Genomic DNA, 124,568 nt, shown 5'->3' with positions numbered 1-124,568 from the left:
TGATTAAATGCATTGCAGTAGTGTACCTATAATTTTAGAAAAGCATAGATGACTGCACTATTTCTAAAGCTGAAAAAATCTATTATTTCATTGTAAGAAATAATTAATAAGACCATGTGAACATGAGAAGATAATTTTGAAAGACTTCCGAGTTCTGATCAATTATGATTTCAGAAGGCTAATGATGCAGCATGTCTTCCACCGTTTGACAAAGAGGTCATATCTTGGGGATGCAGAAAGAGCACACCCTGAAATAGCCAACATGTTGATTTGTTTTCCTTAACAATACTTATTAGCTACAGAGGAAAACTTCAAATTGGAGGAACAAAGAGCAGAGCATTCATTGGTGGGTAGTGATGGGGGGGGGAGAGAGGGGGGGGTTGGGGGGAGAGAGAGAGAGGGAGGGGAGAGAGAGAGGGAGGGAGGGGGAGAGAGAAAGAGAGAGAGGGGAGAGAGAGAGGGAGGGAAGGAGAGAGAGAGAGAGAGAGAGGGAGGGAGGGGGAGAGAGAAAGAGAGAAGGGGGAAGAGAGAGGGAGGGAGAGAGGGGAAAAAGAAGGAAGGAAGGAAGGAAGGAAGGAAGGAAGGAAGGAAGGAAGGAAGGAAGGAAGGAAGGAAGGAAGGAAGGAAGGAAGGAAGGAAGGAAGGAAGGAAGGAAGGAAGGAAGGAAGGAAGGAAGGAAGGAAGGAAGGAAGGAAGGAAGGAAGGAAGGAAGGAAGGAAGGAAGGAAGGAAGGAAGGAAGGAAGGAAGGAAGGAAGGAAGGAAGGAAGGAAGGAAGGAAGGAAGGAAAAGCATCAAGAAAACATTAAAAAACAACAAAAGGAAATTCAGATGTGGACAAAAACAGCAATTTTATTATTATATTAAATGTAGTATATATTTTAAAACAAACAATATAAAAACAGTTTCACACACAATCCTCTTCAGTTCTTTGCATATTGAAATGTTCATGATTGGTTATATTTAATTTTATAATAAAAATTTTAAAGAGTCTTTTCAAAGTTGATGCAATTCAGTGAATTTTAGGAGTTGGAAGAGACATTGGCGATCATTTAGGCTGAATTACCACCCAGTTCTGAAATAGAGCTTCAGCTAGCTTTTGAAGAGTCTCTCTAATATCTAACTTCTTTGGATGGGAAAGATTCTCCTTCATGCCCAACCATTTTATTATTGGATGGCTCCAATTTTCAGAAATGTTTTTCCTCATGCTAGATCAAACTGCCTCCTTTTAACTCCTTTATGTTCCACAAGTTCACAATCCTCAAATGAGGCAACAGAATCAAATTTTGGCTCTATAACCCCAACATTACAAACCTTGACAAAGGGCAAATCCATCCTTTCAACTGATAGACCATTGCCTCATCCATCAGCCAGCACCATCCTGTCTTATGTGCCCTGAATTTCACTTAAATATTCTGAAAAGATCTCACTAATTTTTGGAGAATTCCCATGCTTCCTCTCTCAACCCCTCACTTCTTGTTATTAATTAGTGTTCCCTTAAGGAACTGAAAGGGACTTGCCTAAAAATTTTCAATATAAATGGTATCTTTTGCCACTCAAACCAGACATACAATATTACTGAGTTGTAGCTGCATATAACTATCATATATTTCTTAGGGATAGGATTAAAGCTGGAAGAGACCTTTAAAACCAGATAGTCCAACCCCTTCAGGAAACTGAAGCTCAGAAAGTGACTTGGCCAAGGTCATATAGTGACAGATGGGATTTGAATCCAGATCATTTGAGTACAAATCTAATACAATATCTACTGTCATACATCTCTTCTGCAACTTAGTAAAGTGTTTCATATCCAGTGTAACCAAACTCTATCTAGTTACTTAGTCCTAAATAATTGTCTCTTGTTGCTTATTATACAAACTAGTATATGACCTTCATGGGTTAAAAAATAATAATAAAACCAGTTTTTAAGCTCTGTCCCCTCCAAAAAGTAACAAGTCTTGTCCCACATTTTAAAAAATTACTAGTGGACATAAACAAAACATTTAAAACCATTATTCCTTATGAAGGCCACTTTAAGTCCTTGAGAATAGTTTCACAATTGCACATTAACTTAAATTTTAGACAAAGTAGAGCATCAAAGGTGATATCTGAGGTTATTTACAAGAGATCTTAACTATGGAAAGCTGAGAATGGATGTGCACTCTGGGACTATTTGTATTATTGTAAATTATGTCATCTTTTATTCTACAAGCAGTGGTGTTCTGGAGCCTGTTTCTATAGAGCTGGTTATTAAATTTTCATTGAGTGCATTCACACCACAGAAAACTAGCAAATGCTACACACCTGGGCTTGATTTGTTGTCTTCTTGTTTGCTTAGGCTTTAAAAAGTGATGGAGAAGATGTTAATAATGCAGATTAAACTTAAGTGTGCGGTGCTTTTCTCTGTAGACAGCTGATTATAAAACATGTCTATAAGTTATCGTTCTTTAAAAAATCCTTATCTTCTTAGAATCAATATTAAATATTGATTCCAAGGCAGAAGAAAGATATGGGTTAGGCCGACTGTGGCTAAATCACTTGCCTCTGGGCAAACAGCTAGGAAGTGTCAAATTTGAACCCAGGACCTCCCATCTCTAGGCCTGGCTTTTTGTTCATGGAGTTGCCTAGCTCTGTCCCTACAAGTTTCTTTAAAAATGAGATGTTGGGGGCAGGTGGGTAGCTCAGTGGATTGAGAGCCAGGCCTAGAGATGGGAGGTCCTAGGTTCAAATCTGGCCTCAGACATTTCCCAGCTGTGTGGCCCTGGGCAAGTCACTTGACCCTCATTGTCTAGCCCTTACCACTCTTCTGCCTTGGAGCCAATACACATTATTGGTAAGACAGGAGGAAGGGTTTAAAAAAAAAAGATTTATTTGATTCTGTTTGCTCTTGATGCTTAATAAACTGCACATTAGTTAGTGGCCCCAATAGATTTTGCCAAGCACCCTAAAAACATCAATAGTGCTTATATATGTCATAAGTAGTTTATTCACAAATATTTCTATTTTTCTAGCTATTTCTAGGTAACACTTTATCAGTTCCCCTCAAATAGCAAACTCCATAGCCACCTTCGAAATTCTGGTGTGGGCATTGGTGGCTAGCTCCTATCAGCACCTCCGTGCTCCTCTGAATCTGGAATCCGATTCAGCAAGGATTTATCCAGCTTGCTGATGTGACAGGCACTGCGGATACAGGAACGGAAAGTGGCCCCCGCATCCTCAGAGCTTACATTCCTCTGGAAAGAAGGGACCGGCATCATTTGAGAACCCTATTTCAGGTGTATTCACCATTGGCATTTATTTCCTGGCGGACGATGAACTAGTCAACGTGAGTTCTTCAAGAGGAGCAAATTCTGATTTCCTTGATCTCATTCAAGGTTCTTGATTATTTCTTATATGATCCTTCCAGGCTTGAGTGGCAGCATTTAATTTCAAAAACCTAGAAAGGTTTTTATTTATATTTTTGGACTAGACCTGTGACCTCACTAGTGTTTCAAATTCCAGGCAAGGAAACTCTTGTCGAAGAAAATGAACTCTTCTCTGCAACTTAGATGGACAAGCTCTTACTTTTAAAAGATCAGTGGAATTTTTCGGAGAATTTTTTTGAAGTCGTAAGAAAACGTAAGAGGTCACCGAGTCAAATGGCATCCCTTTATAGAGGAGGAAATTGACAGAGAAGTGACTTGCCCAAGGCCACATAGTCAACGGCTCACGGACAAGGCTGGTCCAGATGATAGGGTTTCTTATAGTCATTTCCCACATGTTGGATGAGCTTCCTTGGTCTCCCTAGATGTTCTCAACAGTGTTCTCCACATGAGGAGTGGCAAGTACACTTTGCACTTTTTTTTAAAATATAAAGATGGGTAACATGTATTATCTGTGTCAATTCTTTCCAGTTGATTTCAGAATGATCATTATAGCTCTGGTTGTACAGTTCTAAGTGCCCTGTGAAATTAGAGGAATACACAAAGCCTGGCTATTTGACGTGGCAGACTGGGGAAGAGAATCTCCCACCTGCTCCCTACTCTAGAGATGGCAAGAAGACTAAGGAAGCAGTACCGATGAAGCTCTGGTGTGCTCCACTGATCCATCACTCTTTAATTCTGAAGGTATTTAGACAGATCCAATGTCAAGTCACACATCTTATGGTTTAAATTTCTGAACTGAACTGTCAAGTGCTTTGTTTATGACAAAATAGAAAATGTGATGGTTTATTTTTCACTTGAATCCTTAATAGAGCATTCTAGTACCAGCTTCACTAATTTTTTTATTATACATGAAAGTAATTACCCTCTCATTTTTCTTGCATCTTTTTTAAAAAAGCTTTGCATTTTCTATGTCAGACTCAAATTAGAACTTAATTTTGGCCCTCCTGACTGAAAAAACAACGACTCTCATGCTTGAAATGAGAAGCTGTAAAATGAGTTAACAGAGAGGGTATCCCTAGCAGAAACAGCAAAGTGGCTCTGTGGATGAATTTAGGCCTGGAGACAGGAGATCCTGGGTTCAAATCTGCTCACTGGTACTTCTTAGCCATGGAAGATCCTGAGACAGTCACTTAATCCCAATGGCCCAGGCTTTACCACTCTTACTGAGATGAAAGGCAAAGGTTAAAAAAAAAAAAGCGCCCCCTGGTTCTGCGCCTACCACCCGTGTCGATTTCTGCAAGTCATTTCCACCCTGGCACCTCAGTGTCCTCATCTGTAAAATGAAAGTTGGACCAGATGATCTCCAAGCTGCCTTCCAACTCTTAGGTCCTAGGATACTCCACACCAGACCAGTATAAACTTGACATTTTAATTTTGTGGATAAATGCATTTCCTGACAGTTCAAAGAGATCTCAATTCTCTGATACATCTGCACCATGCTATAACCAACAGCTGAATGAGGATGAACATTTGCCCAGTTCCCAGTTGTTATCTGTCCTCTGAAAACTGCCTCTGCACCAGAAGGAGTAAACTAGTCACAGGGTGGCTTCTCATTCTGGAGGGAAAAGAGCCTTAATCATGTAGCAACTGAAGTTCCCATCTATCTAGAGCCACGTGGACGGCCGTCGGCCGTCTTCCTGACTCGTTTATCCCGCCTGCTGCAGCCTGCACACAGCGGCAAGCTGACCAAGTTCCCTCCTTCTGCCCCTTCAGCGGCTCCCAGGATAAGCCCAAACCTTCGCCCTGGCGATGGAACGCCCCAAGAAGCCGGCTTCCTTCAGAGCTGGCCGTGGGCGCCGCTCGTGTACAAGGATTACCCCACAGGCACGCGCTCTGTAGCGACTGATCGGCGCCCATGACTTTGGCCTCCAATGCCTCACCAAGCCTTCTGAAACAACCCAAACTATTTAAACGTGGTCACGTGCAATAACGATTTTTTCACACTAACACGCTAGGTAAACACTTTACAAACAACGCCGGGGGCTACTGCTGAATACGCTTTCACCGTCCTTTGTGCTAAAGTGGATCCAAAACGCCTTAAGAGGGTTCAATGGAGGGGGTAGCCTGGTGGCTCAGTGTGCAGTCAGGTCCAGGAGGGAGGACCCGAGTGCAAATTTGAATTGAGACACTTCCTAGCTGTGACCACGCTGAGCCACCTAACGGACCAGCTAGCCCATACCGTGAATGAGATCGAAGGGCCTGAACTTTGAGCTGCAGAGATCCTTACAGAAGTCATCAAGTCCTCATTTTACACATGAGCAAAGTGAGGAAGGAGGTTCCAAGAAGCACAAGAAAGCAAAGTGGGGTTTTGAACCCAGATTACATTAGTCCTGCCATGAGCTTAAGCACGCTCCATTCCACATAACAGTTTACCTCTCTCTTGTACATAAGGTGTTGAGTTTTAGTCCAAGTTTACTACATTAAGGAAAGGGGGTAGAAAGGAGTTAAAAAAAACCTTACCTTCCGACTTGGAGTCAATACTGTGTATTGGCTCCAAGGCAGAAGAGGGGTAAGGGCTAGGCAATGGGGGTCAAGTGACTTGCCCAGGGTCACCCAGCTGGGAAGTGTCTGAGGCCAGATTTGAACCCAGGACCTCCCGTGTCTAGGCCTGGCTCTCTATCCACTGAGCCACCCAGCTGCCCCCTGGGAGGAGTTTCTTTTAAAAGATTTTCTCAGAGGTATTAGGAAAGCAGAGTCCTGAAGAATCACTGGAGGGTACTTAATAATTCTATGTATTTCAAGATTTACAATAACCTTTTCTCACATCCCTGTGAGACAGGTTGTGCAAACATTATCCCCATTTTATGAAAACAAAAGTTGAGGTTTCAGGACTCCCCTAAGTAGTATCAGTCAGAATCTGAACTTGGGTCTCTTTCCTCCCATCTCTGCACAACATCCCACCCCACTACTTAGGTCACTTAATAAATCTAAAGGCTTGTTCCTTTTTAAAGGTTACAGACAATAAATACGTCAGAGTGCCGGGAACAAGTATGTGCAAACCAATGTCAGCCTCTGGTGTGCATAGTTTTAAAGTTAGCATGATCCTTACATTAGGCATGAGGGAGTAAAAAGGTAACATTTCTGAAGATAGTGTCTTATAACTATAAATGTGTACTAAGGATTCCAGGGTATGTATTTACCTGATTTTATATCCCAGTACAGAGGGAACAGTTGGGCTGGTTTTTTGGCAATGTGAAATGACTTACATTTTTCTTCCAAAAGAAACAATTCACAAGTATTTGGAGCCACAGAAGAGTTGTCTTCACCCTGAAAACACTTGAGGATGTGTAAGATGGGGGGTTTGGGGGGGAATGAGTGAAGGGAGAAGAGAAATTTTACACACATGTAATATACGTATGTGTGATATATATGGTTTTATGTTTAAGCAGCTCCTCTGATAAGAACTTTAATCTGGATTAGAATAATATCAACCTGAAAATTCAGTGGAAACATCTGACCCCTACAATGTGCCTTTGCAGCTGATCTCCATCTTATGAGCAGAGATCTTGCAAGTAAAGGAGATTATGTTTAAAAATAAATCCGTTTCATACTTTGGCCTTCCCTATTGGTGCAACCAGAGCTATTTTCAGTTTCAGACTCACTAGATTATGACTAAGTCGTTTACATAACGTCTGCGAGGACCCCTATCTGGCAAAGCTTTGATTACAGATAATTCAGCCCTCCAAGGTCTCACTGACAGATCACTCTTCATTGAACACATTCAATAGAATAGTTACATAATGACTAGTAGAATCCACATAAAATATATTCATAAAATTTAACTGTTTTTAATCACCTTCTGCTCTATCAAGAGCTGAGTAGGTAATTTGCTTCTGTGTTTTACAAACAAGGTATCATTGACATTACAATCACCTTAAATAATTTTAGCAGCTGGTCTTTATCCAACACTTTGAAACCTATGCAGGAGTCAATCGTTAGTCATGTAAGTTAGAACTCCGTTTTCCTCTCCCTGTCGGATTAAGGGATCCCAACCTATAACAATAAAAATATCAAATAAAATCCCAAAATTTAAAAAGAATAAAACCAAAAGAATAAAAATCATTTATTGAGCTTGATTTGCTCCTTCCTACTAAGAATTCTGAAGTTGGGCTTATACTTGTAGTCATCCACTTAACCCTTTATGTACCAGGTACATTAAAAAAAGAACAGATACATGCATGCACACAAGTACTAAAAATTAGAACCACAAATATATTTTAAAGTTTACTTTAAAAGATTAAAATATCTCCTGAATTTTTCAACATGTCAAGGAAATGATATCACATTGGTTTATTTTGTGTGGTTGGTTATATTTTATTTTCCAAGTAATACTGATTAAAAATATTTACACTCCTACTTTTAAATCCACAGTTTAGCACTCATATATATGGCTTTAAAAGATTTAGCACAAGATCTTTACATTAAGGATGAGGGGGGGAAGGTTCCATTTCAAAACCAAAGCCTGATATATTATATACATATTTTCTCTGTACTTGCTTTTAAATACATTAATTTTAAATGATGCTTTTCTTTAATCTTTTTTCCATCTGGTGGTAAAATACTAGTGCAACTTTTTATCCAAATAAAATTTACCACAGATGCTGCCAAATCTCCCAATTGTAAATGGCCCTTTTAAAAACTGCCACAGTATGAAATCAACCTTAAAATGAAAAAGAATTGGTAGCTGACAATTATAAGCAAAAATATAAAGCACTATAGCATTATCTACACTGCTCTTTACCACACAAACCTTTAAAGAGCTAGAGAAGCTTTGTAGAAGTTTAGTCAGTTTTGAAAAAGGCACATGGGTGTGGGTTTTTTAAATTATTTTTTTTTTGCATTTTGAAACTTGACACCATTTCTCTGTCCCTGCCGCAGAGCTGGCCTCTGAACACTGGGTGGAAAAAGAAAGCCAAAAGCTAAAATTTACTGCCCAGTGACAAATGTGTTTTTGTTCATGCAGACCTGTTTTCTATATGTTCTAACATGCATTAGACTGCATGAACACGTATATGTATTTTAATGATTTCACATGTGATTTTATAATATGCAAAATGTTTCAGGAAGGGCATTGACCTGGGGAAGAAGAAACTTTATCACAATGAAAGTAGCTACATTCACACCAAATAGTATAATAAAGTTGCAATCCAGTTAAGATTCCACTAATCAACTTTTCAAAACTACACATTTCTGGGAAATTTCTCTCTTCTGTGGCAAAAGTGAAAAAATGAAAATGAAAAAAAATCAGATCTGGATAATATGAGCGGTTCAGCAGTATAGGAAATATTCTAGCTTTGGTCCACCTGTTTTCCTAAGGATAGTCACACTGCCCTTAGTTAAAAAAAAAAAAAACCCCAAAATGTAAATTAAAAAATTTTTTTTCATTTGGTATTTCATCCTAAAACTGGCACAGCTGTTCTGTCCTAGGTTTGTGTTTTTAAAGTCTGTCCATCTACCATGGGTTCAGTCTTTAAATCTTCACCTTGCCCGTGATCTTCCTTACTGGCCTCAGCAGCATCTGCTTGGGTCTGTTTACTCTCTTCTAATTCTCCCTGGTCCATGATTTCAGGGTCCCCTTGCTCTAGGTCGGCATCTTCTAGAAGATCATCCTGTGCTTCCATTTGCATTTGATTTACACGTTCAACATGCAGTTCCTCCACATGTACTTCGGTCCCTTCTTCCGTATGAATTCGACCCACTTCTAAATAGCTAACTTGGACCTGTTCTGGTAGCTCCTCCACCTGTGTGCCTTGCACCTGATTGTCCTCCAACAGATCTGCATGGACCTGTTCCACAGTTACTTGGGCTGAATCCACTTGGACCTGAAGCAGTGGCAACACATGCACCTTCCCCACTTGTTCTATAATAGTCATTGATGTCACAGGTTCAGTTTCCACCGTCTCTACAGAAAGGAGCTCTTCTGTCACTATTCGTTCTGAAATGTTGTGTATTTCCTTGAGATGCCTCCTCAGCTCATTTCCTTGCATAAACCACAAGTCACATAAGGTACAATGGTTAGGTTTATCTCCTGTGTGTATTACCAAGTGATCTTTGAACTGGTCCCAGCTGTTAAATACACTGTTACAGACCTGAAATGATGAAGCACAGGACAAACTTTCAAACTGATATGCATTACATTTAGAAGAATAATCCTCAAAACAAATTCTGGTAAGTTAGGACTATGATGAATTGTTAATGCATTAAATAAAATTTTTCTTTCCTGTATTTGGAGACATTTTCCATATGTGCACAAAACATTTTTTTTAACCCTTACCTTCCACCTTAGAATTAATATTGTGTATTATTTCCAAGTCAGAAGAGTAGTAAAGGCTAAGCAATGGTGGTTAAGAGACCTGTCCAGAGTCACACAGCTAGAGAGTACCTAAGGCCAAATTTGAACCCAGGACTTCCCATCTCTAGGCCTGGCTCTCAATCTACTGAGCCACCCAGTTGCCCCCAAACCATCTTTTAAAAAAAATTTAGAAACTACTTCCCCAATTTCTAACATATAAACTGAATTGAGAAAGGGAGATTTTCTCTTTCATAGGACAAATTTCTGAGTTTATTTTTGATAAAAGATAAATAATTTTACTATTTAATTTCAAAATACGGCAGCAAAAAATATCTTGACTCATCATTTCTAAAGTTAAAATAGGAAGTTTATACAATTGGAAATTTAATTTAGGAAAATAAAATACCATTCATTCTAAGGAAACTAGAAGTAAAGAGAATTTTTTGAGTCTATTTCTTGAATCAATAAACAATCATGTTATCAGTCTGCTAATAGTGTAAAAGCATAATTACTCTAACCTGTTCTCCATCTTGAAGGTCACAAATACTGCATAAGACACAAACTCCTTGGCTTGAGCCTTCAAGATTCTTGATTAGGATGTCAAGCTACCTTTCCAGATTCATCCACATATAATAGCCTTAAGCTCCAAACAGGACTACTTGTTTCTCAAACATACCTACCTTTCCTTTACTGTATGGGCTCATATCTCTTCCTCCATGAAGTAATTCCTGATAACAGGAATTCATGTTTTCTCCAAATTTGCTCATATATATATATATTTTTTAATTAATTTATTTCTGTTTTTCTATATATTTCTATGCCAAGCTCATTAAAAGTTGAACATTTAAAGCAACAAAGGTGTCGGGGTGTTAATGGACAGGGCACTCACAATCATAAATTGACTACATGAAGAAAATCTGCTTGCCAAAAATTAAACCAATACAATTCTGAAAAGACCTAAATAGTCCAACAACTCTTTAACTGCTTCATATGAAATAAAGAATCTATATGTTCAGGGGCTAAAAAATACTGAGATCTTTTTAGAGATGAGAAGCATTTTCAAGTCAACATAGTGATCATTCTTGTTGATTTGTGTAAGAGAAAATGGTTTTCTAAATTAAATTTAAAATTAATGTAGAACTAGTTACAAAGTTTTAAGTTACTGAAAGTCTTTAATTTCCAAATAAAAATCAAAGGAGACTATATTTACAGTGCTTGGCTTAAAATTCCAATATTTATAATCAGCTCCTTCCTTTCCCTTCCTGAATAATAATAATAGTAATTATTATTATATTTTAAAACCCTTACTTTCTGTCTTAGAATCAATAGTATGTACTGGTTCTAAGGCAGAAGAATGGGACGGGCTAGGTATTGTAGGTTAAATGACTCGCCCAGGGTCACACATCTAAGAAATGTCTGAAACCAGATTTGAACCCAGGACCTGCTTTCTCTGGGCCTGACTTTCAATCTACTGACGACCAACTGTCCCTCCCATACTGAATTTTTTAAAGTAATACAAGATGTCGATTCTTAGTTTGTTTTGGTGACAAGAAATGAAGTTTTGCTTTTAACCCAATCCCTCTGTATTTTGTGTTTGTATACTTGTTCCAGAATAACTTCTGAAATCTGTTTCATTGTTGAAAGAGATCAAGGCACACCTTAAGATGAAATAAAACAAGAGCTAATTTACAATTCTTAAAATGTCCATGTCTTCTGTAACAACTATCTTTGGCAAAACAGTTTTCAATAATAGTTGGTAGAGGGGCAGTTAGGTGGTTCAGTGGATTGAGAACCAGGCTTAGAGACAGGGGGTCCTGGGTTCAAATCTGTCCTCAGACACTTCCTAGCTGTGTGATCCTGGGGAAGTCATTTAACCCCAATTACCTGACTTCTGCCAATCTTGTACCTTAGAATCAATACTTTACATTGATTCTAAGATAGAAGGTAAGAATTATAAAAATACTAATAGCTGAACACAGTTCAGAGAACCATTAATATGGTCAATAAGAGATGCCAATCAAGATGTTCTAATTATAGCTCTTGTAAATTTTAAAAATTAATATTAAATACTCCAAGTATTATATTTAATAATATTTAACTTGAAACAAAGGGTAAGTAAAAGGATAGAGAAACCAAGAAAGCTCACCAACTTTCCTCAAGGAAAAGAGAGGAGGAGTTACAGCAAATTTAAATACAAAGATAGAGGATGCAACTCAGTGGAGAGAGGAGAGGAATTCTGGGAAATACTGAAGGACTTCTGAGGCATGAAGTCCAAGGGTTCAAAATTCCACTTATACACTTTTCTAACAATTTGCTCTTTATTCTTAGCTATGCTATTTCCCATTTGCAGTTTTGTTCTTTCACTTCAAATGTAGAGATTCAATCAAGAGATCTACTACAATATTATACATATTTACACCTATTTGTATATTCAGTGACTCTACAATCTTCTAAAGCAAAGAACAGAAAGTAACAGTGACACATCTCCCTAAGACAACAAGATTAAGTCCCACAGAATACTTGGGACAAATGTAGTTTGTAACCATTATAAAGGAATATCCTAGCTATCACAGGGCTGATGAAATGACCCAGGTAAACATGATGAAGTTAGTTGACTTATCCATAAAAAGTACCATTTCAGCAGCTGTTAGTACTTGGAATTACAGAGCTTTTGTAATGGCTTTAGAAATTTAGGGAATAAAGATCTTTGCATCCTGGGGTTGCCACCATGAGACAAAAGAATGGTCTATCTTCTTATCGATTTCCAAACCTACAACTTTAATTTAAAATTTCTCCTTGAGTTCTGACATCCTTGGAGTTAATTAAGAGTGGGGAGTGGGTAGGTCTACACTTTCAAATATTGACCACTATGTAAGGAAATGGGGCAGGTAACACAGCAAACTCTACATACCTGACATTCATAAAGCTTCTTTCGTCCTTTTTTAGCCCCCACACCAGATTGGCATGCAGTCAGATGACATTTGAGTGTACTATTCCTAGCAAAACGTTCATGGCAATTTGGACATTCAAAAGGCTTTTCACCTATTAAAAGACAGAGAAACAAATGTGTAAATTAAAGGAGACAGAAATAACAAAATCACTTCATTTTGGTCTTCTTTATAACTGGATTTTGAAAATGCACTGTAGTTTGGGGACAGGAGATATTTAGTGCCCATGGATAAGAAGTTCTGACAGAATCTGAAAGAGGGAAAAAATAGTATTTGTCAGGACATGAAGTTTTTAAGAGTATCATTACAAAGATATCATTGATGAAATATATTAAATAATTTGGACCCAGATTCATTTAATGATCCAATTTTTTTCTTAAGTTAAAAATACCAACTAAATAAGCTCTATGTCTGTAATTCTTTGGGAGGTGGACACAGGGAGGGGGGAGGATTACATGTATCACTAGTGTGTAACTTCTATCAGGAGGTAGCTTAATCCTGAAATCAGAGAATCACAGAATTTTAGAGCAAGAATTGATCCGAAATCAAGACCAAAGTCTTCACATTACAGATTAAGTTATGGTTCAATTAACATGATGCCTTTTTTAAAAACTTTCTTTTATTATGTTTTCAATCACATGTAGAAACAATTCTTGACAATTATTTTACATTTTGTGATTTGGTGTCTCTGGCACCAGGACCCCCCCCCCCCATAAATGGTCTGTTTAACTATTATTTAAAGAAAGGACTGGCAGGGAAGGAGACCCACATAACATATATACATACCCACCCACATAGACTATTCATGTGGAAAAGGAATTAAACTTATTTTGCTTCCTTCCTGAGGAAAAAACTAGGAGAGGCAGATTCCAATTCAATATAAGGCGAAGATTTCTAACTAGATATGCAAAGAGAATAGGTTTAGAAATCAGTGAGTACATTCACTAGTGGTCTACAAAGGGAGCATTGGTTGACCATTTCTTAGGGTTGCTGTAGAAGGGATTATTTTTTAAAATCTATTTAAAATATTTTTCCATGTTTCCATGATTCATGATTTTTCTCTCCCCTCCTCCTGGAGCTGACAAGCAATTCCACTGGGTTATACGTGTATCATTGTTCAAAACTTATTTCCATATTATTAATATTTTGAAATAGTGATATTTTAATGCCAAAACCCCAATCATATCCCTATCAAACCACGTGATCAATCATGTTTTCTTTCTGCATTTCTGCTCCCACATTTCTTTCTCTGGATGTGGATAGTGTTCTTTCTCAAATTCCTTGGGATTGTCCTGGACCATTGCATTGCTGCTAGTAGAAAAGTCTATTACATTTGATCGTACCACAGTGTATCTATCAGTCTCTATGAACAATGTTCTCCTGGTTCTGCCCTTTTTACTCTGCATCAATTCCAGGTCTTTCCAGTTTATATGGAATTCCTACAGTTCATTATTCCTTTGAGCACAATAGTATTCCATCACCAACAGATACCACAATTTGTTCAGCCATTCTCCAATAGAGCCCCCCCCCCCATTTTCCAATTTTTTGCCACCACAAATAGCGTGGCTACAAATATTTTTGTACAAGTCTTTGGGGTACAAACCCAGCAGTGATATGGCTGGGTCAAAGGGCAGGCATTCTTTTAAAGCCCTTTTCACATAGTTCCAAATTATTGTAGAAAGGATTCTTGTGGGACAGCTGAGTGGTTCAGTGGAGTGAGAACCAGGTCTAGAGATGGGAGATCCTGGGTTCAAATTTGGCCTCAGATACTTCCTAGTTATATGACTCTGGGCAAGTCACTTAACCTCATTTACCTAGCTCTTGCCTATCTGTCTTAAGAGCTGTTACTAAGACAGGAGGTAAGGATTTTATTTAAAAAAATTTTAAGACTTTGAAACACTTTCTAGACTAGTTCAAGTTCAAATCTCCATAGGAAGGAATAGCTAAATAGGTTCAGTGGATAAAAAGCCAGGCCTGGAGACTGTAGGTTCAGACGCTTCCTAGCTGTGTGACCCTGGGTAAAGCACTTAACTCCAACTGATTAGCCCATGCCTCTCTTCTGCCTTGAAATTGATACTTGGTATCAATATATCAAAATAAGGTCTTTAAAAAAACTTCTACAGTCAAAGTAGCCAAAGACTGGCCTATCCAACTGAGATCCCACTGGCCCAGATGAGCAATAGTACAATCCTTCCATCATGGATATCCTGTTCCAGTTAACTTTGTGAGGGGACTGTATTGAAAAGAGCTTAGGAAGGTCCTGCAGTTCCAGGGTTGAGTTGCTCAGGCCACCTCTATTCCCTACACGTGCCCTGGTACTAGTCTTCCTTGTAGGTAGCCCGTATATTTCTAGGACAGTACTCCCAGGTTTAGGGGGAAATGCTTTCTGCTTGCTGAATAACTGTCACCACTGAGAAATATGTATGTATGACTTAAAAATGGACTAACACTTTTATGACATCCTATATATTATTCATGAAGATCTATATTTCAGAGTGAAGAGAAGTCTCAGGGGTTTGCCACTAACTAGAAACAACCAAACAAACTTTAGTATATGAAATGAATTATTATACTGAAAACTGAACAATATGAAGGGATTAAGAGAAATCTGGGCAAGGCTTTTATGAACAGAATAAAATGAGCAGAAACAAGAAAACAATTTATATTTAAGGATCGTAACAACACAAAAGGAAGCAACTTTTTTAACAGACTTCACAACTAGGGGCAGCTAGATGACTCAGTGGATGAAGAGCCAGTCCTAGAGATGAGAGGTCCTGGGTTCAAATTTAGCCTCAAACACTCCCTAGCTGTGTGACCCTGGTCAAGTCACTTAATTGCCATTGCCCAGCCCTTACAGTTCTTCTGCCTTGAAATTGATATTGGAAAGAAGGAAGGCTTCAGATCTCTGACCAAACCAGCAACTAATCATGACTTCAGAAGATGATATTGAAGAATGACTCCTATCTCTTGGAAGAGAGAGGTGATGAATTTGAGGTGCAGAATGCTATATATTTTTTCAGTCACAGACAATATGCTGATTTGTTTTACTTGACAGTGCTATCTATTATAAAGAGGCTGGGTCTTCAGTTAGTAGACAAGAGATACCACAAAAGAAAAAAAGAATCAACCAATACTTTAAAATATGCAGAAAACAAAAAATGAGAAGGGGACATAATCAGGAAATGCTATTGTTATATTATCAAATTTAATATGCACTTTTAAGGTCATTTAAATTTTCTTTTAAATGAGTAGCTTTATTGCTAAATTATACCTTACTGCTTAAATAAAGTCATTTAGATTAACAGAAAAAAACTGAACAAAAACTGATATTCATCTAGCACTTGAAGGTTTATAAAGAGCTTTACATACATGACCCAAGCCTTATAACAACTCTGTAAAAATATACTACTGATATTATTATTCTCATTTTATATAGAGATTAAGAGCCTTATCCATTTTAAGTACTAGAAGCAAGATTCAAACCTGGGTTTTGACTCCAACTCTTTCCATGGTACCACACTATCACTAAATGATTCTCCATTATTCATAAACCATTAGACTCAGGTAAACAGCCAAACATAAGACAATCTGTTCACCCAATAAATTACTGGAATTAAAAAACTAAAACATTGTATTTGGGAAGGAATGCAATTATTTAGTTACAAGCAATGATACCCTATAGAAACAAGCATGCACATTTCTAGTTTTTTCTCACCTACACATTTATGCCCAGTTATATGGCCATCTTACATTTGTAAGACAGTTTTATATTTCATAAAACACTTTCACACCTATGATTTCAAATGGGATCACACAGGCAAAATACCATATAAATGTGAGCTATGATTATTGTACTTGATTCTCAACATCATATGAAAGGAGGTAGGGCAGGGATTGTCCACATTTTGTAAATGAAGAAATGGAAGAAGAGAGAAGTATATCCAAGATCCTTTTAGAAAAGTGAAACTTGAAACCAGAGCCGTCTGACTCTAAAGCCAATGCTCTTCCCAGCATTTTAAGCTACCTCTTGCATTGTGCTAAGTCCAAATCAGAGCAGGAAATCTCAGCCTGGATTGCAAAAACTACAATAGTTCTGTTGTTACTGATTTCATCTTAAACTGTAAAAACAATTATTCAAGTTTTGACTGTTTAAAAATAACTATATTACTATACTTTCTTTAAATTTATTAGAAAACAAGAAACCACCCCAACTAATAAAGCTTTAGTATTTCCAATGTTTTGATATTTTACTTTATTTTCATTTTAATACTCGTTCTGCAATAACTGTAATGTATTAAAGTAAAATATTTTCTTCTAAAAAATTTCCTCTATCTTATTGAATTGAATGTTAGTTCACTTTTCACTTGAACAACCTGAATAAGAAGTACATAAAGTGACTTTCAAGGACTAGGCAGATGACATAGGATTGAATTGATCTTAGTTAAGTCCTCAAAATTCCTCTGTTGATCCTACCTTGAGTCACCCTGTCAGCTGTTGATTTCTCACTAAATTACTTATGGTGAAATCTAGAAGAGCATACCAGTGTTTATTTTAAAATAATGTGTAGCACTCTACAAACCAATAAAATACAGCATGCCCTGAAGGATACATAAATATGACAGTGTGAATGGAACAAGCCTTTGTCTGAGGCAGGGTTAAGTTCCACTGGCTAGCCAATTACAAACTAAACCAGTTCCCTACATTTCCTGAATAGACTTTGTTATGATCCAATATTGTGAATAATTATGCCAAGTTCTGTTTGTTCTTATATAAGAAAGATATTATCGTATTGTTACCATGGCCTACCTTTCTGACCACATGAAATCACATATGAATTAAATATCCATTTACCAGGGCTTTCAGTTTCACATGGATTCTAAAACCTAATTGGAATTAGAATTCTGAATTTTCTTTATTTTAAAATGAAGAAGAAAAATAACATGTCAGTCATCGTTAATTATACTTTCTATTGCAATTGCTGCTTCAGACAATTTACAAATGCTATTTGGATTTGCAGGAGCTAAAAAATGAAGAGGCAGTTGAAAGTTCTGTTGTAAAATCAAACATCTCTGTGAAGTTCAGCATAAAACTTTTAAAATTGTGCTAAGGCACTTTTCTGCTCCTCCTCTTGAATTTCTTCATCCTTTCTTAGCCTCCAAGAAATTGTTCAACTCCTAGTGTTGCAATAGCTGCTTCTTAGTCACCTTGGATGGATGACACTGAGGATTCTATCCTGCTCTCTTGTTCCCTCTTCCTTTCTTCCCCCTTCCTTCTTCTCTCTTATCACTGGCCATCCAACTGGTTCAACTGTCCTCTGTACACAGGTGAATTCTAAAGCTATATATGTAGCCGACTTTCTCACCAGAACCCCAGTCTCACATTATCAAATTTTTGCTAGACATCTCATAAACATCTTGTAGGCACTTTGAACAATGCCCAAAATAGAACAAAATATCCCTTCCACACTTAAACCTGCACCTACCACTAAGAAACTTACACTTTAAATCAGTTTACTCACTATTACACATATATGACCTTAAAGGTCATCCTAGACATCTTCTCCATTCTAAATCCAATCAGTTCTCAAGTATTGGCTCTACCACTCCATGATATATCTTTTCTCTACTCATGACCACTGCCCTAATTCTGATCCTCATCACTTCCTCTATTTGAATTACTGTACAGTTTCCTAATTGGTTTCCCTAGCTTCAGTCTCTTCTCTCTCTAATCCATCCTCCATGGTAAAATAATAATCCTGAAGTACAGGTCTGATGGTGTCACTCCTTCAATGTTTCCCTAATACCTCTGACATTAAAAGCCTTCCATAAACTTGCTCCTCAATATAGTTCAGGCTTTGACATTAATCATGGTTATACATTCAATATTCCAGTCAAAATCCTATAAATTGTGAACCCCAAATTTAGTGAACCATCTCTTAACCTCCATGTATTCACACAGATTAGCTTCCTCTGAATGTACCCATTCCATCTTTATTTCTTAAAATCTTTCTTTTCTTTTTCAGGTTTGGCTCAAGTGCCCTGAAATCTTCCCTTACTTCTCGTTTTAACCACCCTCTCTCCTAATTTACTTTGTATTACACTATTTGTACAAAGACTATATTCCTCTAGTAGAGTGTAAGCTCTTTGAAGGAAGTGACTCACTTGTTTACTTTATATGCTCTGTACCTTGCATGTAGTAGCTGGTTAATAAATATATTTGAACTCAATAAGAAATTCTTACAGTGCTCATATGAGCTAAGCAAACAGGACTCTGCTAAGAATATCTGCAAAAAAAAAGAATATCTGCAGCTGGTACATAAATTTTACAGAAGAAAAAGTAGAAAAATTCTACAAAGATCTTAAACTCATATCTGCAAAATCAGAACAGGAAAAGATGACAAAACCTACATTTGGAATGCATAATTCAAAATCAAGGAAATGAAGAGGTCAAAGGCAAGGAGACCAAGCTGAATATTCACATCTGTTCATCACATATTCTTCAAGAAAAGTTGTATATATGTCGACAGTAAAAGCAAACAAATATTTCAAGATTTTAGCCCTCTTAATAAATGCAGTGATCAGCTGTGTCTTTGTGGATTTGAGGGCTATGAAGAATATGTGCTGCCTCTAGTCAAAATGGTGACGAGCTATAAGATGTGGAAGGAAGGAAATGTGTTCTCTGTCAGGCATAGCAAATTTGTTTAGCTTTTACTGTATTCATCTCTGTCATTAAAAAAAAAGGGGGGGGGGCTTTTAAGGGAGAGGATGAAAAGGGAGCGAAACATAAAAATGTAGGCAAAAATTCGAGGAAAATGAGTTTTATGATGCATACTAGATCTACAATGCCCTCCATAAGATTATCATTTAACACATAGGAAACAATTCATTATAGATGTAGCAGTCATTTAATTTTATTTTCATTTAAAAGCATTTTTCTAAGAAGAGATCCACACATTTTCACCAAACTGCCAAAAGGGTCTACAATACAAAAAAACTAAAACCCCTGAGGTAAATGAAGACTACTGGCCACATAATTGTTTCATAAAACAGTGAAAAGCAGATGAGGGGGAAAAAAGTCTACAGAGAGCTTGGTATGAGATTCAAATTATCTCAAGAATACACATAGTAGAAAGGGACCAGCTAGGTGGCTCAGTGGATAGAGCCACACCTAGAGTTGGGAGAACCTGGTTCAAATCTGGCCTTAGACACTTTCCAGCTGTGTGAGCTTGGGCAAGTCACTTAACCTCAGCTGCCTAGTTCTTACCAATACTTACTCTGAATTATAAGATGGAAAGGCTAGGGGTTTAATATGGAAAAAAAAATACTACTACATGTAGATTAAAATAGGAGAATTAGAACGGAATGGATTATTTACAATGACTTGCTGTCATCCACACAGGTAGTGAAACTAGTACTTTAGACTAATTCCTCAGTATCAGAGGTGTTATGAAAGGAAACAGCAATGCCATTTAAAGAAGTTGGGAAGAACACCTGGAACTAGCCAAACACACACGGAAGCAATTCATGCTGGAGGCAACACAATATTAAAGGTACTCAAGAGTTGATTTTCTAGATCTCAATGGAAAAAAATTTTTTTAAGTACAGAAAAGGTCAAAGACTGCAATTATCCCCCAACAGGGCAACCAAGAACCCAGCAGCTCGTACAACTCATTCTCAGTTCTATAATATTTTTATAATAATAGTCCATGTATGGATCTAAGGCATCCCTGAAAAAAACCAAAAACCGGAGGAGATACAAACTTTCACAAATAATTCATTACAAAAAATCTCAGAAGTGCAGACTACAAAAGTCCACTTTGTCTTTTTTCTTATTGACTTAAAAAAAAATTATGCAACAAGACAAATTTAGCCTGAAAGGTTCTACCTTTGTACCCCTCATATCCAATCACTAGTTGAGTCCTATTGATTCTATCTAAACATCACTTCTATCCTATCCCCTTTCTTTCCAACCACATGGCCTAGACCCTGTTTCAAGATTTCATTATCTCTCACCTACATACACTAGTATTATGGTCTTTTAATTGATCTCCTTCTCCAATTTATCCTTCCCATAAGTATAAAAATAATCTTCCTAAGGGATGGGTTTGACACATCCTGATTCAAAAACTTTCGATGGTAGCCTATTGACTCTAAGGTAAATTACCAACTTGTACTAGCATTTAAATCTCTGGAGTCTGGCTCCTAGCTACCTTTTTCTAGGTACATTTCATATTATTCCCTTTCCCACATTCTAAATTCTAGTCAAATTGACATCTATTTCCTGAACTTAGTATTCAATCTCCCACCTTTGTACAAGTTATCTCCCCATGCCTGGGATGCACATGCCCATTTCTCCCTTTCAGAATTTTTATCTTCCTTCAAGACTCAACTCAGGTAGTATCTTTTTTGTAATCTTCTCTTATCTTTCCAGTTAAGTGTTTTCTCCTTCCTCAAATTACATTGGGCTTATTACTCTGTATATATCTTGTCATCTGCCAAGCAGAACAAAAGAACCATGAAGTAAGAGACTGCTTTGTTTTTGTTTTTATATCCCCAGCACCTAAGGTATATGAATATGTGTATTATATTTATATCCCCAGAACCTAATATATATGTAAACAGGCATACACCATAAATATATAGATCATTCTCTTCAAAATGTGATCTACTAAATCAGAAATTCATCATCATGCTTATTCTTAACATGTAACAGGTGGTATATGCAAACATTATCTATCATCCTGTTTTACACGCATAGACTCTAAAGACCATAGAGAAAAAATGATGTTCATATTTCTATAAAACCAAGGCAACAGGAGCTAAAACTGGAATCCTATTCCCCAAATATCCTGATTCTTATGCCTTTTCTCACCATTAGAAAAAAAAAAGAGACCAGTAGGAAAAAATGTTCCTTATTTGGAAAGGGCAGATTCTTTCCTTATTGGGGAAATAGCTTATTATATATATATTTTTAATAGATGCTACTAAAATTTTTTTCTCTTAAGTCTTCTGAATTCATTATAAGCAAACTATCTGAGCTGGAAGGGACCTGAAAAGCCATTTAATCAAAGCAGTACTCAAAACAGGAATCCCCTCTACAATATAACCAAAATGTGGATGTCCAGTCTTTGGTTTAAAACCTCCAGTGAGGAGGAATGCATTCCACTTCATTCCAGCAATCACAAGGACTGATACCCACAACTTCTTTGAATACATTTAAAATGCTACAAATTTTACAAACCATCAATTTACATTACTTGTTATATGGATTCACTCAAATGAATTGTGACTTTTTTGCCTTCTCCCTCAGATAGGTCCTATATTAATGACTAAGGGATATATATACTTGCTGGGGGTTTCTGGGGATGTCTGACCTTAGGAACCATTCAATTTTTATATATAATCAACTTCAAATCATTTGTTCTTTAATACTTACTGGCATAGTTTTTTCCCACCACCCAATCTTTAGTTCAGGTCTGGAAGTTGATGTATATTTGTAATGCTAGAAGATGTGAACAACTGAAAGCAAATAGGGAAATCAAGAAAGGCAAGAAAATATAGGACAGAGAAAGAAGGATGAGAAACCGCAAAGGTAAATTATTAACTTGCTCCCTCATCTTATGTATGCTCTTTGGATATGAGTACCCAAATATTATTTGTTTCTTTAATATATTGTCGTCTACACCAAGGAAATTATACCTAGTTTAAAAAAAATTTTCTGCTGACACAATAGCCGTTATGAAATACAGATACAATACAAATTTTTTTCTTTAGTTTTCTTCTCTAAATTAGTGGGAGGAATAAAGATAATTGATGGTAAAGAAAAAATGTGACATTTTGCTACAATCTAGAAATCCAAAGGGAAAAAAATATGGTACATGGATACACATATACATACATAAATACACACACATATATTAAAATTCTTTAGACTTAAGTTTTTATGGTCCTTTATCACTCAGAGTTTCTAGTTTGCTAAGAATTACTTGCATAAATTTATTTTGACACTTTTGTTACAATCCACTATTTTTCAGTGTTGGTGACAGATGGATAACTAAAACCCACAAAAAAAAATCAAAATCTATTATACTTTATATACCTCCCTAATGGTAGATTTTAAAAATCAGAGTTTCTAAGAAACTCAAACTGGTTTGAGTTTAATTTCTTTTATTTCTTTATTCTGCCATCTTCTGGTGAAACAGTAAAATAATCAAAAAGATATTTAGGGCAAAGGAGCACTGGATCTGAATAATTCATAACTGAATGATTAACCCAGATTTGAATTACTCTTTACTTAAGTAAGAAAGTAAAGATTTGAAAATTTCATTTTGCCCCCTGGCAGTTTGAAACCATCTTTAAAACAGCTCTATTCTCTCAGGGCTTTCCATAAAAATGGCATAGTAATTCTAAAACTATGCCATCTAACTCTAACACAAAAGGGAAAGGGGAAATATTCTGCTGAATTCCTTAATATAATGTGGGAATACAGGAAGGCTCTATGACTTCAGAGATTTTAAAGAACTAATGATATGGGAATTTCCTAGACCCTGTTGGGTTAAGTGATCTGCCCAGGAACATTAAGTTCCAGGAGGCAAGATTTAAATCCAAGTTTTCTGGACTCCTACATTAGCGATCTATCCATGCTACTTCTAACCAATATATAAAAACTCACATTAAAAAAATAAAATAAAATAATAATAAAATAAAAAAAACAACTCACATTTACATAGTATTTAAAATTTGAAAAATAAGAGTAAACACTTGGGATATGGATTCCTTAACTGTTTCCAAAAAGTCTTCAAAGTTTCCAAAAAATTTTACAAAAAATATGAAATTACAAACAATAGAAACTAATGAAAAGTACAGTCATTTCTGCTATAATGTTTGTTTCAAGAACATATTCTAATGAGATTGATAATTAAGAGAACATTTTGAGCATAAATTGAAATTTGACTTTGCACATGCCCAATTTCTTTCACAAGAGTGAAGAAAACTGTACCACCTCACAAAAATGCACAATCTGAAACCTTCCAATGCCCATTTCTACAAGTAAATTTCAGGTCCTCATCAAGGTAGAATGCCATATTTATTGTCTATCTTCTGGTGACTCAGTAGGAGCCAAGAACTCTTTACTCCTACTCCCCACTTCCACCATGTTCTCCAACCAGGACCCTGGTTCAGAGCTGTGGCCTGCCCAACTTTGCACAAGACTTTGCTGACCCAAACTGAGGAGTGCAGGCCCAAGGCCACATACAGCTCAATATTGTAGATGCTACTATTTTATTAAGGTGTTTATGTGTTTCTTAACCATTTAAGATATATAACGGTGCTAACATTTTATGAGATTGCTTTTATTTTTCTGTGTATTAGATGAAATTTTTGAGTACTATGTACCAACCTCTTTCCCCCTATCAACCCTGTGGTTTTTATTGTGCAATTTTGCATAGTGCAATTTTTTTGGATATGTATTATATCTAGGTATAGCAGAACTGACTGCACATGCCAAACACTTGGTGGGAAGAAAAGATGATGCTAGAACCACCTACTTACCTTTAACTTCTTAACTTGTCAGAATAGAAAAAGAGCCCTATCCCTTTACTAAAACTTAAGTACAATTTTTACTAATTTAATAAAGTTGAGTTTGCTTCATATAAAAGGCTGGCCTATGAATATATTGACTTTATAGATTGTTAATAGGTATCATTACTTTAAAAGAGCTAATCCCTTGGGGTAGGGGGCTATATAAAGGTACAAGTAGAGAAAAATACAATTAAAAGCCTTCCAGGCTTCATAGAGTAAGTCTAATTTAACTAGCTCTACAGGGTGACCAGGAAAATCTCAACAATACCAGGCCAATGAGCAGTTTCAAGAGAGCATTATCACTGGTGCCATCTTCAAATGGATGAAAGGTAGAAAGATATTTGAATAATCTTTGGAGGTAGTCTAACCTTTCCAAGGACATTTTATTCTAAACTGCCCATCTATTAATAGACAAAGGCGTATTTCCTATTTTTTTCAGTCACACTAGGTCAAAATACCCAGATTACTATTTCTACTGAGACAAAGGAGGGAATTATTTCAATATAATCTGAGAACTTCCCAAAATACATACCAGATGTTAACAGATGGTTGGAGTAGACATTATAGAAAACATGCAAGGGAATGGCTAAAATTCATTGCAATTAGGATTTCTAAAGCACTCTGAATAAGCCATTAGATATAAAATTTATAATTAACTTAGCAAGTTGATAATGACTCTGATTTCCACAAACCTCCATGTATTTATCAAGCAATTTTCTGAGAATAGCTTGGAAGTTAACATATAAAAAATCTTTGCAATACTAAGGGGAGTGGAAAGTAGAAAATGTTTTTGTTTTTTTTTTTAAACAGTATAAATACTAGTCCCATCCTCTTTTGAAAGAGCAACCATTTGGCCCAAAGGTATGTCTGGAGGAAAAAAAGTCTGTTATATAAAACTATAGACAAGGAGGACAAAAAAAAGAAAAAAAGAAAAATTACCTGTATGTTTGCGAAGGTGCTCTTTAAAATGCCCAAAGTGGTCAAACTGTTTGTCACAGTACTGGCATACGTGAATTTTTTTCCCCGGACGTTGTTTCTTGCTGGCTCCACCTTCCTCAAGGTGGTAACAGGTGAGGTGCTGTTTCCATGCGCTTTCCCGAAGATACCTTTTATTGCATATGTCACACTTGAAACTCTCAGTGGAGTGTGATTTCATGTGTTCCTTAAAATGGTAAAACAATTTAAATGAACGGTTACATTTTTCACAATGGAACAAGTTGTTCACATGTGACAGCTGAAGTTCCACAATTTCAATACCTTCTACCTGTTTGCTTGTGGGATCAGATGCACAGCCATCTTCTTCTTGAATCTGCCCTTTTCTATCACCCTGACGATACTTGCTGGTAATATCAGCCAACAAAGCCAAAGCAGAATCATCAGAGGAACCAGTGCTCTGTATGTATTTTATAGACTGTTCTGCAGAAGCTACTTCTTCTAGCGTTTCTAGGCCATCTTCTACTTCAATTGTCCCTTCAGTAATCTCCACCTCAATTTCCACAGGCTCTGACTCTGCAGAGGGTAACGATTCAGTGATAACATTGGAAGTTTCAGCAATCTTCCTCTTTTTTGCTTCATTTTTTCCTGCAGTTGTATTTTCCTCTAGTGGTGAGGAATTTTCTTTGTTCCTAAGATGCATGAACAATGACAGTGTATGTATCGTTAATATATGACAACCTTTGCCTCTTGCAAAATAAATACCATGAGCCTTCCTATAGGGAATATACTGGAAAAAGCAATGATGTAATAATACTCAGCAGTACAAAAAGATCACAAACTTTTTGATTTTTACAGTCATTACACTACTCTACACCAAGAAAGCACAGTTGTATGTTATGACCAATTGTGAATAGTGTTTATAAAGGTATCCTGACCCAAAGTTCTATACTATAATAATATACACCATATAATATATATAGCGGCAGATGGTGGTACAGTGGTTAGAGTGCCAGGTCTGTAGTCAAGGATACCCAAATTGCAATTAGGCCTCAGCACTTATTAGCTGTGCGACCCTGGGGTAGGTAACTTAACTGCTATTGCATCCATTTGTTCAACTGTAAAAAGGGACATAATAGCACATCCTTACAGGGTTGCTGTAAGGATCAAAAGATATTTACAAAAAGCATAGCACATTATGTGACACATCATAGATACTATATAAATGTCTATCTCCTTTCCTACAATGTACGGGCTGAAAATCTACGCAATAAAGAGTTTCCTGTTTCACTTTAATGTCTCCTGCCAAAGCATGGAGAAGAATTCTAGAACTTTCATCTAAAACTGAAACTAAAAAACATTCATATTGGATATTACTGGCAGAAATATATCTTTATGCCATCTAATGCTTAAATTATTCAAATCACCTATTAGGATGGCCTCAGATTCTTTAGCCAATAGCACAATTTTCACATCCTCTTCAAAGACACACTAGGAATGTCAGCAATAATAGCTAAATATTAATACCTAAAAAAATTGTATCCAAGGAACTGAAAGATAATAGATTCTGTTTGCTATACCAAAGGTGAATATAAACCCATTACTGTAAAAAACTCAAAAAGTATGACAAGTACTATTATCTTCATACATGAAAGATGACTTAATTTTCACAATTGGTCACTTTACTCCTTTGGGTCTAAATCTTATCATCGATAAAATACGAGTGTTGGATTAGATAACTTTGTCTAAAGTAACTTCCTTTTTAATAGCTGATGAATCTATAGGAGCATACACTACCTTTAACCAAGTAAATTGTTCCACTAAAAGACTATAACCTGACATACTAGAAACAAAAAAGAACATAATAGTCATTTAACATACTACAAAAAGAATGTGCTTCATACTACTTTTTATTTATATAGCTATCTTTGTCAACTTGTTCCATCAAAGTAATACTCTAAGAAGGTGTAACTTTTTACAATGTGGATATATCATAGGCTTTTAACTGATGGCACTATGACAGTAGTGAAGTAATTTTGGAAATGAAAAGGGTCTAAAATATCTTTGAAGATACATGTCAGTTTAAATTAAAATTGTCTTATGAAAGCCCAATATTTACATTAAAATGTGCTAAAACTAGCAAAAGTACTATCTACTGAGGACAAAAATAAGTTAAATCCTTGGGAATATCTGAGATTAGTTTCCTGAAGAGCATCAAAGTTGCACAAATAAACAAAAAAAAGATGTCATACACCCTGCAAATACAACAGCTACAATATTCAAATCAAGCTGCAATCACTGTCAAAATTAACAGGTTCTATTAATAATAAATCTCCATGTGGTAAGTATAAGGGATTCAAGAGCTAAGATGATGAGAAAACCTAGGTTCAACTCTCAATCTGCTATTTATTACCTATGTGACCTTTTCCCCCCAGACACTACACTTTTGGAAATAAGACTATCTTACCATGAAGTATACTTCTAAATGAAAATGTCTATTTGATAACATCTTAACATGTAACCCTTGGGATAATACCCAATTATTATTGAGTTAAAATCAGCTGATTTTAAAAAGAACTGAAGGGATATCACCAAACTGATTATTGCATTGTGCTCCACTTGGTACTACATCTGAAAGTCAGAAAAGGATGACTCAGTGGAAGGACAGCCAGATCCAGAAACAGGAGGTCCTGGGTTGAAATCTTGTTTCAAATACTTCCCAGCTGTGGGACCTGGGGGGCAAGTCATTTAACCTCCATTACCTAGCCCTTATCACTTTCACCTACCTTGGAACCAATACACAATATTGATTCTAAGAATGAAGGTAAGCGTTTAAAAAAAATAAAGAAAAAGTCAAAGAAGATTCCAACAAGTACTTGTAAGTAGTAAACTGCAGGCTAAGATGCCTGCCTATATTGGAAACCGGCTGTCCAACTTTTCCATCATTACTCCAAAAAATGCTGAAATTCACAGCAAATCAAATAATGATCAAAAAATACAATCAATAGAACAGCTGGGTAGCTCAGTTGATTGAGAGCCAGGTCTAGAGACAAGAAGTCCAGGGTTCAAAATCCGGCCTCAGATACTTCCTAGTTGTATGACCTTGGCCAAGTCACTTTACTTCCATAGCCTAGCCCTTACCATTCTTCTGCCTTGGAACCAATACACAGTATTGATTCCAAGATAAAAGATAAAAGTTTTAAAAAATACAATTAAGAACTTTATATATAGAAAATGACATCTTCCATGCTACAACTTTGATCAAAGCAGTGACCAACCATGTGTCCAGAAAGCATAGGAAGTATGCTGTCCACACCCTCATGGAGATGTAATACATACAAGGTAGAGAAGAAGACATTTTTGGACATGGCCACTTTGTGGATTCATTTTGCTTAACTGTATTTATATGTGACAATGAACTGTGTTCCTCTTTCTTTTAATTAACTGAAGGAAAAGGGGCGAGAGTGCCAATAGTGATGTCAAGAAAAATTAAGAGAGACCAGGTTTAAATGCAAGAAAGAATATAGAAGGAATAACAAACAAGTAGGACAGATTTTTAAGGTTATGTGTTGAATTAGATACTTTTTTTTAAAAAAGCAAGGTAGGGGGGCAGCTGGGTAGCTCAGTGGATTGAGAGCCAGGCCTAGAGACGGGAGATCCTAGGTTCAAATCTGGCCTTCCCAGCTCTGTGACCCTAGGCAAGTCCTTGACCCCCATTGCCTAGCCTTTACCACTCTTCTGCCTTGGAGCCAATACACAGTATTGACTCCAAGATGGAAGGTAAGGAAGGGCTTAAAAAAAAAAAAAGCAAGGTAGGATAAGAAGTGAAGTGGATGAATAGGAAAAAAAAAAATCTTTGTAATGAATTTCTATAAGATGATATCCAAAATGTATAAATGATTTAAAAACATGTGCTATTCTCTAATGCATAAGTAGCCAAAGGATATCAACAAACAGGTCTCAAAAAAGAAAAATTGCCAACAATTAAAAACTATTAAAATTATTCTAAACTGCTGAGATACAAAAAAAATTAAAATCCTAAGGCTTCCCTTATATACTGTAAATCTGCAATGGGGAGGTAGGAATAGTCAGTAGGATATTGTGGGAGGGTAGATACATCAGCTTATGTACTATTACTGGAACTGTAAATCAAAATCACTCGGGAAAGCAATCTGCAGGCATACAAATTAAAGTAACCAAAATGTCCATATTCTTTGATCCAGAGATTCCACTACCAGACTTATGCACCAAGGAGGCCTGTGAAATATTTCTATCGGTATTTTTTGTGATAGCAAAGAACTGGAAACAAAGTAGATGCCTTCAACTGGGGAAATGGCTAAATAAATTGTGACACATTAACATAATAGAGTATTTCTTTGCTATAAGAAACAACAAATATGATGATGACAGAGAAGCAGAGAAAGATTTATATGAACTGATATAAGCAGAATCAAGAAAACTATATAATGACTAAAACAATGTATACAGAAACACAAAATAAATGTGAATGTGCAAATTTGCACACAAATGTGCAATTTACAAAATTACAAAGAACAAGTATAACCTGTGGCTTAAAAGAACTACATCCCACCCCACCTTTGAAAAAAGTTTCAGATTTTTTTGATGTACTAATCAATTTTGTTAGGGGAAGGGGGTGGTGGTGGTCTCTTTTTCTTTAAAAATATTTGTTATGGGGGCGGGGGGAGGAAAAGAAAATGATCTTTGTTTCCAGTGAATAATGTATGAAAACAACCAAATAAAATAATGTTTTAAAAATTAAAAAAAAAATTTGTTATAGGAGGCAGCTGGGTACCTCAGTGTATTAAGAGCCAGTTCTAGAAACAGGAGGTTTTTGCCTAGCCCTTAGTACTCTTCTGCCTTGGAGCCAATACATAATATTGATTCTAAGATGGAAGGTAAGGGTATATCTATATCTATATCGATAGATAGATCGATAGATAGATAGAATATAGGAAAGTTCTCTGAGGGAAAGGTATACAGGGGAAAATATTGGCAAAATCAATAAAAAGATTTTTTCAAAAGTAACGGTATGGGGACCATGAGGTGGACACTTCATAGCTGTATGACCCTGGGCAAGTCACTTAGCCTAACCCTTACTGCTCTTCTGCCTTGGAATCAATGCTTAGTATTAATTCCAAGAGACAGAATATAAGAGTTAAAAAAAAAGTAATGGCATGATTAAAAAAAAAACCTCAAATAATGGTATGAAATGGATATTTAATTACATAATTCTTTTGCCATGTTTTGCCAGGTGTGTGGAAATGCTTTTTGAGGGGTACACTCAGAATTTGTAAAATTCTAAATTACTAACAATAATCAAATTGTACCTGGGCATTTAGTGCGTATGCTCCAAAAAGATAAGTTAATATTTTATTTAACTGCTATATTATTTGAGATTGATTTTATAATCTTTCTTCTGATGAGCCCTGAAAGAACTTATCATTTATAGCAGAGGTATAAACAAACTTGCAGCCTTGACCAGTCCCAATAGGATTAAAATGTAACTGGGAAATGTGTAACAAAATAAATAAAAATATAACACAATAAAGATAATGCTAATTTGTAGGATCTAGTTCTATTTGAGTTTGACACCACTGATTTAATGTTCTTCTAAAGGGGCTTGGCAATATATCTTTCCTTTCATACTCTGCTTTCAGCTCCCCTACATTGATTGCACTAATACATATATATTCTCCTTTCTCAGCCCATGTCCCAAAACTATCTCAAGCAAATATCCCCAAAGGTCACCTCTAATGCCATCCCAAATATTAGCAAAAAGTATTGGGGGGGGGGGGGGAGCAGCTGGGTAGCTCAGTGGATTGAGAGCCAGGCCTCTGGGGGAGAGGGGAGGTCCTAGGTTCAAATCTGGCCTCAGACACTTCCCAGCTCTATGACCCTGGGCACGTCATTTCACCACCATTGCCTAGCCCTTACCGATCTTCTATCTTGGAGACAATACATAGTACTGACTCCAAGACGGAAGGTATGGGTTTAAAAAAAAAATATTTGGGGCAAATTTCCACTTAATTTCTTGACAAGTAAGGGATCTTAGAGACAATAATTGCCTTCTAGGTTTTACTACTAAACTAATAATGCTATGTTTTACATATCTTTTTATTTAACTATAGCATATAAATGTTTCAGAGAGGATGCCCCAAACACAATTTCATGGATAGCTGAAAGTGTTACTATTTTTGAGCTCTGGGTTTAAGTTCTCAAATTTTGCTTTTTTTTTTTTTGCCTATTTAGAAACAAACACACTACTGAAAATTAGAGCAAACAATTTCCCCTAAATCCTAGAAGAGACTTAACATTCTTGAACATTAACACACACATAATGAAACTTTTAAATGGGGACTACAGTTTATAGTTAGCCCAAAAGATCCATGAAGAGCAGAAAGATTCCAGTCAGTCTTTCTAAAGGATTTCATAAAAACACGTAAGATACAACTCAACTCATCCTCCTGACATAACTTTAGGCAGGAACCAAAAATTGGAAGAGAGTGGATAATGAGTGGCATGGTGGAAAATATTAAATTTGGAGCCAAGGGATCTATATTAAAATTCTGGCTCTGACATGCTACCTGGGTACGGGTGAACAAATCACATCTTCTATATGGGTCTTAGTTCCTACATCTGTAGAATAAGGGAGATGAATAAAGCCTCTTCCAGTTCGAGAATATATAATTCCAGTTGCCTAAACACAAAAGTATGATGCAAATCCAATATTTTTTCATGTAAAAGTTTTTCTTTATAGAATAAAACATACCATGTTTGAATATTTAATGCTGCACATTTAAAATATCACTTAATATAGTAATGTACCTTGCTATAGAAATATATTACCTAACTTCGAGTGCTTTGATGGCTTCCAACATCTGAAGAAATTCTGCTGCTTTCCATACATCATTTGCTTCTTCTTCACCTTGTATCATTAGTTTTGCTGTGTATGTGAACTCAATCAAATGACGAAAAGCCATGTTGCTTACACCTGCAAGGAAACTTGAATTAACAAGTGCTTTATGTCTTAGAAACTGTCAGTTAGCAAAAAAGACTTGGTGCTAGAAACTAATAATTTATTACCTTTAATTATGACTTCTGAAGATGCTTTCAAAGGATCACAATGCCAAACGTGCTTTTTAAAGAAGTTTCATAAAAATTACCTAACTCTCCTAACTGAAGGGCAGATAGCTCATAATCAAAACCTAACAGATGAAAAATCATATATCAATGACATTCATAGCATATAGAAGCTGAACTAGATGACCTCAAGTTCCTTTCAACTCTTCAAATTCTTATTCTAATTTTATGTTCCAATTTACGCCATAAAAGCCTTTTTCTTTACCAATATATCACAACCATTTGTTTTATGTGTAAATGTACTTTACATGTAGAGTACTAAATACTCTAGAAGACACACATCAAAAAGGATGGTTGATAAAGAATGGCTGGGGAAAGGGGTAGCAAGGTGGCTCAGTGGATTGAGAACTAGGCCCAGAGATGGGAGGTCCTGGTTCAAATCTGGCCTCAGAAACTTCCTAGCTGTGTGATCCTAGGCAAGTCATTTAACCCTCATTACTTCACCCTTACTGCTCTTTGGCCTTTGAACCAACACTCAGTATTGATTCTAAGATGGAAGGTAATGTTAAAAACAAATGGTTGTGGAAGAAACAGTTAAACTTTTCAGGTTAACAGCAGAATTTCAACTTAAAGACTGGCCTAGAATGGATTGAACATTCTTTGCAAGTCAATGTACCTGAGATGCAAATTACAAAAGAAATTTCGTGGTATCTTAACTCTTTTTATATCCTTGGATATGGTCTCTGAGGAAAACCCTCATAGGAGCCACTGACTAAATCCAGTTAAAGCAATGTTTTGAGGCCATCAAAAAATTTCTGGGATTCTCAAAAAAAAAAAAAAAACACCTGGGACTTTCTATTATTTAATTATTTAATTTTTATGATGTAAGAAAATGCATGTTAGCAAAAATCTACTATGAATTCAGTAATGCTTTGAATTTGTATTTTATCACAATGGTAGTTAAGACAATTAAGTTAGCAATGCTTATTATGTATGAGACATTTTGTTCAGTTTACAGAAAACATTATACCAAATAATGCTGCATATTTTGTTAAGAGCTAAATGAAAACAGTAACATTTGGTGTGCACAAGAATTTGAAGACCTTTGCAATAATTTTTCTATTCCACTCCCTCTCCTTCCCTCCCACCTATCCCCTGGCCCAGGGTCTAAAGCCACAAATTAGCAACTATTGAATTAATGGGCTAACAATTGCATAAACACTATTAAAACCTACAGGATGAGTAAATTGCAGGCAACTTGGTTATTCAGAAATGGATTACCAAAAGACCTAGTCTGAACTTCTTTCTTATTCTTGCCTTTTGGTTGTTTTACTGCTAATGAGCAGACACTGAGCTGGAAGGACAACTGTATTTTGCTACTATTTAGCCACATTGGTGAAAGGCTCTGCTGTGAAATGTAACAAAATGACTTCTCTCCCTGTAAACTAATAGGAAACCCCCCTCACCCTCACCCCCACCCCCGAGCAAGAGAAATATTTTAAAAAGTGGGCTATATGCCAACAGCCAAAGTTTAATTTCAAATGAGTGTTACCCTACTTGGGTGGTTTTAATATTTAGTGCAACATCAACCCAAATGTTAGAGTCAACCGCAAAGGAAAACCAGTAGATTATACTGTGAAGTGTGACGTTTGCTTCTTGGTCATTGAGTTAAAACACTAATATAGTAATTTAACTAGGAATGGCATGTGAGCTTCCAAATTCTATAATTCAGTCTAGTGTTTGGAAAGAAAGCACACGAATTTCTAAGGGAAACTCCTGGAAGAAGAGAAAAGAGTCAGAGAGAAGTATTTTTATATAATTATCTATTAAAGAGAATTCCCAGACTCATCTGCTAGAGGATATGTAATCCTTCTTAGGGTTAATATGCTCAAATGTGTGCTCCTTGAGACTAGAAACCAAGATAGTAATTATTTCCACTGGAGGCCAGAGGCCAGAATTAGAAACAACTAGTTAGGTAGAATGCAGGGTATATATGCTGACTTGAGGGATTCCCAGCATAGTAATTCCACAAATACAATATAAGGCAAGCTATTAAATTGTGTGGAGAGCATTGTGTTTATCTGGAGAAGAGTCAACATTTAAATAAGTTATGTTCACTTACCTTACGAAGGTTATTGTCAGTTGGAGGATAAGCCACCAAGACAAGGTGTCAAAAATAGTAGAATAGTCATGACCTTAAGATGAGAGTAGACCATCCAAACTAAAAAAGACTATTTCTCCATGGACCATACTAATGGTGATGATAGCTAATATTTAGATTACTAAGTGTCTAGCACTGTGCTAAGCACTTTATAATTATTTTCTCATTTTATCCTCACAACAATCCTGGGAGGTAGGTGCTATTATCATCATTTTACAGTTAAGAAAACTAAGGCAAACAGAAGCTAAGTGACTTGCCCAAGATCATACACTTGTGTCTGAGGTTGGAATTTGAATTCAGGTCTTCCTGATTCTGGGCCAGGCACTCTATCCACTGAGTCATCTAACTGCCCCACAAACACAGTATAGTCTGAGACTAGTGTGAAGATTAAATTAGCTCTCCTCTGCCCATTTTTAGATTTAATCATCAGAAGTTATACACCCCACTTACAATTGGGTAGGGGAGGTCTGTGACCCATGTGTGCGATAGTGGGTGATGAATCTGAATTGACTGACTGCCCCCTGGGCAGTCCTAAGCAAAGCTTTAGCTGTAATTGGTATGTGTAAGGGGAGATAAGTCACAGGAAGTGACAAAAAGGAATGATCTTTAAAAATGCCAAGAACTTCCTGAGAGGGGCTATCTTTGGTCTTTCATCTTCAAGTTAACTTTGGAGGAGCTCTGACAGGATCTTGGACTGCTTCTACTTTCCTTAAATTACATGTGGGGTTAGAGAAAAAAAAAGATGACTCCTTTCCTGGATTTTCTGAAGGGACTAGTCTCAGAAGAGATCTACCCTCTTGAGAGAGGCTCCTTGTATCCCCAAGACCTCAGCTCAAGGCTGAGACTCTCTCTGGCTAAGGACTATTAGCCCTGCCTTGGTTGAGCCCAGGGCTGGAGCAAAATACTTAGTGTGTAGGCTAGATAATTTGGACCCTATTCTCTCTGATTTTCTTACTTTCACTCTTTCTATATTTTTATAAATAGTTAAAATAAATCTCTTTGGAATTAAATTCCTGGTGACCCTATTCTTAAATAATCCAGTTCATCCTTTTATAAAAACCCCTAACATGTCTACCCCTTACACTAGCCCTTGAAAAAAAGGATAATGGCCCAAAAGGTTAGGAATGGAAAAGGAATGAAACAAATAACAATACATTATATTTGTTTTAAATCTAGGACAATCAGATAACATTTCTGACTAATACATACCATAAGAGTTCCTCAAACTACAGTCCAAATAATTTACACACTTGAAGACTATGTATTCTACTATACTTAATCCATAGTGATTCTCTTTTGAAAGATAATGCAAAGTTTCCATGGGTATCAAAATGCGTAAATGATTTAAATATAAAGAGTGAAATCATAAATAAATTAGGTGAACATAGATTAGTATACCTGTCAGATCTGTGGAAAAGGAAGAAATTTTAAGACCAAGCAAGAGATACAGAACATTGCAAAATGTAAAATGACTGATTATATCAAATTTAAAAAGTTTTGTACAAATAAAACCAATACAACCAAAATTAGAAGGAAAGTAACAAACTGGGAAAACATTTTTATAACAAAACTCTAAGATTTAATTTTCCAAACATATAAGGAACTAAATCAAATTTAATCAAGCCATTCCTCAATTGACAAATGGTCAAAGGACATGAATAGGCAGTTTTCACATGATGAAATAAAAACTATCAATAAGCACATGAAAAAGTATTCAAAACCCCTCCTGATTAGAGAAATGCAAATCAAAACAACTCTGAAATACCACCTCACACCTCGCAGATTGACCAATATGACAGCAAAGGAAAATGATAAATGCTGGAGGGGATGTGGCAAAATTGGGATAGTAATACACTGTTGGTGGAGTTGTGAATTGATCCAACCATTCTAGAGGGCAATTTGGAACTATGTGCAAAGGGCTTTAAATGAATACCTGCCCTGTGACCCAGCCATACCACTGCTGACTTTGTACCCCAAAAGATAAAAAGAAAAAAAACTGTACAAAAATATTCATAGCCATGCTCTTTGTGGTGGCAAAAAATTGGAAAATGAGGGGGTGTCCATTGATTGGAGAATGGCTGAAAAAATTGTGGTATCTATTGGTGATGGAATATTATTGTGCTGAGGAATAAAGAAATGGAAGAATTCCATATGAACTGGAAAGATCTCCAGGAATTGATGCAGAGTGAAAGGAACAGAACCAGGAGAACATTGTACAGAGAGACTGATACATTATAGCACAATAGAATGTAATAGACTTTTCTACCAACAGCAATGCAATGACCCAGGACAATCCAGAGGAACTTGTGAGAAAGAATGCTATCCACATCCAGAGAAAGAACTGTGGGAACAGAAATGCATTAAAAAAATATATGCTCAATCACGTAGTGCAATAGGGATGTGATTAGGGTTTTGATGTTGAAGGATCGCTTTAGTGCAAATTCAAATAACATAGGAGGGAGATTATAAATCATGTGACCATGGAAAATATTCTAAATAAAAATTAAATTTAAAAAGTCCCCATGGGTGGAAACTAACCATAGAAGCAGTAGTAGCAATCGAGCTGGAAGAATCTTCTGTTTGAATGCTGCTCTGAGGCACCAGAAACTGGTAATGAAGCTCTGTGCAATTCAGCTATGTGTTTTTCTTAGTCTTATTATTATAGATAGGCAAGAGTATCTAAAATATATTATACTATATTAGCTGACAGTGCAGTCACCAAAGTAAATTCCAGTGCATAATGCAGGAGCTGACTACTAACTTTTTTTGGCAACAGATGAATTTTGAGTTAGTCAACCTAAATTTGAATCCCAGCTCTGTGACTTTGAGGACAGATAGGGGATGCAGTAGATAGAATACCAGGGCCTGAAGTCAGAAAGAGTTGAATTCAAATTCAACCTCAAACATTTCCTACTTGTGTGACCCTGGGCAAATCACTTAACCCCTATTTGCCTTAGTTCTTCATCTATGAAATGTGAACACATTGGAAAAGAATATGGAAAACCATTTTCAGTATCTTTGCCAAGAAAACTCCATGGATGCAGGCCATAGAATTGTGTAAATTGGACACGACTGACCAATAAGTATGACCTTAGGCAGATCATTTAACCTCACTAGGCCTATATTTCATCATCTTTAAGATGACAGGTTTGGATTAAATGACCATGAAGGTCTTGGCACAAAATTCTAAAAAACAACCCAAAACTAGGCAACCAGGCATGGTAGTGTAGCATGCCTCTAATCCCAACTACCGAGGAAGCTTTGAGGTTGGTAGATCACTGAGGACAAGTATTTATTCTAAGCTGCAAATGGCTAAGCTGATTGGGTATCTGGAACCAATATAGTGAGCCTCCAGGAATGAGGTTAGAGCAGGGAGGGGAAACAGTTTGTCCAAATTGAAGTGAACTAGCCCAGTTTGGAAAGGGAACAAGTCAAAGCTCTATGTCCATCAGTGGTGGGAATGGGCCACTGAGTGAATACTACCCTTTCTAACCTGAGATAGGGAGTCAGTCTCAAAAATAACAAAAATAAACTGAGAAAACTCCAACATAATAAAGAGAGCAGCAGTTAAAGTATACAGAGTACCTGACACTTTTGAATCCTGGTCTCACTCCTCCATCATTTTTACCAAAGTCAGAGCTGCCTAGCTTTTGCTGGTAGATTAGTTCACCTACTCAGTTCACCATAAAAAATTGACAAACTATAAGATTATACTATCCTTTTAGTTCATGTGAACATCTGCAATAGTCTTTTAGGCTATACTAATTTCCTCCACTGCAAACTCCTTGAGACCATGAAGGTTGTAAGGTTGTTTCAAAGTGTGGACTTGTAAACCCTATAAGGTCCCTGAAACACTCTCAGGATGTCTCCAAGGGCAAAATTATTTTCCCAATAAGAAATTATTTATATATTTATATAACTGACCAAAACAAAGCTTTCTATAGTCCTTAGTAACTTCTAAGAGTATATAGAGGTAGGGGGAGAGATGGGTGGCTCAATGGAATGAGAGCCAAGCCTAGAGACAGTAGTTCCTGGGTTTAGATCTGTCCTCAAAAACTTTCTAGCTGTATGACCCTGGGCAAATCACTTAACTCCCATTGGCTAGCCTTTATGGCTCTTCTACCTTGGAACCAATCCATAGTATTGCTTCTAAAAGGGAAAGGAAGGGTTAAAAAAATAAGTATACAGGGGTCCTGAGACCAGTTTTTGAGAACTGCTAATCTAGACTAATGTGAAATTCATACTTATCTAATCATGGACATTTAATCTTTAACCTTTCTTTCCCTTTGTCTCCAAAACTTGGGACTGAGTTAATATTTCCTAGATAATCCACTCTTATAGACAGAAAAACATTGAGAATAAAAGAAAATTCCAAATCAAAATAGCTAACCACCTGTTTTCAGTCTGAAGTATGGTTGAACATAACTTTAACACTTCCCCAAAGCCATTTTCTTATTTCTCAAATTCTGTGCATTTTACACTGTTGTCTAGCCTCTCCTCTTAGATAACTCAATTCTCCCTTGATTTTTGTCTACCTGCTACCTGGTTTGACCACTCCTCAGTTTCCTTTTCCAGACCATTCCACCACTTAATTTTATGGATATGCCCCAAAGCTCTGGTCTAGACTCATCCTTATGATCTCTCGATCTCAACTCCCGTGGGTTAGATTATCTTCTCTATAAAGAAAACTCAAAAATATTGAGCATAGAACTCTTAACATGCCAATCTTTCATCATTGATTACTTTTTGGACAATTCAAAATGGATGTCTCCTAGGATCATTATGTTCAAAATCAAACTTATTTCCCCTCCCAAACCCAATCTTCTTCAGAACAATCTTATTTCTGTTGAGAATCACTTTCAATTCCTCACTCTTCCTCATCCCACATATATATTAAGCTAGTCTTGCTGGTTCTCTCTGCATCTCTTGCATCTCTCCCCTTCTCTCCACTCTTATGGCCACCAGTCTAGTTCACTTTCTCATCATTCTTATCTGAATTATCCCAATAGCCCTTTAAGTGGTCTCCCCACTTCAAATCTTTTCCTTCTACAGTCCACACTTTATAAAACTGCCAAAATGATTTCCTTAAAGCATTCCTGAAAATGTCACTTTCTGTTCATTAAACTCTATTAGCTCCCCATGTCTCTAGGATTAAACACAAACTACTCTGTTTGGAGTATAAGGCTTTTCAAAACCTGCCTCCAACCTACCTTTCCAGGTTATTATATATTACTCTCCTTCACAGTCCAAAGTGGTCTTGCTATTCTTGACATGCAACAGTTCATCTCCTGTTTTTCTGCACTCCCTCCTTGGCCCTAGGGCTCTTAGAACTGCTATTTCATTCCACACTGAGCTCAGGTGCCAGTTCCCATATAAGACCATTATTGATCTCCCTTAAATTATCTTCTATTAACTTTGTAAATATTTGTGATATATATACACTTACACGTATGTGTGCATATATGTATGTCATCTTCTCCGATAGAATCTTAGCTTTCTGGGGATAGTGGCTGTTAACTTTTTTGTCTTTGTATCCTCAACATCAAGCACAATTTACAGTATACAGTAAGTGCTTGTTAACTGATAGATGCAGAAGCAAAGATACACAGATAGAGCTATTTTTCTTTCAAGTCAGAACTTGGATGCTTGTCTGGTCTCCATCACACTTTCTTGTAGCCAACTCCTTTTCCTAGGCCTAACACATGGCTAGTCTTATAAATAGTCCTATAGTAGACTCCCAAGCAGCATTAGGATTATGCATATTTTCTCTGAAGCGTTCATTCCTATCTTTGCTAGTAAAAAGGCAAGTTACTCAATGCCAGGGGCAATGACCAGTAGCATTACCACAATTGTGAGAAGGAAATAATTCCCTCCAATGGTTGTGGAGGAACTTTTCATTTCATAATACATTTCATATTGATGATTAGTAAATGCTGCAGTTGACTAATATTTTTATACAAATTTTCAATCACACCACCACAAAAAGATGTTGATTTAGTTTCAACCAAGGTTAGAACACAATCTAACACTTATTATTGTTCCTTAAGTATCTATTTATAAACAATGCAACAGTTTCTACTCACTGACCACTTTTACCAAACACTATGAAAGTAAAACTACTCTCATAAAACTACTAGGGTTTAAAAAAAGTTTGCAATCTCATCAACACTTTATAGTGCATTTATTGTAAATACTGAACTGAAAACAAGAATTTACCTTCTATTTCCACCAAAGGTTCCTGAGTAAAGTCTTGAAAGAATTTGTAGAAGAACTGACTGCAAGCAGCCAAAACAGCTTTGTGGGCTTTAAAATGGTGACCTAAAAATGATAAAAAACATATAATACAATCTAGATTGAAAAATAATTCTATGAAATAAAAAGATCCTTTAATTTGTTATCTTGGAATTTAAGTCAGGTCACTATCCTTTTTACCTAGCAAACAATTGCAGCTGAAATGGATTTATAAAGGTCATTTTCTCTGAGCTACAAAGCTGTTGATCATTTAAATGAAACCACCTCTGAAAGGAAGCCTGACAGCTGTTTAGCTGCTTCCAAATTCCTGATTAAGCAGCAAAGTTGAAACTATTAATGAGAATGAAAAGCTCAACCTTAAAAGTTTAGTTTCATTTTGTGAGAGAGGTGGGAGAATAAGCTTTGGAAAGAAGTATTATTTGGCTAGGTGATGTTATACCTTTGCACCAAGAAGCATCCACACTTCTTGGGAACTCACACTTAAGATTTTGGCAGCCAGGATGTTTTGACAAAGAATGGTCCCTCCAAATATAAAAGCAATCAAGTTTCATTTGCCATAAGGAGTCTACTTTTAAAATCTGTTTACTTTTCCCTCATACACAGAATGCACAAGCTGGCTCTAAGTTTTCCAAGTTTCCTTTTATTCAATGGACCTAAAAGGGAATAATGTATGCCCAGTAGGACCTCAGTGAGGAGAATTTGAATGCTGTCTAAAAAATTTCTCCCCCCACTTTTTTGGGGGTAGGGGGAGATCATTAAACAAGATGTAATACCATTTCCCAAGAAGGACTGAAGAGATTCCTTCAGGTGTTGCTTCTCTTAGAGCAGCTTAAAAACTAAGGTACCCTCCCCCCAAAAAAGAATTTGGGCAATCAGTCAATCTTTTAAATTTTAGCTTTCCTACATTCAAATGCTCCCTTTGACAAACCTTCCCAGGGGAGAGCAGAAAGTAAAACGTTACTTAGAAAATTGTAACAAGAGAACAGTTTACAGCATCAGGCTGTCTGACACAGCAAGTGACCTAGAGGTCCAATTCACACCAATTAAAGTTTTGTGGAAGGTTTTTTTGCCCGGGGGGTGAGGGGTGGGGAAGGGAAGTACTAGAAAGGAAGAGAGGAAAAGGAAAGGTAATTTCAAAGGAGGTAATTTTTCTTGGGGAGTGGATAGTAACAGATATTAAGGAAAAGACTGCCCAAAAGTCTGCACGCAGCAGCCAGTACTTACCATCTACTATCAGAGTGATGTCGGTAAACTGGTCCTGCTCCCGCTGCTCATTCAATCGGTCCAGAATCATTTTATGATGTTCAGGAAACTCTTGAATGCATTCCATCGTTTCCTCAGCCTCCATGGCCAGGCGAGATGCTCTGCAAGACAGGGGCAAGAGAACCTTCACACACACACACACCACCCCCCACCACCACCAAGGCAGCCCCGCACCCGTAGACCCCGACCCCCACCCCCAGCACGGAAATCACCCACGGGGCGGGAAGGCGCAGCTGCGGGGAAAGCAGGGCGGGGGGCGGCGGGCCCGGGGCTCCCCTGGGCCGGGGAGGAAGAGCAGCAGGAGCTCGGGGGTCCCCGCTCAGAACTCCCAGCCTGACCTAATTGGAGCCCTCCTGGGCGGGCGGGCGGCGGGGCGGCCAGGGACCCGGAGGCTCGTGGGTCCCCCACAGAGCAATTCCGGGACGGCAGCGGAGGGCCCCGGGCGAGCCGCTAACGGCCCGCCAAGACCTATCCGCTAGGCCCCGGGGCTCCCGTCGCGCCCGCCGGGGACCCGGTCCGGCCCGCGGCCCACAACGACTCCTGGGTCTCCTCCCCCTCCTCCCCCGCCCCGACCGGGCCGGCGCTTACACAGGGAAGGAGGAGCGGGCTGGGCCTGAACGTCACTTACGTCAACGTGCCTACGTCGGCACGTCGGACGGCGACGTCCTCGGAATGGTGGCTGGGACAGGCGGTGAGGAGACGGGGTGGGGGTGGGGGAGTGATATAGGCCACGCCCCCTCTTCTGCCTCCCGGAAGGAGCTGGCGCCGGCCCCTAGGCCCGGACCCGGAAGGAGAGAGGGGTGGGGAGGGACGCCCTCTGGGATGCCTACCCGGGGCGGGGCGGGGCTCGGGTCCCACGTGCTTAGTGCTGGGCTCCTTTGGAGGCTGGCGTAAATCCGTCCCCGGAGCTGTGGTCCCCTAAGAGAACCAAGCGTACGGGGGCGTCCTTCCTGGATCTCCTAGTACCCCCAACTTCAAAGGACATGTGGAAGCCATGGACGGTCTAGCCGAAGTTGCAGCGCGCCCCGCGTCCACTCACCCAGCGCCCTTGTAAGCTGCAGCCCCTCAGGAGTCCGCCACCCCAGACACTAATACTTCCCCCGCCCAAGCCGAAACCTCCCGGGTTGCTCCCCAAGACCTCAAGAGCTTCTCTTACCTTCCCCCTCCCAAAACGTACCTTCCTCCCCCATCCTTCCCAAGACTGACTTAACTCCCTCTCATTCCCAAGACTATCTCGGTCCCCTCCCCAGACTTACCTCTCTCTTCTTTCCTCTCCCCCTAAACTAACTTACCTTTCTTCTCCTAGGACTTAACCCCACTCCTTTCTTTCTCAACAGCCCCCAGTACTTTCACCCGCACCTAAGACTTGGGCTTGTGCCCTCTTCTCCCGCCGCTAGCCGCACTTGTTCTCCCACTTATCCAGTGACACGCATGTGTCCAACTCACCCACACCCACGAGTTGCAGAAGCCCGGAACTAGCACCACTCACTGATAGTGGCAAAGAGGGCGAGCACGTTCCTGCCACCTGGGGCTCTCTTTGCGTAGGCTTCTTGCTTCTACTGGGTCCCTTTCCCCAACCTGGACTGATGCATCCACCTAATCCATTTAAGGAACCTGTCCCAAGCCTCCCTTGAGATCACAGTAATAGAGAGCAAACACGCCCGATTCATCCATTCATTCTTTACAGTTCAACAAATGATTGCTGAGTATTTTCTTAGTGCCTGAACACAGGAAAAGAATAGGCCTTTACCCTCAAGGAGGTAACCCCTAGTTAGAAGAAACTAGAAGAATCCTGCAATTACCAGGCAAAATGGTAAGTGACCTAGAAGTGAAAAGCACAAGTAGGATTTTCTCCCCCATTCTCACTCCCCACCTGAGAACTCACTGGGGCACCTTTTCATATCTCTTTTTAACTTTCAAACACATCAAAACCTCCTAAAAATGGCGAAATGTGCCATTTCTAAGCATCTTTCCCAAAACCTAGTGCAATGCCCAGGTTGTGGTATTTAATGTTCATTTAATTTAAAAGTTCTGTAGTAGTATATGAGGGTCTCTTGATTGCAAAGAAAATTTTAACACACCAAAAAAGATAAGTAAATTAGTGCTTGGAGACTGCATGTTTATGAGTCAGGTTCTGTCTTCTTTTTAGGCATAATAGAAAAGCAGCATATAAATTTTTAAAATTTAAAATAAAACTCCTATCCCATAGGATATGTGCCTCCTTATCAACTGGTCTTTTCCACCTCTAATACTCGGCAAATTCTGGGCTCCAATTTTCCTTTATTCTTGTGATTTAGAATCACTTGTCTGCTAAGGTGAAAATTCTTTCCCCCTTCTATATTTCTCTGTACTTTCAGCACTGAGCTACCTATTTCTCCAGGGTTCCTATTATGTTCTGCCCTCTCATTCCACTGCACTGGCTGGAATTCTTGCTTCCCATTTATCCTAGTTGTTGTCTTTACTCTGAACTCTACTAAAAAACTGTTTCTTGCTTAGAAGACACACACTGCACCCCTAGTTAATCTGTCATTTACTGGGTGGTCTTTTATGCCCTTAGGAAGCACAGGGCCAGTAGGAGAAATAGCAATACTTATCATTCCTCATTCTCACTTCCAGTGTCTCTTTGCCCCCATCATTCAACATCTCCCTTTGAGATTGACACCAACCATCTTTATCACCTGATCCAAATCCTTGTTATAATTATCTGCCAACCTCTGGATTTATGTGCTCTCCCTTTTTAGAGTAGTTCTGCATCTGAAAGCTCCTGCTGGTCTTCTCCATCCAACATCTTTCCTCCTACTTGTAGACATCCACATGTATGCTGATGTTCTTTTGAACACCTTGCCTTCCAATTTATCAACTTCTTAAACTTAAATGTTTTTCCATCCCACTGACACGGCCATACTCCTTGACTTGATTATATCACCCATAATTGTCCCATCTTCACAATCCAGAACTCTGAAATCTCCACTCCTGGAACACAACCTATCATTCAATCTCTTCTGCCTCGTAAACTATTTCTTTATCTTTACTATGTCCTTCAGCCACATACCCCCTCCTATGTGCACAACCTCCACTTTACTTAAGTCTCCTCTTCTTTAGGGCTTCTTTTTTTCCTTTTCATAGGCTTGACCAGTTCAGCCTTGTGCTTGAATCCTTGTTTTAACAAGTCTTACCTTACTAAACTTCAATCTTAGATTACCCACACTAGTCCCCTACTCAGTAATCTCAAGTAGCTCTCTGTTAACCTTCATGGGATAAAATCCCATATTTGACTTTTTAAGGGCCTTTACAACCTGACCCTTTCCTATCTTTTCACTTTACTCCCCTCCACATGTTTTACAATCCAATAGCACTGGGCCTCCTTGTTTTCTGAATGAGACATCCATCTCTACACCAAATCTCACTGATTTTCCTTCATATCTGAAAATATTTTCCCTCCTCACCAGTCTTCACTGGCTTTCTTCATGACTTGGCTCAGCCTGGAGCCATGGTTCAAGCCTGTAATTCTTGCTTCTGGAGGATGTTGAGCAATTTATTTGAGTTTCAGAGTTCTGAGCTTCAAGTAGGGCTAAAGCTGATCAAGTTTAACACCAATGTAGTGGGGGTCACCAGGCTACCTAAGGAGAGGAGAACTGGCCCAGTTTAGAAATGGAATATGTTAAAGCTTCCCCAGAGATCAGCTTTGGGATTGGCCATTAGGCTGGGTGAAAAAAATAGGTCATATTCCACCTTTTCAAGAGGCATTTCTTGATCTTCCTTCCCTTCTCCCCTACTCCCATTCCCAGTACCTTCTCTGAGATTCCCTCCCTTTTATCCTGGATAAACTGGGTGCCTTGAGGCTTATGTAATTTTGTGGATGAGAGATGGGAAAAGCCTGCAGCAGTTCTCATCTCCCTCGAAGAGTAATTCCCTAATACTGTTAGGACTTTGTCTTTGCATTTCTTTCCTTACCTAGCACTTAGCATAATGCCAGTAAATGCTTGTTTATTGACTGACCCACCTCCATTCTTACTGAGGAGCTACTGAACAGTAATGAAGAAAGTCATGCAGCTGAGCTGATTGGGTTTACTACAAATTTGTGTTATCTAACTTCAAGTGGACACATCAGTTCTTTTCTTCTCTCTGTGTCACATTTACGGTGATTTCAAATATCTCCTCAGACCTACCTGCTATACCTACTTCCCCATCCCCCTACCCTTCGCAAAGAAACTCATTTCCTACTTTGCAGGGAAAATAGAAGCCATTCATTATATGTCCTTTTCTCTTCCATTCCATACTCTTAAACCCTTTGTTATTCCCCCCTCCCCCCTTGTCTCCTCTTTTGCTCCAGTCTCCGATGAATTGATCAACCTTCTTTCTGAAGTCAGTCCCTCCACTCTGGTCATTGGTCTTATTCCATCCAGTCCTCTCCAGGAGACACCTCTTCATTCATTCCTTCTCTTTCCCTTATTTTCAATCTGTTCTTATCTGTTGGCTCCTTCACTCACCCTCTACAAACATGCTTACTTCTCTTAAAAAATCTTAAGTTGACTGCCATTCCACTAAATTTTATCTTTCCTCCCTTTTCAAGCTAAAAACTCTAAGAAGCCTTTCTATATTGCTTGCCTTCTTTCCTTCACTTCTAAGTCTCTTACAATCTGAGTTCTTTCTCTTTTTTTCCAGTTACGTATGGAAATAATTTTTTACAATTATTTTCTGACATTTTGCAATTCAGATTCTCCCTCCTCCCTGAGGCAGTAAATAGTCTATTACAGGTCCGTATTCTTCATGCTTTGACAGAAGACAGGTATCACACACACACACACAAAATTCATGAAGGAAATAAAGGATGGAATGCTTTAATCTGCAATCAGATGAATCTTACTTCTTTCTTATCCTACTTGACTGAAACTACTTTGAATTTGCAAATGTCAACTACTGAAAGTTGGTGAACCTATTTTTCTGACTTCTCATCTTTCTTGATTTCTCTGCAGCTTTTTTGTCAACCATTTTCCTCCTGGACACTCCTTACTTGACTTGTGACTATGTTTTCCTCCTACATGTCTGATGGATCTTTGCCTCCTTTCTTAAATGTTCCTCCTGCCTTTTAAATGTGTGTATCCTTCAGACCTCTGCCTAGGGCTCTCTGCTTTTTCTTCACTCCCTCTCTTGTGATCTCATCAGTTTCCATGGGTTCAGTCAACACCTCAGTTGCAGATGCTTCAAAATTTGTACATCTTACTTTAAAGTCTCCAAATTTCAATCTCATAGAATCATAGATTTAGATAAGAACCTTAGAAACCACTGTTTCTAACCTCATTTTACAGAGGAGTGAACCAAGTAAGGTAGGGCAGGTAGGGTGGTGCAGTGGATAGGGTGCTGGTCCTGGAGTGGGAAGAGCCTGAGTTCAAATAGCCTGAGATATTAGCTGTATGACCCTGGGCAAGTCACTTAACCCTATTTGCCTCAGTTTCCTTATCTGTAAAATGAGCTAGAGAAGGACATGGCAAACTGCTCTAGTATATACCAAGAAAATCCCCAAAAGGGGTCATGAAGAGTTGGTTATTACTAAAAAATGACTAAACAATAAGAACTAGTAGGTCAGAGGGTTAAAGTGACTTGCCCAGAGACACACAGACTAAGAAGCAGAGCTGAGATTCAAACCCAGATCCTTTGATTCCAAATCTTGAGTTCTTTCCATTTTACCTTGTGCCTCCCTAAAATTGCCAACCATCTATTGACTATCTATTTGGGATAGAGGTCCCAAAGGTACCTTAAACTCAAAATGTCCCAAATAGTATTAGTTATATTCTTTCCAAAACCCATTCTTCTTCTAATCTTTCCTCTGGTTCCACCATTCTTTCAATTATTCCATTTTTGCAACCTCGATATCATCCTTAACCTTTTTTTCCCCCCCTCTAATGCCTATAGCAAACCAAGTTCCAGGTCTTGCTGTTCTTACCTCTAGAAAATAGTCCTCTCTCCACTCATAGCCCCCAGCTTAATTAGTTCAGGTTCTTGTTTTATCTCACCTGGATTATGCCAAACTTTCTAATTGGTTTCCTTGCTTCCAGGCCATCCCCTCTTCAATCCATTCTTGACACAGCTACCAATTGATTTTTTTTTTTTTATGACTGATTCTCCCTATCTTGCTCAGGCTGGAATTGCAGCAGCTACTCAAAGATCTGACCCCAGTGCCAATTGGTACAAGTTTTAGCTTGCCCATATTTCTGATCTAGGATGGTTTGCCTCTCCTTAGGTAGCTAATTAATACTGGACTTAGTATTAAGACACCCAAATTGGCTTTAGTCCTAGTGCATCTTAGAAATGCCCCCAAACTCAATCCATTATTTCCCTTAATAGCAGGAATTGTAGGCATATGTACCTCTGTGCCCTACCCAAATGATATTCTTAAAATAGAAATCTGACCATCCATTTACCTTATCCCTCACTACTCTAAAATCTTCATTGGCTCCTTGTTGCCCCTAGGATAAAATCCAAAATCTTTAACTAGGCATTTAAAGGCCTCTACAAACCAACTCTCATCTGCCATCCTGGATGTATTTCACATTACTCACTTTCACATGCTTTGTTCTAGTCAGCCTTGCTCATTAGCTTTTCTTTAAACAAAGCATTTTGTCTCCCACCCCATTACCTTTCTGCAAGTAGTCCCTATTGCCCCTATACCTGGACTGTACTTCCTTATCCCCACTACTGAGAATCCCTAGCTATCTTCAAAACAGTTCAGATACCATCCAAAGGCCCCTTACCCCAGTTATTAGCACTCTTCCTTTTGAAATTACTTTGTATTATTTTGTATCTATTCATTTACTTATACAATCTTCTAGTTGTTGGAATAGTTAGAGCATTGGGCCTGGAGGTAGAAAGATCTAAATTCAGATATGACTTCAAGCTTATTAGTTTGTGACCCTGAGTAAGTCATTTAACCCTCTTTAACCTCACTTTCCTCATCTGTAAAATGAACTAGAAAAGGAAATAGCAAACCACTCCAGTATCTTAAGAAAACTCCAAATGGATCATGAAGAGTTGGAAATGACTAAAATGACTGAACAAAGGCATTAGCTCCAATTTACATATGGGAGAACTAAGATTTTAAAAGTCTTAAAAGTAGTCCTTTTAGAGCTAGGCCAGTACCTCTTCCATTACACCATCACCAGTATGTGATCCTCTGGATGTCCTAACTAATGTTGTTTGCTAGAATAGCCTCTAATCAGCATAAACTTTTATAAAGTGTTATATGAATATGGAAAGAATTTTGGATATAGAGTCAGAAGACCATGGCTTGAATTGCAACTCTGCCAGTGGATGACTTAATTTCTCTGGACCTTAGTTCTTCATCTGTCTAATTTAGGGGTTAGATTAGATGTTCTCCAAGATTCCTTTCAATACTGTTATATTTTGATAATCCCAATGCTGCTCATGGAGTTGAGGAATCCTGATAAATCAACAAATGAGTACAGTAGTAAGAGTAAGAGGAGATACAGTGGGGAGATGAGCTATAGGAGTTGTATGCAACGTCAAGAGACAGGCCAAGATCAAACTCCTTTGGAAGTCCTTTATAAGTGTGATCTTTTGAACAGTGAATGCCCTCATGACCTTATCCTGTTTATCAAAAGAGCCTGATGGCAGATGTGGCTGGTAGCCTCAAGCCCCTCCTCACTACTCCTGTCTGTCCACCATCCAAAGTGATTAATTTTCCTAAAGTGTAGGTTCCACTCCCTTACTCAGAAAACACCATTGGCTCCCTATCTCATTTAATATGAAATATAAAATATTCTGTTTGGCATTGAAAACTCTATATAACCTGGCCCCTTCTACTCTGTCTCTATTTACACCAGACTTCTCCCCAGTGACACCATGTCTCTTGGATATTCCATGAGCAAGACCCTCTATCTCTTAGCTCTGGGCTTTTTTGGACCGTCTTCCATTCATGTAATACTCTTCTATCTCAGCTCTACCTCCTGATTTCCCTGGCTTCCTTTAAGTTCCAACTGAAATCCCATCTTTTACAATCTCAACTTTTCCAAGCCCTTTTAATTCTAGTTCCTTTCCTCAATTAATTTTTTATTTTATCTTGCATATATCTTCCTTTATATATTTACATATTTATTTATTTATTAAGTGCCACTTATTTCCATCTTTATGAAAAATTTATTAAAAATATAGAATGGGATGAGGAAGCACAAGCAATGACAAGTTAATTCATAAACGAAGTAAATGAGAATTAAGTCATTCACCAAAGGTTGTTGCATTGAACTATAGAATTAGAACAGGTTTTGTCCAATGCAGGGGTTAACTTTTTTTTCTGTCATGGACACCTCTGATAGTTCGGTGAAACCTATGGATCTCGTCTTAGAATAATGTTTTAAGTTCATAAAATGCATTAATTCACAAAGGAAACCAATTACACTGAAATTTTATTAAAAAAACAACAACCTCAAGTTAATTCCTAGAATGGCACAATTATTTGGTGAATATAGGTGATATTATATAGCCACAAATCAAAGAAACAAAAATCTCCAGAAATCAACAATAAAGGTAATTCAAAGGACTATGAAGAGATGTGAATGGGTATAATAGGTTGCACCATAATACTAATTTGCATGGAAGGTATTGTGCAAAATATATTCCTTCGGAAAATGAATGAGCAGAAAAGGAATCAGGCTAGTCATCTAGGCTGATCAGAGACAGATAACCCAAATGTTGCACTAGTACCCTTAGAATATCTGAAAATATCTTTAGATAGTTCTCCTATTGAGGACTTGAGGGAAGAGAACAAAAACCTGCATAGAATGAGACCACATGGAGAGGTGATCTGCATAATTGGAATAGCTCATAGATGAAATCATGAAATGTATGGATTTTTTTAAAACCTGGAAAATTAATGTTGGGAAGAAAGGCTTTCAAGAATCAATGTAAAGTGAAGTGAGCAGAACATCTTACATAGTAACAGCAATATTATATGATGAACATTTATGAATGACTTGACTATTCATAGCAACACAAATCCAAGACAATACTCAGGGATTCATGATGGAAAAACACTCTTCACCTCCAGAGAAAGAACTGATGGGAGTCAATGCAGGCTGAGACATGCTATATTTCACTTTATTTCTTGACTTTTCTTTTGTTCAAGTTCTCTTTCACAAAATGATTAATATGGAAAGATACATTTATTATTATTATTTTTATTATTTATTATACATTTATTTTTATTTATATATATGTTTATTATACATATTTATTTATTATACATTATTATTAACTATTACACATGTAAAATTTATATCAGATTGCAAACTCAGGAAGTGGGGAGATAGAAGGAGGCTGAGAATTTAGCTCAAGTTTTTGAAAAAAGGTTTACAATTGTTTTTTCATGGAATTTAGGGAAGAGTCAATGTAATGTCACTTTTCTATGAAAGAATATGTGCTTGCCTTTACAACTTTTCTGTCCTGGAACTGATATTTAGTGTCAATTCTGAGATTGAAAATAAGAGTGTAAAAAAGAAAGAAAAAAGAAGGCTAAGCTATGTCATCCAGCACCAATATAACTTAAATCTAAAAATGTTAAAAATTGTTTCTACGTTGAATTGAATTGAAAAAATGTAATTGGAAAAAAAAAGTGTTTTTTTTAAAGGATATATCACCAAATGCTAGGCAGCGTGAGCCCCACAAAGACATAGTCATATACAGAGGAGAATTCTTTGGGGAAATAAGTTCAATAAACACTTGTTAAACCTTGTGTCAAGTGCTGGAGGGAGGTACTATATAAATGGTTTTCTTCCCAAACCCCCAACTTTCAGAGCCCATTTTTAAGCCTTGTTCACAAGTGGCTCACTGAAGTTTCACCCAATCAGAAATTGGGAACTTTTAAAGTCAGTTTGGGTCTAGATAGTATCTCACTAAAAGAAATACTAATGAACATAAACAAAACATTTAATTGGAACACATGAAAACAGCAGACTTCAGTACTTACTCCTCAAATGATCATCTTTTCCACTTTCTTCGTTTTTGGCACAGTCTAGTAAAGAAGTTTCTTCCCTCCAACTTTCCAATTGAAAACCCCTTAAAACAAGGCGAAGTCTGCATTTGCAGTTTATCCCCTATATGGAGTGTGGCCAAATACCTCTTGAGTTGGTATTTTTAAAAAATTTAATAAATCATTTCTGTTGTGGGAATCATCAAGGTGTACCCCTTGGGTTTGGGAAGGATACCTTTTGCAAGCATTCACAACTGAAAACCACACTTAAAGATCAAGAGAGAGATTTGGCAAGACTAAATTCTTTGCCAGCAAGACAGCATAAGCAGAACAACCTGGAGGTTGCTCCCCCAATGCCTCCATTCTGGAATTTTTATATTCTTCCATCTCAATTCAATGGGGCAATCAAAGGAAACTAATCTCCAAGGTCAGATGTTTTAGGTTGAATCACTAGGGCCTAAGAGATCAGAGGAATTTCCCCAATAATGGTTTGCCCGAGTTTCTGGGGATACAGTGCCCATGCCAATTTATATAATATTTTAATATTTTCAAAGCATCTTATCTATATATTAATCTCATTTGATCTTCATGTGACAACCCTTGAAGATAGGTATTGTTATTCCTATTTATAGATGAGGAAATTGAGGCTGACAGACATTAGGTGACTTGCCCAAGGTTCCACAATTAGGAAATGTCTGAGGGCAGATTTAAACTTGGTCTTACTATTTTCAGGTCTAGTACTTCACTGTGCTACCTTGCTGCCTCTAATTGGAGAAACAATTTAAATCCAAGTTTTCTTGGCCTTATTTTCTTTATCATTAAAATGAGAAGGTTGGACTTAGTGACTTATGAGACCCCTCTAGTTTTCAATATGATCTCTTATGATTTGTTTCTACCAATTGCTTATAATATACAGTTATTATTGTGCTCCGAAATGTATTCCTTATATTTTGACTCTTAGTTCCATGATTCAGGATGTAAAAACTCTTCCACTACAAGTGGTTTCCACCACTTCTTCCTTCCTATGTCTCTTTGCTATGATAATATCCCTTGTCCAACCACACTTTCACAAGAATCAGAAATCTTGTTCTTTCTGCTATCAAGCCCAATCCTTGGGAACTAGAGCCTCATAGGAAATGTAATTCCTAATTGTACAGGTTATTGTATTATGTTGGCCTTCTAAGCTCTGCCCTACACAACTTTCTTTTATTGTGCTATTTTACCAAGGTTAGACTTTTGATAAGTATTATAGTAGTACTTAAAATGGTAATTGGGTACAACACTAAGCTCCCTAGGGATTTATGTTTGTGAAATCTGCCTCTTTTTTCTTATAAACTGTAATATTTATTGGGAAAGGGAATGGGATTGGGAAAAAGGGAGATAAAAGGAGGTTTGTATGGGTATGGAGTAGTTGAGGGGAGAGAGGGTATATTGCTCAGTGAGGCAAGGGAGGGAGATGCCCCCTGCTGAGAGGAAACAGCAGGGGTCCAATAAGGACAGTTTGCCTTTGAATGACTGAGACTGAAGTTCAGCTCCCTCAGTGACCAGAAAAGATAGTCCACTTACCTGACTGCGAATTCAAATAATATAAAGTTTAATAATCCAGTTAGAATTGGAGTTTTTCCTTAGCTTCAGAGTATAGGGCCAGGCCCTAGAGGCTGGCGGAGAGTTTGTCCCACTCCTGTCTACTCTCATTCTAATTCAGAATCTCAGCAGTACACAGAAAGCAAACAAGAACAATTCTAACCTTCAGAAGCCTGTGTCTTTGGGCTGAACCAAGAAGAGCATGCCACTCCAGACTGGGCTGAACAAGCTCCTCTCCCCTCCAATACCCGGAAGCAAGTCCCCCACCTCCAGAAAGGAAGCACTAGTCTCCAGACCCAACTGCCCCTCCCGGCAGGAAGGAAGTACTAGTCACAAGACCCAACTGCCACTCCCAGTTGGGCCCTTCCCCCACAAACTGTCGGTCTTGTTTCCTTTCCACAATCATCCCCTTTTTTGTTGTGACCTTCCCAAGGTCACATATTTATATTATAGTTACCAATTTACTAAATCTACTCTAAGGAAATCTTAGCAGGAAAATTTGGGTAAGGGTAGTTTTGGGGTTTTACAATAAATTCAGTACAATACATGTTGAACAAAACTATTACAAGAAATTTGAGTCTTAGTGCTAATACTACTTACTCTACATTAACTAAAATGAATACCTTATTTACAGAAATTATTTAAATATAATACAACAATATACATTGTTCCACATCATAATGTCAGTCAACTAGAAATATCTATTGATCTTTCTATTTGCCTAAGACCTTATGGAACTAACTATATACATATTTACATTTTGCATAAATACAATTTCAGACACTTGTTTATATAAACAAGGTTTCTCAATGTGTCAGTTTGTGATTTTGTGTTTTGTGTCTAATAGTGTTGTGTTGAATTAATACTTATCAAGTTTCTTCAGATTTCCACTTCTCATGTTGACTGATGTATCTCTTCTTTCTTCCATGTTATGTAGTGATGCATGCTATTTCCCTAATATGTGAAATTAGTTTTGTTTTATTATTTCAACACACTCAGTCTTACCTATAAATCTCATTTTTGATCTATCCTCTTCTTATATAAACACATTTACAAAGTTCAAAGTCTTAGCTGTCCATTTCAGCTTTTTCTTTCATTTCTTGTCTCTAGCATCTTTTCTTGATGCTTTTCCTCTGGGCTGGTTTAAAATCTTTTCCTCTGGGATGCTTTTCCTCTGGGTTGATTTTCCTCTGGGATGCTTTTCCTCTGGGCTGGAAAGTTGTCTTGAACATTATGTGTCACTATTATTTCTTTGTGTTGTACATTTTATGTTAAATTAGTTTTTGTTTCCATTTCTCAGCCCTATCTGTTGTCTAATTATCTTTGATGTCTATTACAGTGGTGTTGAACTTTTTCTGGTTTCACGTGGGAACAGTGAAACCATGAGTCTTTCCCTGCAACTTTTATAGCTGTTGGGGTATGTTACAAGGGAATCACTTTAAAAGACTGATATATATTAATTTAAGGTCGCCAAGGAATCAGCTATGTAATTCCTAAATGAAAAACTCAAGTCAGTCGTCAGCCTTTTTTGGAGTTTAATTACAATAGGAGTAAGAAAGGAATTAGAGATAGAGAGAGAGAAAAAGGGAGAGAAGGGAATAGGGCTTAAATACCCCTTCTGTTTAGGCTGGGCCAAAAGGCCCAAGCCCTTAGATAGCTGGGGCAAAGAAAAGAGATCAGTCCCTATTACTCACGTGTCCAAAATGGAGAAACAGTCTCAGAGGCCCCCACCTTCAGCTTCCTTCAGAGCAAGCCTTCTCAGAGCCCAGGAACCACACCAACCAAAACCTCAACAACCTCCTCGTCTTCTGACCCTCCTATCCTTAAGCAAACCATCCAAGTTCCTCCCCTCAGTTCGCCCATCTACCAATCACTGTCCATCAATTTCCCTGTGCCAATGGAGGCTCTAGCTTAACCCAGGACCGCCCAGAGGTTTCTGGCTTTTGCACATGTCTGTTGAAGGTCATATTTTCAAATGATTAAATCTTTGAACTAGGCTGCAGCCCTTACTCAATCCTGTTAGGACTGAATAGGATGGAGATTTATTCCAAGTATCTCCATTGTATCAATTCTAAAATCAATCATGATTCAAAGAAATTCCTGTTCTATGCTTAAGCATAGGTCAAAGTCCTTTCCATTGTTCAGCAAAAGCTTTCTGTCCTAAAGTAATCTGAAGAAGGGAAGAGAAGGAACCTCCCATGCCAATGGGGTTCCCATTCCAATAGACTATCAGTAAGAAATTTTCCAAGTATGAAATATCCCAATGGTGAAATTTCCAACATTTATAAGTCTAAGGAATTTAAGGTTTACAGGTAGTAAGCAATACTTCATGTGGTCCAGTCCATTTTATGTCTGTAGCCAATTTTCTATTGAAATTTTTTAAGTATACTATGTCTCCTGGTTTGATGTTGTGCAAATTGTAATCCAGGGGTACTATTTGTTGTATCAAGCCCATTTCGTGCAGTTCTGCTATTCTTGTCTGTAAAGCTTGTATATATTTTGTTAATTGACAGTCTAGTTTGTGAGAAGTTCTACATCAGAGAAAGGAAGATGTGATAGGAGCATTACATTGTTTTCTTCTTCCTTTTGTTTTGGATCAGGTATATGATTTTCTTGTACTGCAAATTTAGTGTCTCTATCCACTTTATCCACTTCCACATACTTTTCACAAAGTTCTTCGTAATTCTTGACTCCCAATGCTGCCAGCATTTCTTCTATTGTGATTGTGTAGTTTATTTCCTTAACTAACTCTTCTGACTGGATCGTTTGTTCTTGATTTGAGTTGTTAATGAAATTATCTGTCTCCTCTTGTAAAGCTTTGTAATTTTGATCGTAGGTTTGATATATTCATAAGGTTCTTGGTCTTCTTCATTTTCTGAATCAAACATTATTGAATATAGTGATTCTGTGTGATTCGTGTCTTGCATTGACTCTTGCTTGGTGATTTCTATATTCCCCAAGTCTTTTGCAAGCTCTTTAACTTGTTCGTAATTTGTGATTTGGCTGTCTTCGGGAGATGCTTTTAAAACAGATTTAGTTGCTCCCGTATCAATTAGAGCTGGGTAGATCTCATTACCCACTTTTATCATGACCCTTGGTTCTGTGTTCTCATTTTGTTGGCACATTTGGACCATAGGTGCCTCTATTTCTATTTTGTTCAAATCCCAGTTTAGTTCTTCTGCTACAGACTTTTCTTGTTGCTCTGAACATTCATTTTGCAATCCATCATCAGTTTGCAAGGGATTTGCATTATCATGGAGACTTAAGGATGGCATGACAATGTTTGTGTTTGCTTTTTCTTGTGCAGTTACCATTGGTTGGAATTCTTCTGCATAAGTATTTAAAGTTGACTTTTCTATTATATCATTGGTATTTTCTTTTGTAATATCATCCCTGCTTTTCATGCCATTGTCTCCAGGAGGTCTGCTAATTTGAATGTTTCCTGTTATTGCATTGTCCTCCCCATTGGACCCTTCTATTGTTTGCTCATATGCTTCAATAAATTCATTTACAGTTTGTGTATTACAGACTGTTGCCACTTTTGTTCCTTCTACTTTCTTTGTAGATTGTTCCACTGTTCCAAAGATTTTCTCTTTAATCTCTGTTACATCATTATCTAATTGGATTTCTTCTTCTATCTTTTCTTTAGTTTTATTTTGTGCTTTTGGCACCCCACATTCTATCAGCATGAATTCTCCTTCCTTTTCATTTTTCCTTTTTCCTTTCCCATTTTTCCCTTTTGATGTTACCCCATGTACCTGGCTTCATAACTGACTTTGTTTTGCAGCACCTGAGACTACTTGTGAATAACGTGGTTTGGCTCCTTGTTGGATGTACCTCTCCATGGTTTCTAAATTTGGTGCTTGCAATGAATTCTTGCAATTACAATCACAACATTTTGCATTTGTTTGTGTATTATTGCTGCTATACTTTACATTGTTTTTCCAAAACCTCTGTTTGTTATTAGGTTGGAATAATTGTGCCTTTAAATAACAGTCTCGAACCATGTGACCCATTTTCCCACAGAGGAAACATCTGGGTAAATTTCTCCTTTGATTGCTTTGTATGTAATTTCTTGTGGGTTTGTATGATTGCAGAGTGGCTAGATTTTTTATTTCTTCAATTTCTTTATATTAACTTGAGCTATTTGCCTCTTTGAGCTTGGCTTTAAGGTCTTTTATTATTTCATCCTTTTCCTCTAGCATTTCTTTATGACCTGAAAATATGTAAGTTGCCATTTTTCTTAAATCTTCCAGACTTAGTGTTTCCCAATCTGGGCACTGAAGTTTAAAATATGATCTAATAGGTGTGTTACTGCCTTTCACAAATTGTCTCCTTATGTGTTGGAGATTTTGTTCAGTTAAATTTTCAAATCCAAGCACATCCTCTGCTACTTCAATCACTCTATTGAGGAACTTTGATGGATGTTCCCCACTTTCCTGCCTCAATCTCTCAAATTTTCCCCAAGTATCTGGTCTTTTTGAAAAACTTTTCATTGCTTCTAATAAATCTTCTCTGGCCTTTCTTAGGTAACGTAGATTTTCATTATTAGATAACTCTAAGTTTGTTCCTTCCTCTGGCCATGATGTTAAATTTGGATTTTTTCTTGTTTCATCAATGAATTGTCATTTTTCCCTTTTTGAAAATAATTCTGAGAGAAGAATTTCAGTGTCTTGGAAATCTGGATCATAAAGCCTAATTGCTCTTTTAAATTCTTTTAAACATCTCATTGGTTCTGAAAACCAGGAAGGCATCCGTCTTTTCAGACTTTCAAGGTCAGCTGTTGTAAATGGTTTATGTGTTTTAATATGAATTATGCCGCTATCTGGTTGTAGGCTTGTTTGATCTTTTAGTGGCAATATTGGTATTCCCCCTTCAGCCCCATCTGTATTTTTTTGCTGAACTACATTGTTATTTTTAGGTATGTCTTGTTGTGTGTTAATAGCTTTGCCACATTGTATCTCTTCACTCAGTTGCTTCATCATTTCCTTTAGTTGCATCATCTCCTCTTTTATGGCTAAAATCGTCACAGCCATTTCATTATCTTTTGCTTTCTTCCCAAAAATTAGATGCACACCTATTTTTAGGGTATAGTATAATTTGGTTAAGAAGAATAATGCTCCGGCATATGTGGGAATGAATGAAATCAAGTGATACATACTTATATTCAGTCATTGCAAAGTTTCATAGATGCTAAGCAGAAAATAAATATAATCGGGAATCATGACAAATAATAAGTCAAAAAACATATAAAAGAAATATGCAATCCAGGCTAGATTACCCATGGCAAGTAATAGTTTTTTTGCCGTCTTGTATCTTGAAAAGCTTTTTGCAACAGAAAAAATGTTTTTTAAGTCTGGCCCTTTAAGAGTCCCCTCCTCCCTTCAGGAGGAGTGGTTTCTTTTGGGCGTGGTATCACTAGGCAGATTAGTTGCACTCAGCACTACTCTCAAAATGGTTACTTTTCACAGTCACACAGGCTTTTGAAATGTATGCAGGCCCAACTTCTCAAATTCTTGACAAAATAGGTTGGAAAACCTAGCAGGCTCTGCCAAAAACTGCAATATTTATTTGGGAAAGGAAATAGGAAGATTGGAAAATGGGGATAAATGGGAGGTCTGTAGCAGGGGTATGGAGTAGTTGAGGGGAGAGAGGGTATATTGCTCAGTGAGGCAAGGGAGGGAGATGCCCCCTATTGAGAGGAAACAGCAGGGGTCCAATAAGGACAGTTTGCCTTTGAATGACTGAGACTGAAGTTCAGCTCCCTCAGTGACCAGAAAAGATAGTCCACTTACCTGACTGCGAATTCAAATAATATAAAGTTTAATAATCCAGTTAGAATTGGAGTTTTTCCTTAGCTTCAGAGTATAGGGCCAGGCCCTAGAGGCTGGCGGAGAGTTTGTCCCACTCCTGTCTACTCTCGTTGTTCTAATTCAGAATCTTAGCAGTACACAGAAAGCAAACAAGAACAATTCTAACCTTCAGAAGCCTGTGTCTTTGGGCTGAACCAAGAAGAGCATGCCACTCCAGACTGGGCTGAACAAGCTCCTCTCCCCTCCAATACCCGGAAGCAAGTCCCCCACCTCCAGAAAGGAAGCACTAGTCTCCAGACCCAACTGCCCCTCCCGGCAGGAAGGAAGTGCTAGTCACAAGACCCAACTGCCACTCCCAGTTGGGCCCTTCCCCCACAAACTGTCAGTCTTGTTTCCTTTCCACAAAGCTAGTCTGATTCTGTCACAACCCTGGGTTTTTGTTTCAGTTTGGGGAGATTTGAGACCATTTGGGAATATATCTAAACCAGAAAATGGTAAAGAGGAGGGGTCTGAAATCACGGGACCTGGATTTGAATACTGGCTCTGCTATAGCTATAGGTTTGACCTTTGACAAGTCATTTTTAATTTCTTTGCCTCAGTTTCCTTATCTCTAAAATTAGAAGACTAGATAATTTCTGAGATTCTTTCCTTCTCCAAATCAATGATTTACTATGCCCTTAAAATATTTGATATTAATTGCATGACCTGAAGTAAGACTTTCAGGTCATCTTCAATTTCCCCTTAATAGAATCATATATTCATAAATAACTAAGACAGAACAAGATTCTTCTCTGAAATTTGGGGTTTAAGGAAGAAAAAACCTTTATAAAACTACCTGTTCCTCACATTAAAATTATGATCCTCCTTTTGATTTCCTCAAGTCATACTCAAAATATATGGGAGAGCTTTCCTTTATTGAAATTTCCCCCCCAGTCCTCCCAAACCATCCCAGGGTAATCTACTATAATAAGCTAATAATTCAACATGAGCTAGTTCCCAAATTTTAAAAATTATTTCTCTTTTATTCTGAACTTGAACACCCAAAAGGCATTTCCATAAACATAGAATAACACAAGATGATTTTTTTATTAAGTGAATCTCCATTTCATACTGCTTGTCTTATTTTAAAAGCATAAAACTCTATGTATTACATTCAAAACTGTTCTGCTTATTTATGCTTCCTTCTGTTCTCTTAAGTTATCCAAAAGTAAGAAATATCTTAAATTATGAAGTGCTTTTAAGCAGAGGCTAAATCGTTTTAGGTTTTCACTACATTCTTCAGCCATCTAATACTTTTTTTTTTCTATATCCAGTAAAATTTGTATGCCCCTAGGAAGTAACCTCTCAGACCTTGTTTTGAACTTAAAATTTTGCAAGTAGGTATCTCAATATATATTTTACCATAAGACCTCTTAGAAGATATATTTTGAACATATTCTGGTTATATCCAAACAAAGATTGTACGTGAGACTGGCACTGGGCCAGATGCTAGAGATACAAAGATAAAAACAAAGCAGCTCCTATGAGGGGACAGCTAGGTGGCTCAGTGGATCAAGAGCCAGGCCTAGAGACAGGAGGCCTGGCACTCAATCTACTGAGCATTTACTACTTTGCCTGAGATCCAACAAATAGCATTGATTCTAAGACAGAAGGAAAGAGTCTGAAAAAAACCCAACTCGTAAATTAAGTAGTCTAAGTCTTTTTATCCTCATTTTACACATGAGGGAATAGAGACTCCAAAACAAATTACTTCCTTTAGCATTATGTACATCATCAGAGCAGAGACAGTCAGTCCATTTAGGAGGCATTTATTGACCCCTTACTATGTACCAGGTACTGAGTGCTAAGACTAGGGAATCAAAGAAAGAAAAAAGACCTTTCTGTTCTTAAGAAACTCTTAAGTCTAATGACTCTGGGCAAACAGAATTTATATAGGATAAATTCAACAGAGGAAGGGCACTAGATTTAAGGGTAATTAGAAATAGCTTTCTGTAGAAAGTGGAATTTTTACTGGGACTTGTAGGAAGTCAGGGAAGCCTGCAGATGGAAATAAGGAGGGAGAGTATCCCAGTCATGGAAAACAGACAATAAAAATGCCCATTCTGAAGATGGAGTGTTTCATTCAAGTAATAGCAAAGAAGCCAGTGTTACTGAATCAAAGAGTAGATGGGAGGGGCTGAAAATCCTGCAGGAAACTGGAGGAATTTGGATATCCTAAAGGAGCCCAAAGAACATATCCTACAGATATAAGACTACTCATCTATAGAAAAAGTTACACTATCATCAAAAGAAAAGCAGTTGAAGCATTCCTAAAATAAACTCCCATATGGGATCTAGATATTTGACTTGCAATCACTCCCAAAATATAGAATCACAAGAAAAGTAAATAAGTACATTTATTTTTTAAAATGCTAAGTAATAAAGTGAATTGTCTCATTTATAGGCTATTTTTAAAAAATTTAATTTGGAAATAAAAGATCAAAGGAGGCTTACCTAAGGACAAAAAGGACCTAACTAAAGGGTAAAGGTTGAACCAAAGGGTAGAGGTAATTTAAAGAATCGGGAGAAGAGGAGGAAAGGCTGTATCAATACAACATGAACCAAATCATGTGTCCCCCATGAGTAAATCAGTGATTCTGGTGGAAGATATGACACCAAGGGGAGCTACACAGATGGAGAGAGAAGGTAAAAGATGGGGATCTGCAGATAGATAGAGATATACCAAATCTGTAGGCAAACAGTGAAAGCATTTTTTTAGTTTCTTGAGAGAGTAAGGACTATGGGAGAATAAGATCAAAACAATGGAAGGGGGGATAGAAAGGAGGGAATAGAAGGATCTCATTCCAGAAGAGACCTAGGGAAAGGTACCAACCACTAAAGAACTTTCCTAGGAGGTAGGTGGTGCCTCCTTTTATGAGAAACTATGCCCTTATAAATGCCCAGGTTTCACCTGGAAGAATTTCCACATGAAGAGACCACTTTCTCTGAGAAAAAGATTGCAGCTCCCAGCACTGAATCCCACTCAGGAGAGCAGATATATGAATCACCAAGGATGGCCAGCACCTAGGGTGATAAAGGGAACTTAGAGCTATGGCTAGGATAACTTATCTTTATTTTTTTATTGTTGAAAATTTTATTTAGTCAATTTATTCCTAAATATTCCTTGTTACAAGAATCATATTCTTTCCCTCCCTCACCCCTTCCCATAGCCAAAGCACAATTCCACTGGGTTTTACATGTGTCCTTGATCAGAACCTATTTCCATGTTGTTGATAGGATAAATTATCTTTAGGAGTAAAGAGTAATTATAATAATAGCAGGAGGTAGGACCAAACTTCATCACTCAGGGTGCAAAATCACTTCTCCACCAACCTGTTTCCATTTAACAGTGCTTAATTCATGAATTTTTATGTTTAAAAATGAGACACACCAGACATAGGCTCCTTCGTCATGTTTCATTAGGATGGGTACCCAAAGATTTTTATTTTTAAGGTGAAACTTTATTGAATTGAGTAATCATAAGCCCCTTATTATTAACCAAACTAGAGAAACTTTAACTTAATTTTAATGATCAGTTAAACTCTATTTAAAACATACAAATGTCAAAAAATGAGAAAATTTCAAAAAAAAATTTGAGACATTGAAGTATCCAGGACACATGTAGCACACCCTGCATACAGAGCTCTGAGAGAATCAGTGACAACAAATGTGGATATATTGAAAGGCAAAATCAAATTGCCTCAACATTTGCTGAGGTTCTTTTCTTAAAAGTAACACTATTAACACTATCATAGCATTTTTGATTGACTAAAGGAATTTGATTGCCTTCTTTGTTTCAGATCCTTAAGAATATATTCCATCTTTTTATTTAATTGATTAATTTAGAATATTTTCCCATGGTTACAAGTTTCATGTTTTTTTCCTTCCTCTTCCCCAACCCCCTCCCCTTCCGTAGCCGATGCATGTGTCATTGATCAAGACCTATTTCCATATTATTAATATTTGCATTAAGGTGATCGCTTAGAATCTATTCCATCTTAGTTTTATCAAGCTGTAAGTTCAAGAGCCTTTTTCAAAATGAACACAAATACAAAACAAGCCAAGAGGTATAGTGGCATTGCAGTGTCTCAACAATTTTTATACATTGAGTAAGAAGTGGATTTTGGCAGCTACTAACAGTAATATGGTTGAAGAACTTAAGTCCATAACAGCTGGTGAGTAATGTCTCATTCTCTAGGACAGGAAGATGATGAAACCTTAATCTTAAATTTGATTGATTTGGGTTAGTTCATTATCTATGTAACCCTAGCTCCCACTCAAGCAGGTTGGAAGAGGAACATCACTGCCTGTATGCTATGTTTGGAGGGCAACTTAACTCTTCATTGGTGGAAAGAACATTAAGATGACACTATATACCTGTGTGAGAGGAGGACATGGTATCAGACCTTAAGAAAGAAATATACGTAATGTCCCAAAAGACTCCTCAGGAGAGAAATATGGAGAAGGACTATGGAAGTTTCTGAAAATGTCCTTGATTTCCAGCTTGCCTCCCTATGGACTTGAGAGAAAGAAAACTTCCTTTGGTGAGATCTCTCACTTTCTTTAAGTTCCATCTAAGATCTTTTCTCACTCCCAGCTAAAGAACTTGTTCACTCTTGTATTTTTTCTTACATGTTCTGATCTGTAAAACAATAATTTTTCTTGTATAATGAACTCTTTATTCATCATTCATGATGGTCTTTTGCTGGGGGCTGTCAAGCTACGATGTCTTGATACAGTCACACATAGAGGCCAAGAGGTCACAAAGTGGCTCCTTGGCAGGATGGAGACACCCACTCATTATCCTCTCCCCCTCTGTGTGACTTCTTGCACCAACATCCCTTATTATTAAAAATTCCATGATTATTGTTCTCTCCCCAGCTTCAGGAAAAATAATATAAGAGCAAAATACTTGCACGTTATTCCCCCATAATACCACCAAAAGATCGTACTCACAAAACCAAACCCAAAAAGACTATCATGGGTTAACTTCTGCTTATGCATATAACTTAACAAGGCTGTGCTCAGAAACTCTCCACTCCCATGCACAGAACAAATTCTCCTAAGCCAATACATCAAACATTCTAGGGAGAGGCTTTTACACCATGCTTTACTACACCATGCCTCAGTGACTTGATTTACCAACTGAAATCCATCTTGGGGAATCTCCATGAAACTCTGAAAAAATGATTAGTTTAATATTAAAACCAAGTTGTGTTTCTATTACCCCTTTGATCCCTCAACTTGGCTGCAGTGTTTGTTGATTGTCTCTAGAACTTCTGATTGATTATATTATAAGTAACAAATGATTTTCTTTGATTGTCCACAAGCTCAAGCACCTCACAGGTTAATGAGAAAACTAACCTCTAGTTATTCCATCTGTGATGAAATCGTTTATCTTTTGCAAAAGTTTTGTGTATCCTGTTAGAAACAATAGTAACAATATAAGTTTATAGAATGATCACAGAATGTTAATCAAGAGATTTGTTAAAAGTTAATGTATCACTTTTCCAATAATCTGCATCTGAAAACGTATGTTGAATATGTATTCAGTGGGGTATAAAAATAAAAGTTAGTCCTGGACCTGGTGGAAGCAGTTCCATGCAATGCTTGGCCCCAGGCCAAGAAACATAGCTGTCTTCCATCCATCATTTACCCCTTTGTCATCACACCTGGCTGGGAACCCGGAAGCCGTGAGCAAGACTGACTCTGAACTCCCAGCAGTCTTTTGTGGAACTAATATTTGGAAGTTAAGTTGGCAAGTATAAGCTTGGGACTACCCCTATCCCTTAAGAACAATGAAAGAAGTATCTTTGCTTCTAAATCTATTGTACTTCTATATAAGAGATATTTGAGAGTGGAAGAGCAAATACAATTCTAGCGTAAAATACTTCTTGCATATCAGTAAGGGAAGGAACAGGTGCCCAGTTACTATTCCTTTGCTCATTTTAATGTGAAAAATCACAGTCCACCTTGAGAGGTACATCAAATTCCAGAGATCTATCCATGTCATATGTGAGCCTGTCTATATATTTAAACAACTAATGTAAATATGTATCTTATTTGAACATCCATATCCTACAACTGACTAAATATAAAGATAATGCATTTTTATCTTCTTATATGTAACTAATTATCAATAATGGCCCAAATTTAGTATTTATGTTCTATTTGAAAAGTTTTTATTCTGAATGAATCAATCATAGGGGAAAAGGGGAGAAACACTTATTAAGCACTTAAAACATGTTAAGGGTCAAAGGGTTAATGTTTCTGTATTGGGGTCAATATACAATATGCCCAATTGAATTGTGACTGATCAGAACAATATGAGCTGCCACAAGTCAGGCACATATAGCCCATATGAACATTTAGAATGGAAGGGTCTTTAAATCTATACATCACAAGGTTTTTTGTTTGTTTTTGGAGCTGCTACAATTCTGCTTTGCTCATAAAACAAAAAACCTTTTGATGCAGGTATGCCATTCAGGGTAGTCCTGTGCCAGTCAGTCTTTCCCATGTCTCATAATCAATGAAATGTTCTTTAAAGAAACTTTGAGAGTATCCTTGTATTGCTTCTTCTGGTCTCTATTTGAATGTTTGCCTTGTGTAACTTCATTACCAATAATATAAAGAATTACTCCAAATCATCAATAATAAGAGAAATGCAAATCAAAGTAACTGTTGAGGTTTCACCTCACATTTAGCAGATTGGTAAAGATGACAGAATTTGTTAATAGTGTTGGATGGGTTGCAGAAACATAGGCATGCTAATGCATTATGTGATCTCGAAATCGCTTTTAAAAGACTGATATATATTAATTTAAGGTCGTCAAGGATTTTACTTATGAAAATCCTAAATGAAACACTCAAGTCAGAATGGAGTTTTATGGTAGTTTAATCACAATGGGAGTAATAAAGAAGGAGAGGGAGAGAAAGAAAGAAGGGGACAAGGAAAGAGGTTAACTCAACCTTCTGGCAGAGCCAGAAGGCCAAGGTAGAGAAGGGAATCAGTCCTTCACTCACGTGACTGATCTGAAGGAAAGCTACCTGTATGCCTCCTCCCTGCTCGAGCTCCTAGAACGAACTGGCACCTAGCCCTGTCCACAGGAAGTGAGCGAACTCCAGAGGCTGTTCTCTGCCTCACTGTGCCTCACATGTGCCAATGGTGGCTCAAGCTTGGCTTAGGACAGCCCAGGTGGGCAGTTAGTTATTTCTGATTTGTCCTTCACTAGCACATGTCCGTATAGTGTGGGTGTGCACAATTTTGGATGCTAGACCAAGCAAGATGGAGAAAATATAAAAATCACAATCCCCTGATGATGATTGCAGGACTAGTCTCCCCAATTGATCACTAAACATAAGCGTCCTGAACCCCAAAAATTTCTAACTGCAGATGTATACAAAATTTTACCCTCTAAGAGGAAAACTATAATAGTTGTAGATAAAGGGAAATAGAGGAGAGAGACAGCGATTTTGCTTGGTGCATTGACAAAAGCCAATTAGGGGGAAGTCCCCTTTGGCATAAGAGTGTACATTCAAGGAGGCCAGCTGGGTGGCTCAGTGGATTGAGAGCCAGGCCTAGAGATGGGAGATCCTAGGTTCAAATCTGGCCTCAGACACTTCCTAGCTGTGTGACCCTGGGCAAGTCACTTGACCCCCATTGCCTAGCCCTTACCACTCTTCTGCCTTGGAGCCAATACACAGTATTGACTCCAAGACAGAAGGTGAGGGTTTAAAAAAAAAAAGTGTATATTCAAAATAAATGTTCAATCAACCGCACCCCAAAGTTCATTCTGGATTTTCCTATAGTGTAAGGGTTTAGGTATCTTTCTGGGGGTGTGTGTTAATTCAAAAGAAAGACAAAAACAAAAATGAAAACAAAAGAAAAAAACAAAAGAAAAAGGGAAAAAATTAAGGGAAAAATGTTAAACCCTTTACATATATATGTACACACACACATATATATATATATACATATATATATATTTTAAAGAAGAATTCAAAATCAGTATCAGAATATCAAAATCTATGTATAAGAAATTTTGAGAAAGCAAGAATAAATTTATCACAGGCCCCTGTATTAGGGTCCGTTTAAGTTATTTCTAATCCCACAAGTCTGTAGGACAGAATGCAGTAATTTTCACTTACCCATTTGCAGCCAAGGCTACAGGAAGTTGCCATATTATAGGAGAGAAAAAAAGACCAGATTTGATTTTAATAGGGAAGTGTCATTCCCTGGTCTGATTTTACCTTCGTTCTCAGAGATAAAGGGAGCCAGGATGATAGCCAACCTTTGGTACTTCTCTGTAAGTATTTTCATGAAGAGTGTGGATACAAGAAAGGCCTACGTCTTAACGTATGTCAAGCATCTAAGAGAATCTAATTTTTAACTGCCACAGTTTGGCGTGACCACTTCTGGAAAAGTGAAAACGTGAAAAAAATGAAAATTTCTGGAAAACAAAATACCCTCAATCTTCTGATCTACTGTAATTAAGTTCAGCCTTTAATAGCTAGTGCCTAGTTTGTTTTTTAAGCCATGTTTCTCCAAGATGTTTTTTTAGAAAACCATCTTGATCAGCTCTGGCCTGTAGCCATCTGCTTTGGACTTTCTTGAGCCTTTCCCACCGGCCTGGCTCAGCTCCTGTTTCCAGCGTCCAGACCTGTTTGACCCAGATCTCGCTCACCTGGTGACCCACTCACCCGCCCCAGAAAACTCTAGCCTCGGAGCAGACCACTTCTGTGCCCCAGCAATCTGCCAGCCCCGGCCCACCCGCCTGCTGCCTGCAATTCCGACCCAGATGAATCACTTGGCCCAGCAATTCTGACTCATTGCCCCAGACCCAGGACTCATTTCTATCAGCTGGTAAAAAACGGAGGTAATTTTCCCTTAGGCTACGATTAGCCTCCACATGGACTGGGGGCAGGGGATCATAGGAGGGGAGAAAGGAAAGGAAAGAAGGAAGAGACTTTTCCAAACAGGAACTTGCAAGCATGGGGTATTTAAAAGGATATCTTTTGACTGTTCTGGTAATTTCATTTATTTCACCTGAGTGCCAGGGGGGGAAAATTCAGCTCCCAGCAACTCTTTAGCAAAATTTGGGGAGGGAGCTGGGTGTCTCAATGAATTGAGAGCCAGGCCTAGAGACGAGAGGACCTCAGTTGAAATCTGGCCTCAGATACTTCCCAGCTGTGTGGCCCTGGATGGATCCCTAAAACCCTATTGCCTAGTCCATACTAATCTGCCTTCTGACAATAGGCATCTAAATGGATAAAACCCAAGGAACTTTAACGAGACTGGAGGTTATATTTTTAAGGCATTTCAGACTCCAATGTTTTATTAAAAAAAAATCTCTGTATTCTATTGTATTCTACTGATTGTTTTGTTTAAGATTTAACTTTGTGATTTTAAGTTCATATATTACTGCATTCAATACTATTTTGTTACACTGAATCATTTTAATGTACTGTTTTAACTACTGTTATATTCTGTTGCTTTTCCCCTATAACAATACTGAACAAACATTAAGCCCATATAAAAACAGCTTTTCTATTTTTGACTTTGTAAATTGTCACATAGAGGATAGATGGAATCCATTAGAAAAAATTGCTATAACAACCTTTGGAAAATTTAATGAGCTAAATATCTCATATTGATTTTAAGGGTTCTTTAGACATGATTTTTAGAATTTTTCTTAACAATCTCTGCTCATTTTTGCCTGCCCCTACCATGAGGTAAGGCCCATTTTAATAGCTGAAGTAAAATACATTTTAACCCCCAACTCCTGCATTATAAAAATGTGAATGGAAGTTGGACAGTTAATCCCAGGGCATGTACCCCTAGAAGCCTCCCAAAAGAAAAAAAAAAGGGAGCATCTCTCATTTATACTCTTCAGCTCATTTTACTTCCACCAGAATGATATCTAGATTTCTTGATGATGTTCTAAACCCCAAAATGCGTTTTACTTTGTTTAAAATATATTCACCAAGATTGAAAGATTTGCTACATTTGTAAAAAATTGTGAAAAATATCCATCAGTTCATAGGCTTTTAAAAGTGCCATGCAGCAACTTATGTAAAAAATGTAAAAATGGAGATTTGAACCCCAAACTTCAATCCCCAGAAGTCCTTGCTCTAGTTCCCAGGATGCCCTCTAATCTCACTGAAATCCTCACCTGGGCGAGATCAAATTTGCTATTTAACTGGCTGTAAAAGCCTACTGAGCTCTCTTCCTACTTCTGCTTCCAAGCAGACACATCTCTCATGATGTAAATGAAATTGAATGGGCCTTTCGGCCCTCCTAGGCATGTGTTTTTTTACTTGTATTTTCTTAAATTCTTAATCTTTAATAAACCTCATAAAAATATAATACTTATAGCAGAGAAACTAATTTTAACTACTACAATTATTTTGAACTGACCCAGCCATTCTGAAAAGCAATTTGGAATTATGTTGTTGTTTATTTTATTTTATTTTATTTTTGGTTACAATAATCACTTTATTTCCCTCCTCCCCCCCTTCCCACAACCGACACGCAATTTCATTGGGTATCACTTGTGTCCTTGATCAGAACCTATTTCCATGTTGTTGTTTGCTCTAGGATGTTCATTTAGAGTCTTGTAAAAAATAGACTCGAATACAGGACTACAATCCCCATGAGCCTTTGCTCCACTTCCCCAGAATGCCTTGTAATCTCACCTGGGCCGAGATCGAGAACATATTTAAGCAAAGGCTTTTGAAGGGCTCGGGCCCTTTTGGACTTCCGTTTTTGGAGCAGAGGCGTCTCTTCCATGATGTGAGGTTATTTTGTCTAGGCCTCTGGCCTAGGCACATGTTTCTTACTTGTATATTCTTAATCTTTAACCTTCAATAAACCTCTAAAAAATATATATTCCTTGCAGGGAGAAACTAATTTCTACCTGCCTCAGTCTCCCCATCTCCCCTAAATTTTAATCTTTACAGTTTTTTATGTTTTTATGATCCTTTTGGGGAAAAATTAATTTTTCCACAAATGATCACACGGGGGGATGTAAAAAATAGACTCGAATACAGGACTACAATCCCCATGAGCCTTTGCTCCACTTCCCCAGAATGCCTTGTAATCTCACCTGGGCCGAGATCGAGAACATATTTAAGCAAAGGCTTTTGAAGGGCTCGGGCCCTTTTGGACTTCCGTTTTTGGAGCAGAGGCATCTCTTCCATGATGTGAGGTTATTTTGTCTAGGCCTCTGGCCTAGGCACATGTTTCTTACTTGTATATTCTTAATCTTTAACCTTCAATAAACCTCTAAAAAATATATATTCCTTGCAGGGAGAAACTAATTTCTACCTGCCTCAGTCTCCCCATCTCCCCTAAATTTTAATCTTTACAGTCTACATCCCCAACCATATCCCCACGGCCCATGTAATCAAGCAGTTGTTTTCTTCTGTGTTTTTCCTCCCACAGTGTTTCCTTTGAATGTGAATAGTGATTTTTCTTGTAGATTCTCCAAGTTGTTCAGGATCACTGCACTGCCACTAATAGAGAAGTCCATTATATTCGATTGTACCATAGTATATTAGTCTCTGTGTACAATGTTCTCCTGGTTCTGCTCCTCTCATTCTGCATCACTTCCTGGAGGTTGTTCCAATTCCCATGGAATTCCTCCACTTTATTATTCCTTTGAGCACAATAGTATTCCATCACCAACATATACCACAATTTGTTGAGCCGTTCCCCAATTGAAGGGCATCCCCTCATTTTCTAATTTTTTTTGCCACCACAAAGCGCAGCTATGATTATTTTTGTACATGTCTTTATACTTATTATCTCTTTGGGGTACAAACCCAGCAGTGCTATGGCTGGATCAAAGGGTAGGCAGTCTTTTAGCGCCCTTTGGGCATAGTTCCAAATTGCCCTCCAGAATGGTTGGATCAATTCACAACTCCACCAGCAATGCATTAATGTCCCAACTTTGCCACATCCCCTCCAGCAGAATTATGGGGTTTTTTTAAGTGAATAAAATGTTCATTTCCTTTGACCCAGAGATTCCAGATATCCCAAGGAGGTCATTAACAAAAAGAAAAGCTCCATATACACCAAAATGTTTACAGCAACACCTTTTTGGGGATAGCAAAGAATTTCAAATAAAGTAGATAACCACCAACTGGGAATGGTTAAATAAGTTGGAGTGTTTCATTTATGAAAAATTTCTGAAGACTGATCCAAATTGTAATTGTTAAGAGAAAGGAAAATCAAGATAACTCAGACATTTCAACTCATATCCAGCAAATTGGCGAAGATAACAAGAAGAAAAATATTCAGTCAATGTTGGAGGGCCTATAAAAGACCAGGAACCAATACTAATTAACATACTGTGAATTGATCCAACCATTCTGAAAAGTAATTTGGAATCATGCAAAACATAAAAGTTAATAGATATACTTCTTTTTTAAATTTTTATTTAATTAATGAATTTAGAATATTTTTCCATTTTTCCATCATTCATGTTTTTTACCTCCACTCCTCCCACCCCCTTCCATAGCCAATGAGTAATTCCACTGGATTTTACATGTATCATTGATCAAGACCTTTTTCTGTATTATTAATATTTGCAAGAGTGATCATTTAGATCCTCAATCATATCCCCATCAAACCATATGATCAAGCAGTTGTTTTTCTTCTGTGTTTCTATTCTCACAATTCTTTCTCTGGATGTGGGTAGTGTTCTTTCTCCTAAGTCCCTCAGAATTATCCTGGGTCATTGCATTACTGCTAGTAGAGAAGTGTATTATTGTTCTATTGTGCCACAGTGTATCAGTCTCTGTGTACAATGTTCTCCTGGTTCTGCTCCTTTCATTCTGTATGAGTTCCTAGAGGTTGTTCCAGTTCCCATGGAATTCCTCCAGTTCATTATTCCTTTGAGCACAATAGTATTCCATCACCAACATATACCACAGTTTGTTCAGCCATTCCCCAATTGAAGGGCATCCCCTCATTTTCCAATTTTTGGCCACCACAAAGAGTGTGGCTATAAATATTTTTGTACAGGTCTTTATCCTTTTCTTTAGGGTACAAATCCAGCAGTGCTATGGCTGGATCAAAGGGCAGGCAGTCTTTTAGTGCCCTTTGGGCATAATACCAAATTGCCTTCCAGAATGTTTGGATCAATTCACAATTCTACCAGCTATGCATTAGTGTCCCAATTTTGCCACATCCCCTCCAACATTCATTACTTTCCTTTGCCCTCATATTAGCCAACCTGCTAGATGTGAGGTAGTACCTCAGAGTTGTTTTGATTTGTATTTCCTCTAATTATGGGAGATTTAGAGCACTTTTTCATGTGCTTATTGATAGTTTTTATTTCATTATGTGAAAACTGCTTATTCATGTCCCTTGCCCATTTATCAATTGGGGAATGGCTTGATTTTTTTATACAATTGATTTAGTTCCTTATAAATTTGAGAGTAAATATACTTCTGAACAGAAAGTCCATATCCTCACCCCAGTGATCCCACTTCTAGTCTTAAATTCTTACCGGAACAAGAACAGTGGGAAAGAAAGTTCACCATGCACCAGATTATTAAATATAGCATTTTTTGGTAGGGGAAAAAACTGGAAATAAAAAAGGTACCTATCAGTTGGGGAATGGCTAATCAAATGTATTGCATGATTGTAATGGACTATTACTGCATCATATTGTAAAAGTTAAAATTAATCATCAATAATAAAAATATTATCTTTTAAGAGATTTATTAAATGATCTTTAGAAGTAAAAGAATAAAAAGGTAAAATAAAAAAACACGTGCCCATGGCTAATCAATCTATTCAAAATCCCCACGCTTACCACCATCATGCTTGTGACAGGAAATAAAGACCAAAAGAGACCAAGGTCCAGAACTCCCACTGTCTAATATCCTCTGTCTATAGGAAACACATACCAACAGGAAGTCAGTGGGCTCCTGGGAAATGTAGTTTTTAGGGTAAAAGATTTCTAATTATACAATATGATATGGTAAATATAAACAGTTTGATCCCTAGGGAGGCTTAGAAAGACAAAGATTATAAGAAATGAAATATGTATTTTTTAATCCTTACCTTCTGCCTTAGAATCAATACTGTATATTGGTTCCAAGGCAGAAGAGTGTGGTAAGGGCCAGGCAATGGGGTTAAGTGACTTGCCCAGGGTCACACATCTAGGAAGTATCTGAGGCCAGATTTGAACCCAAGACCCCCCATCTCTAGGCCTGGCTTTCAATCCACTGAGCTACCCAGGTGCTCCCATAACAAATGAAATATATACTAACAATAACATTTAATAGCAATGGAAAATAGGCAGCTGTGATGTCTAAGCCACTCAGTGAATAGAAGCTTAGGAATACTGGTATGAACTAATATACAGTGAAGTAAGTAGAAGCTGGAAAGCAGTATACACTATAATTAACAACAATATGAATAGAAGGAACAAAAACAATGAAAAAGAACCTGAATACTATATATTTAATATGATTACTATTGTTCAAATGTAGTATAGAGAAAGTGGTTTGAGAAAGCATTCATTCCCCAGGAGATGGTCTTTTGCCATAGTTCAACTTCTAGCTGAGGGGTCAGAGTTGTGGGAGAGAGTTGCGGATTCATTTTATCACTTACAGTGGCAGAAAGAGAATATATATGCCAGGATTCTATTAGGTCAAGGCTTCTTAATCTGGAATCTGTGAACTTGCTTATTAAGAAATATTTTGATAATTTTATTTAAAGTATAGTTTTCTTTATATATATATGTATGTATGTATGTATTTGTGTTGTTCATTCTTTGTTTCAAAGAGGACCAATGACATCATTCTGTAATGTCTTGTCTTGAGGGTGAATTGGATTTAAGTGTGTCAGTGTTGCACAAAGCTGCCACCTTCACTCTTCTCTGACAGTCATTGAAATCAGTGGTAGGACAAAAATCAGAATGAGTAGCAACAGTCCAGGATGCAGTCAATGGCCTAGGCTTCTTCAATGGCTAACCAAGCTCTAAGCACTCCATAGCATCTGCTTCCCCAGCCTTTATGGCCCTTGGAACAAATTGTTCTCATCTGTCCCTTCTGCCAGGGAAAGATTTTATATGCTTGGGGTAGACACCCTCCCCCAGTAACTCACCAATGACTGTGAAGTCTTTTGGTAACCCTCAGCCTGGTTAAGCCTTTCTGCCCAGATAATTTTACTGAAGTGTGGCTAATGAGCATTCTTGGAGCCACAAGTGAGAGTTGGGTAAAAGATAGACACCAGAAGTGTATTCTCACATCAGAGGTGCTAGTCTGCCTTGCCGGCCCCAAATACCCTCAAGTGTATTATTTGTTGCACACATATAATGCATAATAACCTAGCTTATTTAGTGCAGAGATGGGAGATAGTAGGTGTAGAATATTGCATTTAAGATCATTGATCTTAAAAGGACTTCAGAGGCCCTTTAGCCCAACTACCTAATTTTATATTAGAGAAACCTAAAAGTCAAGAAGTTTAAATGACTTGACTGAGATCATCTAAGAAGTAAACATCAGAAGCAACATTTAAACCCAAGCCTTCTGACTCTAGGGCCAGTGATTTTTTCATTATGCTACTCTTCATGGGGCAGCTAGGTGGCTCAGGAAGGCTCATCTTCTTGATTTCAAATCTAACTTCAGAGCCTAGCAGTGTGACCCTGGGCAAGTCACTTAACCCCGTTAGCCTCAGTTTCCTTATCAGTAAATGAACTGGAGAAGAAACTTACAAACTACTCCAGTATCTTTGCCAAGAAGTCCCAAAATAGGATCACAAAAAGTTGGACATGACTAAATAACAATAGCTCTTCATGTAATGGCCAAAACGATTGATATATCTAGTTGCTAAACTATTTTTAAAAATCCTGCTTAGAACTTTGCTATAATAGATGACTAGGCATAAAGGAAATATATATGCACACACACATACATATTCAGATATTAATATGATGTAAAAACCAGGAGGAATGCATAAAAATGAGATTTTTTAAAAATCAAGACAATATTTGTTTAGTATTCTGAGGCATCTCACTTGATGATTTTTCAAAGATCAATGACAGTGGCTCACCAATCACAATGCCCTTTTTTTTCCCATTGCTATTAAATGTGGGTTATCAGCATGTCATGTTTTATTTTTTATAATCCCAGTCAGTCTAAGCCTCCCTAGAGAGCAAATATATAGGCATTCACTGGCTAGACCCAATTTAATCTTATAAAAACTTTTTACTTCTTCACCAGCAGAAATAAAAATATCCTGATGTCCAGTGACCCGTTCTGCTGTTTGAACTCAACATCCTTATACTTACATTGCCCTCTAGTGTCCCAAATGCCAACTAACAATATTTACCAACTTAGTTGTATTTATCATAGGATTTAATTGTATTATATGTAGGCCATAGACCCTGAGCCTCTTCATTTCACCTACTCCACTCTATATAAAATCAGAGATTTAGAACTGGAAGGAACCTGAGAGACCAAATAGTTCATTTCCCTCATTTTACAAGTGAGGAAATCTGAGTCTCTGGAAAGTTAAATAACTTACCTAAGGTCACAGATAGATGGGATTTATCCCCAGGTGCTCAGACTTCAAAGCTGGTATTCATTGCACTGTACTCAAAATCATCATTCCACATTTTTATCCTTATTTTCCTATTCTTCAAGCTACTGAGGAAGAGGTCATTTGTTCCTAGTTCTTTCTCCTTGCCAAAACTAGCTTTCCCCTTCATAATCTGGCTGTTATCTATTTCTTTCCACTTTACAACTTTTCATGCTCTCAGGTCCGCTAAACTGTCTTCTGTTCATAACATTAAAAATCTATCCAATCCTCTGAGGTATCACCTCACACCTAGCAGATTGGCTAACATGACAGCTATGGAAAGTAATGAATGCTGGAGGGGATGCGGCAAAGTTGGGACATTAATTCATTGCTGGTGGAGTTGTGAACTGATCCAACCATTCTGGAGGGCAATTTGGAACTATGTCCAAAGGGCGATAAAAGACTGTCTGCTCTTTGATCCAGCCATAGCACTGCTGGGCTTGTACCCCAAAGAGATAATGGACAAAAAGACTTGTACAAGAATATTCATAGCTGCACTCTTCGTGGTGGCCAAAAATTGGAAAATGAGGGGATGCCCTTCAATTGGGGAATGGCTGAACAAATTGTGGTATATGTTGGTGATGGAATACTATTGTGCTAAAAGGAATAATAAAGTGGAGAAGTTCCATGGAGACTGGAACAACCTCCAGGAAGTGATGCAGAGCGAAAGGAGCAGAACCAGGAAAACATTATACACAGAAACTGATACATTGTGGTACAATCGAACATAATGGACTTCTCCATTAGTGTCAATGCAATTTCCCTGAACAATCTGCAGGGATCTAAAAAAAAAATACTACCCACAAGCAGAGGATAAACTGTGGGAGTAAAAACACCGCTGAAAAGCAACTGCTTGACTACAGGGTTGGAGGAGATAAGACTGAGGAGAGACTCTAAATGAACACTATAATGCAAATTCCAACAACAGAGAAATGGGTTCGAGTCAAGAACACATGTGATAACCAGTGGAATCATGCGTCAGCTATGAGAGTGGGAAAGGTGGGGGGGGGGGAAGGGGAGGGAAGGAAAAGAAAACGATCTTTGTCTCCAGTGAATAATGTATGAAAACGACCAAATAAAATAATGTTTAAAAAAAAATCTATCCAATCCTCTGAGGTATCACCTCACACCTAGCAGATTGGCTAACATGACAGCAATGGAAAGTAATGAATGCTGGAGGGGATGTGGCAAAGTGGGGACATTAATTCATTGTTGGTGGAGTTGTGAATTGATCCAGCCATTCTGGAGGGCAATTTGGAACTATGCACAAAGGATGATAAAAGTCTGTCTGCTCTTTGATCCAGCCATAGCACTGCTGGGTTTGTACCCCAAAGAGATAAGGAAAAAGACTTGTACAAGAATATTCATAGCTGCACTCTTTGTGGTGGCCAAAAATTGGAAAATGAGGGGATGCCCTTCAATTGGGGAATGGCTGAACAAATTGTGGTATATGTTGGTGATGGAATACTATTGTGCTCAAAGGAATAATAAAGTGGAGGAATTCCATGGAGACTGGAACAACCTCCAGGAAGTGATGCAGAGCGAAAGGAGCAGAACCAGGAAAACATTATACACAGAGACTGATACACTGTGGTACAATCGAATGTAATGGACTTCTCCATTAGTGGCGGTGTAATGTCCCTGAACAATCTGCAGGGATTTAGGAGAAAAAACACTATCCACAAGCAGAGGACAAACTGTGGAAGTAAAAACACCAAGGAAAAGCAACTGCTTGACTACAGGGGTTGTGGGGATATGACTGAGGAGAGACTAAATGAACACTGGTGCAAATACCAACAACATGGAAATGGGTTCGAATCAAGAAAACTTGTGATACCCAGTGGAATTGTGCGTCGTCTATGAGATAGGTGTGGGTTTGGGGGGGTGAGAAAATTATCCTTGTCTCCAATGAATAATGCTCGGAAATGATCAAATAAAATACTGTTTAAAAAAATCTATCCAATCTGGAATAAAACAATTGAAGCAGAGCTCAGGGCCAATAACTATTTATTAAAGGAACTTGGCCCTCTTCAACAAATAAGATCCCATTATTCAGTGCCATACCCATTGAACTACCAAAAAACTTTTTTACTGAATTAGAAAAAACCATAACAAAGTTCATCTGGAAGAATAAAAGATCAAGGATATCCAGGTAAATTATGAAAAAAAGTGTGAAGGAAGGAGGACTTGCAGTCCCAGATCTCAAACTATACTATAAAGCAGTGGTCATCAAAACAATATGCTACTGGCTAAGAGACAGAAAGGAGGATGAGTGGAATAGACTTGGGGTAAGTGACCTTACTAAGACAGTCTATGTGATAAGCCCAAAGTTCCCAGTTTTGGGGACCAAAATCCACTATTTGATAAAAACTGCTGGGAAAATTGGAAGATAGTGTGGAAGAGATTAGGTTTGGATCAACACCTCACACCCTACACCAAGATAAACTCAGAATGGGTGAATGACCTGAATATAAAGAAGGAAACTATAAGCAAATTAGGTGAACACAGAATAGTATATATGCCAGATCTTTGGGAAAGGAAACCAAGCAAGAGTTAGAAAAAAATCACAAAATGTAAAGTCAATAATTTTGATTACAAAAAATTAAAAAGGTTTTGTGCAACCAATGCAACCAAATCAGAAGGGTAGCAACCAATTGGGAAACAATCTTCATTACAAAAGCCTCTGACAAAGATCTAATTACTCAAATTTTTAAAGAGCTAAACCAATTGTACAAAAAATCAAGCCATTCCCCAATTGATAAATGGGCAAGGGACATGAATAGGCAGTTTTCAGCCAAAGAAATCAAAACTATCAATAAGTACATGAAAAAGTGTTCTAAATCTCTTATAATCAGAGAGATGCAAATCAAAACAACTCTGAGGTATCACCTCACACCCAGCAGTTTAGCTAACATGACAGCAAAGGAAAGTAATGAATGCTGGAGGGAATGCGGCAAAGTAGGGACACTAAATCACTGCTGGTGGGGTTGTGAACTGATCCAACCATTCTGGAGGGCAATTTGGAACTATGCCCAAAGGGCGACAAAAAAATGTCTGCCCTTTGATCCAGCCATAGCACTGCTGGGTGTGTACCCCAAAGAGATAATAAGGAAAAAGACGTGTACAAGAATATTCATAGCTGTGCTCTTTGTGGTAGCAAATAAATTGGAAAATGAGGGGATGCCCTTCAATTGGGGAATGGCTGAACAAATTGTGGTCTATGTTGGTGATGGAATACTATTGTGCTCAAAGGAATAATGATCTGGAGGAATTCCATGGAGACTGGAACAACCTCCAGGAAGTGATGCAGAGTGAAAAGAGTAGAACCAGAACAACATTATACACAGAGATGGATACACTGTGGTACAATTGTATAGCAACCCCCACGGAGTCCTATATTATTTATCTGCGGGTGATAACCTGAGATGGAGAAGGGAGACTAAGGAAATGAGTGAATAATAAAGACTCAAAGACAGTGAGTTATAACACATAGGGAGTAATGGGAATTTCGAGGAAATATGAGGAATAAGAGAATAGGTGGGGAGTACCAACTCCTTAATACTTCCTATAGACAAAGGAGTCTGATCATTATTAGGAAGTATGGGGGCGACAGTGTCTGGAGGAAAGCAGGAAAAGATAGGACAGAGAACTCTGAAGATCCAGAGAAGTAAAAAAAGAGAGAAGTTTCACTCTTGATCCCCAGTATTTATTGGAGGTTTTAGGAATGTGGATTGGGAGGAATACAACGAATAGGTAACATGACATAGGTTTTAACATTAGTTGAATTGACAATGACAAGATCAAAGAGGTGGAGATCAATCCAACACGCACTTTGTAAATGAATGTAGTCCTAGCCAAGGCTGCCTGGCCACCAAGGCCCAGCCCATGAATTTGCCTGTCCTATGCTAGTCCTTTGGACTGTCCCTTTCCATACAATGAACCTTAAGAGGTCTGACCATGTGTTTGGTAAATGCATATACAGGATGCAATATCAATACATCAATCATACTTTCCAGATGCTGACATGCCTGATATACTACATACAATTGAATGTAATGGACTTCTCCATTAGTGGCAATGCAGTGATCCTGAACAACATGGAGAAATCTACAAGAAAAAACACTATCCACATTCAGAGGAAAAACTGTGGGAGTAAAAACACAGAAGAAAAACAACTGCTTGATTACATGGGTCGAGGGGACATGGCTGGGGAGATAGACTCTAAATGAACATCCTAATGCAAACACCAATAACATGGAAATAGGTTTTGATCAAGGACACAAGTAATACTCAATGAAATTGCATGTTGGCTGTGTGAAGGGTGGGGTGAGGGGAGGGAGGGAAATAATATAATTCTTGTAACCAAGGAATAATGTTCTAAGTTGACTAAATAAATTAACAAGAAAAATAAAACCAAAAAACACAAATAGGATCCCAGACCTTCCTCACAATCTGAGATCTCTCCATACTCCAGAGTACAATCTTCATAACTCTCAAGTCCCAAGGGGTCTAGATGGTTCACCACAGAACATATTTTCTCATTAGTGGTCACTGACCCACTCTCCTGGCTTGTGATGTGGCCTTATATCTGACATAAGAAAAAATCCCTTTAACCTAATACAAATGTAGTATAGATCAATATCCTATATGACTGAACTTGATTTAGCACATATGCATATGGATATATTGAACAATCACATGTAATCACACAAAACTGACTAATATTGATTGGAAATAAACTAAGGATAAATCATAAACTATGACTAGATCATAGGTCAATAAATGATCATATGCTCCTCTTCGGAGATATCATACCTCCTTGTCTCCAAGTCTCTAATAGCACAGGCTATTTTCTTTGCCAAGAATGCACTCCTCCTCTACCTTTCAGAATCTCTGCCCTCCTTCAAAGATCAACTTAACTTCCTTGTGACTGAAGTAGCCAAAGCAGCAGGATGTCTATCACCACTACCTCTCCTCAAATCCTGATTAAGACCATTTCATACATTCTGGTCAACACCCCCCATACCTCTTTCATAGAGCAAGGATGATTTCAGGGGACTCCAGAATATAGAATTTGGCTGGGGCTACAACAGCCAGCCAGCACTGTGACTATTCTGGTGTGCAAAAATCTCTGCAGTAGAGTTGAGGAACAGAGAAAGGAAATCAGGCAGGAAAGTCTGAAATTACCAAAGATCTCAGGAAGAGGAAAACTCAAAGATCTTGAACATAAGCAAGTAAATCAACAAGGAAAACATTGAAAAGGGAATGAAATATGGTCTGAGTTTAGGCATCTATGAATACTGCATAACAAAAGAAAATGATCCAACACTTGGGGAGGCAGAGGACCAACCCTGTGGAATTCAAGGAGAACTTAAAACTACAATGAGAGGTTGAAAAGAGAAATGAGAATCCGAAGAGCAGAATTTATTTTTATGGCCTACACAACAAAATGATTTGACAATAGATAAAAACTGGATTCAGTGATAGTGAGTTTCACCAAAGGGGAAAAAAAGACCAGTTGATTAGAAATGCAAATAGAAATGAAGTACAATATAGGAAGGGGAAAATCAAAAAGACCATCAAAGAAAATATGCTTATTATCCAAGTAAAACATTTGGAACTCAAAGATGTAGAGACAATCTAAAGATCACAGGCCTCCTGGAAGAATACAACAAATCAAAAAAGCTGGAACATGATTATTTAAGTAATAATAAAAGCTGCCCAGGATTCCTGAACACTGAAAACAAAATACCAATAGAAAATATTTATGAATAACCTCTAGGGGAAGAAAAACCCAAGGCTACAAACTCCCAGATACAGTAAATTTAATAACTTGATTCATAAACAAGTTCCACAAATGATCAAGAGGAAGACCTTCAAATGACAAAGAAGAGGAAATTTGAATAACACAAAACTGTTCAGCATCCACCAGAAAAGAAAGGAGGAAATGAAATAATGTGTTCTGAAGAGCAGTGGAGCTCAAAATGAAACCCAGTTTGCCATACATTTTTTTAAGAAAGATGAATGTTCAAAAATAAGTAGGTATTTAAAACATGGGGGGGTGGGGGGGCAGGGAATGAGAACTAGAAGACATTATTTGCTTTTCCAACATTCCCAAGCAACAGAAATGCAGGAAGATCAATAAGAGATTTCTTTCTGAATATCAATGTTTTAAACATTACAACAATATTACAAAATGGGAAACCTCATGGAGGAGGGAAGGGAGCAGGGGCATACAGAAGTGTGCATGATGTGTCTGAGACAAATAGCAATTAGGGGAAGGTGATGCCTATGGAAGAGAGTACAGGGGAGTGGTTGGGAGGAAAAGAATTGAAAAGGGGTAAAAATTGAGTCCTTGCTGTTGTGGTAGGAGAGGATTCAATTGATGAATGTTCCTATCCGTAAAAAGATATTTGTGAAGGAAAGTGGAGACCTGGTACTGAGTGTAGTTTGGGGGATTAGGTGCTTGGCACATGGAGGGAAAGTAACCAGGAGGAGGGTATGAATAAGATTCTATCACTTGTAGGAATTGTTTTGTTCTGGGAGTGAGGCACAATAGAAAAAGGAAATCTATAGGTCTAGCTCTACAAGAATGGAATTGAGTGAATATGAATCCTGTAACCATGGGAAAAATATTCTTAATTAATTAAAATTTTTTTAAAAGAATGGAATTGAGGGGGGGCAGCTGGGTAACTCAGTGGATTGAGAACCAGGCCTAGAGACGGGAGGTCCTAGGTTCAAATCTGGCCTCAGCCATTTCCTAGCTGTGTGACCCTGGGCAAGTCACTTGACCCCCATTGCCTAGCCCTTACCACTCTTCTGCCTTGGAGCCAATACACAGTATTGACTCCAAGACAGAAGGTAAGGGTTTAAAAAAAAAAAGAATGGAATTGAGGAGATGGGGAAAAATGTTACTGTGCATCAAGTGAATCCAAAAAAGCAAGAGCTACAACCATACTATCTGGCAAATCAAAAACAAACATTCAAAAAGTTAAAAAAAAAAACATAAACAAGGAAAATACATTATGCTGAAAGGAACCATAAACAACTGATTAATATCAATAATAAACTTATATACTCCAAACTGTTTTAGCATCCGAATTCATAAAGTAAACTTTAACCTAGCTACAAAAAGACATAGTAATACAATAATAGCAAGAGACTTCAATATCTCTCTCAAAAAAGAAAATATGAAAGTGAACAAATTTCTGGAGAACCTAGAGCTAAAAAGACATAGTGTTCCCCAAATGGGACTGCAAAAGAATATAGATATTTTTCAGCACCACATGGAACTTTTACAAAAATTGACCATGTATCAGGGCATAGGTATTACAAACAAATGTAAAAAAGACAGAAATATTAAATGCTTTATAGAATATAACATAATAAAAATAGTGATTGGTTCAGGAAACACAAACAAAGGACAAAAAGAATCAAATGGAGACTCAAAAATGATAATGAATGGGTCAAAGAACAAATCTAAGAAACAGTATTTATGTGAAAGAAACTGATAATGATGAAACAAAATACCAAAATTTCTGAGATGCAATTAAAGTAATTTTCTGAGGAAAAGCTTGTTTCTACAAATATACATTAAGACAAAAAGTAACAATGAACAGAATGTGCATTTGTTTAAAACTAGAAAGTCAACAAATAATTAGGTGCTTGAATGAGTAAATCCAAAACAGGCACTAAAGAGGAGTTATTAAAAATTGAAGAAGGAATAGATAAATTGGAAACAAAAAGGCCATAAAATTATTAATAAAATATTTTTTGAAAAGACTAATAGATTTGATATACCTTTAGCTAATCTGAATAAAAAGAGGGTAGAAAGTCAAACAAAATAGAAAATGAGCAAGGTGAAATCACAATAAAAGCAAAAGAAATAAAAATAATAATCAATATATGCAGTTATATGCTAGCAAAACCAAGAAGACAAAAAGAAATAGAGAAATGCTTTAAAAATATAAAATACTAAAAATCGAGAGACCAGATAAAAATCTTAGTCTAATCTCAGAAAAGGAAATAGATTTAGCTGAAAAGAAGCTACCAAAGGGGAGGGGGGGGGAACTCTTGGTCCTGATGGATTCACAGAAATATTTTTATCAAACTTAAAAAAAAAGTTAGTGCCTATATTTTACATTTTTTTTATTTGGGAAAGAAAATATCCTACTAGAACCCCTTCATGAGATAAATGTAGTCCTAATACTAAACCAGGGAATAGCAAAATGTAGAAGAAAAATTATAGGTCAATATCATTAATGAATACTGACTCAAGAAATTTAAACATCCTGATAGGCTGAAATGATTTATCTAAGACCAAGTGGAATTTATAACTGGGATGCAAGGATAATTCAACATTAGAAAAACAATAAACAATCATTAAAAACCAAAACATTGAAAACTACATGATTATCCCAATAGACATAGAAAAAGCCTTTGACAAAGTACAACACTCTTTTATGCTAAAAACCTCAAAGCATACTCCTAGAGGAACCTTTTTTTAATATCATAAAAAACATATACATAAAATAAAAAACAAGGATCAGATACAACAAGGATATGCTAAAGGTTTTCTGGTAAATGTGGAGCAAATTAAGATGCCCATTCTCCTATTATTTGGTGTAGTTCTGGAAATGCTAGCAACAGCAATGACGAGAAATTAAAAGAATAAAGAAAGGAAATAAAACTATATTTTTTTTTTCCTGGTAATATGATAATATGCTTGGAAATCTTAAGAGTGTCAGAAAAAATACTAATTGAGATAATAGTTTCAGTAAAGGTGCAAACTACGAAATAAAATAACAAAATACAAAAAAATAAACCCTCAAAAATCAACTTCATTTCTCCACAATAACAAAAGCCAAAGAGCAATAATAGGAAAACCTCATTTCAAATAACTACAAAATGCTTAAAACATTTGAGGATCAACCTACCAAAGATCAAAAAAACTTGTTATAGATTTATTTACAGAGTCCCTCTTAAGGAAAAAAATAACAATTTAAATAAAAGGAATATTCAGTGCTCCTGGCTAGATTGTGACATTATAATAAAAATGCCAATACTACCAAAGTTAGTTTACACTTTTAATTCCATGCCATCAAATTACCATGGGGATACTTTATAGAATTTGATAAAAATAATACAAAATGAATTTTGAAAAACAAAAGATCTAGCATATCAAGGGAAATTATTAAATAGAGATGAAAGGAAAATAGCACATCTAGACCTCAAACTATATTATAAAATGGAAGTCATTAATTTATTGTGGTATTGGTTAGAAACAGACTAGAGAAGGGAGAATCAGAACAATAGAACTCAGCCATTTTTTGATAAAGTAGAAAACAAATCATCTGGAGAAAATTCCTTATTTGTTTAAAAACTACTCAGAAAATCAGAAAGTGGTGTGGCAAAAATTGAGCTCAGACCAACTCTTTGTATCATAATCCATAGGGCGTTCTAAATGGATATATAACCTTAATATTAAAGCTTATATTAAAAAATTATAAGAACTGAATGGTATATCTCTCACAACTAAGGGTAGGATATATATACTCTTAACCAAATAAGAGGTAAAGGCAATTACAGAAGAAAAATAGATAACTTTGAAATTTGTAGACCTAAGACAAGGAAAGTGGTCAAAATGGAATTTTAAACATCTTTATCAGATTTTCCGATAGTATATATTGGACTAATTCTGATAGAATATATATATTTGATGAATAGCTATTCTCCAATTGATAAGTGATCATAAGACATAGTGTCAAAGAGAACAAGACTCTTGGAAAAAAATTTGAAAAATATTTACAACCACATAAAAGAATAACCTTGAGATTGCACCCCACACCCTGCAAATTGGTAAAGATTTAAAAAAATGGCAACAGGCATTATCGAAGGGTTTGTTCAATGACAGACATATTCATATATTGTTGATGGAGCTGTGAAATGAGACAATTATTTCAGAAAGTTATCTGGAATTATGCAAATGACTAAACCTATTCTGCTCTTTGAACCAGAGACTCCCTTATTGGGTTTGTATCCCAAGGAATCTTTTGATAAAAAAGAGAACCACACACACACACATAAAAATATTTATAGCAGTATTTTTTTGCATATGGATAATAGCGAACTGGTACCACTCATCCCCCCTGTACATCAAGTGATTCTTAAGTTATGGCCAAAAGATTTCTTTTACCAAATAAGGGGTGCTTCCTAGCTGACTTAACCAAATATTACTTCTGGGTGTCTCTATTCTTTGAGGCATATGACTATTTTGTACTGGTAAAAAGCTGTCTAATTCTTTGGGGAATAAAGGAAGGCTTCTCACAGTGCTCCAGGTCTTTGGGTCCTGACCAGGGATTCATCTTTGTTGTGGGATCCTCCCTCCCATAATCAGCCTCTTTCTTCATGCCTTAGATATTTTGCTTATAATTTGTGTACCTGAAGTTAGAAAAAATTCTACAAAATTTAACCCTGTTTGCCTCAGTTTCCTCATCTGTAACATGAGCTGGAGAAGAAAGTGGCAAATGACTGCAGTATCTTTGCTAAGAAGATCTCAAACAGGGTTATAAAGAATTGGACAGGACTGAAAGGATTAAAGAAACAAGAAGAAATTATGTTAGTGAAGTATACAGAGAAGCATGAACCTAGAAACAAAATACACAGTAACTACAACAATGTAAATGGAAAGCACAACCACAGACACCGCCCCCAATCAAAAGTGGTTGGAACAGCGCACAGTGGATAGAGCACCAAACTTGGAAGGGGGAGAGGTTCAAATCTGGCCTCAGGAACTTCCTAATTGTGTGATCCTGGGCAAGTCACTTAACCCCAATTGCCTAGCCCTTACTGCTCTACTTCCCTGGAACTAATGCTTAGGATGCTACGACAGAAGGTAAAGATTTAAAAAAGAATAAGTGGATATTACAGAATTATATAGATCAAGCATGACTTGAATGAAGAGATGAAAGGACATCCTCAAACCACTCCTTCTTGGAGGTGGAGGATTCATATTTCTTTTTGGACTTTTTGATTATATTGATCATTTTTCATAGGTGCCCCTTTTTTCCTCTTTAAAAAGCATTATTTGTTAGGAGATGACTCTCTAGAAAGTCTTTAGGAAGGGTAAGGGGTTAGATACTGAAGTTATTTGTGATCATGTAAAAAACAAAAGTCATTAATAACATTTTTTAAAAGAAAGGGAACCTGTAAGGGTGAACACTTTGTATTAACCTAGATCCCATTATAATCTGGGGCTGAGAAAGTGCAGGCAAACTTCACCCTAACTGGGAGGGAAATGCTTGGAACTTGAGTTCTTACTAAATCTTATCAGTAAAATATCCTTTTGTAAAAGCTAATTGATGCGAATGAGTTAAGTGGAGATTAATTTTTGGATTTAGCAAATTGCTCCTGAGGGCTACCAGATTAATCTAATCTGGACTCAATTCCTCAATGAAGCCCCCATCAGCACAGCTGGCTCTGGTACTTGTTCAAATCTAAGAGCAAAAAAGATTAGACAAAATAGGGACAGGGATAGGAAAACAAGCCTAGTTTTGGCTAGGCTAGTTCCCACTTCATTGACCCTTGTTCTTGCCTCTATGAGCTTTTATCTCTTAAGTCCTTCTGCTCTTTCAGATCTTAGAGGAGGCCTGTAAGTTTTTGGTGCTTCCAAAGCGATATGAGCTGGGGAGAGGTGAACTCACTGCCCTCCCAGTCTACTCTCTGGTACTGACCAGGTAGAGCCTCTGCTCCCTTGTATGACCATTCCTCTCTCTGCTCCGGAACTGTGATCTAGAACTGAGTAATAGGCAACAGAATTGCCAGATGGCACTCATTGCTAGGACAAGAGTCCTCTGAGATGTATTTCTGGCCAGATACTCAGTTTTTTAAAAATCCCTGGGAGGGGGCAGCTGGGTTGTTCAGTGGATGGAGAGCCAGGGCTAGAGACAGGAAGTACTAGGTTCAAATCTGATCTCAGACACTTCCCAGCTGTGTGACCCTGGGCAAGTCACTTGATCCCCATTGCCTAGCCCTTACCACTCTTCTGCCTTGGAGATAATACTTACTATTGACTCCAAGACTGAAAGTAAGGGTTTTTAAATAAAAATAAAAAAAAATCCCTGGGCATTGGGATTGTTCCCCCATGGCTGCTCCTCCTACCAAGCCACAGCCCAGTATTGCTATCACCATTGTTGGCTTCCTTTGTCTAGCACTCTCCCTGCCAGCTCCCACTCCAGTGTCTGGATGGAGATCAGAGGTAATAATATATCCATGAGCAAGGAGAAGTAACTGGGAACAAAAGACTTCTTTTTTTTCTTCTATTTGAATTAGTTTATTTAGTCAATTTAGAACATTACTCCTTGTTTACAATAATCACATTATTTCCCTCCCTCCCCTCCACTTACCCTTTCCATAGCCGATGTGCAATTCCACTGGGTATTATTATATGTGTCCTTGATCAGAACCCATTTCCATGTTGTTATTGTTTGCACTAGGATGTTCATTTAGAGTCTACATCCCCAGCCACATCCCCTCAATCCATGTAATCAAGCAGTTGCTTTTCCTCCGTGTTTTTACTTCCACAGTTTTTCCTCTGAATGTGGATAGTTGTTCCTTCTCATAGATCCCTCCGGTTTGTTCAGGATCACTGCATTGCCACCAATGGAGAAGTCCATTACATTTGATTGTACCACAGTGTGTCAGTCTCTGTGTACAATGTTCTCTTGGTTTTGCTCCTTTCACTCTGCATCAATTCCTGGAGGTTGTTCCATTCTCCATGGAATTCCTCCACTTTATTATGCCTTTTAGCACAATAGTATTCCATCACTAACATATACTACAATTTGTTCAGCCATTCTCCAATTGAAGGGCATCCCCTCATTTTCCAATTTATTTGCCACCACAAAGAGCTCAGCTATGAATATTCTTGTACATGTATTTTTCCTTATTATCTCTTTGGGGCACAAACCCAGCAGTGCTGTGGCTGGATCAAGGGGCAGACAGTCTTTTATCGCCCTTTGGGCATAGTTCCAAATTGCCCTCCAGAATGGTTGGATCAATTCACAACTCCACCAGCAATGAATTAACTTCTGACTTTGCCACATCCCCTCCAGCATTCATTACTTTCCCTTGCTGTCATGTTAGCCAATCTGCTAGGCGTGAGGTGATACCTCAGAGTTGTTTTGATTTGCATCTCTCTGATTATAAGAGATTTAGAGCACTTTTTCATGTGCTTATTAATAGTTTTGATTTCTTTGGCTGAAAATTGCCTATTCATGTCCCTTGCCCATTTATCAATTGGAGAATGGCTTGATTTTTTGTACAATTGGTTTAGCTCTTTGTAAATTTGAGTAATTAGACCTTTGTCAGAGGTTTTTATAATGAAGATTGTTCCCCAATTGGTTGCTACCCTTCTAATTTTGGATGCATTAGTTTTGTTTGGACAAAAAATCTTTAATTTGATGGAATCAAAATTATTGATTTTACATTTTGTCATTTTTTTCTAGCTCTTGCTTGGTTTAAAGTCTTTCCTTTCCCAAAGATCTGACAAGTATACTATTCTGTGTTTGCCCAATTTGCTTATAGTTTCCTTCTTTATATTCAGGTCATTCACCCATTCTGAGTTTATCTTGGTGTCAAAAGACTTCTTAGATAAACTTTTTTTAAAAAATTCTTACCTTCTCCTTTAGAATCCATAAGAAGCAGGAGAATGGTAAGGACTAGGTAATGGGGATCAAGTGACTTGCCCAGGATTACACAGCTAAGAAGTGTCAGCAGCTAGATTTGAATCCAGGACCTCCCTTCTCTAGGTCTAACTCTCAATCCACTGAGCTACTCAACTGCCCCCCTTCTCTTATCTCCCTCTATCCTTCAATATGGTTTGAGACTTCATTACTCAGCTTAAATTAGTCTTTTATTGCTGTTGATGAAGAAGATAATCCAGTCTCAGTTGAATTTCAGGCCTTGTTCTCTTGAAATATTGAAATAAAGACTTGTCCTTGATCCCATTCTGGAGCAGTGGTGGAATGGTTTTCTTAGAGCAGCAAAAGATAGAAAAAGAAATTTCCATTTAAATTAACTATAGATAACAAGTTCTGTCCATAATGGCCCGAATCTACCACTCCAATATGAGTTTCATCTAATTTCTGCCTTTATCCCTGTTGTTTTGTTCATTAGAAAGAAGTCTTGAGTTTGTACCCCAAAGAGATAAAAAAAATTTTTGTGTGTGCAAAAATATTTATAGCTGTGCTTTTTGTGATGGAAAAAAATTGGAAAATGAGGGGATGCCCTTCAATTGGGAAATGGCTGAACAAATTGTGGTATATGTTGGTGATGGAGTACTAACATTTATTTTCTATTGTGACCTTGAACAATTTATTTAACCTCGCTGGGCCTCAGTTTCCTCATCTGTAAAAAGATGGGGTTGTTCTCTCAGTTTCTGCTGGGCTCTATGACTTGGATGAGAAATCAGGAGAGTAAGAAAGAACATTTGCAAAGGTCAGAAATCCAAGAGAGAGCAGTATTGTGTTAAAACTGTAATTTGTTCTCTTCCCCCTGACCTTCCCATCCTCACCCTTCTAGTCAAAATAATAAGTAAATTTTATAGGTAGCCAGTATAAAGGGGCAATAGCAAGAAATAAGATTCTAAAAGGGGATATGGAATTCATCTATAAACCATCCCAAAGAACAAGGTAGCATAATTTTTTCATTATATTTTGATTTATTTAGTTAAATATTTCCCAATTACATGTATATTTTTTAACATTCCTTTTAAAAAGTTGAGTTCCAAGTTGTCTTTCTCTTGCCCCTCCTTCCTTAAGATGACAAGCAATTCGACATTGACTTTACATATGAAGTCATGCAAAACATTCCCATATTAGACATGTTGCAAAACAAAACAGACAAAAGAATAAAGAAAATTTTAAAAATATGCTTCAGTCTCATTCATAGTTCATTAGTTCTTTCTGTGCATGTGCATGATGTCATGGGCATTGTACCCCCCAGAAACTCAGGCAAACTATTATCAGGGAAATTCCTTTGCTCCCTTAACATCTGACCCTGAGAGGATTATCCTCCTTTGATTGTCCCATTGATCCAAATCAGGAGAACCACCTCCATGCCTTCAGGGAAAACTCCTCCCCCACCCCTTGCCCCAGAGTCAAGTCCTCATTGAATATAAAACCCCCATAACTGAGACATTTCTGCACCCCACAACACAGTATTTTCCATCATGGGTCCTTTGGGACTGTCATGGATCAATGTAGCTACGTCTTTCATAGCTGACCAGCTTTATAATTTTGCTGTTACTATGTACAATGTTCTCTTTCTGTTCACTTCACTTTACATTAGTTCATATAAATCTTCCCAGGCTTTTCTGTAACCCCTCTACTCATCATAAAGCACCATAGAGTTCCATCCCAATCACATGCCACAGCTTTTTTCAGTCATTCCCCAATTCCTTCCATTTCCAGTTCTTTGACACCACAAAAGGAACTCCGAGAAATACTTTTGTACATATAGGTCTTTTTCCTTTTCCTTTTCCTGTTCTCTCTTTGGGGTATAGCCCTAGTAGTAATATTGCTGGATCACAGAGTATGCATAGTTTTCAAGCCTTTTGGGTGTAGTTCCAAAGTGTTCTCCAGGATAACTGGATCAGTTCAAAATTCCAACACTGCTCTAATGTCTCAATTTTTTCATTTCTCTCCCTCCAGCATTTATTTTCCAATAGAGCACAATTTATAAATTATTTCATATATTAACCAAATTTCATATCATGGTAATTTGTGCTGAATCAGAGGAAGCCATCTAGCCTCTACTGTCAAGGTTTGTGGTCCCGGGGAATATAAATTCTAGACAAAATCTAGACCTCTGAAGTTCTAGATAAGCAGAACATCAAAAAGGTGCTTCAAACTTTGGGATGATGAATTTGAAATTTTACTGATAACTTTGAGATAATTTAGTTATGTTAATGAACTAACCCCAAGTTGGTACAGATAGGAATTGCTCTATTTCCCCTCCAAATTCTATAAAATGAGAAGTCATGCTGCCTAGTGCTTGCAACTATAATTCGTGGTTACCTAAGTGAGATTCTCTGCCTTTTCCTTTCTCCATTGTCTTCCTTACTCTGCCTTCCTTTACCATCCTTAAACCATATCTTTTGACTGTGTGCCTTTTTTTCCCCTCTTGTTTTTGTTGACTTTTTCCCACCACATTTTCTGTGTTTAAATAAAGTATGATAGCAGCCTCATTTGCCATTGCCACTCATGGTCTTTCCCAGTGAGTACCAAAAGAACCAGGTGTGCTTGCCCCCATTTCATAAGTTTATTATCTATTCAAGTGTCAACAAGGCCCAGAGAAGAGTATTCAGGATGAAAAAGTGGTTTATTGTCTGATGTTGTAGAGAAGTCAAAAGAGAATAGAGTCTGAGAAGTCATATTATCAAATTTGGCAATTATGGGGACATCAACAAAAGATTAATTTAAGCAGTGTAATGAAGTCTCAAACCATATGGAAGGATAGAGGGGAATAAGAGGAAATAAAGTAGAGGCACCAAGTATAGATGCTTATTTCCAAAAGTTTATCTAAGGGGGGCAGCTGGGCAGCTCAATTGATTGAGAACCAGGCCTAGAGGTGGGAGGTCCTGGGTTCAAATCTAGTCTCAGACAGTTCCTAGCTGTGTGATCCTGAGCAAGTCACTTAATCCCCATTGCCTAGCCCTTACCATTTTTCTGCTTCTTATGGATTCTAAGGCAGAAGGTAAGGAGTCTTTTGTTCCCAGTTACTTCTCCTTGCTCGTGGATATATTATTACCTATGATCTCCATCATCATTCTATCTGTCTATATCCTTTAGGGTTTCCATTGTAGCTCAAGGGAATGCCATAAACAGTTCACATTAGAAGAACATTTTATGAATATGTTTCATCTCTACTGGGCTGTTCTTGACCTAAAATAAAGGCACTATGAAAGTAGCAACAACAAGGGTCTTTAATGGGGCAGAGGAATTGCCTTTGAGGTTATCACACAGCAGTGGGGTTAAAGAGTGCTCACCCTACAGAACCAGAAGAACATTGTACCCAGAGACTGATACACTGTGCTACAATTGAACGTAATGGACTTCTCTACTAGCAGCAATGCAATGATCCAGGGCAATTCTGAGGGACTTATGAGAAAGAACGCTACCCACATCAAGAGGAAGAACTGTGGGAGCAGAAACACATAAGAAAAACAACTGCTTGATCACATGGGTTGATGGGGTTATAAACCTAAATGATCACCCTATATATATATATGATCACCTATATATAAATATAAATATATAAAAAATTATATATATAAAATAAAAATCAATTAAATAAAATTTTAAAATTAAAAAAAAGAGTTCTCACCCTGAGGGAAAAGAAGGGTTGGGGTGATATAGCGATCCCCTCGGGAGTCCTATAATATTTATCTGTGGGTAATAACCTGAGGTGGAGAGAGGAGGCTAAGCAAATGGGAGAATAATAATGACTCAAAGGCAAAAGTAGAAACACATGGGGAGTAACGCGAACTCCCCATGCGGATATATGAGGAATATGAGAATAGCTGGGGAGTATCAACTCCTTGATGCCCCTATAAACAAGAGAGTCTGAACATTAAAAGGAAGCTTCTGGGGTGACAGTGTTGCTAGAAAAGGGGGTGAGTCACAACTCCTTGGTGCCTCCTATAGACAATAGAGTCTGACCTGAGCATTAGTAGGAGGCACTGGGGGCATCCGTGTCGCTAGGAAAGAGATACAGTGAAGCAAGAGAGGTAAGAGGAGAGGACGGTAGGAGGGTGAGTGAGAGAGAGAGAGAGAGAGAGAGAGAGAGAGAGAGAGAGAGAGAGAGAAGCAAAAGAGACCTAGTAAGAGAGCTTGTAAGAGGGAGTTTAGCACTAGTTCTCCAGTATTTATTGAAGGTTTTAGGATGTAACATGACCTAGGTTTTAACATTGGTTGAATTGACAATGATGAGATCAAAGAGGTGGAGATTAATCCAACCAGAGCTTTGCAAATGAATGTAGACCCAGCCAAGGCAGCATGGCCATCAAGGTCCAGCCTATGCTATAGAGCTCCGGACTGTCCCTTTCCATACAATGAACATCAAGAGGTCTGACCATGTGTCTGGTAATACAATATCAATACATCAATCATACTTCCCAGATGCTAACATGCCTGGTATGCTACAGGTGGGGTATAAATACATTTCAGCTGGGAAGAGTGATTTAGATACAATTGATGTCTGATCAAATCAAAGGTTCTAGGAGTAAGTTTCCAAAGATACTGCTCCAATCTTGCTGTCAAGATAGCCTCTTCTGATTAATGCATTTAACAATTGTAAAAGACTTCTTTCTAAATGTACAGATCAACAGGGGTGGAGGCAGGAATTGAAATATCACAGCAGAGTCTTAAGAATTGGGCATGAATATGAACAGAGAGTGTTGATACTCTTAGAGGTGAATTCATCTTGGGGGGAGGGGTAAGATTAAATGACACAACAGCCTTTCCAGTCCCAGGTCTGCCCCTAAAAAGCTCTTATTCTCAAAACTGATCTGTCTATGCTTAAGGAAATCATTCTGCCACTCCAGAATGGGATCCAGGACAAGTTTTATTACAATATTTCAGGAGAACAAGACCTGTTTTTACTAGGAAATACAAAGCACTATTAAATAATCAAAATCACTTTAATCAAGGGAAAGGGGTTCAATGCAATAATAGGCCTTGACACTGTGCACCACACGACTGAACAGAGTCTGAGGATTGAACTCTGGACACTCTGGACACTGACCCCTGGGAAAGCCAACTATGCTAGATTGGACAATTCAGAGGAGCCATTAAAATTGGGGGACTTAAATATTTTTCTAGGTGAAACATGGGGGCTGAGGATGAGAGGATAGTTGATTGGCTTTACAATGGTAATAAAGAAAAAAGAGTTCCAGGCAGGAATAACAGTGAGGGGCTGATGTATCTATTGTAAACAATAGATACAAAAGGGAAAGACCCAGCCAAGAATTGGGCCACCTTGGTAAAGGACTTTGACCTTAGGGGGAGAGACCATTGGGACAAAAGAGATACTTAACATCTTAAAGTCTATTCTTAGTCTGAGACCAGTGAAGTAGGACTTTCCTTCAGGGAGGAACTCTCATGTGACAAGGTCAAACCTGGGGTTTCTACCTCCAAGCTAAATAAACTGGGGATCACCAAATCTTTCTAGACCACAAGTTTAGGGGCTTCTAGATTCCATGTTGACACCTGAAACTCAACTGAGACTGGACTATCTTCTTCCTCAAGCAAGGTTCTCAGCATTTTTAATACCCAACCAGAGAAAGGAGACTTTCACTTAATGAAGCCAACAGCTTCTAGAGAAAAACTTGCTATAGAATGTGAGGAAAGAAAGGGACAAGAGACAGAAGTGCTTTAACTTTGTGGAATTACTGTTTCTCTAAATAAGATCCTCTATATGCATTAAAACAGTGAGGCCACTAAAGCTTCAAATAACATGAGAAAATCCTGAATGCCTCCTCAAAGCAAACTTCCTGCTTAATTAACAATTAGGAATTTCCAAGTGAGGAAAACAAGATGGCAGAATGGAACCAACATATTGCTACTTTCAACAGCCTTCCTCCAAAACAACCTAAAAACCTGTGAACCAAATTCTGGGCAGGAAAACCAATTAGAAGTTCAAGTGAGTCCTTTCTTCCAGCTCAAGGCAGTTTAGTTAGACAGACACTGGAGTGGGAGCTGGCAGGGAGAGTGCTAGACAAAGGAAGCCACCAATAGTGATGGCAACCCTGGACTGTGGCTTGGTAGGAGGAGCAGCCATGGGGAACAGCCCCAATGCTCAGGGATATTTTTTTTTTTTAATTTTTATCAATACTAAGTATTAGCTCCAAGGCAGAAGAGTGGTAAGGTCTAGGCAATGGGGATCAAGTGACTTGCCCAGGGTCACACAGCTGGGAAGTGTCTGAGATCAGATTTGAACCTAGTACTTCCTGTCTCTAGCCCTGGCTCTCCATCCACTGAACAACCCAGCTGCCCCCTCCCAGGGATTTTTAAAAAACTGAGTATCTGGCCAGAAATACATCTCAGAGGACTCTTGTCCTAGCAATGAGTGCCATCTGGCAGTTCTGTTGCCTACTACTCAGTTCTAGATCACAGTTCCGGAGCAGAGAGAGGAATGGTCATACAAGGGAGCAGAGGCTCTACCTGGTCAATACCAGAGAGTAGACTGGGAGGGCAGTGAGTTCACCTCTCCCCAGCTCATACCACTTTGGAAGCACCAAAAACTTACAGGCCTCCTCTAAGATCTGAAAGAGAAGGACTTAAGAGATAAAAGCTCATAGAGGCAAGAACAAGGGTCAATGAAGTGGGAACTAGCCTAGCCAAAACTAGGCTTGTTTTCCCATCCCTGGTTCTGGGTGCCTTTTGTAGGTAGTGGAATGCTGAATGGAGTCTCATGATAAATGATAATGTCATCGAGGCTGAAAAGTGAAAATGATGTAGTGCCCTAGTCTAGGCCTATTTTTCCACCTCTATCAATTTAAACAGAAGATTTGGGCAAATGGCTTAAATAAATGGGATGAGGATGGTTTCAACCTGAGAGACAGCAAAGATGGTGTTCTCAGCAGAGAGGTCCAAATGAAAGTTGAGGTCTATGAGGAAAATGAGGAATTTCCTTTCAAGACAAGTTGAGTTGGAGATGTCTGTGGGAAATCCAGTTGTCATAATGGCCACTAGATAGTTGTTGATGCCAGGCCAAATCTCAAGAGAGTCTGAGACTAGATTCCAAATGTGAGAGATTTCTGGAAGGAAATGAGAATTAAAACCATGAGAACTGAAGAGGTCACTAAAGTGAAAGGGTGTACAGGGAAGACTAGTACCTCTTATGTGAGAGCTTGCTGAGCTCTTCTCAGAGCTGTTTTCCTCCTTTGGTTTCGACCTGTCATCAAGCACTTGCTTATGGTTCCAAGAATCTGTAATATGGGCATTGTCCCCACCCTGGTAAATCATCTGGGAAGATGGGCTATACCAAGCTGAGGGTAAAAGATGCAACACAAACCTGTGGGTGATTTAAGGGAATTGTCTATCCCAAATAGGTGATGACTTCTTCTAGTCTAATGGGTCAATTTTTGTTCCATTGGCCATTAAAGCATCTGAGGCGGGAGCTTGGTTGGACATTGAATAAGCCAAGGTCACCCACGCATCCTAGGTCATTGCTAGTCCTCCTGATTTTTGTTTTGCCACTAGAGTTTGATGATTCTGGAAGAGGGAGTGAGGATGCAACTGTGGCTGTGGAACTCTGCCTCACTTAAATTCAATTCATGCAAGCATGGCCAGACATTACAGGCCATGATGACATCGGTCCTGTTCAAAAAAGACAAATAACAACAAATAAATCATAGTGATGCTTCCTGTTATGGAAACAGGGTAGAATACTGCTATCATCAGATCTCTTGCAACCCAGTCTACTTAACCACCAGATTCTTGTGCGAAGGTCCCCTTTCACAAAGAGGGGATTTCATTTCTAGACTGGCATATGCAAGGAAATCTTCAAGCTAGAGGCTTTCACGCATAAATATCTCTATTCTTTAATTTCTAGGAACTCAATATTTATTGAATAAATGAACAATACAATCAATTCATATATTTATAGTGGTTTGTTTTACATGTAGAAATGGTGAGAAAATCTTAAGAGACTTGAATCTCAATAAAGAGGCAGATCTGAACCTACATTTCTTTTATCTCCTTTTATGCCCTAAATAAATACTACATGTTCCAGCTTTGCCTTTGAATATCAATTGCATTCTCATACCTGTCTTTGTTCACGTTCTACTTAGAGAGTACTTAGAATATCCTCCCTTTTTCCTGCCTATGGTTTTCTTGCTCATCCTTGAAAGCTCACCTCCTTGTCATCTCTTCTATGAAGTCTTCCTAGAGATTCCCCTGATAAAGGATGGTGCTGGGGGCCATCAGTCCACGACGCCTTGACTGAGTCACACATGGTAGCTGGGGAGACCACAGAGTGGTCCTTGGAAGGATGTGACTGCCCACTCTATCCCCCTTGCATGACTTCTTCCATCAGTGCCCCTTACCTATGAATTGACATGATTATTATTCCCCCTAGTCTCAAAAGAAATAATGCAAGAGCAAAACACATGTACCCTTATTCCCCAAAACATCACCAAAAGATCAGAAGCTCAAGCCCAATCCCAAAAAACTATCATGGGTTAACTTTTACTTAGGTACATAATTCCCAGCAAAACTGCAGCTACAGGCCAAGCCCAAAACTTTCTCATGAAGCCAGCACACAAATCAATCATAGAGGCCCATATAATACATACAGGTACAGTACAGGTACACTAAGCTTCAATATGCCTCAGTGACTCAATTAGACAAATCAGTAACTCAAACTCCCTAGTAAGCCACCTGTGATGAAATCATTTATCTTGTGTGCAACCTTTATTCTGTCTGTAATAACAATACAAGAACATAGAATGTTAATCAAGTGATTTGTTAAAAGTTAATGTATCACTTTTCCAATTATCTCTCTTTGATTTTGTGTATCTGCATGCCAAGAATATGGATATAAAAATAAATCCCAAGCCTGGAAATGTCAGAGCAGCTCAGAGATACAAAGCAGTCTCATGGTCGTAATGATTAAGCTGTCTTCCATTTTGTTATTTATTTTATTTTATTTTATTTTATTTTATTTATTTTTACTAATTGTTTGCCACCTGCCAGTAACCCTGGAGTCGTGAGTGGGGCTGGACCCTGACCGCGACATTCTGGTGCCAGAACAGCTAGGTAAATCCCCTTACCCTTGCCCTAAAAGTTTCAAATGGATCAGGTTCTCCCCCCCCCTCCCCCCCTCCCCCCTCCCCCCTCCCCCCCCACCCCCCCCCGCCCCCCCACCCCCCCCCCCCCCCCCCCGCCAAGCGGTCCCGGGCCCCCCTGTGGATAGAGCAGGGTTTGGGGGTTGTAATCCAGGGCCCCCAACATAAGAGGAGTGGGCTCCCAAGGAGGAGTGGTTTCAGAACAGGTAAAGTTAGGAGAAGCAAAGGGCCACCATGGGACACAGTGAATTAAAAGAAAGCAAGTTATTTACTGAAATAATTAAACACAGTTTTTAGAAAAGGGGAGTAAAGGAGAGAAAAGCAAGCAAAGTCACAGCTGACTAAGTTTATTCAAAATTGCAGTCTGTGCTTCCCCAATGTAAGGATGGTAGATTTAGAAACAGAAGAAAAAAATTAGCCCTGACTTAAAATCTTATAACATCCCCATTCGGACTAGATAACCACCAGTAACCCCCCCACCTGAGGGAAGGAGGAGTGAATGGATGGGAATGAGGGGTCCCCCTCCTCCTCCACCTCCACAACCCCCCAGATCCTCGGCTTTTGCAGAGAAAAACCCATTTTTCAACCCCTTGTCACCTGCCTTTTCAAATAAGGTTTGTGGAGCCCAAAACTTTTTTCACCTCTCATAGTTTTAAAGGGACAGTACTTTGGAAACAGCAAGATGGATTTTTTTATTCTTTCTTATTCTTTTTTCCTTCCTCCTCAAGATCTTGAGTAAACACCTTAATTCTTAAAAGCATGCTTCCCTTAGTACATGTTTAATGTTTTTTATGTGTGATTCAATGTATGTCTGAATCATAAGTTTTGTGTTCGTGTTTCCTTAATTGGCCATTTACCAAAAATTGCTTCAAAGTCCTCCGTGAAAAGAAATAATTTATGTTCCATAAATCTTCTCTCCTTTTGTTTTGGAAAGGGCCCATCCAGAAAAAAAAGAGAAAAAATTATTTGGAACACACAAAGGGAACTTTTATCCCCCAAATTGGCTATTCTCTTAGATTTGATATTAAAGATCTATATAGGTAACCTTGGAAAACTGCTAATTAGTCTGAAAATGTACTATGATAAGTGGAATTTGGTGGTGATGATTATGTATCAGTTAGAAGTGATATGTTAGCTAAATTCAATTCTGTTCAAGCCAGAGGTCTGTTTATCAACACTAGGACCTATAAGAGAAAGTGATTGAAATAAGTTCAGAACTAGTTGAAGGTAATTAATAGATAGCTTGATACCAAGAGGAATTTTTCCTTTTTAAAAGGCAAAAAACCATACTGGACACTTAGTAAAATGTAACATGTTTATGTGTAAAATTCAGTCAGATTCTATTATATATATATTATAGTTATAGTGGAGAACTTTTTCTAAGAATTAAATGTTGGATTTCAAAATGAGTGTCATTCAAAGACAGCAACAAGTGATTGCATGTTAGCTGTAAACCTTAAAATTTCTTAGACTTATAAAAATGCTGGAAATTTCACCATTGGGAAATTTCATACTTGAAAAATTTCCTACTGATAGTCTATTGGAATGTGAACCCCCTTGGCATGGGAGGGTCCTCCTCCTCCCTACTTAAGATTACTTTAGGACAAAAACCTTTTGCTGAACAATGGAAAGGGCTTTAACCTATGCTTAAGCATAAAACAGGAAGTTCTTTGAGTCATGATTGATTTTAGAATTAATACAATAGAGATACTTGGAATGACAGAATCAGGTCTTGGAAAATACAATTTCCACCCTACTTAGAGTAACAGGATTTAGGAAGGGCTGCAGCAAAGGATCAAGATTTAATTATTTGAGATTGTAGAAGTTCAGAATTGGTAATTAGCATAAGTGAATTTGCATAGTTCTTAAGTATGTGATATATGGCTAAGATTGGAAGTTTTAAACAATGTTATACTTGATTGGGTATATATGTGATATGAATAAGAAGAAACATCTATTCAAATATGATTTGTTATAATGTCATAATAGATGTACACAAAATATGTATAAAATTGTGCTGTGAAGAAAATTAATTTTTATGCATATTGTGTATAGTGCAATTGGCAAAGGAAATTTGACCAGTCCAGAAGTCAAATAAGATTCATTATTAGGCTATTAAATATAGGTGAAAGGTAATCACCTCTCCCCTATTTATAGTAAGAGTAATAGAAACAAAAACTGAAGGTTTTATTCTGCTTGGAGCAGAAGTTTGAAAGGAAATCTGGAATCTTAAGGAAATGTTAGTGAGCTTTAAACAAAGTGAATTTGGAAGTTGTTAAGTTTTTAATTAATATATTGGGAGTGGTTTAATATCAAGTTGTTAAAAACTTGTAACTAAAGTGTTAAAAAAGGATTGGAAAGAAAGGAAAGATCTTCTCAGACTACAAGGGCAGTCAAGCATCTGCTGTCTTGGAAATGTTCCAAAAGTAATATATCCCCTTCTTTAGGTACAGGAAGGAGAACAAAATTGCTTGTTATTATTTTACATTCATATTAAGGGACCATTACAGCAAAATATTTTAAAAACATAAAAGTTTTCAGCTACCTTATCTAAATTTTAGAGATATAATTTGAAAAACCTGAGAGGTTAGCTGATAGCTGGAATAAATCTTGATCTGATAATAAGACATATTACAACTAAGGCTTAAAGAAGTAACAGGAATTTTAAGAGTTTATTTGAGTATGCCTAAATATTATAATTTATATAAATTACTATTGAGTAAAAACATAATCTTTTCTAGAAGCAGATAGGAATAAAGGTGTTTTTTTTTATTGAAACTGCACAATTTGGCAATGTGATACAACTGCAAAAATCCAAACTATAAATCCAGAATCCTAAAGAAGCTCAGGTTAGAGAACATGCCTTCCTTTTAATAACAACAATTGATATATTACAGTTAGTTAAGCAAAAATAAAAATGCAATCATTTATGAATAATTGGATTAACTGTCTAAAATGCTAATATAAATATATTAGAATTGAAAAACTTATGGTTCAAGTGGTTAGGATAAACTTTTGAGAAAATACTCCCCCTTCCTACTACAGTTAAGAGAATTCTTAGAGAGAACACTAAAAAGTTCTATTATACTAATTTTAAATAGACTTTCAGATAGGATAGGATAGTTTTTCATCACTATAGTGACATGCCTATAAATAAAGCTTCTATGTAGCAAAGTTAGTGAGAACCTTACATTTATTTGAGGTAAATATTTTAACAATTGCTAGGTTATGTAAACATGCAAGCAACCTGTTTCCAAATTATGACAATTGGAGTATTATTGATAATGAGTAGAGTTTTTGTTCCTAAAAAATAATAATAATAACCACATCCATGATACCTTGCTTTTATTAATTTTACTGCTTAGTCTATGCATGTATATTTTTAAACAAAATCTTTTCCCTTGCATTACTGAGATTCTGATTGGCCTACAATTAAATGTTATAAATATAATTTAGTTACTTGTAAGGGAAAGATAACCAAAAATTTTAAATAAAACCTCAGGAAATTTTATATCTCCTGAAGTAAAAGAATTTATTTCACAATATGTTAGTTCCATCAAAATTTTTCTTAATAAAATGACATATCCAAAGCAACATGGACCACATAGATCAGTGAGTCCAGACAAACAAGATCCATGAAGAAGAAAAGGAAATTCAGCTAAAGTTTCATCAATATTACTAATTGCTATTTGGAATACATGTATATGGAATACATATTAAATCCTGCCCATCTGTGTATCATTGGATAACTTTTCTAATCAAATTTTTACTTCTATTCATACTACTGAAGCAGTATGCTCTCTGCATCTCCCAAACCTTCAAAACAGATAATGGCCCAATACATACATCCAAAGCTCTTGCTAATTTGAAATTAATCTTAAAAAAAAAAAGACAAAAGGTCATTTGGAAAAGTATTATTATTAATCATTGGTAGTCCCAGCCCTCTTTTGGGGGCAAGGATCTGTTTGTATTTTCCCCCCAGGTAATCTCATACACACTTGGATTCCAGAAAGATTCACCCATTCCTGCCATGACTCCCATCCTAACAACAAGCCTAGGAGAATGAAGAAACAGAGACTGTGCTAAAACAACACGATGTTCTACCAACTTGGGGACAAATTGGGACACTTGCAGCCCAAGCAAAACAAAGAATGGACAAGCAACAATTTATACCTCCTGATTGTACTAATGCCTTATTTCTTACCATACTAAGCATTTCATCTGTACTCCCTGATATTTTTGCCATTGAAAGCCCCTTATCTCCCATTACTAATTTTTCTTTGTAGAAATTCATTGCTTCTCTCCCCCTGCTATATTACTGCACCCTAGTGACAAGAAAAGTTCCAAACCCATTTAAGCCTCTGCATTGATTGTACAATGTGTTTCCTCCACAATTTATAGAAATTCTTGCTATGTATTTTAACAAATTGTTTTAATCCCTCCATTCCTGCTACCATTGTATTTGTTGTTAAATAACCATCCTTTATTATGCTTCCTCTTAATATGACTATTGACTGGTATGATGGTCAAGGCATTTATGCCCTACAATTGATTTCCAACAGTTTAAACTGTCCTAAAACCCTTTATTGCACCCTTTATTTTGGGTATCACTGCACTCATTATATCACTAGCAACCTTCCCTATAAGGAGTCCACACTATACAGACAAATCATGGATATCAGTCACTCTGGCACCTCCCTTTATTCAGCCTCATCCATTGCTAATTCATTTTATGACAGCATCTCTTCCCTTATCTCCAACAGTGATTTGACCCATACCTTTATTGCTTGTGGATTTGCTCTTGTCTAATTTTTTCTTATTCTTTTTTGCTTTCCAATCCTCATCCAATACCTAGGATCCACCATTTGGCAAGTCCAAATCAAACTTAAGTCTCTTCAGCGTAAAAATAAAAAAAAAGGGGGGGGATATGCTGGGGGCCATCAGTTCACGATGCCTTGACAGAGTCACACGTGGTAGCTGGGGAGACCACAGAGTGGTCCTTGGAAAGATGTGACTGCCCACTCTATCCCCTTTACATGACTTCTTTCATCAGTGCCCCTTACCTATGAATTGACATGATTATTATTCCCCCTAGTCTCAAAAGAAATAATGCAAGAGCAAAACACATGTACCCTTATTCCCCAGAACATCACCAAAAGATCAGAAGCTCAAGCCCAATCCCAAAAAACTATCATGGGTTAACTTTTATTTAGGTACATAATTCCCAGCAAAACTGCAGCTACAGGCCAAGCCCAAAACTTTCTCATGAAGCCAGCACACAAATCAATCATAGAGGCCCATACAATACATACAGGTACACTAAGCTTCAATATGCCTCAGTGACTCAATTACACAAATCAGTAACTCAAACTCCCAAGTAAGCCACCTGTGACAAAATCATTTATCTTGTGTGCAACCTTTATTCTGTCTGTAATAACAATACAAGAACATGAGAATGTTAATCAAGTGATTTGTTAAAAGTTAATGTATCACTTTTCCAATTATCTCTCTTTGATTTTGTGTATCTGCATGCCAAGAATATGGATATAAAAATAAATCCCAAGCCTGGGAATGTTGGAGCAGCTCAGAGATGTAAAGCAGTCTCATGGCCGTAATGATTAAGCTGTCTTCTGTTTTGTTACTTATTTTATTTTATTTATTTTGACCCGGGAACCCTGGAGTCGAGCGAGTGGGGCTGGACCCTGACCTCGACAGGATGGTAATGAACTTTTCCCCTCCAATGTCACAATAATGCTGTTTTGTGCATCCCGAACATCTTGTAATATGAAGGCATCATTGCTATCTGCTTTGAGTCTTACTTACTCTTAATGCTTAAAGTTCCTTGACCCCAAGAACTATATTTTTTAAATGAGTCTCCTTCATTTTATTTTATTCTAATAACAAATTTACACATAAGTTTTCCAAGGTTACATGATTCATATTCCCTCCCTCCTCTCTTCCCTCCCCACTCCCAGAGTTGACAAGCAATTCCACTGGGTTACAATGAAACACATTTGGAAACACCTTCCCTTCCTCCCAGGGATCACTCCATGTTGTTTAGCTGCTGCTGAAGTCATTATTGGAAGCCTAAAGAGGGCAAAGATGGTGTGCTGGTTACTTTCTTATATTCCCTGAGTCACTTCATTAAAAACAAAAGCAAGTATTTGCTTAGTGCTTGCCCATCTTCAAAGTATGCACTGATGGGAGTGGAGGAACAGTAAAAAGACAACACAAGCTGTACATAAAGGTCTTAGTCTGTGCCATTAAGGAACTAGAAGATTTGGACACAAATTTGAACACAGTCTTTAAAATTCCCAACAACAGTAAGAAAAGTAATGGAAGTCTTGAGAAGCCAGAGATGGTATTCAGATGAGTTCAATTCCACCCACATTTACTAAATGCCTACTGTATTCCAGAGGGACAAAGGCAAAAAGAAGATGGTCCCAGCCCTCAAAGGGTTTACTGAAAGGATAACATAGATACAAATTACACATATGTTTCATATAGCATAGATATATACAAAATCATTTTAAAGGACTGACAATTGGGTGGGTGGATGAGGAATGAGGAAAGACCTCTTTAGACCTTTAATACTCAATTTCAAAAGGATTTAGACTTTGATGAATTAAAGACTCACCAGGCTGAAGTTAGGAAACTAATACTTTTACTTCCTCTCACAAATTGTGCCTTCTTTATGTAAACATTGCATGTGTATTTCAAATCTGACTAATTGAGAGAATTTTACAGAGTTTAGTTTAAAAAGCCTTAGGATTAGTTTATATAGAATGTTTAAAAAATGCCCATAAGCAAAAACTGCCAAAGGTCTTCCCTGACTCAAAGACAAGATACCCAGGAGTTGGTTGCCACCTTTAGAACTTGTTCCAAGGCACCTTCTACTAAACAGGATGTTTCCCTCAAACACTTATCATAAATGTTATCCTTGCTTGCCTCTGTAAGGCTCATTACTTAGTAGATCCCACTTTATTTTAACTTTGCTACCTGTTTTTATAAGTGAATTCTCTTTTTAAATCCCTGGCAGACCCCTTTCATGCTCAACTATTTGCCCATTGATAAGTCAAATTTATCCGATTTACAGCTAGAAGTGATCTTAAGATCATCTAGCCCACTGTACAGGTAAGGCCATGGAGAATGAGAGGTTTAAGAACTTTGATTAAGCTTGAATAAAACAGATAGCACGGATGAAAGCCTGAGTATAAAGGTTCTGTCCTCTGCAGATGTTCCTATTTGCAACCTAAACCATGTATTATCATGGTTTGAATAGAATATTATTTGTAAGATTTTTACTACTGATGTTCAGTGTGTACAAATTCAACCAGAAAATCGAGTTCCTGTCTGTCACCTTTTGCCTGCTGGTCTTCTCTCTTTTCCTCCTCTTTAAACAACTAAAATTAAGCATTTCATTATATTTTTTTCCCTTGCCTTTCAAGTTTGGCCTTCTGCCCTAGACCCACAGTGATTACACTGTGGATATCCATCTTCCATAAGATCCCATTCCTCTCAATAAAGACAATTCCTTAGATAGCCCTCATCTTGTTTCAACCTTCCTACTCCATTCCTATAGTAGCTCTATCCAGGATTAGCCAAGAACAGTGAGGTAAGGACCTCGTCTCAAAATAAATGTTGGACAAAGTCAATCTGAAGCATGAGTTTACCTACATTGAGGCTCTGCTCACTCTAAACTAATTTTTGGAACAATTTTAAGAGCTAAAAATTTAAGCCAAGGTTACTGTGGTGGACACCAGGGTCCTCCAGTACACTCTAAATTCCTAGAGAGACCACAAGTCAAAGATTACATGAGGAATTCACCTTGCAGGGTTGGCAGTTGAACAAACACAGAATCTTCTACCTCTAAGCTTTGGATGTATTTACCCTAGCTTTAAGATAAGGGTCTGAGGTTGAGAGATTTCTCTGTTCAGGGAGGCAATTGTTCCTGCATGCTGCCTCCTGACCATCCAACCTAAATAAATTTCTATCTTTAAAGAGTTTCCACCTGAGTCTGTAATTTTTGAAAGGGTTATTTTGAAAGCCTTATGATCATATATAGATGATAGATAGGGTTGATCATAAGGCAGAGAATGTATCAGTATATCCAAGAGAAAAAGAGGAAATACACACTGGCTGTGGTGAAAGTTACCAAAAGTATAATTCTGTGCTTCTATAACCAACCCCTGCAAACCCCTGCATTTATTCAAAGCCATGACCCCACCAGATACAAGCCCTCCCAGCCCACCTTAGGGAGCCAGACACATGGTCTCCCACTTTTTCATTCAAGCACAGAAACACCAGAGATTCAATCACCAAGACAGACTTTATTGAATCATCGGCCAAGGAGAACCATGTGCTCTTCTTTCAATGAGTTCCCTTGGCAAAGTCCCCCAGATAAACTTGATTATACCCAAGTCCATGAAGCTGCCAAATACAAAGTCTACCAACCAAGGAAGGAAAAGGGACATTCCCCAAAGCTCACCTTCCCCCTTTCAGTTTTTCTAGGTACCCTTCTTCAATTGGCTCCTGGAGTCATCCGTGGATGCCTCCTCCTGAGACAGGGCTAGAGTCCTACCACGGAGCACCCACCCTCCAACTTCCAGATCATGGAGGGCTCCTAGTCCATTTCCTCAAAACCACTGTCTTCAGAGGAGCTCTCCTCAGAGTAGCTTTCCTCCTCGCTGTCACTGCCGTAGTAGTCAGGTCCAAAGCAATGGAAGCAGCGTCGATCCCTGCAGGGCTGAAGGGCTTCTGTGTCAGGATCAGGGTCAGGGCCTCCACAGAGTCTCCTCCTCCTACATTCGGACCTCAGAGAACCACAAGGGCAGTAGAAACGTCTGCAGGTGTCAGAGCCCTGGCAGCAGCAGGCGCTCGCACAGCAGTGGTTCCCGCTTTCCAGGCATGAAGATGAAGTGCTCTCAGCAGACTCAAACTCAGAGTCAGAGTCAGAGTCGGAGACTCCACCGAGGTCGTGGGAGCCATTATGGGTGTCAGAGCCTTGGCAGGAGCAGGCTTGCTCACAGCAGTGGTTCCCGTTTCTCAGGCATGGAGATGAAGTGCTCTGGGCAGGCTGAGCGTCACTGTTTTCCACCTCCGCTCTTCGTTTCTTCTCGAGTCGGGAATACCCGGGTCTCTTGCCCATTATTATCTTAACAAAGCGGCCCATTTTTCTCAGTGGGGAAATGAAGGGGAGCTCCAAAGCTTCTGGGTCCTGAGTTCCAAATGCTCCAACCTCCAAGGGAGTCAGTCTTTTGGCAAATATGCTGCTGCTCAGTGCTGGGCTCAATAAATACTTGATCCGCTGATTAGTTTCATTTACTAACAAAAAGGTCCTCCAGGCTTGAGGTAATCTTAAACCAATCAACATATGTTAAGTGATAGCTCGGAGGAGTCCAAGCAATCTCTCTTTGCAGATGATATGATGGTCTACTTAAAGAATTCCAGAGAATCCATTAAAAAGCTGGTGAAATAATCAACGACTTCAGCAAAGTTGCAGGATACAAAATAAGCCCCCATAAGCCATCAGCATGTCTAGATATATTTCCTACACATCTCAGCAGCAAGAATTAGAAAGAGAAATTCCATTTAAAAAGTGGTAGCTCAGGGCTAAGCAAGGGAACTGAGGATACTCTAGTATCTCTGACAAAAGCCCCAAATGTGTAAAGACAGCTTGAAAACAACAAACTAGGTGCTTATACTGTGCTAAATACTGAGAACACAAACTCTGCTCTCAAGGAGCTTGGAGTCTTGGGGGAAGAGAAATCCTAAAAAGCAGGAAATGATCAGCAGTGGGGCAATGGGGAAGGAAGAGTTATCATCCTGGCACATAAAAGAGAAACTAAAGTGCAACCTGGAGATGCATAAATCTACAGAAAGCTCAACATTTTTTGATACTCTTAAAATGAAGTCAAGATTTCCTCTTCAACAATAGAAGACTACTTTCTAAATGTGCAAAGAGATAGAGTTGAATCCAGAAATCAGTTGAATCTTACAGTGGAGAGGAAGAAGGCATAGGACATTTTGAACAGAACCTGGTGACACTCTGCTTGTAATGGAGTCAACATTTTTTGTGGGACTACATTACAAAGTGAGAGTCCATGCAAGGAAGGAGGGGACAAGGGGATAGAGAGGAATGTGTGATGTGACTGGGCCTAAAGAAGGGCTAGCAAAGAGGGTAAGGTGACTCCTGTGGTTTCTTACCAAAGGGAAGAAAGATACTGCAGAGAAGTGGGTGAGGAAGAGAAAGGACAGATTCAGGAGGGAAAAGGGGAGGGGGCTGCTTCGGGGGTAGGAGGAATTCTATTGATGAACTGATGAACATTTCTCTGGGTGAAAACAGATATTCTGTGAAGGGAGATGGGTATCTTGTCTTGGGTGATACTTGTAGGAGTTAGTGCATGAAAGAAGACCATTTGTTCTATCTCAAGAATAGGAGGAGTTGGAAATCCCTAGGATGCTACAGGTGGGGTCCAACCTCACTCACAACTCCAGGAGTTCCCAACTGGTGGTGAACGATCAGTCAACAAAAATAACAAATGGAAGACAACTTAATCATAACAGTCATGGGATTGCTTTGCATCTCAAAGCTGCTCCGACATTCCCAGGCTTGGGATTTATTTTTATACCCATTTTTTTTTTGGCATGCAGGTATACAAAATCAAAGAGAGATAATTGGAAAAGTGATACATTAACTTTTAACAAATCACTTGATTAACATTCTATATTCTGTATTGTGATTACAGACAGAATAAAGGTTGCACACAAGATAAATGATTTTGTCACAGGTGGCTTAATTTTCTCATTACCCTGTGAGAAGTTTTGAGGTTACAAACAATCAAGGAAAATTACATATTGCTTTTAATAAAATGGAATAATTAATCAGCAGTTCCTGGAAGACAATTCAACAATCATATCATTGAGGCTGAGGGGTCTGGGAACACAATTCAAATTTAGACTGGTCATTTCTCAGGTTCTTTACTAGGGAGTTCCTGAGTCACTGAGGCATAATGAAGCTTAGTGTACCTGTACTGTACCTGTATATATTATATGGGCCTCTATGATTGATTTGTGTGCTGGCTCCATGAGAAAGTTTTGGGCTTGGCCTGTAGCTGCAGTTTTGCTGGGAATTATGTACCTAAGTAAAAGCTAACCCATGATAGTCTTTTGGAATTGGGTTTGAGGGTCTGATCTTTTGGTGATGTTTTGGGGAATAAGGGTACATGTGTTTTGCTCTTGCATTATTTCTTTTGAGACTAGGGGGAATAATAATCATGTCAATTCATAGGTAAGGGGCATTGAGGAAAGAAGTCATGTAAATGGGATAGAGTGGGCAGTCACATCTCACCAAGGACCACTCTGTGGTCTCCCCAGCTACCATGTGTGACTCTATCAAGGCATTGTGGTCTGATGGCTCCCAGCATTAGGGAAATTGGCATCTGGAGGAGTGTACCCAGAGAGATGTTGAGACAAATGAATATTTATAAAGTTATGACTCTGCCCTGAGAACTGTCAATGGCATACTAGAAATTTTGGGATGTTGTTTCATCATTCCCCCCTCCCCCATGTAACCCCTTTCTCAAAATCCATTCATCCACTATCATTAGCAGACTAATTCTGATCCCTCCATGTTTCTCCTCAGTGGATGTGGGGTATTGATCTCTAAAAACTGAATTCTATACCAATGGATTTTGGGACTAGTGTTATATTCACTTAATTATTGTTTCTATTAATCCCCTTCTTTACTTAGGAATTCATTATTACGTCCTCATTTAGGTTTGTGTCTTTAGTTGGCAATTCCTGAACTAATGAGTATTTTTGTTGAATAATGGTCTGCAGAGGTTTTTTACTTGTTTTTGACTTTTTACATTGGTTTGAAGACCAGATTTTCATGTCTAAGAAGTGTGTGGAGAGAGAAAAGAATTAATTCGTTCTTCTCAGGGTGAGGACCTCAAGGAGGTTCTGTCTTAGTGAGTTAGGAGACTGCTTATCTTAAGAAAGAAAACCATTAGGCTATCTTGCCTCCTTGTCTCCTCTGACCTTTAGGAGCCAAAGTTTATGCTATGTAACTTGTTACTTTCTGATTGGTTAGACTTTCTCCACCTAGATTGTAACTTCAGCCCCCAGATTATGGGGTATAGGACAGAGAGGGGCTTGGGTCTTGTGTCAGGAATCTATAAAATACTTGTACCCTATGTGTTGGTATTGCCATTAGGGTATGTCCCCTTACTCATGAGTAAGAATAAAGACTGCATTTTCTACTGTCCATTCTCTGACTCCAGGTTTGTAATTATGATTTGCGTAGGTGGCCTTCTATTGCATCCCACACAGAAGGACACCAGTGAGGGGAATAATTATCCCCACAATGTCTCTCCAGAGTCTGCAACCTGAAGAACTGGGAGAACTAAGGTCCACGTAGGTGATGGTATAGAGGCCCTATCTTGAACTGGATTCCACTGCATGAAACCACCCATCCCAGATCAGATCCAATCGCTTCCCATTCGGCTGCACCAGGAGGAAAGAAGCTCCTAGAAGCTCTCTAGTTAGAAAGCCCTGGCTTGGGTTTGTTTCCAAGTCTGCTGATGAACTCATTTCACATCTCCCAGTGGCGGAGCTCATTTTCACACTATATACACACAAACAGTTTAGCCACTCTTGCCTTTTCATGTGACTATTGTGACAAATGCCTGAGGCAGTGATTAAAAATTTTTAAAGCTCATACACAAAATTCAGCAGGAAGTCAGAAAGTTTTACCTTGAGAAGGCAACAAGAAGCTTCAGGATTTCCTCATGTTATTTGAAGCTTGAGGCCTTTCTGTTCTAACCCCTTGGACTATCAGTAACTCAATGTCCTTTAGGTTGTATCTTCTTTGTAACAACAACACAAATCTTTCTTTTGTCCTTTTCCTTTGATTATATTCAGTAACTAATTATCTCTACAAACTGTTCATTGTGCTCAATAAAAGTCTTTGTACTTGCCACATATTAAAAACCTCTCTGTTGGGGGCAGCAAGGTGGCTCAGTGGATAAAGAGCCAGGCCCTGGAGAAGGGAATTCCTGGGTTCAAATCTGTGGTCAGATGTGTCCTAGCTATGTGTCCCTGGGCAAGTCACTTAACCCCATTGTCTGATCCCTAATCACTTTTCTGCCTTAGAAACAATACATAACATTGTAATATAAGGGTTTGAAAAAACAAGCAATAAAATCTCTGTGAGTATTGCTGATGAGGAAAAAAAATCAGCCCAGTCTTAGTTCCAGCTTCAGATTTAAGTGTCCTTTGACTTTGTAGTATAGGCCTGGTTGGTTGGTTTGTTCTAACAAGTTACATTTTATGACCAACTTTCAATATCCTCCATAACCTGGCCCCAGCCCACTTATCCAACATTCTTTCCAACTATTATCTAAAACATAACTTCCTCTATAGTCAGACAAGGTTCTTTGCTGATGTCTTACTCTGCTAAAGGCCTGTTTTTTATACCATTTTGGAGGGGTACAATTATTTCCTTAACAAAAAAACCAACAACAACGGAATTCTCATGATTTAAACACAGAGCAGGAGAAATGTTTGACCAAATACTTTACTTTATCTTTTAAAAATTGTTTTCTACTCCTCAGATGAATGAGAAAGATAAGAAAAGAAAGTAGTGAGAAAAACTGTAAAGCAAAAGTTGACAGAGAGGGGGAAGTTGTGTGACTCAGTGGATTGAGACAGGCCTAGAGCCTGGAGGTCCTGGATTCAAATCTGAACTCAGACACTTCCCAGCTGTGTGACCTTGGGCAAGTCACTTGATCCCCATTGCCTAGCCCTTACCACTCTTCTGCCTTGGAGCCAATACGCAATATTGACTCCAAGACTGAAGGTAAGGGTTTAAAAAAAAAAAAGTTGACAGAGCACTCAGCTGTTTCTGGGTGAAATTAAAGGCATTGGAGAGGAAAGCACTCTGGGTCACAAACTGATCAGAAATTGGACATTCATTACTCATTTGGATATTCTTGAAATTGCTAGGCCATTCTTTTTGTAGCAACTGTGGACATTATCCTGGGCTTAGGGCAACCAGCATCATGTTATCTTCAGACAGGAGCATCTGAACAATCTAGCTGTTTTAGAGATTCTCTTTTTGGGTTGATCTTTGGGCTGAACATCCTCTGTGACAAGAGCAAGATGCTTTGGTTCCCATATGTCTCCCTCTATGGAGTGGTATAGATTTTAAACTGGTCCTACTTAAAATAGTTGGGTTGAACATCGTGGCAACAGACTGAGTAGACCTTATTCTAGGATATTATGAGACATGGGAACAAAAGAGAAATATTAGTACCCCTTCTTCTGGGTATGCTTCTCTGCAGAAGAAACTGACCACTACAGTAGGAAAACCAGGAAAGTTCATGAAATGAAACTGATGACATAATTACTTCATTTTACCCCAGTGCTATGTCATAACAAAAAATATTAATAGCACCAATTATAGGAAAAAAAAAAGCCATATTACTTTTTTGTTAACAATATCTTTAGCTAACATGAGAATATATTGCTGACCACTACAAGGCAATCAAAAAAACAACTACCAAACAAAAAAAAATCTTTATCTTTCAGCATAGCTTAGATAAAATATCTTATTTATCCTTATTATTGTCCTTATTCTATTAGACAAAATATCTAGATGCTCCTTGATTGGTGAATTCTGAAGGGAATAACTTGAAGATCCTGAAATCCTTGAAAATCTTCTTTGATAGTGAACTTTTTCCTTATTTTGCCCAGAACCAGCCCATTATGCCACTTCTTTTGTTGTTGTTCTTCAGCTTCCTCTCTGACTCTTTGTGACCCTGTTTGGGAACTTTTTTTTTTTTCAAAGATCCTGCTGTGGTTTGTCATTTCCTTCTCCAGCTCATTTGTCAGATGAGGAAACTAAGGCCAACAGAGTTAAGTGACTTGCCCTGGGACATACAGCGAGCAAGTGTCTGGGGTCAGACTGAACTCAGGTCTTCCCAATTGCTGTTACCTTCCCCTGGGTCATCTGCCCTTTATTAAAATATACATTTACAGAGGGCAGAACCTATCTCTGCTTTGTGGAAAGGAAAATTGAATCAAGCTTTGGGCCTTTCTGCCACTCAGGTGGAACAGACAGCAGTTGGAATGTTGGAGTGAAGATATTGACAATGATGACAGTTGGTGGGTGGAGGGGTGACTGGGAGAGTGACAGTTGCTCTCTAGTGGTTACTCTTTCCTGGCCCTGGGACTGGAAGGAGTGTTCTCTCCCTGTCTCTGGATAGAAGTACCTCTATTCCTGGATTTTTCCCAACTGTGTGCTCTACCTGAATTCCTGTGATCATGTCATTGAACAAAAGGATTTAAGGGGAGCAGTTTGAATTGTAAGGCCTGTCTTTAGGTGTTAGCCTGAAGAGACATACAATGCTCGATCAGAGGAAGTAGTTAATAACTGCTTTTTCTTATGTGACTCCCCAAAGTCAAATAGCTATTAAGTGGCACCATGTACACTGCATTAAAGCCTAGACCAGTTCAGTGCCCTTTCTACTGGACTACATAGCAGCGAGGTGGCCCTGGAGTCAGAAAGATTAATCTTCCTGAGTTCAAATCGGACCTCAGACACTTACTTACCTGTGTGATGTGTGACTTTGGGCAAATTATTTAATTCTATTTGTCTCAGTTTCCTCATTTGTAAAATGAACTGAAGAAGGAAATGGCAAATCACTACAGTGCCTTTGCCTAGAAAACCCCATAAGGGGTCAGAAAGAGTTAGATACCACTGAAATGACTGAACAACAAAATATTATCTCCTTGTGTAACAATAACTTTCTTAATCTGGGTTTTGATCTTAAATGGAAAACAATTGCATCTTTAATTTCACTAACCTCCAATTGAAGTTTAATATTTTCTTCCATTATGAATGTAGGCCACAAAATCTAATTCTTTGAAGGGATCCCTAGGTTTCACCAGACTGCCAGAGCTGTCTGACACAAGAAAAGTTAGATGATAGTGTAAGGGGATGTCTTTAATTTTGTACAGGATTATTAGATCACTTAAGAACGCTAGGTGTCGCTCTGGTTCACCCAATTACAATTAGATAGACTTCCAAAAGTGATGTTGGCTAATACTCTCCCACTGATCTTAATTGTTTGTCACATAACTGTTCTAAACTCTTGAAGTAATTGTGTCCTAACCCCACGCAGAATGACTGGGGGCAGTTTGGGAAATTCCTCTGAATTGTTGTTAATTATCATGTCTGTCTCTTTGTGTCCCCATGGACCATAGCAGACCTGGTCCTTCTCTTCTCCGTTAGGTCTCAAAATCTGTTCCAGCTCATATTCATTGCTTCCATGATGCTATCTAACCATCTCATCCTCTGCCATTACCTTTTCTTTTTGCCTTCAATCCTTCCCGGCATCAGGGGCTTTTCCAACAGGTCCTACCTTCTCAACACGTGGCCAGGCTATGTAAGCTTCAGCTTCAGTATTGCATTGGGACCCCTACAATGTCAGAAAATCTTGAGTATATGGACTCTGCTATTGTGAATTAATCTCCATGGATAGGGATGGATGGGTAGTGATTTGCATCATTGAGGAGAATACCCACATCTTTGAGACCACAGAACCGTGAAGAATTTGAGTTAATGGTAGCACAATTGAGCCAGAGTTTGCTCTGATATCCTGGTTCCCAATCCAGAGCTCTTTCCACTAGTCCATTACTACCTCAATCCTCCCCATCTCCTGCCCTCTGACCGGTCTCCCCTTCAATTAAACATAGATCATGTGACTAGTATGTCAGTACAGTATCCTGGATAAGAATATAAAAATGAAAAATACTACTTGTCCTCAAGAAACTTGTATTCTTACCCCCACTGGCACTATAGCAGGCCTACCCTGTGGACCTACACCTGTACCCAGAAGAGAAAAAGGACCCACATGCACAAAAAGATTGATAGGATCTGTTTAATTGGAACAAAGAACTGAAAACAAAGAGAGCTCCCATCACTAGAGAAACAATCTATGGTAGAATAGTATTGACCCAGAAGAAAGGACAAAAGGGATGATTTTGAAAAACTTGGAAAGGTTAATTTGAACTGACTGAGTGAAGTAAGCATAGCCAGCAGAACAGTTTATACAACGACAACAACAAGGTCAAGAAAAACAACTTTGAAAGACTTAGAAATTCAGATGAAAGCAATGACTAACATCAGCAGCCTAATGATTAATCATCCTGCCCACCAAAAGAGGTAATGGATTCAAGTGCAGAAAGAGGCATGCATTTTTGGATATTGGCAATATGAGAATTTGTTTTACGTGATTATACATATTTCCTACAAAATTTATTTTTCTTTTCAAGTTGAGGGGATGGTAGGAAAAAGAAAAAAATAAATGTTTATTAATCCAAAAATACAATAAAATCTTTTTTTTTAAAAAGCTTACATTCTATTGGGGAAGGAGTGAGGATATGAAATGCATTACAGATAAGTAAATAGATGGTCATTTGGGAAGGCAGAAAGTTCTAACAACTGGGAGGAATTGAGGGAAGGAGGAGGTGGTATGTGGAATAATTAAATTTTGATCTAGGCTGCAGCCCTTACTCAATCCTATTAGGACTGAATAGGGTGGAGATTTATTCCAAGTATCTCCATTGTATCAATTCTAAAATCAATCAAGACTCAAAGAAATTCCTGTTCTATGCTTAAGCATAGGTCAAAGTCCTTTCCATTGTTCAGCAAAAGGTTTCTGTCCTAAAGTAATCTGAAGAAGGGAAGAGAAGGAACCTCCCATGCCAATGGGGTTCACATTCCAATAGACTATCAGTAAGAAATTTTCCAAGTATGAAATATCCCAATGGTGAAATTTCCAACATTTATAAGTCTAAGGAAATTTGAGGTTTACATATGTGAGCCATGAAGGAAGAGAAGACTTTGAAGAGACAAAGGTGAGGAGGGAGTATGTTATGAGGATAGAGAGCAGCCAAAGGCACAAAGGAGAAATGCTAAAAGACACATACCCAAAGGGGTCATTGGAAATATCAAGCTGAAAAAATACAACTAATTAAAGTAGTTATAATTCTTTAATTAGGGCACTGGGATTATAGCTTGGCAGGTCACACAGAGACATCATTGAACTAAAAAAAAGGGGTTGCTTTTGGGGGAGGCAAAAAGTTCTAACAACTGGGAGGAACTGAGGGAATGAGGAGTGATATAGGAGTCTTGAAGGAAGAAAAGATTTCGAAGAGAAGAGACAAAGTTGATGTGAGAGAGACAAATCCAGAGACTTGAAAATGGAAAAGCCTGGAGAAAATGCAAAGATTCTATTAGCAGCAGGGAGATGGGCAGAGAGGATTTGGAACCTTGGGAAAGCAACAACCCAGGAAGAGGAAACTGGTCTGTGCTCTCTTGACTGGAGACCTCCTGAGGAGAAGGTCAATATCTGACTGGATTCCAATCTCAGAAATCTTTCTTTTCCCTGAACCTGATCACCACCCTCCCAAACCAATGAGTGGACAGAGAATTGGAAAGAAAAGGAGTCCACCAGAAGATTTATCCCAATCTTACTTGACCCTGAACTTAAGGACACTTGCTGTGCTGGGTCAACAGCCAGGGTTCAACACTCTGAACCTCTCAGGAGCTCAGGCCACCAAACCTGGGTTACCTAACTTTGGGGGGAAGAGTTTAGACAGGTAGGGATCCCTTTTTCCCTCTTCCCTCCTGACCCCAATTTACCAGATATTCAACCTTATCCTTGATCCCTATTATTAGAATAAACTCATTAACAAACTCAAGATTGAGAGAAGGGCAGTTACAACTGGGAGGGGGAGAGAGAGAAGTGATCTCTGCCCAGATAAAAGAGGCCTATTATTTAGAAAAAAAAAAAAAAAGAAACAGTGGGGAGTGGACAGGCAGGCTTAGTGAGGAGTCATAACTAAAGAGGATTAGAAGAGGGAAAATAAAAGATTCACCCTCCTATCTCTTGGTTCAAGACCACCATCAACTCCTCCTCCCTTGGTTCTAATCTTGAGAGAGGAAAGACTCCATTCTCTTCCTCCTCTCTCCCCACATAAAACCCCTCTTTTACAGTGAGGAGGGAATATGTTATGAACATGGAGAGCAGCCAAAAGCAAAAGGAGAAATGCTACAAGACACATGCCCAAAGAGGTCATTGGAAATATCAAGCTGAAAAAAAAAATTCAACTAATAAATGTAGTTATAATTCTTTAATTAGGGCACTGGGATTATAGCTTGGAGTCACACAGAGACATATTGAACTAAATAAAAGGGATTGTTTAAATAGATTTTAGGGAAAAAGGGTAGGGGAGCAACAGTCAGTAACATTAAGTTCACAGCTTAGGAAAGATGCAATAGCAAGACTAGGGTGAATGGGAAGGGCTCAGGTTCCTGAGGTTTGATTGTCCTCAGCATAAATATTTTTTAGGCAAAAAGTCCTGGGAAAGAGGCAAGACCAATTCATAGTTAACTCAGTCATTATTTGTGTTCCTTGTTTTACATTATGGGAAAAAGCCAATCTAGAGATTCCTTTAAGACAATGTCTTCTGTAAGAAGAAAGTACCAAAATATGTATAGAAGCACTTTTTTGTGACAGCAAAGACATGGAAACAAAGTAGATAATCATGGACTGGGAAATGGCTAAATAAATGGTAGTGTATAAATGCTACTATGCCGTTAAAAAAAAAAGAATGCCAAATATGATGAATATAAAGAAGTATGGAAAACTCTAATGAATGCAGTGAAGGAAGGCCAGCCAATAAAACAATGTACAAAATGATTACAACAATGTAAAAAGAGAGAACAAGAAGTGTAACAACAATCGAAAGTGAATTTACAAAATTGCAAATAATAAACATAGCCCCAAAGAAGAGATATAAGAAGACACATCTCCTTCCTCCTGTGCAGAGATGGGAAGGTTCATAGGAATGAAACATTGCATATATTTTCAGATATTTTTGACATATTGATCATCTTTGCTAGTTTTTCTGCCTTCTACTTTTCTTTTCAAAAATATTCTTTGTTAAATGAGGGTAATTACTTCTTTTTTTTAAAATTTTATAATATTTTATTTGATCATTTCCAAGCATTATTCATTAAAGACAAAGATCATTTTCTTTTCCTCCCCCCCCCCCCAGCCAACGCGTGATTCCACTGGGTATCACATGTGTTCTTGATTTGAAGCCATTGCCATGTTGTTAATATTTGCATTAGAGTGTTCATTTAGAGTCTCTCCTCAGTCATGTCCCCTCAACCGCTGTAGTCAGGCAGTTGCTTTTCCTCGGTGTTTCTACACCCACAGTTTGTCCTCTGCTTATGAATAGTGTTTTTTTCTCCTAGATCCCTGAAGATTGTTCTGGGACATTACACCACCACTAATGGAGAAGTCCATTACATTCAATTATACCACAGTGTATTAGTCTCTGTGTACAATGTTCTCCTGGTTCTGCTCCTCTCGCTCTGCATCACTTCCTGGAGGTTGTTCCAGTCTCCATGGAATTCCTCCACTTTATTATTCCTTTTTGCACAATAGTATTCCATCACCAACATATACCGCAATTTGTTCAGCCATTCCCCAATTGATGGGCATCCCCTCGTTTTCCAATTTTTGGCCACCACAAAGAGCGCAGCTATGAATATTCTTGTACAAGTCTTTTTCTCCATTATCTCTTTGGGGTACAAGCCCAGCAGTGTTATGGCTGGATCAAAGGGCAGACAGTCTTTTATGGCCCTTTGGGCATAGTTCCAAATTGCCCTCCAGAATGGTTGGATCAGTTCACAACTCCAGAGGGTAATTACTTCTTAAAATTGAATATGAACTTAAAAAAACTTTTCCTTCTGTCCTAGAACTGATACTGATACATATATAGCTCATCATCTCCAGGAGTAGGGAGGGAAGGGAGAAAGAGGGGGGAGAGGGGATAACTTGGATCTTATAATTTCAGAAAACTTATGTTAAAATTTTTACATATTATTGGAAAATAAAAAAATTTTTAAAAAAGAATTGATACTGATTACCACTTTCAACTCAGAAGAGTGGTAAGAACTAGGCCATTGGGGTTAAGTGATTTGCCCAGGATTACACAGCTATTAAGGGTCTAAGGTTGGATTTGAATCTAGGACTACTGTCCCTATGCCTGGCTGTCTATACACTAAATACTCCTGAGTATATACTTTTTGAAGCAAACTATGTGTAACAGAAGTTCATGTTCCCACACATGACTTTTTTGTTTTTGTTTGGTATACCTAAATATTTGTTGATGATTATGCTCCTAATAAAAAAAATGTAATTAAAAAAATTCTTTGTTATATGAATGGCCTCTGAGAGGGGGGCCAAATAGGACACAAGGGGAAATCTGGGTTATATAAAATAAAAGGTAACATTAAAACTTATTCTTAAAAGCTAAATAAAGAAGACATGGAGATGGAAGATCTGTATTTGGGGGACATGTAGTAGTCTGTCTTGATTGAAATGTTTGTAAATGGGGTGGAATAAAATAAAATGAGGTATTTCCCCTTTCAGTCCATGTCATTCATTCTAGCCACATTTTATACAGTTGCCCAAACTCTGAAAGCTTGGTAAGAGAAAGAAAGTTTGAGAGAAAGTGTGGAATTTGGGCTTGAGGGACCATATTTCCATGGATTACAATAACCACTGATAGTCTTGTTTCCATAGAGGAGCTACTGCTCACCTTATCCATCCCATTCCATCACCAGGCCTAAGACATCTCTTATAGGAAAATCTCTTCTGTTGGCTTTGATAAACAGACAGTCAAGCTTCTTATTGGAAACTCTTGTTCAATAACCGTTTTCCATATTACTTACTCCCTTTGGGGTTTACTTCTGCAGCATGGACTTCAAAATGACTTCATCTGAGGGTTATACTAGGAAGTAGGGATCCTGACATCCTGAACAAATTCAGCTGAGTTCTGGAGGGGCTTGGTCACAAGTGAACCCTGGGAAAGACAGTCCAACCTCAGATGCATTTGTACTAGGTGAGGAAACAATCTATCCTCCTCTTTTCTTCCCTTGGTCTCTGCTTGCTTGGGCCCTGCTCCTGCTCAGGACCTGCCTTTCCCCTTCTGTCACCTTACCCTATTAGAGTAAGCATTGCAAAGCATAGCAACAATGTTCTTTAGTTTACTGTGAGGAAGTGTGCCCCTGGCCCTGAGGTCCTAGGACAGAGCCACAGCTACCCTGAATGCAGCTTCGGTATTATTTGATGTCATGTTCTTTGTGAATTGGGATCCACCATTTACCCCATATTTCTCTATCACCCATAAGAGCTGGTATCATCATCGTGGGAGCTGTAGCGGGGAATCTCTTACTGGAGAAAGGCATTACTTTGTTAATCCTATCTCCCCTCTCCCTAAGGAACTATACAAATGTGAACTTTTATAATAACTGGATCTTCCCAGATTCCCAGTTTCCCTTCCTTTCCTCATTTTCCCATTAAAGAATTATCAAACAAGCTGGAACCTATGAAAATACTGAGATTACATGAACATTTCTGTTTAACAAAAAGAAATGGGTACAGCTTTATGACTTGCTCTTCTTGAATTAGTTAATGTATTTCTAGCTTTTCTATGCCAAGTATATGGGAAAAAAGGGAGAGCAGAGGAAAGATGGCTTGAATTTAGAAGCTATATCTTCTTGTTATTCTGGTCTTATTTCAATTTGTAGCATTTTTAATGTTTTTTCTTTCAGATAAGAATCTTTGAAAAAGTACTACATCAAAAGGTAAATACATTTCCTATCTTACACCAACTGACCATCCACAAGGAATAAAGTGACATTCATTATTTCTCAAAAAAGCCATTTTGCCATATAAAGACTTATAAGAGATAATTTGGGGTAGTAAAAGAAAGGTGAAAGGATTAGTCAGATCTTAATGATTTCTATTCAATACAATAGCTAGGGGAGATTTAAACTGTTCACCAGAATGAGAAATAAATTTGTCCAACACTTCTAAGACTTGAAAATCCCTTTAGTACAAATTGCTCTAAGAACTTGAGCTATGTCCTCAGAGCTGGAAAATGATACTATAAGCAGCTTGGGCGTTCATTTCTATGGGAAGCTAAGTTAAAAGGAGCATGGTATGGCTACAAGTACTTTCAACAAACAAAGCATTTTGTACCGTGAACATAGGCACAAAATTACAACATCCATGGCCATTAGTTTCCCTTGTATTTGCTGGCCAAGTAATCGAAGGCAGTTGAAACTATAGTAAAACTCTCTTTTTGTTGTTGTTGTTAATAGGAAGTCCCAGCCAGCAGTGTGAAAGTCCATTCATGTCTGGCATCTTCTCTTTCTTACACCATAGAACTGAAGTAGGTCAACGGAATGGTCTGCCTGTGATGGAAACCAACATTAACAAATCTTCCCTAGATAAGCCAAGGTTCTGGAAGCAAACAAACCTTTTCTCTTGGATTTAGGCTGGACCCCAATCACCCTGGGCAGCAGTGTTGTCCAAGATTCTAAGCCCATTACAAAAGAAGCATTAAATCAAATGTGATGCTGTACTCAAAGATTCTCCCAGAGCAATCAGATGTCTAGGCTGGTGGTGGTTGTCCTTCCTACCAGAAGAGGACCAAAATGACATCATTGGTGATGTCTTCTGACCCACACATAAATTAGATTTAAGTGAGGCAGAATTATACAAAGTCATCGGCCTCATTTTTTTTAATTTAAATTTTTTATTTTTTATTTTATTTTTAAAAAATAAAAACCCTTACCTTCCGTCTTGAAGTCAATACTGTGTATTGGCTCCAAGGCAGAAGGTAAGGGCTAGGCAATGGGAGTCAAGTGACTTGCCCAGGGTCACACAGCTGGGAAGTGTCTGAGGTCAGATTTGAACCTAGGACCTCCCATCTCTAGGCTTGGCTCTCAATACACTGAACTACCCAGCTGCCCCAAAATTTTTTATTTTTTAAAGTTAATTTATTTAGAATATTTTTTCATTGTTACACGATTCATGATCTTTCTCACCCCTCTTCCCACCCCCTCCCAGAGCTGGCAAGCAATTCCACTGGGTTATACATGTATCATTGTTCAAAACCCATTTCCATGTTATTCATATTTGCAGTAATCTTTCAAAGCCAAAAGCCTGATCATATCTCCATCGAACCACATGATTGATCATATGTTTTTCTTCTGTGTTTCTACTCCCACAGTTCTTTCTTTGGATGTGGAGATAAATTCCTCTGGATTGTCCTGGATCATTGCATTGCTATTAGTAGCAAAGTCCCACTCTTTCGTTCAGAGGGGTTCAGTGGTAAGCAAAAGTCAGGAGGAATGGGGATGGCTCAGGATGCAATGAATGGCTTTGGCTTCTTTGATGTCTAACCAAGCTGTAAGCTCTCACAGTGCCTACTTCAGCCAGCACAGCCATTGGAACAAATAGTTCTCATCTGTCCCCTCCATAGTGGGAAGTTTTCACATGCTTGGGATAGATATCCCACTAACTCACTAAAAGAGTTGAAACCCATCAGTTCCCCTTCATTTGTTTTATCCCTCCTGCTGAGATGGTTTCTTGGAGTTTTGTCAATGAGCATTCTATAGCTTCTTGGAGCCACTGGTCAGAGCTAGATTGCAAGTAGACATCAAATGAAGAAAGCACCCTTAGAAAGAACTTGGAGAGCCCTCACAACAGAGATACTAATCTTCCTGGAACACTTTGTACACCCCAGATACTTAGAGTGATGGGGTAATTTCTACTTTAAAAAATAAAATAAAATAGAAAATAGGAAGAAATAGCTGCCTCTTTGGTACCTAACACCAGATCAAGAACTAGGGGAAGCAAAATAGGCAGTCACTTTGGACTAGGCAAGCTGCCAAAAAAATTATTATTATTCAGTTATACTCCTAATATCGCCTAATAAGAAGTCTGTTGAAATAATTCATTTATCAGTTTTTATCTATATAAGGAATTCTCCAACTCCAATTGTCAAGTAACAGAAACATAATCACCAAAAGTGCCAATTATCATTGCCTTTTAAAAAAAATATAAATTTTAATTTGGAATCATCCAAAAAGAGTATTTCCATACAAAGAGAAGAATACAAAAGGAGGATTCTATATGAAATTATGGGTCTCCCTTTTAAATAAAAAAAAATAGCATATATAAATTCTATATATTACTTTCAAAATTGTCTTGCTTGTCTGTTTCCTTCTGAATTTCCTTCAATTTTATTTTTTTTTGAAACTTTAAAAATAATTTTTTGGTTACATTAAAATACCTAGGTTTCTTCTCTGCCCCCCTCCCCACCCCCCATTAGGGAAGGTATTATTTAACAAAAAAGATACGTGGATATATAAAACTACATCTTGTTTATTTCTATTTATCACTTCTTTCTCTGGAGGTGTATATATACAAATCATTCTTCAAATAATATTTCCCTTGCTTTATATAGTATTCTCTTGGTTCTGCTTATTTTACTCTTCGTAATTTCATGTCAGACTTTTCATGTTTTATAAAATTAACTTGTTCATCATTTCTCATGATCCAGTAGTAGTCTATCACAATCATATACTACAACTTTTTTAGCCATTCCTCATTTGATGGGCATCCCTTCAATTTCCAGTACTTTGTTGCCCCAAAGAGAGCTGTTATAAATTTTATTTTATTTTAGATACTATAGAATTTTATTTTAAAAAATTTCCCCATGGTTATGATTCATGTTTTCTCCCTCCCCTTATCCCTCCTACCTTCTGGAATTGACAAGCAATTCCACTGGGTTATGCATATATATATGCATATA

The 124,568-nt window shown here is 37.9% G+C and overlaps 1 protein-coding gene across 9 annotated transcripts; it reads right to left on the bottom strand.

The window, feature by feature from the left end:
* Positions 1 to 7,187: 7,187 nt before the first annotated feature.
* Positions 7,188 to 43,360, bottom strand: ZNF131 (zinc finger protein 131). Of its 9 annotated transcripts, none has more exons than XM_056824579.1 (8): positions 42,541 to 42,608; positions 41,914 to 42,053; positions 40,654 to 40,755; positions 32,043 to 32,187; positions 25,507 to 25,867; positions 25,182 to 25,404; positions 12,627 to 12,757; positions 7,188 to 9,512 (listed from the first exon to the last, which is right to left on the bottom strand). In XM_056824579.1, exons 2-8 carry the CDS (start codon positions 42,035 to 42,037, stop codon positions 8,847 to 8,849), a joined length of 1,752 nt encoding a protein of 583 aa, XP_056680557.1. In that variant the 5' UTR covers positions 42,038 to 42,053; positions 42,541 to 42,608; the 3' UTR covers positions 7,188 to 8,846. The 9 variants fall into 9 exon arrangements, with proteins under 9 accessions (XP_056680557.1, XP_016287073.1, XP_016287070.1 ...); XM_016431587.2 differs by lacking the exon at positions 42,541 to 42,608 and adding an exon at positions 42,291 to 42,534; XM_016431584.2 differs by lacking the exon at positions 42,541 to 42,608 and adding an exon at positions 43,245 to 43,360 and having other exon boundaries at positions 25,182 to 25,867.
* Positions 43,361 to 124,568: the final 81,208 nt, after the last annotated feature.

This window comes from Monodelphis domestica, chromosome 3 (assembly GCF_027887165.1).
Source record: "Monodelphis domestica isolate mMonDom1 chromosome 3, mMonDom1.pri, whole genome shotgun sequence".
Taxonomy (NCBI): domain Eukaryota; kingdom Metazoa; phylum Chordata; class Mammalia; order Didelphimorphia; family Didelphidae; genus Monodelphis; species Monodelphis domestica.
The sequence above is the reverse complement of the archived record's forward strand: the minus strand, read 5'-3'. Positions and strand labels throughout refer to the sequence as shown.

Excerpts from the sequence above, each read along its gene's own strand:
- ZNF131 (XM_016431584.2), bottom strand. The coding sequence starts at position 42,037 with ATGGAGGCTGAGGAAACGATGGAATGCATTCAAGAGTTTCCTGAACAT. Across the intron at positions 40,756-41,913 it reads CATCACTCTGATAGTAGATG|GTCACCATTTTAAAGCCCAC; the intron begins GTAAGTACTGGC and ends TATCATTTTTAG. Across the intron at positions 25,868-32,042 it reads ATCAAAGCACTCGAAGTTAG|GAACAAAGAAAATTCCTCAC; the intron begins GTAATATATTTC and ends CATGCATCTTAG.